General features: G+C 42.8%; 2 protein-coding genes across 14 annotated transcripts in view; both read right to left on the bottom strand.

Annotated features, from left to right (window-relative positions):
- The window catches only part of Chpt1 (choline phosphotransferase 1), a 34289-nt gene extending 27814 nt beyond the window's left edge, over positions 1-6475 (bottom strand). The window contains exon 1 of the mRNA XM_028880325.1: positions 6096-6475. Within this exon, the coding sequence (XP_028736158.1) occupies positions 6096-6368 (273 nt within the window). The 5' untranslated portion in view covers positions 6369-6475. The remainder of the gene's footprint in view (positions 1-6095) is intronic.
- A 22467-nt stretch (positions 6476-28942) lies between these two features.
- Mybpc1 (myosin binding protein C1) lies at positions 28943-115587 on the bottom strand. 13 transcript variants are annotated; one of them, XM_037196838.1, is made up of 33 exons: positions 115336-115587; positions 97033-97068; positions 94031-94072; positions 86328-86366; positions 85596-85631; positions 83890-84003; positions 80938-81086; positions 80044-80161; positions 77914-77965; positions 75953-76009; positions 70589-70755; positions 69243-69375; positions 67024-67148; positions 66058-66163; positions 64656-64822; positions 62943-63105; positions 60537-60643; positions 60111-60244; positions 56581-56740; positions 54412-54516; positions 52752-52940; positions 51379-51513; positions 48007-48060; positions 46951-47118; positions 45041-45129; positions 43050-43245; positions 40704-40843; positions 37297-37456; positions 36127-36263; positions 33378-33564; positions 31699-31757; positions 30279-30319; positions 29166-29223 (listed from the first exon to the last, which is right to left on the bottom strand). In XM_037196838.1, the coding sequence occupies exons 1-32, from the start codon at positions 115358-115360 to the stop codon at positions 30314-30316; spliced, it is 3555 nt and encodes a 1184-aa protein (XP_037052733.1). In that variant the 5' UTR covers positions 115361-115587; the 3' UTR covers positions 29166-29223; positions 30279-30313. The 13 variants fall into 13 exon arrangements, with proteins under 13 accessions (XP_037052732.1, XP_037052742.1, XP_028736135.1 ...); XM_037196841.1 differs by lacking the exon at positions 31699-31757 and having other exon boundaries at positions 29137-29223; XM_037196842.1 differs by lacking the exon at positions 48007-48060.
- Between the last annotated feature and the right edge of the window lie 345 nt (positions 115588-115932).

Here is a 115932-nt window from a genome sequence, read left to right as displayed (position 1 = left end):
TGGTCCCTGGACCTCACTGGTTCACCCTGGACCTCACTGGTTCACCCTGGACCTCACTGGTTCACCCTGGACCCCTGGCTTCAGCTCGGCCAACACACCAGCAGTTTCTGTGACATTTGGCAGCTATAAGCAGGGCAAAGGGACGCACTGTCACTCACAAACACACGCAGCCCAGCCATCCAGGACCAAAGGGTTTTCTTGTGGGCTGAGAAGTCCTCTGAAAGGTGGCCTTTCTTTTTCTCTTTGTTTTGGACAGTTCTAGATTCTTTTTCCTTTGGCACTTAGTGGAGTTCTCATTTAAATGCTAAGGGGAACTGAAGAGAGGAGAATGTGAAGCCAACTCCCATCCCAAACCTGTCATCAGTATCAAATGTCCTAGGTGCCCCAATAATCTGTTCTGTTCCTGAACTTCAAATGAAAGAGGTCAGAGACTATGCCCCAGTCTAGCGAAACAGGAGAGGAGTTTTCATATATGTCTTCATGTATGTCACAATTTCATGTTTCATCAACACTTGACATGGACTTTCACAGGAGGAGCAGTTTATTCCTGAGAAATGAACTACAGCACAGTCACCGAAGCCACGGGAACAACTCACAGGGGAAGCCGTGTTCCGAAAGCTTCTTCTGGGCACATCTGGAAGGAGGGTGAGGCAAGGAGGCGCCGCACTATTATGAAAACATCTGCTCCCAGGTGCCAGAAAGTTCCTCGTAAGTTCTGAGGCCATGGTGTGGCCATCCCAGCCTCTTCCCTGCTTCTCGAACTTTTACCTTCTGGCAAATGGGAGGCAATATTTTCTTTTAATAAGAGAGGCCGCGCCAAGACTCCTGACAATAAATGACGCTTGACGAAGTATTTAGCTTGTTTAAAAAAAAAAAAAAAGTTAATTAAAAGGAAATACAGAACTCAGAATTGAACTTACTTGGAGAAATCTGAGTGGGAATCTGTGCAAAGGTTACTGCTCTTCCTTTCTGTCATTCCCCACAACAAAGAATGCTCTATAGAGCAAAGGTAGTTATAATGCCCGTTACTTACAACCAGGTTTAAAGCCGTTATGGCTCCCTCAGGCATAGTCATGTTTTAACATCGTAAGTAAGAGAAGTACCAGTGGATACCCTTCAATCTGGCCTCAAGCTCAGTCCCAGTCTGCTGTAGGTGTGCCCTTGAAAGAGACACGAACACGAGTGTAAATGCCCAGGTGAAGAAGGCAGGGGAAAAGATGAAAGCAAGTGAGTAACAGAGAATTACACTACAACGTATATTAGGCAAAAGGAAAAAAAAAGGACATGGAAATATTTTGTAGTAGAGAATGCAACTGTAGGGCTGGAGAGATGGCTTAGTGGTTAAGAGCACCAGCTGCTCTTCCAGAGGACCCAGGTTCAATTCCCAGCACCCACATGGCAGCTCAAACTGTCTGTAACCCCAGTTCTGGGGTCTGACACCTTCTCACCAATGCTCACAAAATAATCAAAGTTAAATAAATAAGGGAAGGCCACTGCAGCTGGGGCTCCCACCCTCTCTGACCTTCTGCACCTCTGGCTAAAAAGAAGCCCCATGTTAACCAGTAACTCTTTCTTTAGAGTTCCAGAACCCAGATGGCGTTTACAGCACTCTTCCCAAGGGAAGGTACGAGTCCACCACACTGCTCTGGAGAACAAGACTCTGCCTAAAGCCCTGCCTCACTGCCTCCTTCTCACCCACAGAAATGCCCCAACAGGGAAAACAGAGCTTCAAAGAACCAGCTCTTCCAGGTCCTTCAGGGCCGGCTGTGCATAAACCTGACTCCTTTCTACCAGTGCTCATTCTCCTGAATACTGGTATCTCAGTGGCCAGAAGCAAGGATGTTTGATTCTGGTAATCCTAGAAGGCTGAAGCTAGCTTTGCACCTCCAAGTTATCACACACACATACTTAGGAACTGCATTAAGTAGGCTGCAGGCCTTGTTTATGTTCTAAGAAACTATGACGTTACTTTAGGAAGAGACAGCCAAGGACTGGAGCCCAAGGACTATATACTCAAGAGTGGTAAATGCTTTGTCAAGGGGAGGGGAAGGGTTCCACACATTCACCCTAACATTTGCTTACTCTCAGACCAAACAACAGAAACAGCTAAAACGGAGTGAGAGTTCAAGAACATCATCTCTCAAGATGACAGACACTGTTTCACTGTGCACTCACTTAGCAAACACTATGGCAAGACACTGTGCTCTGAACTGAACTCTGACAGGCTGTCCTGCTCAATAGGACGACATGTTAACAACAACAAGAAATGGAGACTTTCTCCTGGAGCACTACAGAGGCCGGCAGCAGCAGAAGCATGGCTTTTTTCTAGTGTGGAATCCTAGTTCCCACTTACTTAATCCGAGGAGACAATGTCTCTTCACTTCCCACATCTATGAAGTGGGGATATCCACTGTCTTCTTCATGAGACAGTGCTGACAGGACTCAATGAGAACATAACATGCTCCAGGCCGCAAGGACATGAAACAGAGATTCAGCTGTATACAACAAAGCTATACCTAGAAGGATCAAGGAATCTTTCTAGAGGAGAAGTCAAATATCAAGGAATATTTGACATTATTTGGCTTTTAATATATCAGCTGTTTCTTACTATCAATTTCTTGTGTGCCCGTAAGTCCTAGGCCATAAAAGCAAATAGTATGAGCGCCTCAGACCTACTGCTGATCTGTACTAGGTAACACCCCTACAGAGACAGGAGGACGTGTAAATGCACAGCTTTATTTCTTGTGCACATGAAGCTCAGACCATCCCTTTCTCTCACAGGCCTAGGAGCAATGCAGAGCTACTGACTCAGGACAAAAGGGGGTCTGTATAACCAGGTGGAGTGAAGATTGGGGAGAATTCCTGACTCTGGGTTGGGGTGAGAGTGGATCGGTCTGAGTAGAAAGCCTCAAAGGAAAAGTTTTTGCAGATGGTAGGTGACTGAATCAGGTCAAGAGAGCAGGAGAGGAAGGAAAGATGGAAGACGGAGGAACGGAGGACAAAGATAAGAGCTTAGTTAGGCTATGAGAGGACAGGAAGAGAAAGGACAGAGAGGAACTGAGTGTCAGATTGGAACTGAAACTGTGTAGATACAATTTTGTCTTAGAGAAATAAAATGGACGGGCGGACGGAAGAGCACGGTGTACATAGATTCTTTTCCCTCAGATGATCCCATGCTGGGCACAGCGTCTTCCCCAGGACTCTGGGAGAAATCTTCTCAGGGCAGGCCCCTGGGAAAATTCCGGTAATAACAAAAGTGCCTGGTATGCAGTAAACGGGCTGTACACAACCCTCGTTATTGTGGGAGTTCAAAGGACGAAGCAACTGATTTGACTCAGAAGGCAGAAACAAGCCCACGGGGTGGTAGTGTTAGGGGAGATGGTGTTAAAATTGAGCACTGAAAGACAGGTAACTGGATACGTGAAGAAGGAAGGGGAATGAAAAGGAAGATTCCTGCTGTGGCAAATTGTTCAGCTAGAGTACAGGAAGATCCCTGAGCAGAAAGGATGGAAAGGATTGTCTGTAAAGTACCACTCTATAATGGAGAACCATTACGGAAACTTACTGTCAATCACAGTCTTTTCAACCATCTTCCTTCACTCCCAACCACGTCCTAGAAATAAGTGCATGGCTACTGAGCTCCAGGTCGGCCTGAGCAGCTAAGTGAGCCCTATCTCAAAATTGGGGAAAAAAAAAAAAACTTAAAAAATGCTGCTCAGCGGCAGAGCTTTCTTGCCTAACATGTCAAGGCCCCAGTGCAGCATGTGAACAGCATGTGAAAAAGCACTATGAATCTTCAAGTCTAAGAAACAGAAATTTCCAAGCTAGGTCATTTAATCTTTGTCGACCTCAATTTTCTCTTATGAAAATATATACCAGTGACTTCAGGCTGGCAGGAAGGAATTCCGAGACGGTGGGAAGGGAAAACTCATTGGTCTCTTCAGGTGGGTAAAGATAAAAACCGCAACCAATGTGAAGGCCCTTCACACACTGGCGTCATATAAAATGCCCGTGTTTTCCTCCATGCCACACAGGCAACAAAAAGGATCTATACTTCCCAGTCGGACCAACGTGGGTCTGAATTTTATCGAGCTGGGTCATTTATTACAGCAAAAATATCCAGAAACTATGTTGTTGTTGTTGTTTTAAGATTTATTTATTTATTGTATATAGTGTTCTGTTTGCATGTATCCCTGCAGGCCAGAAGAGGGCACCAGATCTCATTACAGATGGTTGGGAGCTGCCATGTGGGTGCTGGGAATTGAACTCAGGTCCTCTGGAAGAGCAGCCAGTGCTCTTAACCTCTGAGCCATCTCTCCAGCCCGAAACTATGGTTAAAACACTTTATTATTTGCATCTTAATTAAAAAACAATGTGGCTCCTGCAATGCTCTTCCTCCTCTTACTTTGGCCACTCAGAGGCAAATGCAGGATTGGATGGCATGCACTTCACAATCTCTCATAATTTATCTCTCATTCACCCCTTAGCTCTCTTACCTGGGCCATTTTAAAAATGAGTCTGGGCCTATAAGTTAATCACAAACTTATCTCATCCATAGCCCGCCCCCCTTCAACCCTACACAAAAGCCCTCAGACTTCTTTGTCCATTCTTCTAAGTGCTCAGCAAATGGACGGTAAATAACATCAAAGTTCATGGCTTAGTTGACCGATACCAGAAACATCCAAGACTGTCAGCCAAATCAACGCCCAATTCAAAGCCAAATTTCACTACCCATGCTTCACGATACTGTTTTACCAACAGTGCATTTTTAGTATGTTGAGGGATCGTTTTAATTTGCTGAGTAAAGTGCAGTGGCCTACATTTATCTGCATGCATCATCCGGTCCTCACTGCCACCTTTGTGAAATTGGCCCGGCAGGCATTATTTCTATTTTCAACATGGGAAAACAGACCTGATAGGTCTGCCGGGGCGGAGGCTGATGGGAAGCCAAGTCCTTCACTTGCAAGCCTGCCATCCTTCATCATGATACGGTGCTTTCTGGGGGGTTCCGGAATGACCAGAATCCCAAACCCCAAACAGCTTAGTCCTTTTCAAATTACATGAAAACAAGTAACAATGGAATGTCTGCTAAGGAAGAAAGGAGAACACAGTCAGTCACTAGCAGGCAAGATGTGTTAAAACTGCAGCCTCCACTAAGCCCTTTAAAAAAGTATGTGCACGGATGCAGAGCATGAACTATTTCTCTTGTACTCCGGTTCCTGTTACTGTAACTTCAACCCTCACTTTTGGGCACGATCTATGTTTACATGTAATTATGGAGGGAGATTAAAGAAAGTAATGGCGCAGAATCTGCATGCAATATGCACCCCCTAGAGCGTATCAAGGCACTTTCGCCGTGCTATTGTGCCCTCGACACTCAGCCCAGCGAACCACTTCTTACCACCACCGTCCAAAGCCCACATTACTTACTATTCTTACTTTACACATGGGTTAGATATAATTACAACTAATAAAATGGGTTGGCTTTTATAATCTCTAAGTCTGGATAACTGTGAGGACAATCACCTATATCTTGTTTGTTTTTCATGAAAAAGTCAATGAACCAACGAGGAAGTTAACGTCCAGAAGTAACTTATCTTTGATCAGTTATGCTACGGGTAATTTCAGGCACCACCTTTGAGAAACAGAAGATTACGAAGTACCAAAGGGCATCTTGGGCTTACCCAACCCATCCACAAGTCCTGACAGAATGGAGATGCGGGTGTTTAATCCCCCAATGTACAAAGTACAGGCTGCTGGTCCCTACAGTCAACCTTCCAGTCGGCCCATGGCCCCGGGGACGAAGTGGGCAGGCACAGGTCTGGGGCAGTGACCTTGACAGCCCCCTCCAGGGAAGCTCAGCGCGGTCACGAGATTGGGGTAGCGGCCCCACAGTCTCCAGGAGCCCCGGGGAGGCTAAACGTGACAGCGCCACGGGACAGAGGTCTGGCCGTGTCCGCGCCTCCCTCGGAGACCCGGAGGATGCTCGGCCAACAAAGGGTCTCCCCTCGTCCCCGACGCCTATAGTGGGGAGGACGCGGAAGGAGGCCCCAAGGGTTCCGAGGGAACACCGGTGGGCGGCCAGCCCTACCTACCTCCTCCGTGACCGTAGGGCAGTAAAAGATGAGCACTAGGGTGGTGACCAGGTTGATGGCGAGGCCGATGAGGGTGATGGTGTTGGGGGCCATCCAGAGCGGGATCCACTGGAGCAGCCAGGTCCAGTAAAGCTGCAGCGGCGGCTCGAACAGCGACTCTCCCACCGCCGTGTAGCGGTGCTCCTCCAGCCGCCGCAGCTGCGCGGCGCTCAGCGGCTCGCCCAGCGCCTTCACCCAGCGCGGCGCCGGCCTGGCCCCGGCGCCCGCCGCCATGGCCGCCTGCGGGGCCCGCCGCGACCCAGCGCAGCCCGCGGCCAGCGCGGGGGGCGGAGAGAAGCCGAGCGAGGGCACAGCGCCCCGGGCCAGCTCCGCCGGTGGGACTCACGGAGCGGCGGGCCGCGAGGGGCGGGGCGGGCCGCGGGGGCGGGGCCGTAGGGAGCTCGCGGGCGGGGGCGGGGCGGGGGCGGGCCGCGGCGAGCTCGCGGGCGGGGGCGGGGCCTCAGAGAGCTGGAGGGAGAGGGCGGGGCCGCGGCGAGCTCATGGGCGGGGCGGGCCGTAGGGAGCTCGCGGGCGGGGGCGGGGCTTCAGCGAGCTGGAGGACGAGGGCGGGGCCGGGGCCTGGGCGAGCTCGAGGGCGAGGGCGGGCGGGGGCGGGGCCTCGGCGAACTCGCGGGCGGGGGCGGGGCTTCAACGAGCTGGAGGGCGAGGGCGGGGCCGGGGCCTGGGCGAGCTCGAGGGCGAGGGCGGGGCGGGGGCGGGGCCTCAGCGAGCTAGCCTGGGGCGCGCGGGACGGGTCTTGCAGCCTGTGGCGCTTGCAGACCCTGGTTCTCTGCCGCTGTGATTTTCCTATTGGGGCTCCAGGACTGGCGTCCCTCTCCAGCCTCTGCTCACGTTTCCGTGGCGACGTCTCGCTAGCTCGGACCGTGGCCGAGCCGCGTTGTCTACTGAGGGCTAGAGGCTACTCTGTTCCAGTGTGCCTACGCTCCGGCCTTTTATTAAAATCGAGGAGGTGCACGGACCAATCAGAAAACACTCAAGCACCGCGGAGGGATGTGGCCCCTCCACATAGCGACTTAGCTAGCCCTCCCTGCGTGATCAGACAGTGAGGTTTTAAAATAAACAAAAACAGACAAACAAAACAGACCTTAGAAATATTGTCAAAGGGAAACTGAATGTTTGAAACCTAAATGCCTGTTTTTCAAACTATTTGATACTCATCACGGTGGCTGTTTTTTAGACACGCCCTTAATGGAGTAAGAAAAATCTAAGCTTCACTGAATAGCTGAGAAGGCTGATTGCCACATAATGGAAGGTCACCAGTCCCTTACCTCACAATGCACCATTTGGACAGTCATAAACATGTTCTATTGCCTAACCAACAAAGGGGAGCACTTGTTGCTCTTCATGTCCTGGCTCTGGTCTGTATGCTTCTTTCTAAGGCATAAGACAAGCAGGAAACCACTTTCCAGAGTCTTGGATTGAGCAACATGGATCAGCAGATGCATTCTACCTCACACTGTTTTGAGGAACTTGGGCCTGAAAGCCAACCCCACCATCTCATTTCCTGCAGCCCAGTACGGAAGTTTTTTTTTTTGTTTTTTTGTTTTTTTTTCGTTTTTTAATTATTGAGAAAAAAATCAAAAAAAGAACAATGTTTATGATTGTTGGAATTTACAAAATTTAAATTTCAGATCTGTGAATATAGCCGTGTTTATTCTAACAGAGGTGAGGATTTACAGAGTCTTACTACCTGGCCTTTTGCAGAAAAATTTTGCAGCCAGGTGGTGGTGACACATGGCTTTAGTCCCAGCACTCAGGAGACAGAGGCAGGTGTGGGGGGATGGCAACGCTTGCATTTTACATGCCTGGTATTTTATTTATTTTGCTACCAGACTTTGAACCTAGAGCCTTGCTCTCTACTGCTGAGCTTTATCTTCAGTTCCTTGTTTGCTTTTTATTTTGAGACAAGACCTTGCTATGTGTAGCCTTGAACTTGTGATCCTCCTGCTTCAGCCTCCTGAGTAGCTGGGAAGACCAGCACGTGCCGTCACACCTGGCCTCTTCTAATGAGATGTGGGTGTTTGGGGGTGCACAGTATGCTCAGAAGGTATTGACAGTTGCTTTAGGCTACATCTAGGTAAACCGCTATGGCCTGAATGAGACAGAAACTCGTTTTGCCCAAACATGATGTCTGGGTAGGTAATCCAGGTCTGCTGCAAAAGCTCAGTGTGTGAGAGACGCTGATTTCTTCCATTTCACTGTCTGCTTCCTTTAGGGAATTGTCCTTGTCCTGGTCAAAAACAGGTGACCGACATGCTGAGCCAACTGGAAGGAAGGAAAGAGAAGGGGCACAGAACTCTCTTGCTTTGAAGGCTATGATCCAGGGTTTTATTCCTCATTTCTGACAGAACCCTGTCATGCGAGTGTGACACCTAACTGGGAGAAGAACTAGAAATGTAGTCTTTAGCTGGCCAACAATTTGAATGGCTAATTTCTACTACTATTGAGAGAGTGGGCATTGGGGAGCCATCTGCCCACTTCAGCCACAGGCTTGTGTTCTGAATTTTTTATACTTTTTTAAAAAGATAATATTTTATTAGTTCTTTGAGAATTCCATACAACATTTTTGGTCATATTAACCCCTTATTCCTCTTCCTAACTCCTCCCAAACCCACCCCTAATTCCTAACCTCCCCAACTTCGTGTCCTCTTTAGTATTACTGTGTTCTGTACTCCATCAAGTTCATTTTGTGCTGTCCATATACTCCTGTGTGCAGATCGATCCAGTGAAGCATGGTTAACCTACTAGAGGCCACACCCTTAAAGAAGGCAATTCTCCCTCTCTTAGCGGTCTTCAGCGGCCACTGGCTCCTCAGGGATGGGGAGCCGAGAGCCCCTTCCTCCTCCATTCTAGACTGTTGACTGACTTAATTTTGTGCAGGTCTTCTGAAGGCACTCAGAGCTTCTGTGAGTTCATGAGTGACAATGGTTCTGTCATCTCCAGAAAACTGCTTCGATCCAGTCTTTACAATCCTTCTGTCCTCTCTCCTCCCATAGTCCATGAGTCTTGGGAGAGAGGTATGATACAGATGTCCTACTTATGGCTGAGCACTTCTCTGATACTTACTTTCTGCACTTTGACCAGTTGTGAGTTTCTGTGTTCACCCTCATCCACTACACAAAGAAACTTTTCTGGAGATGGGAAGAGTTGCACTAATCTACGGGTATAAAGATATGAATTTAGAAGTCTGTGTCCCTTTAGCAGAATAATAGGAGTTAGCTTACCCCAGGGGCCTGTAAGCTCCACCCCCATGGGTTCTTAGTCAGATTTATAGTACCAGGCATGTGTTTCCTCCTGTGGAGTAGGTCTTAAATTCAATTGGAAAGTGATGGGTTACCTCCATAATATTTGTGCCATTGGCGTATCTTACAGTGCTGGTCATTATTGTAGCTCAAAACTTGGTTAATGGGGTTGGGGATTTAGCTCCATGGTAGAGCACTTGCCTAGTAAGTACAAGGCCCTGGGTTCAATCCTCAGCTCCAGAAAAAAAAAAAAACCCTTGGTTAACACTGTTGATGACTCCCCTCCACCCCCATTTTACAGATGGGCATGATGAGGTTCATGCTCTTGTCCACAATTACACAGACAGCCAGTACAGTGTTGAGTTAGGATCCGAGTTTACACATTCTTATTCCAGATCCTTTAATCTCAATCTGCAAAATGCCACCCGATACATTACACGATTAAGTACAAAATTGTGCATTACTAATTTAGAAATCTGAAATGCTCCAATGTTCAAAACTTTCGAAGCAGTGACATGATCCTTGCTGCAAGTGGAATATTCCACAGCTGATGTCATAAGATATGTTAGTCAAAAAGAGAAACATTGTATGAAGACACCTTCATACGGTTTATGAAGTATATACGAAACATTAATGGATATTGTGTTGATACTTGGTTTCTAGACCCAAGACTTCTCACTTTATACATATACACATTATCTGAAATTTGAAAAATATCAAAACACACCTTCTCCCAAGCATTTTGAGTAAGAAATACTCAACATGTAAGAAAGACTTAGATGGGGATTTACTTCTGCCCGTATTGAACAGTCTAGCTTCTATGTATCATGTAGGTTTGTGCCATTATAATTTATTTTGAAGATTCCATGAAGAATTATTTTCCTAGATAAGAAGCAACAAAATATAGTGAAGAGGAATGAAAACTGGAGTTCATAGCTTCTTTTCTCGAAGGAAAGCAGGGTTTTGCTCTTGGTTCTTTTTTTTACTTTTTTTTTTTGTGGTTTTTCGAGACAGGGTTCCTCTGTATAGCTTTGCGCCTTTCCTGGAACTCACTTGGTAGTCCAGGCTGGCCTCGAACTCACAGACACCGCCTGGCTCTGCCTCCTGAGTGCTGGGATTAAAGGTGTGCGCCACCACCGCCTGGCTGCTCTTGGTTCTTTTGTATAACTTATACTCACATTTCAGATTTTCTTCAACATCTTTCATGTTGAAGCCAAATTTCCAAAAATGTTACATAGTTTCATGCAGCCATGGTAGGTACAAACTGTTCATGAAATAACTACATCAAAACCCAGTTTTCTCTGGTTTGGACTATAAGTAAATATGTTGCAACTCTGTTGGGTTTGGTCCCAGGTTTTGGCACCAAATTGTGAGTTTTGCAACTCTGGGGAAAGGTGTCCTCACTACTTGGGGAGTCAGGCAACACCTTGAGCTGCTTAGGACAGCTCTGATGCTGGAGCTGCAAAGAGACAGCTCAGCCCTGGAGGGCAAGGTATCCCGGACACCTCGAACTGCTTTAAGGCAGCTGTACCCTGGAGGTGTTCTAGACCCCTGGAGCTGCTTCAGACAGCAAAGCAGCAGCTCAGCTCTGGAAGGGAAATTTTTCTGATTGCTCTGGAGAGTCAGGCCTGGAACTGCTTCAGCAGGGAAAGGTATCCTGACAATTCAGGAAAGTCAGGCCTGGAGCTGCCAGGAGAGCTCTGCAGGGAAGGGTATCCTGACTGTTTGGGAGAGTCAGGCTATACCTGGTGTGATGGGGGATTGTCTCCCCACAGGATTTAGCAATCCTGCTCCTCTCCTGGAGAGCCACTACAGCTGAGCTTTGCTCAGCATCCACTAAAGGAGGCTTCCTAGCAGAGCTCTACTTCTCCAGCCTAAGATGTTGCTTCTTTTGCTTTACTCTGCAAAAGGGGAAACCCCTGCAGAAATGTAGCAACCTCCTCCGGCTCCCTCAGCAAGGATCTTCTGTTCAGCTCCTCCTTGCTCAGTCCACTGAGGGATATCTTAGCAAGGATCTTCTCTACACCAGTGAATGAAGATCTTCACACCCCAAACTCTTTTGAGAAAGATTTATTTGGGAAAAAGGAGTCCAGGAGAGTAGGTGCCTCTACCAGGGTGGAGAGAACAACCCACAATTGACCAGGCAGGGCGGTTTATATAGGATGTCTTGTGGACAGAGTCAACCAGTGATTGGTTAGTTTTTTTCTGCCTAGGGATTGGCCAGTTTTGTGGGCTAGGGACAGAGATGGCCCTGATTTCAGAGCCAAACTGTGTTTCTTTAAATGGCCTTTCTTGGCTTTTTGACACTGCCTCTAAGGCCAGGGCACATTTCTTTCACTGACTTTGATTCTAGGGACCAAGAGTGTTATTTTGGTACTAGTTTCAGAGTCAGGGCATGTTTCCTTGATTCTAGGTTTGGGGATAAAGTGTTCCTTTCTCTGACTTGGGTCCCAAACCCAGGCTGTGTGTCTTTCCCTGGTCCTGGACCCCAGGGCCAGGGGGCTGCTGTCCTATTCTCTGATTGTTTCACAAATCAGTTGGCCAGGGACAGAGATGGCTCTGATTTGAACCAAACTGTGGTTCTTTCATTGGCCTTATCTGAGCCATCTTTCCCTAGTTCTGGGCTCCAGGGTCCGAGTGGGTTTCTTTAGCTCCTTTCCCCTACATGGACAAAAAAAAGCAAGGTTTCAATCACCTGGACCCCAATTTGATCATGGTACATTGTTTATGTGTATCAAAATTTCACACCATATCCAGTAAATACCTACAATTAAAGTAGTGACTTTTAAAAAGGAATCACTTGGCTAGAGTTGCAAAATATACATGTTCACAATTCTGACTGGATTATTATAATTTGAGGATCTGATTGTGTCAACACTTGTTTTTTAACATTTTATTTTTCTTGCATGTATGTACGTGGACCTGCCTGCATGTATGTACATGGACCTGCCTGCATGTATGTACATGGACCATGCATTTGCTTGGTGCCCCAGGAGGCCAGATAATGGTGTTGGATCTCCTGGGATTGGATTGCAGATTTTGTAAGCTGCCATGTGAGTGTTGGGAACTGAACCTAGACCTTCTGAAAGAACAGCAAGTCCTCTTAACCATTGAGACATCTCTCCAGTCCCATAAACGTTTGCTTTGATTATGTTTACTTTGCTCTGTCTTGATACTTTTCTGGTTTGAGATCCTAAAGTTCACATTTTATGTGACTATGGTATCTAACAAAATATGTAGATATACAGTGTTCAATAATAAATCAACTAAAACCTTTGATCTCCTCTCTAGAAATGCTCACTGTCCTAATCAAGATCAGAAAAAAAAAAGGAAAAAAAAACCCAGAATTTCACAACAGTACCCCTGAGATGTGGTAACTGAGCTTTTTATCTGAAATTGCAAAAGCAATTGAGGATTAAAGAAACTGCTCTCCCCTGAACACAGTTCTCAGCCCTCAATCTTGTTTATATCCTCAATCATTTTTTTAATGATCGTTTCCTGAGTCCACATTGTACTGTGTAAAAAAATGTTTTCCATAGCATGATTTGAGGAACTCTAAGGGGAAGCTCCTTCCTCAAATTTTTCCTTTTGGCCAGGCTGTGGTGGCGCACACCTTTAATCCCAGCACTTGGGAGGCAGAGCCAGGCGCATCTCTATGAGCTCCAGGACAGCCAGGGCGGTTACACAGAGAAACTTTGTCTCAAAAATAAATTTCTCTTTCAGCAACTTTGATTGCCTAAAACCCTGCCTGTAGCTTTGGGACTTAGGAAGCCACATTTGGACGTTGGGTTGGGTCATTATCTGGAGGGGTATAGTGGTTAGAATCTGCACTGTACTCTCAAAGACTTAGTTTTGGGCACTGGATCCCCAGCAGATGGCACTGTTCTGGGAGGTGGTGTAACCTTTGGGCAGTGTGGTCTACCTAACAGGAACTGGTCCCTGGTGTTGGGCTTTGAAAGCTATATGCACTTCCTGTTCCAGCCGGAATACACAGTTTTCTGATCCGCCAAGATCTAAGGAGCCTCCACAACATGCTCCCACCACCATGCGGGGGCCCAGGAGCCAGAAGAAATCCTCCCGAACCTTAGGTTGCTTCCTTCGGGCATTCTGTCAGAGTGATTTGAAAAGGAACACCACGAGGGGGTACATTTACCAGAATCTTTCCTTTAAGAAGGGGGCTGGGTGCTGCAGAGATGGATCAGCTGTTAAGAGCCGTTACGTCTCTTCCAGAGACCCAAAATTTAGTTTTTAGCACCCACGTCGGGTAGCTCATAACTACTTGTAATTCCAGTTGGTGGAATTACACTCTCCTCTGGGCTCCGTGGACACCTGCTTGTGCACACAGGCACGTACGCACGCACGCACGCGCGCGGACACGAGAGAGAGAGAGAGAGAGAGAGAGAGAGAGAGAGAGAGAGAGAGAGAGAGAGAGAGAGAGAGAGAGAGAGAGAGAGAGAGAGAGAGAGAGAGAGAGAGAGAGAGAGAGAGAGAGAGAGAGAGAGAATGAATCTTAAAACAAAAAAAGGGGAAGGGACAAAGGGTTGATACTGATGACCAGGTAAGGAGGAGATGTGCGTATTACCAAATTACCAAAGTACATGACATCCTTATATGGAAATCTCCTAATGAAACTCATAATTTTGTACAAGGAATATATACTAACTGAAAAATTTAAACATAAGGAAAATAGAATATCTTTCCTTTGGGACAGCTGAGAGAGAGAGACAGAGACAGAGAGAGAGAGAGGTCCCACATAAATATTTATACAAGGAATTATGTCTCCATCCTCACCCCGGCACACAGACATGTGAGTGTACATGGATGTCATTGGGGGATCTCACTGAAATGCACATTCGTAAGTTTGTAAGTCTGGGGAAGAAGCTGAGAATTAATTTCTCAGAAGCTCCCAGGTGGCCAGGTGGGGTCATCAAATCACCCCTTGAGTCATAAGGGTCTAAGCACATAGCCTTAGAAGTCTGGAGCGGGGAGAGCACTCTGAGCAACGGCCCCAGCTGGAAGTGGATTTTAAAAAAAGAGAGAAAAGACTACTAGAGTAATTAAAAGATAAAAAAGAGCAGCTGGACTCTATTTTCCCAACACTGATGTTCTTAAGACACAGGTCTTGGCCGGGCGGTGGTGGTGCACGCCTTTAATCCCAGCACTCGGGAGGCAGAGCCAGGCAGATCTCTGTGAGTTCGAGGCCAGCCTGGGCTACCAAGTGAGTCCCAGGAAAGGCGCAAAGCTACACAGAGAAACCCTGTCTCGAAAAAACCAAAAAAAAAAAAAAAAAAAAAAAAAGACACAGGTCTAGATAGAAGAAAGATAGGTATTTAAATTTTGTATTTCACTCTGTAGTTTTTATTTACATATACTTAAAAGACATTTTATACTAATTGTGTAATCTACTTGTAGAGCAATGGCTGTCTGCTTTTGAGACCTAGGTCAGGGTGGTGTCTGAAACTTTCCTGAGGGAACACTTACGCCTCTCAGGCCAGGAGACCTTCAGCACCCTGACAAAATGCCTGAAGAAACCAAACTACCTGTGAAGAGAATGTCTTACTATTAAAAGAAGTGCATAGGTTGTTGGTAATTAGTCCTGACTAGGCCAGAAAGGGTGAGGACAGGGCTTCACATTGAGGTTTCCCACCCCTCAGCTTCCCCCCATGGTTCTCCTCTCTTCTGCAAAGAAGAATGCCCGGCTGGAAAGGGTTGAGAAGCCGTGGCTGGGTTAATGCTTGCAAGGCAGGTAAACAAGTGCCCCTTTCTTTTCAGTCCCTGCTTCCTCCTTTCCTTCCCTGTCTGCTAACTGGCTTCATGTCTCTGGCCGCTCTCCACTGCCCTTCCCTCAGTACAAACAACAGTGCTAATCTCTCTGCCCCTCCTCCTTCTGCCGGGTAGTGCTCCTAGGTCTTGGCTGGCATGGAGTCCCCCACATCACATGCTCCTGCTCTATCTCACGGAGCTTAACTCCTTAAAGGAGTAATTATTACTGGCCACGCCTGGTGTTTGTCACTAGGAGGACTTGGAAACATGAAATGGCTCAGGAAAGCTCATCTCGCCGTGGACTGCCTTCTGCTGTGGGGGTGTTTGTGGCACTCTGGCTATCAGCTGCTAGGAAGAGCGTAAAAATAGCCCCCATTAAAGGGTTCTCCTCACGGTAACCCCGACTGTCACGGGCACCTCCCGGTGCAGGAATAGGAACTGAGTTCCCAGTGGCCCCAGGGGACACCCAGGTAACAGGCAGGAAGAGGCACTTCAGCCTGTCCCCTGCAGGGGACACTTCCTTGGCTCCTTCATCCCTGGAATCTTCCAGAAGGCCACATGATGTTTTATTTTGAAACATGGCTCCCTTCCAGTGACCCTTTGTCATAATTCTCCAAGAAGGTTGCCTTACAATTCCTTGCCACGGTGCTGCGGATCAACTCTACTTATTCCTTTTTAAATAAAAAAAAAATCTTTTTAAACTTTAAAATTTTAAGCCAGCATGTATAATTTAGTATGTCATGTCTTTGAAGATGTTTCCTGGGCGGCAACATTGGAATGAGTTGAAGGAAAATGAAAAACCAGGAGTGAATCTTTTGTCTTGGGGCTCTACTCTAGGAGCTATCAGAAAACAGAGGTAATATCACTATTGCTTAGGAGAATAAGTAGATAGGCTGGATGAGGCACATGAGTGGGAGACTGTCCCCTTAATGACATATTTGAGTCACCCAATGCCCCAAGCTACCGTTGAGTCCTCATTCTACGTCTGGCCTGGTATTTTGCCCCTTGTAACCTCCTTCAGACATTGCTCAGGCCAGCGCACCTATGAACACAGATCAAGGGACGCTAAGAGAACAGTGGTAATAACCCTTTGCGTCAGGGTAACAGGTTGTCTCACTAATGGATTTGTTTTTTCAATCTAGTCTGTTATCAACATTTAATTACAAAGGACTTCATAAATTCCTGTAGCAGTAACCTGAATTTCTTTTTTTTTTAATTTTATATATTTTATTTTACAATATCATTCAGTTCTACATATCAGCCACGGGTTCCCCTATTCTCCCCCCTCCCACCCCCTCCCCTTACCCCCAACCTACCCCCCATTCCCGTAACCTGAATTTCTGGTGCAAAAATAACAATTAATTAGAAGCTACAAAAATAACGGTAGTAATGAGATTGGACAGCAGAATGCCACACAGATGTTTAGACAACACTTCTGGTGGTTTAAAAGATCTTGCAGGGGGAGAGGGCAGTGGTGGTGCACACCTTTAACCCCAGCACTCAGAGGGCAGAGGAATATGGATTTCTATGAGTTCAAGGCCAGCTTGGTCTACAAGTTCCAGGACAGCCAAGGCTACACAGAGAAACGCTGTCTCGAAAAACTAAACACACCCACACCCACACACACATATATTAGTATTTTAATGGATGGACTGGGTAAAGCAGATAGCCTTCTCAATGTAGTTGGATATTATCCAGCAAAATGAGGTCTCTAGGCACCCTAACTCTCAAGCTTTCCAACCCAGTGATAAGTATTTTTGGATCCCCGGTAGTGGGTTTCTCTGCCGAGGCAATAAACCAAAGCAAGCCAAATTAAAAGTCCAGGTTTAATGAGCAAAGTATTCCTGAGTTATCTGGGGGAAGAAATCTTGTCGCTGCTCTCAAGGAGGGGGGCCTCAAATACCCTGTAAACCCACTCTCTGAGTAGCTCCAGGGGAGGAGCCAATGCTGGGTGAGCTTTCTGAGGGTGGGGTCTGGAGAGGGAGGAGCGGCCCGAAGCAAAGTTCCCAGCTAAACTTAACCCAGGATACCACACAATTCGGTAAATTCCTGTGATACACCATTTTCCTTTAATGGAGTGATATTTGAGCCTAATTACGATGAAATTATAGAAAAACCGATAGCAGTGACAGCTGCTGACATTTTTTTTGTGCTTTAGGGTTTCAAAATAGCCTTTTTCTCCCTTGGAACTTTGCAGTGTCTAAGTACTGTTTTGTATGAGGAAAGGTCGTATAAATATTGAGGATAAGATATAATTAAGAAGGCTAAGTCATGAGTGGGGAAGGACGCTCTGGGAGAAAGCTTTGCCATCCCTTCTAAACTTCGTGTGGAGATTGGCTTAGGGACTTGACTGTGACTCAGCGACATTGGTCAGCCAGTATTAGCAGGAGGCAGCCAGCTCAGCTATTGTGCTGAGCCGGCCAGCAGGGGCACGCTGCTCCGCTTTGCTACATTGTCTTTTATTTGCTGCATACAAGGAGTTCTAGTCTTCTTGTGTTTACAAACAAGCTAGACTTCGTTTGTGAAAAATATTGCAGTCATTAATGTTCAGATAGCATTCCTAATGTGGGGGCTAATGTTACGCTGATGGCTAACTTTACGTTTAAGTTTAATTTTTTTTTTTTTCTGTGCTTAAGAGAACTATACAGCAAAATTAGACTTCCAAATACTTAGGGCTGCTAACGGTTAATTTGTGTAATTGTCTGATCTTGTACAACAAAACGGTTTCTGGTTAGGTGAACAAAAGCTTGCTTTGCACAAGATGACAGAACGTAAGACAGAACATAACTTTGTGTTCTTTGGCCCTGACTCAGGAGGCGGGGCACCGCCTTCAGGAGTCCCAGCTGTAGACCTGGTGTCTGTATGTGAGTAAAAGCCTCCTTTGTTAAAATTTATTCATGATGGTGGCGCAAGCCTTTAATCCCAGCACTCAGGAGGCAGAGGCAGGTGGATCTCTAGCCAGCCTGGTCTACGAGTGAGTTCCAGGACTGCCAGGGCTAGGCAGAAACACCCCGTCTTGAAAAAAACAAACAAACAAACAAACAAACAAAACACAACAGCAACAAAAATCATAGCCAGACTGATGAATCTCTGAAGGACCCACAGCATTTGGGGGTTTGTCTGGGATTTAAGCATTCACCAGCTCCACCTTTTTTTTTTTTTCTTTCTGACTGCTCTTGGGAACCTGGAGGCTCGTGGAGTCCTGGGAACTGAGAAATCAGACAGGTCCAGTGTTTGGAGGGAGCTGCCAGCAGGTTCTCAATGCCTAGATTGTGGGGACAGAGGCATCAGAAAACCTCCGGAGGTGTTTGTCTGTAGTGCACATTGGCGGGACTAGTGGAAAAGCTGGGCGAAGCATCAGTTCCTGAGTCCGAGGGAACACTGCTGGCCCTTGTTGGAAAAGCCTACGTGGAAATCTGCTGTTTGGTCTGTGAATGAAGGCAGCCACCAAATATTTGGTTTTTTGTGCCTTTTTAAGTTTACTGTTCGATGGATCTGTGCTTTCTGGTGTGTCCGTAAGTTTGTTGCAGATGTTGCAGAACCTAGCAAGAGAGGGAGAGAGCAAAGGGGTAGCCAAGCAGAGCGAGACAGCAAAAGTACAGCCTCAGTGTACACTCTGCACCCTGGCCGGTGCCTCTCCCGGCTCCCTCCTGCAGCGCCCTCTGTCGGTAGCCAGGGCTCAAACAGTCTTATCTCTAAGCCTTCCCTGTTCTCAGTTTACTCTGGTTCCTCCCACTGTCACTGGATTCAGTTTTACCAGGACTCGGGTGTCTTTCAGGTATGAACAATATTAAAATGTTGTCTTACGCTGTTCTACTTCAAAGAAAAGCTGGCTCCGGAGTTGGGTTATGGGTCCCCCTCCTCTAGACCCAAGCATGCTTGTTTAAACGTTTCCTCCAAAAATCTCTGTCGTGAGTCAGGTGGACCACCTGACTATGTGACAGAGAGAGGAGAGAAAAAGGATAGACTATTCCCAACGGAGTTATTGCCGTTCTTGCACTTTTAAAATTTTTTTCATTTACTTCTCTAAAACTTTTGCTAAAGTATGAGTCTTATCTCAAGATTATAACGTAAGATTATAACGTAAACTTTCTTTACCTCACGATTTGTAAGTTTGTTGGGTATGATTAAGGACCTGTAAAATCTGTAACAAAAAGTTAACTTAAAACTTTCAGCAAGACGGTTGATGGTTGGAAATCTATATATGGGTAATTTTAATTTGCTACAGCACACTGTATGTGTAACTTGGATTCAACTCTTGTTGATATTTTGGATTGGGATAGATTTTGTGTAGTGATTCTTGTCCAGAGAATAAGAATAACAGATGAAGACAAAAATCATAAAAATGAGGTTTAATCTTAAAAAAATTAGGATTTAAAAGCAACCTATGTTTGATAACTAGGAAATTAAAGCAGTACTTACATGCCTTTATTTGCAAGGAAAAAAATACAAATAGAAAACTCGACAGATGCCGAACATAGACAGTTCTCTACAAATTTACCTTTATAATGTTCTTTGACAAAATGCTTGGTCAACCAAAAATCTTTTTTGGAGGGAGAACAACACTGAAAAGTCTATGATTGTTAAAAATGTAATAATTTTTATTCCTCAATCAAGACAACACAACTGAGGTTTTGTTTACTGTATTCAGTAACTCTTTTAAAAATACAGCTAAGTAACGGGTCTTCTGGATATCTGCTTTATCTCAGGATGATGTCATGGGTTAAACCAAAATGTTTGTCCTTGAGTGTTCTCAAAATTCACTGAGTCTGCAAATGTCAGTGGTTTGCTATATGCAAAGATTCTTCTAGTAATTTTGCCAGTTCTAGTTTTCATTTTAAATAGAGGGCCATGGCCAGACACATACCTGATAGAATACACCCTGAGAACTAGGCCCCAGAAATCCACTTAAAAGGATCAAGACCAAAAATGCTTCCAGAAGCAGAACCGAGCAGGAAAGCTCCAGAAAGGAAGTTGTCTCAACAAAACAAAAACAAAGAACAAAACCCCAGCCCAGGAGCCTCCTGGCTTAGGGCTGCCTGTCTCTGGCCAGGATTTGATGCCAACCTGACAGTCACTGTCAAGGACCGCCATTCCTAGTTGGATTTCCTGGCTGAAAATATGACTTGAAAAGACCAACAGGGGTTTAATGTCATGGGATAGGATCTGGCCAGAGTTTTGGACAGACGAAGATGGCCGAGATCTGTCTTGTTCTAGATAAAAAGTGACAAGCTCAAGAAACAAGGTGAACCTGGATGAAAAAGGATAAAAGAAAAATTAAAAATATGGAGAAGAAGATGAGAAGCTAGCGTTATGACCACAGCTAGAAGACCAAGAACTGATACTTTCCTATTTTATGATGTAGCAAGGTCATGACCTACGCACTCTGGCGAAGAACCCATGGAATGTCTTTCCTCACCTAAGCTCTGTTCAGGCTCATAGAAACTGGCTTGAAAATGTATATAACTTTGTTAAGCTTTAGCTATTTGGATAAACTGGGACATACAAGAAACTGTGATATTCTGTAATGCACTATGAAAGGATAAAAAAAAAAGGCTCCCAATCTCTCTGTGGACTACATATATGTTTTTTTCAAAATTCCCAGTCTCTCTATGGGATGCATTTATGATTTAAAGTTTTATTTTGGTACTAAAAGAGATTCAAATCAAGAATTGTAATTTTTTAAGGCTACAATTAGGACATACAGGTTACTAGTAAGTCATGTTATAAATGATCAAATTCTTCAAAATGCTTAGAATTATGCCTATAGTCATACTAAGAACAAATGTGATTTGTTGTCAGGAAAAAGCTTTATTTAACCTTTTGTATGTTTTCAAGGTTAAGTCTAAAACAAATAAGGTTTATTTAAAGTCAGATAAACTTAATAGATGACCCTCAAAAACTTTTCAGAGATCTGCTGAATATGGCATTTAAAGTGTTTAACGAAAAGGGCTTCCCATGGTAGACAAGATGCTAGCTGGTAGTGGCAGCCCTAAGGTCTCCTCCAAAGAAGACCTCTCCCCCTGGATTGTGGTAACAGAAACCACTGGGAAAAACTACCCCATGCCTCACCCACCTCTAGGACCCTGCCGAGACTGTGGACAGGTGGGGCACTGGAGAATCGACTGCCCCTCTTTGCCTCACTAAGGTAGGCCGGTCTCTCCAGGTCCTCACCCACGCGAAGTGTCTCGGATCTTTTGGGTCTGGCAGCCAAAGACTGATGCTGCACTGTGTGGCAGCCAAAGAGTTAATGCTGTGCTGTGTGACCACTGGAAACTGAAGCCATCAAGCCTCCATTGATAGTACTGAGGTTGACCAGGAGGAGACTGGGGGAAGAGGGTCATCATCCAGATAGCTGGGAAGTCTCTGTCATCTTACTGATACAGAGGCCATTTGGTTTGTAACTTCCTGCTCGATTTTTCCGTCTCAGATCTCTGATGGTGTGGATGGCAAACTGTAGCTTTATCAGTTCAGCAGCAGCAGCCCGGTCAATGCATTTCGAATGTGAAAAACAGGCCTTGCCTTTTCTAGAGCTGTTAGGCCTCTAGGTGAGAAGGGCAAACTCACAGCACGTTTTGATGTAATTGTTTACCTTTCCTCTATTTAAAAGAACTTGATATGGATATATAGGAGGATATAGAGATGATAAGATAAAAGGGTAGATTAATGAACCTACTTTTAAAGAACAACTTGTTTAAAATGTTTTACATTGGTATAGATTTTAGTTTATGTTTAAAATGTTTTACATTGGTATAAATTTTAGTTTATTGATACAAACTTGAAGTTAATTTTGGTATACTGTGTATATATATTTCCATTCTTGTTTGAGGTATTATGTTTAACTCATTTAAAATTGTAATGGATAATTAAAAAATAGATTAATAATTAGTCATCTATGATAATCATATTTGTAGCCATGTTAGTTAAGTCTTCTAGATATACATAGATATATTTCAGATAGATAGGTAATCTTCAAACACTTCAGAGACCTAGAGAATATGGCATTTAAATAACTTAGAATTCTGTTGACATGAGACACAATTGCTCCTGGCTGCACCAATTTGATCCTGAGATAATGTTGGGCTTCTAAGACATTTCCATTTGGAAGTTTGTCTTCTTGGCACAAAATGGCCTACTGGGCAAAGAACTGCCCTTGCCTTGACGGCTGACAGTACGAATGCAATGCTGTCCTTTCTGGACAAGCGGGACACAAGGAAAGCGACCACTATACTCTGCCAAGACAGGGTAAGATGGTCTTTCAGAATTCCTGCTTCTGAAAATGGTCTGTCAGATACTCTAGGCCTGTAGCCAATTTGAATGCACCAACAATGCTGAGAAACATTAGGTGACTGTCCAGGCTGCCAGCTGTCTTGGTCTACTCTTGCAAGATTCCCGAAAGTTGCTTACATCCATTTACCATTTCTCAGGTACCATTATGTTCCTTCTCAGGTCTTTGATGTGGTTGAAAACTAGATAGTTGTAATTTCCTCAGTTATGATAAAAGATAAGTTAGATATAAAACCTTAAATTCACAAATATAAGATAGATAGGACATCTTCTTTAATATTGTAACTGTAATTCTTGCTCGATAATTGTTTCGTTATATGTAATTTTACCATGTTAAAGTTAAAACCTTACTTTTTAAAAAAAGGAAGAAAAGGGGAAATGCTGTGGATATCGTTCTATATAAATAAAACACTGATGGCCAATGACCAGGCAGAAAGTAGGTGGGACAAGGAGAGAGGAGAATTCTGGGAAGCGGAAGGCGGAGGGGAGAGACACTGCAGCCACCGCCAGGAGAAGCAGCATGTGAAGACGCCGGTAAGCCACCAGCCACATGGCAAGGTATAGATTTATAAAAATGGGTTAATTTAAGATAAAAGAACAGTTAACAAGAAGCCTGCCACGGCCATACAGTTTATAAGTGATATAAGCGTCTGAGTGATTATTTTATACGTGGATTGTGGGACTGCGGGGCTTGGGGAACCTGGAGAGAAGCCCTCCAGCAACAAGAACTTGCTTCGCACTGACCGCTCTTAGCAGTCAACCACTTGTGTCTCGTGGTAAATGACTGAATGGAAAAAGGGAAAGGTTTGAGATCTATGCAAGTTGCAATGTCTGAGAAAACCATTAAAAAACAATAATAAAACTTAGAGACAATATATGATGTTAAGACTTCAAAGGTTCAGAGTGTTAACATATTAATTGATGGATTTTTTTTTTTTCTGGAGCTGAGGACCAAACCCAGGGCCTTGCACTTGCTAGGCAAGCGCTCTACCACTGAGCTAAATCCCCAACCCCAATTGATGAAATTCTGATAAGCTGTTAATCTGGTTTAGTGAAGCACTGGCTGCGATTACAATCACAAGCTCAAACTTTAAAACTTCCTTTGGTTGTTTTCTCAGTGTAGACTAAAAGGTGTTTCTCATCATGCTAAAAACATCTCTGTCCAATATATATATCCCTCTGGACAGAGGGAAATGTGTTAATGCTTTTAACCCCAAATTATTTTTGGGTCCCAAAGCTTTCACTATGACTCAAAGGTGTGGGCCCACTGCTTTTTTCAACAATTTGGAATTTTGTATAGATTACAAACCGTGGTAATATTAATAAATCTAAAACTTCTCTTTTTGTAAACTTTAAGCTCATGTAAACTTTAGGGAGTTGGAACGTGGATCCACCCGCCCTAGGTCAAACAGACTCCAGATAAGCACTCCTCTCAAGCAATAGCCTAAGTTCCCCACCAACTGGTTATTCCCAAGGGGGACGTTCTAAATGTAAGATTTTCCTAAGCTTTAACCTCTGTCCCTCGTCTATCTCTGTCCCAGTATATTTCCACTTGGCTGACAGATACCATCCAGGAATCAGCTACAGACTACAAACTGCTCCGAATAGTCATGAGCCCCTGGACTTGCTGAAAGCTGATGTGAACCAGTCCAGCCAATGGGAATGCTCCCCGTCTCTTCAGGTTGGTTAGAAAACCAGATGCAGCACAGACCCTGAGCACAATTAATAAATGGGACCTCTCAAAATTGAGAAGCTTTTGCAGGGCAAAAGACACAGTCAATAAGACAAAAAGACAGCCAACAGAATGGGAAAAGATCTTCACCAACCCCACATCTGACAGAGGATTGATCTCCACAGTATATAAAGAACTCAAGAAACTAGACATCAAAATATTGAACAGTCCAATTAAAAAATGAGCTAAAGAGCTAAACAGAGAATTCACAAAACAAGAATCACAAATGGCTGAAAGACATTTAAAGAAATGCTCAACATCCTTAATCATCAGAGAAATGCAAATCAAAACGACTCTGAGATACCACCTTACACCTGTCAGAATGGCTACAATCAAAAACACCAATGACAGTCAATGTTGGAGAGGATGTGGAGCAAAGGGAACACTCCTCCACTGTTGGTGGGAATGTAAACTTGTACAACCACTGTGGAAATCAGTATGGCGGTTTCTCAGAAAATTAGGAATCGAACTACCTCAAGACCCAGCCATCCCACTCTTGGGCATATACCCAAGGAATGCTGATTCATACCATAAAGATACATGCTCAGCTATGTTCATAGCAGCACCATTTGTAATAGCCAGAACCTGGAAACAACCTAGATGCCTGTCAACGGAAGAATGTGGTACATATACACAATGGAGTACTACTAAGCAGAGAAAAACAATGAAAGCATGAAATTTGCAGGCAAATGGATGGAACTAGAAAAAATCATCCTGAGTGAGGTAACCCAAACCCAGAAAGACAGTCATGGTATGTACTCACTCATAAGTGGATTCTAGATATAAAATAAAGAACAATCAGACCACAACCCATAGAACCATGGAGGCTATATATATAGCATGGAGGTCCCTAGGACGACTGTGGCTTATAATAAATTTCGGTTTTACTCAATTATTGAAAAAAAAATATCCAAATGAATGGAAACATATGAACTATGAACCAAAGGCTGAGGGGCTCCCAGCTGGATCAGACCCTCTGAATAGGTGAGACAGTTGATTGGCTTGATCAGTTTGGGAGGCAACTAGGCAGTGGGACCAAGTCCTGTGCTCATTGCATGAGTTGGCTGTTTGAAACCGGGAACTTATGCAGGGACACTTGGCTCAGTCTGGGAGGAAGGGACTGGACCTGCCTGGACTGAGTCTACCAGGTTGATTGCAGTCCTCGGGGGAGGACTTGTCCTGGAGGAGGTGGGAATGGGGGGTAGGCTGGGGGTAAGGGGAGGGCGTGGAAGGGGGGAGAATAGGGGAACCCGTGGCTGATATGTAGAACTGAATGGTATTGTAAAATAAAATAAAATTAAAAATTAAAATTAAAAAAAAGAAAAAGAAAACCAGATGCTTCTGATGAATGCTCCCCACCGCCTGAATCCCCTCCTTGCTTTTGACTAGCATTCCAGCCTTCACAGGCTCTGACCACATCCTAATCTCAGCTGAGAAATAGTTACAGAGGAGAGTATATGGCTCTTTATCCTCAACAAAAGGCTAGAATGTTAGGTCTCAAGGAAACTGGGACCACACTGGAAAAGATCGCACCTTGCTATCCTGGCTACTCCCACTGCTATCAAGGTAGATGACATCCATACCCAGCAGACACATCACTTCCAGGTCAATGCATCATGGGTGACATCTTGGCTGCAGAAAAATGGACCATCACCAAGGCTTGTGACGATCCACCAAATATAAGGCTAATATGGGTTGTAGAGTAATAGTGTTGTTTTGTCTGGCTATGCCCCCCCCTGTACCCCCCGTTCTTTCATGGGATACATGTTTAGATCTCCTCTTAAGATCAAATTCAAACTTGCCATAAATGTCTCCCAGGTCCCAGCCACCACTTTGTCAGGTGGACATTCCTTCCTTTACTCCCCAGTTGAAACTGTTTGATTTGCATATACTGACTGGTTGCATCCTTGCTTGCCTGTTTGGAAGATGTGTATCAATCCCCAGATTCTGTATCTTGTTATCCACATTCCCCTGGGTGTATGTTTATGAGCATCCAGTAGTGGGAAACACATGCATGCATGAACACAGGCCCTTCCAGTCTCCATGTTAGGGGGAAATTGCACAATCCTCCTCTCAGCACCCTCATATGGGACGAGGAACAGCAGGATCTGCTCTAGGTGCCACTGGTATAGTAATGGCTGACATTAACTTCAGAAACCTAGGACTCCAGATGACCTGAGATCTGCCTATATTAGGGAAAAAACTGTATTGCTAAGCTAGAAGAACAGGGACCCAACACAGAGCCAAGGTTTTGACTCAGGGTGTAACTCAAGGGGGGAATGCGATGGCTGACATTATGTTGATGGCTAACTTTATGTTTAAAAGCTAAAATTTCTGTGCTTAAGAGAATTATAAAGCAAAATTAGACTTCTAAATGTTGAAGGCTGCTAAGTGTTAATTTTTGTAATCATCTGGTCTTGTACAACTTTAACAAAACTACTGTTTCTGCTTCTGTGAGCAAAAGCTTGCTTTGCACAAGATGACATTCTGCTTGTGTGTAGACAGACTGCCACTGTGTTCTTTGCCCTTAAAAGCCCCTGACTGAGGAGACTGGGTGCTGTGTTTGGGAGTCCCGGGTGTAGACCTATATATGAATACAAGACTCCCCTTTGTTAAAATGTAATCATGGTCAAACTGGGAAATCTCTGAATGACCCAGACGCATAACACTAATAACACAGATGTTCGCATAAGGATTGTATATTATGACAGTCAGCTCTTCATGTCCCTCATTCAACTGCTAGGATAGTGAAAATATTCAAAGAAAAATTATGTTTGTGCTGAACATTTGGGGGAGAGCTTTTTCCCCTTGTCATAATTCCATGGACAGTAATGTAACAACTATTTGCTTAGCATTTGCATAATATTTTTGCTTATTTTGTATTGCAGAAATCCAGAGGTGATTTGAAGTATACAGAAAGAGGCATGTAGATTAATGTGAATACTCTGACATTTTGAATATAGGAAACTTGAGCATCTGCACATTTTGGTACCCACAAGGAGTCCAGAAACACCATGTGGAGCCTCAGGGACTGAGAGACAACTATTGTTTTGGAATGATTGTGAGTATAAGAGCAAGGCTACTAAGAAATACTAATACCCAGGGAGGTAGCATCACCAAGCAGTCAGGAAAGACAAAGAGGGAGCCATCATAGTTTAACCATAAAACAGTTTCCTCCTGAACTGTCCAGATGCATTGCAACCACCTAGACCATCCATCTTTCCCTTGGCGAGTCCAGAGGACCGCTCTCACACCTCCCCACTATAATTTGGAAAGGGAGAGGAGGAAATGTTTTAACATCTCATTACAGGATGCTGTGGTGGCATCTGCAAGCAACAATTTACTCAGCCTTTGGGGGGACAAAAGACAGAATAGGTGTGGGGGGGCATGTAAAAAGGATAAAGAATAATGGTGTGGCACTGTGGCTTCTGCTGCTTTAACTGGAACTCAGGAAGAGTGCTAACAAGATTAAGGAATTGGCCGGGCAGTGGTGGCGCACGCCACAAGGGAGGCAGAACCAGGTCGATCTCTGTGAGTTCGAGGCCAGCCTCGAGTTCCAGGAAAGGCACCAAAGCTACACAGAGAAATCCTGTCTCAAAAAACAAACAAACAAAAGTTTTAGGGGGTGGGGGAAAAAGATTAAGGAATTGTTATATATGAATTTAACAACAACTTGATTAAAAAAATAGTTAGCTATCACTAGGACTGGCTGTTTAGGCAAATATGGTGGATGGGCTTAGGAAGTTCTCCCAGGGGCATTATGGGAATCAGACCCAGGTTTGGTAGCATCCTGGCCCCAAGCCATTTGCCTCAACTTTGTCTGAAAATGCGACTCCAAATGTATAAGCAAATATGCGTCATTTCAGCATATGTACAGCAAATTGATGTGCCATTTACTAGATACATGTTCCTTAAAAAAAAAAAAAAAAGCCTGAAAGTTAAAGTTAAGACACCGTCTATTAAATTTAAACAGGGGAAGAGGGCACAGATCCTTGTGTCAAGGTGGTCTGTGTGAAACAAACAAGCTTGCTTTAGAAAAGTAGATTTAGAAAAATTTATTAGGGCAGTGGTGGCGCACGCCTTTAATCCCAGTACTTGGGAGGAAGAGACAGGCAGATCTCTGTGAGTTTGAGGCCAGCCTGGGCTACAGAGTGAGTTCCAGGGGTGGGGGGGAAAGTGTAAAGCTACACAGAGAAACCCTGTCTTGGGGGAAAAAAAAAAGAAAAGAAAAGACAACAAACAAACAAGAACAGAAAGTTATCAAAATTTAGGGGGCTGGAGAGATGTCTCAGCGGTTAAGAGCACTGGCTGCTCTTCCAGGGGTTCTGAGTTCAATTCCCAGCAACAACATGATGGCTCACAACCATCTGTAATGAGATCTGGTGCCCTCTTCTGGCCTGCAGGCATACATGCAAACAGAACACTATACATAATAAATAAATAAATCTTTATAAAAAGAAAAAAAAAAAGAACAATTTATTAAAGCCAAGTTTAGTGTTTCACACTGGTGACCCCAGTATTCAGCCTGTGTCAGGATGCTTGCCACGACTTTGGGGCACACAGTGAAAAGTCAAATCAAGAAAGGTGGGTTTTCAGAATTCCATTATGGTATATTGTGTTGTGATTTTTACTCTGGGAAAGAAAAGCATTTACAGATACTATTATAAACTAAGATAATGGCTTTTCCTTATTCTACAGCTAGCCTTTTAGTAAAGTACAGTGAACGAAGCCATACGATAATGAACAAAGTGTGACAGAAAAAGATATTTTGTTCGCTATTTTTAATTAAGCAATCTGTGCAAACAGTATTTTTTTCTTTCTTTCTTCAAGGTTAGGAGGAGAGAACATGACCACACTTGGGGGCCGGGGGGAAAACCAGAAAACGCCTTCTCTTTTCAACCAAATTTCAGAGCACTGGTGTTTATAGAGGCAATACCCAGCCCTCAGTATTCCTCAGGATTGCTTGATTGCAAGTCTCGCAAATATGAGTCGATTATGTTCGGAGGTACGCCCTGCAGGAGGAGCCTGCAGAAGGACAGCCCACCTAGAGAAGACAAAATGGAGAAAGCGGAAGTTAAAAACATCCACGGAAAGATCACCCAGAGGACACTCCTGGACTAGCTGCCTGCAAAGGGGGTCACTTTTGTTCTTATGAGCTACAAAGACTCACTCAGGCCCTACTTGAAATCTTCTCCTGGTTCTCGTGCATTTAGAGTTTAACGTGCTTGGCATCAAGTTCCTGGCAGACCCGTAGTAATTTATCCCCTACTGTTGTTCCATCTTGATTTAAATTCTCAGTGCCTTGAGAGTGCATTGCTCTTAGAGAGTTCTCTTCAAATGATATAACGCTTCTGACTGAATGGCTGTAGGTCACCAGGGGAGCCACTTCCCAACTCCTTAATGCTCTTTTGAATTAAGCACGGAATATTCTGATTCAAGCCCAGTGGAGAAGAAAAATATTTGCTTTAGCTTTGGCCATTTATAAACTGCAGAAACTAGAGCTAATGCCTTCTGAAAGTGAGAGAAATGCCAACTAGTATTTCATACCTACCTTATGAATTTCTGTTATATTGCTTTAAAAATCAAAGTATCATTCAAGAGAAAACCCACGAAAGCCTGCACTACCCTTTATAACAAATGCTTCACTTCCTGCTAAAAGATTTATGACCAAACAAAAGCAGCATGCTGTTGGAACAATCTTAAAACTTCTTTAATGCAAATTTGAGAAACTCATTCTCCTTAATAAAAAAGAAAACAACCAACCATGTCACATATCTGTAGAAACGATGCCACTTATATACATGTCCATTCCTTGATGCAAAGAATTCAGATGCATGGGTCTCACTCATTTCATCTACATCAAATCCTTTGATTCATGCTCTACCTCATTCAACAACTTGCTGCATGTCCAGAAGAAATGGTTGTGAAGGCTCAGTATTAGATGTTAATGTCAAGACCCAGAAATACCAATTAAAACTACGAAGTTAGCAGGCTCTAGTTTCATTGGATTACGTCATGGAAATCATGCCATACTCCACAGGCCTGGTATGGCTTATGACATTCATAAGCTTCATATGCTAAAGCCATATGAAAGCTTACCTTAGTGCAATATACATTCAGAAATCCTTACTGTGCTACAACTAAGGAAGAGAGAGAGAGAGAAGAGAGAAGTTGTAAGAATTAATAAAGTGCTAACATCAAAGTTGAGTGTATGTTGGAGGTGAAATTATGGTCACGATTATGATCAGGTGATTTCATTAATCCTTAGTCGGGTGAATGACAAAGGAAAAATAGAGTGAAGGGTGTCACTTCAAGAGGATCATTAATACATAAAAAATTAATAATAGGCATAACCACTTTGCTAGAATAGGTAGCAAAGCTAATCTGACTAGTGAATGTTTATGGTAAGAGCTTCCAAACTGTTAGCTTAAAAAAAATACCCTACAACATATATATATCGTGTTTTTCAACAAAAGAAAAACATAGACAATATTTTAAAATGTTAGTGTTCATATATATATGTTGAAATTCCAAAAGGCAAAATTATCAAGTATAACTATTGAGCTAGTGTATTTTGTAATATTCTGTTGGGACGGATTATATGTAACTGGTCTAAGTCTTAAACTCAAGCTATAGTGATTGTCTATAGCCTACAGTACTTCAAAGGAAGAACTCTGATACTTTATTTTGTCTTTAGTGCTGACATTACCTCTACATTCAGAAAGCAGATACTGTAAATTCAGATTAGATCGATATCGGAGTTTAATTCAGGTTGTTTACCTAGTTCCAAAGAACTCTTTAATTAGCTCTTCCAAGTGAGAGTGGGTCATACACATACAATAGGACCTTTTATATGTAATACATTTATCATAAGCCCTAGACTTTTCCTTCCTTTTAAGTTCATAAGCATCTGAGATAATTGGGATACCACAAAGATTTCCAAACTGTCCAATACATGAATAGGTTAGGTATCCCACCAGTGAGTTGGCAATGGGAAAATCTTACAAGAGAGAGTCTCCAAATGTCACACCTGTCTTTGCATCTTCCTTAAAAATGCACAGAGCATGCTCTCTTTACAACTTAGCAGGTGAGAGGTGCTCAGTTTCTGAATTCCATCACGAATAGGAACTCCCTATGCTGGAAACGATCTTCAAGGACCAACCTATCTTTGTACACTTGAAAAATAAAGACATTAAGTAAATGTCCTTGTTTCTAAAGGTTTTTTTGATAGTCATATATAAAATGAAGGTTTCCTCAAATGCCACTTTCTGACTTTGTTTATGGGGACAGCTGGTCTGATATTCAGTCTTCTGAAAACAGGTATTGGTTCTGCATTAATTAATATCCTTGGATAATTTGCCTTCCTCGTTCATGGCATAAACGTTGTATGCCATGAGCTGCTAAGAATCACAATTAAAAGCAAACAAGAAACTCAAGCTTTACATGCAAAGTGCGTTTTCATGTAAGAGGAATGGAACGGAAAAATCGAAATATCCAGTGGGATGTGAACTTTTTGAACCTGTTGCTGCCCCTCCATGGAGACTGGCTGTCCGGGGGTATCTACTCCTTGATAGATCACTGCAGAATTAGAATGTTTGTACCATATTTATTTATTCTCAGTTGATATTCTTACCTTTTAATACATAGCTTAGTTCATTTATGTAACCCCTTATCAAATAACAATCCGATGATAAACAGTCTCAGTCTTGTTTTTAGAACCAAAAGCTTTTTATCAAGAAAGAAATCACAGTTGATACCTTATCATGACTTACTTATATTTTCCTCAACATTAAATTCAGTCTTTACTCAATTTACTATAACATTTCTAAAAACTGTAACATTTACATGCATAATCTCACTTATTTGTGTGGAAAGCTCCAGATATTGAACCACTTATGAAATTATCATTTTATGCCCTTAACATTTTGTTATTTTCAAGGCATGACTATAGGATAATTTCTTATTTTGCTTTTTGGATGATGTTAGAAATTTATAATAATACCTTGAAACAATAAAGCTAGAAGTTTAGAAACCAGATGAGTTATGTGTGGCCTAATGTCAAGCTAAGTGTAGTGGTTAAATTTGTAAGGGCTTCCTCAATAGCAAGCTGTGGAATTTTTTATTACTATCATAGGCCTTATGCTTATGACATAGAAACATTTCTCCTATCACTCAATCCTGAATTACCGTATACCTGAGGACAAAAATCATAAGAGAAAGAAAAGTATTAAGAGCATGTTATTGTTCAAGAAGGTTCTTATACTCTATGCTAAACTTAGGAGGAAAAGGTTTTAAAACATCTTTTAAAAACATCTTAGACATTTATCATGACTATAAAAAGCATATTTACAAAGCCAACTTTTTTTTTTTTTTTTTTTACTTTTAGGGTCAAATTGTTTCATCATAGACAGACAGGGAAAATAAAATACTTTGGTTATCAGAGGAGAGAAATGAAATACTGAGTGAAAACACATTAGAGTCCTATTGTCTGGTATTTCACGGTGTCCCAAAGCAGGTTTTGGTTGTTAAGAAAAACTTAAGAATAAACTCTTGTCAATTAGTAAGAAATGCCATTAAGATGACTATGCTAAGATCCTTATGTGTTTTTCTTGGTTTACATTAGTTGTGACGTTTCTTAAATGGAATATAAGCCTATAAAGAAAAATCCCTTAGTAATGTTACAATACAGGTATGCTGTATCCTACACACATCAAACCCTGAAGTCACAACACTGCATATGTATGCATATGTGTGTGTGTATACATGTATGTATGTATATATGTATATAAATATGTATGTATTTGGATGTACGAAGTCTCACAGCTTACTAAAAACAGTGTGATTTGCTTAACTGCGATTTCAGCAGACAAGCTCTTATACCAGGCTTCCATTTACAGACGGACTTATGTCACCAAAGCAACACCGTTTTTCACTTCATTCATTCTCACTCTGCTACCCACCTACATTTCACTGAAATTAATCTTCCTTTAATTAACGTGAATTTTAAAATAATACTAAAACAAGTTAACCCAGATAGTCAAGGATCTTAACAAACAGCATAAACGCCCAAGTAGAAGTATCCCTTCCCCATCAATTCTCGCCACAGCATCCTGCCAAGTAGTCTTGATTTTGCATTGAGAGTTTCCTTACGCCACATCCTTTCACTTAAGCCTACAGCTGAGATCTTAGGTGACATACCTTTCACCTCCAGTTTGCATTCGATCTCCACTGTCCCGAGGTCGTTGACCGCTTTGCAGCAGTAAGTGCCTCCATCATAGGGACTAGGCTTGCGGATCTCCAGGGTGCAGACTCCTTGGTTGCTGAACATCCTGTATCTTGGGTCATCCACAATAGCCACTTTGTTTTTCATCCAGGTGATTTTGGGCTGAAGTCCAGATTGAAGAAACTCAAGTCAAAGCCTGTTTGTAGGCAGCGTGTTAAGAGCCCCTCTGACCCAGGGTTTGTATGTAACATGTTAAGAGCCCTTCTGACCCAGGGTTTGCATGTAGCATGTTAAGAGCCCTTCTGACCCAAGTTTTACATGTAGCATAGTAAGAGCCCCTCTGACCCAGTGACAGGATTTTAAAGAATGGATTAGGAAGAAAGGGTATCTAAGATGTAGACAACAACTTGGGTCCTGTTTGTCTCAAATTCTATTCCATTGGAAGGAAAGCAAAGGGGTTAGCTCTAAAGAAGAAAGCTGGAGTTAGCTGTGCAGAGGACAGCTCGAGAGCAATCTCCCCAGAAGGATTAAGTTGCATTCCAAATTAATCTACTCGGGCACAAAATGTTCTGTCAGAAAATAAATGAATTCTAAGCCTCTGATGTCCTGCATGTGTGCTTGTGGATATGCTAGTTTGATTGTGAAAATCATTGCACAGTGCACATCAAATCACGTTGTGTGCCTTGACTATACACGTTCTTCGACAATTATTTCTAGATTAAGAAAAATTGACCTACAGGTTTGTGATAGGAATTCGTAACAGAGTGTATGTATATACTGGGTATTTTCAGAGAATTCCCAAACAGTGCCATGATCATCTGATTGTCTCCTCTTTCCCCCAAAGAGTCTCTAATTCTGAATAGGTTACATATGCTCTCTCAGCACATCACCTCCCCTCTGACATCGTATTTATTGTCTGGTGGTAGGAGACCCGCTCCGGCTGAGTAATACAAGCTCAGCAAAGCTCTAGTCGCCCAGAAGGTGCTTGTGTGCTCCTTGACCCCTGGTCTACATTCGCAGTCATTGACCTCCCCTGCTTTCCTCCCTTCTCCTTCCCTCTGTAAACATACTCAGCCTTGACCTGCTCTCTCCCACTCCGCCTTTATTACCTTATCTCCCTCAGATCCCAGTCAGAGCCTTTGCTGTCTTTTACGCAGCCCTCTCCCGTCCTCCACCTTTCAAATGAGACCATCCCGAGGCGCACATCCGGGTCCTTGGCTTTTTACTGCCTTCCCTTCTCAATGCTATATATTCCTTGGCAGAGCTTGAGCTCTAAGGGGCGGTGTGGAGCACCTCCGTGCTGAGACTCCCCAGCTGAGAGCAGCAGCCTGAGCCTGCCTTCTAAACTCGGGGTTAACATTTCTATTCCCGGGTGGAGGTCCCCACATCACATCTGCTTACACATGAATTCAGCACCTTCCCCCACGCTCCTCCTGGCTTTTCCCTTTGCCTTACCCCGTTCTACCCAGACACAGGCCACTGTCACTGCGTTCCATTCTGTCCCAGTTTTCAAAATTTGAGCATACTTTCCCTTGGTGCCACCCAGAGATAGAGACCACTATGGACAACATTTGTTAATTCTTGCTTTTAAACACCAACAACACCGGGCGGTGGTGGTGCACGCCTTTAATCCCAGCACTAGGGAGGCAGAGGCAGGCAGATTTCTGTGAGTTCGAGACCAGCCTGGTCTCCAAAGCGAGTTCTAGGAAAGGCACAAAGCTACACAGAGAAACCCTGTCTCGAAAAACCAAATAAATGAATGAATGAATGAATAAATAAATAAATAAATAAATAAATAAACAAACACCAACAACAAGAGACTTGAGAACCTTTCTAAGTGTCCTCTATTGAATGTGATCACCCAGTTTTAGCACTCTGCACCCTTAGCAGAGCACGTTTTATATTCTGCCCTGAGTGTGGCAGGACATTTGATCACATTGTGAACCCAGAGACTGTGTTACTTACTGGGAAAAAAAACATGTTTCTAGTTATGGTTTGGCTCAGCCTTAGCACACTCCTTTCCATTTGAATGTTGAAAACAGGATTAAATAAAGTCAACCATAGGTCAAGAGGCGGAGCAAGCACCCAGTTGACAGGAAGTGAACATAGGATTATTAAGAAAAAAACCATAGAGAGTAGGAGGGAGCCAGGAGGACAGAGAGAGACACACAGGAAGTGGAGGGGAGGGACATGGAGTTTGAAGGGAGAGTTGTTTGAGGCAGCTGACAGAAGGATCTTTCTGGGACGGAGGAAGGTCAGCTGGGTGCTTTCTCAGCCTCTCTGAGCAAGCAGGCTTTCTCCCCAGCATCTGGCTCCCGAGTCTTTATTGATAAAATTGAACATTGGAGATTTTGTTAAAAACAACACCTGAATTATCATGTGACATTAAGTGTGTTAGAGACCTCTTGATGAGTCAACATGACCATCGAATTTTTCCAGGTAGAACAATATCCCCTCTGCTTACCTCTTGCTTCTTTCCTGCAGTTTTATTTCTTTAGTGGCTGTCTATTAGTTAATTAAGACGTATACCCCGTTTGTTCCTACTAATTTAAATACTGTAATTATTTATCCACAAACCCCACCTTCCTTCACTCTCCCCATTCTAGAAAGACACAGAAGTTGGAAGGCCGGTTTATCGCTTTGCTTGCCATTATAACAAGGCAAATATAAAAAGTTTTGGAATCAGTTCTTAAATTTCAGTGATTTGACAGTAAAACACGGTACCTTAGGATTTCCTCGGACGCTGCAGTTCAGGGTGGCATTATAACCAGCGATGGCGTAGGTGTTCACCAAAGGCTGAGTAAACATGGGAGCCTCCGTGAAATCAAAGTCTCCATATACCGGATTTTTGTAGACTTTACCTTAAAAATGAGTGGTGAAAGATGTTTAAAAAATAGAAGTTGGCTTGAGATGTATTATTCTTGGCATCCTTTACTCATGAGTAAATCTTCCTTTGCCAGGTGGTGGTGGCGCACACCTTCAATCCCAGCACTCGGGAGGCAGAGGCAGGAGGGTCTCTGTGAGTTCGAGGCCAGCCTGGTCTACGGAGTGAGATCCAGGACAGGCACCAAAACTACACAGAGAAACCCTGTCTCGAAAACAAAACAAAACAAAACACAACAACAAAAAAACTTCCTTCACCTCAGAAAATTACAAGAAAGCGCCACATGGCATTTACTCTAACCGGGACACTGTAGCCTGTCACACCTGAGGTAGAAGCCACAGTGGTCATGAGATACTAAACCTAGTGCTGAACAGATAGAGCTGCCCTTCTGAGTTTCTCCATCAAGTGTGTCCTAATGTGAGAATTACAGTGAAGGACTTGAGAGACTTGAGAGACTGGATGAAAGCTGAAATTTAGCCCCCCGTTTCTTTAGAGCGAGTCTCATGCCACGCTACATCGAAGGCGCCCACAATAAACAGAAAACCAGGGGATTTTTCCTATCTGCCTGACATCCACCACGCATAGACCCAGCGACCAGAAACTGGAATGAATCGAATTGGTAAAATCTATAATAATAGTGTAATTCCCCTAGAAAAAAAAATTGCTTGTAGAATTGAAATTTTACTTCGATATTGCTACCATAATTTCCCAGCATATGCTCACTCTTGTTCCCCGTCTCCATATCTCCTCTTTCACTCTTTTGTTTTAAAGTTGTTTTTTTTTTTTTTAAATTGTGTATAGTGTTCTGGCTGCATGTATGCCTTCAGGCCAGAAGAGGGCGCCAGATCTCATTACGGTTGGCTGTGAGCCACTACGTGGTTGCTGGGAATTGAACTCAGGACCTCTGGAAGAACAGCTCGTGCTCTGAGCCATCTCTCCAGGCCCTCCTCTTTCATTCTTTTCCATCGACTCAACCAAGGTCTCTGAATGTCAGTCCACCTCCAACTCACCGTCCTTGGCAATCACAGCACTCTGCTTAGTCATTGTCGCGTCCTCACTGAGGCCACACATGTTTTCAGCAAAGACCCGGAAGTAATATTCATTCCCTATGACCAGCTCGGTAATAGTGGCATTGGTTCGGTGGTAATGCTCGATGACAGTGAACCATTCCTGAAGGGGAAACATGACTATTATTTGAGGAAAATCACCTATTGATTGAATAAAAAGAATGTGTTATCAGGCGGTGGTAGTGCACACCTTTAATAACCAGCACTTGGGAGGCAGAGGCAGGTGGATCTCTGTGAGTTCGAGGCCAGCCTGGTCTACAGAGTGGGTTGTTTAGGGGGAAAAAAATGTGTCATTAAAAAAAAAAAAGCACTAATTTCTATGTTGAGAGCAATGACAATAGACATTTAATATTATATAACTTATCTACCATGGCCTGCACCAATTGAGTCCATTTACATGTGAGATTCATATCATCTACTACCATCTTGATATTTTTCATAGCTGCATCATGTCTGGCATCTATCCACCCATTGATCTAGCAATCTTTTGTGGGACAAAATATAATTACAGAACTGATAATTTATTGTTAAGAGTAATAGATGGAGCTAGATCACTGGAGAAAAATGAATAGTGTCCAGTGATTTTGCCTCGTTTGTTAATTCAGGTTATTCTAGCTGTCACCTCATCCCTGCCTGTTTCTATTGCTGTTCTGTCTGTACCATTTTGGACATGGTTTATGACCTTAGCCCGGGTGTGTTTTCCTCATATCCTTCCCCCCACCCACCTGGCACACACACACACACACACACACACACACACACACACACACACGCTTATTTTACTTGTTTTCTCTCTCAGCTGCAGTGGATACACAATTACCATAAAGCCTGATTTCCTACCCAAGCCTCTGACAGTACCTGGCACCTAGTAGATTCTATACACAAGTAAATATTAAGTATTTAGCAGATAAGTGCATGAATACATTAAGATACTTTTAAATTTTCTGTCCTCCCCATACCGAGAAATATAATTTCAAAGTTTACATTGTTGCCAGTAGAAGGCCACACTAGTCAACGTATGTTTTGTACTACTAACAGAAAAAATACATTTGCTAATAAAAATACACTTCCTAAAGGAAAAGCATTCTCCTTGGAATTTTCAAGGCCGTCATTATCTATAAATTTGGGATAATTTAATACCAGAAAAAAAACATAGTTATGTGTTCATTTATTCCCAAAACTCTTTATGCAAACCTTTATCCTAACTTTTTTTTTTTTTACATTTATTTATTATGTATACAGTGTTCTGCCTGCATGTACGCATGCACACCATAAGAGGGTGCCAGATCTCATTACAGATGGTTGTGAGCCACCATGTGGTGCTGGGAATTGAACTCAGGTCCTCTGGAAGAGCAGCCAGTGCTCTTAACCTCTGAGCCATCTCTCCAGCCCTGTCCTAACTTTTTCATATTGGCTTATCATTCAGTTTTATGTCTTTCATCTTGCCGTGACTGGAGTGCCCCCCAAATGGGAAGTTTCTTTGTCTTATTTCCTTCTTTTTATTCAGCTGATACAACAGTGTTTAACACACAGGGTAAGAGGACAAGCAAGTGAATGTTTGGGCCCACATAGCAGAGGCCACAAAGGTGGGAGGCTGTGGGGATTTGGGAAAGACTGGAGCCTGCAGGCATGAGGAGACGGGGTGACCTTGTCCCCTCGAAGAAGGATTGGTAGAATAAGCACTGTCTGGTCCCTGGTTCTGTTGCTACTGAAATGCAAGAGATACACAGGGCTGCGTCAGGGGTCCCCAGGCAGACTCAGTCACGTGGACTGGCAGGAAAGTCCTGGCCCAGCTGGACTTGGCTGGATATCTTAAGAATAAAACACTGTACCAGCATGTTAGTCTGAGATAATGTGCAGAGACTGCAGAGGGGCCCTCTAGAGAGACTCTGGTGCCTCTGAGTTCTCTGCCAATATCAGGACCAAGGCCGGAGAAAATCCTTTATTGCAAAAGAAGCCTGAGTTATTCAGATTTATCTTACAAGGTTATTCACCCATCGGTCTAGCTCTCAGGCCTTTTGTTTGGACGCAGGCCTGTAGGATTTGCTGAAGGAGGCTGAGGCAGGAGGATCACAAGTTCGAGGCCAGCATGGGCTTCATATTTTAATCACTGGGCAGCAGTGGCACACGCCTTTAATCCCAGCACTTGGGAGGCAGAGCCAGGCGGATCTCTGTGAGTTCGAGGCCAGCCTGGTCTACAAAGCAAGTTCCCGGACAGGCACCGAAACTACACAGAGAAACCCTGTCTGGGGGGGGGGGGATGTTACTTGAAATGCCAAATCTTATTTTGTCATGCAGCACTTAGGGAAAAGAAAGCCATGCTAAAGCCAGTTTATGGAGAGAAGTAGTTTGGAATATGATCGTCTTTTCCACCCCGGCTCCTTCTATGAAGGCAGTATAACTTCATGACCCAAGTTCTTGCTGAGTTCTAACTGTAATACACAGCGAGTTTACACCATTCACTTTGCTGTTTGATTATGGGAATGAAAAAGGTTCTATCCAATGTGTGCCCAAACATTCATTCATTCATTCATTCATTCAATCTCTTACAGGTAGGTCTGTAGGAGGGTATAGCATATAGATTCTTATAGAGTTTTGTTTTTGTTTTGTTTTGTTTTTGAGGCAGAGTTTCTCTGTGTAACTTTGGAGCCTGTCCTGGAACTCCCTGTGTAGACCAAGCTGGCCTTGAACTCATAGAGATCCCCCTGTCTCTGCCTCCCGAGTGCTGGGATTAAAGGTGTGCGCCACCGCCACCCATCACATATAGATTCTTATTCAGCGTTTAGCACAACAATTCTGTTCCTCATCAAGTCTGATTCTTTCAGAGCCCCAATTCCTCATCTATGATAAACCATTATTCCCACAGGGTTGCATCTTGAACACCTCAGGTGGGTTTTTTTTTTTCCTCAGAAACTTAGCACATGATGTAACTTTCAAAATCGTTCTTTTCTAGTTGATGCCTACCCATTTAAAAAAAAAATTTTTTTTTGGTTTTAAGTCCATACCATTTAATGTTTATTCCACAAGGAGAAAGCATTGCATGGTGAATATTTATGGAATGAAGAATGAATTCCCTTTGCCCTTCACCCCCGGCTTTAGACTATCTTAGCTTTAAATAACCAAACAAGATAAGTATCTGTACTTATTTTGTAGCTAAGGAAACGGGGACCAAGGAGGTCAAGGGATTGGTCATGCACACAAGACTTAAGCGGCAGCCCTGGGATTTACTTCAGTTCTGCGACTTGAAAGGCCCCACCTTGCGGGCTCAGCCCCTTGGCTCTTCCATACCCCCGACAGACTTCACCAGACAATGCCATGGCCCCGGGCGGAAGTGACTTTGCCACACTTACCATGCTCTTCTTGTCGGCCTTCTGGATAGTGTACCCTGTGATGGCCGCATTGCCGTCGTCCTTGGGTGGTGTCCATGTTAGAGCAACGTTCTCTCCCCACACGTCCTCGATAGTCACCGACTGGGGTGGCCCCGGGCGGTCTGTGGGATGGAGTCAAGCCGTCACTGTGAGTTCCCATTCCCGTCTAGTCTACACCCGGTTACAGGAGGATAGCCTAACATGCCCTTTTCCCTGTTGCGGGAGGCATTACTCTTCCAGTCTCCGCCATGGGTCTGCACAGAACCCATGCGCCCTTCATCCCAGACAGGGCCAAGGGTCTCTCACTCCTCTTAGCTTAGAAAACCCCTTAAAGTTCAGTGAGAGGAAAACAGTGCTTGGGTTAAAGAACTCAGGTCTCCCAGAGGAAGTGTCTCTTTACTTAACTGGTTCTCAACCTGTGGGTCACAGCCCCCTCGGGGGTCAAATGACTCTTTCACAGGGGTTACATATCAGATATTTACCTCATGATTCATAACAGCAGCAGAACTACAGTTATGAAGTGGCAATAAAACAATTTTTATGGTAGGGGGTCACCACACCATGAGGAACTGTATCAAAGGGTTGTAGCATTAGGAAGGTTGAGAACCAGTGATCTAGTTAGAGAACCTCAAGTCCAGTCCCTGCTAATGGACTGGAAAAAAATTATTGGAAACAAGGCTTCTTTTTGCACTAATAATTAATTAACAGATTTTTATTGTTCAGTGTTTTAGACATTAAACTTAGCATCCTTCTGCCTTAGCCTTCTACATGCTGGAATTCTAGGCATGCACCCCTATGCTGGGTTCTTAAATTCTCTCTGTGTATGTGTGTGAGTGGCATATGTATGTATGTATGTATGTATGTATGTATGTATATGTCAGGGGGGGATACACACATGTGGAAGCCACAGGAGGCTTTCATGTGTTCTCTCTCACTCTCCACTTTACTTCTTTGAGGTAGAGTCTATTCCTGAACCTGGGACTACTGCTTTTCAGCTAAGACAGGCAGGTAGCAAACCACAGCAATGCTGGGATCTCCTTTCACCTCAGTGCCGGGGTTAGAGGCACGTGTGGGACCACACCTGGCTTGCTCTGTGGGTGCTGGAACCCAATCCCAGGCCCTCATGCTGTGTAGCAAAAGCTCATGCCCTGAGACCTCCTAAGTTTACTTACCGATGCTGCAAAAACTACAGAATAGTTTAAGCTGTGTATGTGTGTGGGGTGTGTGTGTGTGTGTGTGTGTGTGTGTGTGTGTGTGTGTGTGTATGTGTGTGTGTCTGTGTCTATGTGTGTGTGTGTGTGTGTGTGTGTGTGTGTGTCTGTGTCTGTGTCTGTGTCTGTGTGTGTGTCTCAGGGGGAGGGGTCTGTGTATAAGGATCACAAAAATGAGAACTAACCTATTTGTTTACTTTCTATGAGTACTAACTAGCATAAACGATCAACTCTTTTTGTGTTCAATTGTTGGGCTCTGTTGGCTTATCTTTTACATTAGGAAAAAGTCTTCACTCTCCACTCTCCACTACAACTGGTGAATTTTGGGTGTGGCAAGAACATTTTATTTTTATTTTTTGGGGGGGGTTTAAATTTTTTTATTAAAAAGTTTTTAAAATTTTATTGTTGTTGATTTCTTTTATCTATCTATCTATCTATCTATCTATTCATTTATTTATTTATTTTGAGTAAACCCAAAACTTATTTTAAGCCACAGTCATCCTAGGGTTCCCCCTGCTACATAGCCTCCCTGGTTCTGTGGGTTGCAGTCTTATTGTGGCAAGAATATTTTAAACTGTCTAGAAGCTACTATGTTTTCTTCAGCATAAAACATACTTTATCATCAGGGAATTAGAAAGTGAAAGCCAGAGAACAATATTAAGCAATGCAGATTGAGTTCACTAAGAATAGTATGTCCACTAATTTTCTTGCACACATGGTCTCCCATTAGTATATTAGTGAAAGTTATTTTGAAATACTAACAAATCTTACTGTTCTTGCTGCTTTTTTCTTTTTTAATCATTCTCTTCTTTCCTTTCTTTTTTTAGGTTTTTTTTGTTTGTTTGTTTTTTGAGATAGGGCCTTTCTCTGTCTATGTATCCTGGAACTTGCTCTGTAGATCAGGCTGGCCTTGAACTCACAGAGATCCTTCTGCCTCTGCCTCCCAAGTGCTAGGATTAAAGGCGTGCGCCACCATTGCCTGGAATCTCTTTTTTAATCTTAAAAATATGTTTGTGTAGAACAAGCCTAACACATTCCTATCTCCCCCCAAATGACAGAGACCGCTCATCTCCATCCTCCTTTGACAGAATGTTCTAGCTCCTTCCCCGAGACCTACCTACGATCTGGATGTCGATGGAGGCGTTTTCCACATACTTGTCCACTTTGACCTGCAGGTCGTACTTGCCAGAGTGGCTCCTCTCCGCTTTCCTAATGAAGATGATGGTATCAGTCTCTGAGTTGCGAATGTTTATTTGATTCTTATCAATTTCTTCCCCATCCTTCTTCCAGGTCAGTTCTGGTCTTGGTTTGCCCTAAAATGAAAGACGGAAAAGTTGAAGGTGAGAAATAACATTGTCTTGGATTTTTTTTTATTTTTTAACATCACAAGAATGACAATGGCTTAACTAATTTTAGGCAAGGATGGAAGATGCCACATCTGGACCTGGTGGTAGGTGACACTTGCCAAGCAAGGCCACTTCAGCTGATGGCCTTCTGTGTTTCAGGTGCATAACGCTTATTATTTTCCTCAGTCTACACATAAACAAGAATCATTATCCTCACTGATTTGGAAAGAGGGGTTATCAGTGATTTGCCCAAAGCCTTCAAGTTAAGAAACTTCTAGAATAGTTCTAGGTGGATCTGCCAGACTCCAGCAGGGTCCAGTGCGTGTGCTCTGGGACCCCGGGACCTACACTTGACTATTGACCACTTAATAATAGCGTGACCTTGGGAAAACTGTTAAACTCTGTGCCTCAGTTTCTCAATCTGTAAGACAAGGACAACAGTAGTGTCCACTTCACAGACTGAAGTCTTCTGTAGACAGCATCAGGGTTCAGCAGCAGCAGCAGCTAAAGCTAATTATTTTCTTACATACTGTGTTCCCCTCCCAGGCTGCTCTAGAGTCTCTCTAGCTGTTGACCCAATTAAGAAATTATAAAATTATAATCTTATCCATAGACACAAGTTTGTTTTTCTTTCCTTTCTTTCTTTCTTTCTTTTCTTTCTTTCTTTCTTTCTTTCTTTCTTTCTTTCTTTCTTTCTTTCTTTCTCTCTCTCTCTCCCCCCCCTCTTTTCTTTCTTTTTTTTTTGAGACAGGCTCTCATGTAGCCCAAAATAGCTTCAAGTTCCCTGAGTAGCCTAGGATAGCTTTGAATTCCTGATCCACCACCCCCCCCCCCTTTATCTTCTGAGTTAAGATTACAGGCATGCCCCACCACACCTGGCACATTTGTTCATTTGATATAGACCTTGTTATGTGGATCAGCTGTCTTGTTATCCGCCTTAAACTCATAGTGGTCTCTCGGCCTCAGCCTGCTGAGCACTGTAAGTACAGGCATGAGCAAGGTGTGTGTGTGTGTGTGTGTGTGTGTGTGTGTGTGTGTGTGTGTGTGTGAACATGTGTGTGTGCTTGTGAGAGAGAGAGAATGACCTAAGTTGACTATTGTTTTTTTAAAAAAAAGCCAGATTAGCTGGGTGGTGGTGGTGCATACCTTTAATCTCAGCACTTGGGAGGCAGAGGCAGGTGGATCTCTGTGAGTTCCAGGCCAGCCTGGGCTACAGAGTGAGATCCAGGAAAGGCTTCAAAGCTACACAGAGAAACCCTGTCTCAAATAAATAAATAAATAAACAAATACATACATACATAAAAAAAAGATTAAAAAAAAAGCCAGGTTAATCTTATAAACAGCAGATTTTGCTAGAGTGATTATTTTGCAATGGGCTTGTATTTCAGTTAGTGACATCAAGATTTCAAAGTAGAGTTCTGTTTGTTTGGGAGCCATTGTGGAAACTAAGAGAACGTTGTTTTGTTGGGTATGAGCACCTGAGTGCAGACAATCGTGTCACAGACTGCTGGGCCACAGAGACTCTTGCAGCATTTCTTCATCTCCTCTCTGATATCCCTGCCCCACCTGACTGAGTCTTCCGGCATGATGAGGTCTCTGCGTCCAGCAGAACTGAAATCTGAAAGGTTTATGGCATTTTCCACTATTGACCTGATCTTTCTGGGGCATTCTGACTCATGATGAACTTAAAGGCTGGACCTCCTCCCTCCACCTTTTCAACTCGCCAACCTGGAGAGACACGGTAAGAGGTTTCGACTCTCACCTGGAAAGGGATAACCAGATTGACGGCTTCTCCAACCCGGCGGATGTAAGTCTGCTTCAGGTGCCTCGGGATGCGAATCTTCGGCGGCTCTGGGAAGGGTGGAGAAGCACAGTTGTGCAATCAGTACAGCAGCCTGGGAACGGCCTTTCGTAAGCGGAATGGCACGGTGCTCATGACCCATCCGTGACCCATGATCCCATCTCTTCCACACAATTTTAGATGTTTCACAGTATATTGAGCAAATTTGGTCCAAACTGTTTTCTTTAAGCACAGATGCCATTTATCTATCTATCTATTTGTAGGTTTTTTTTTTTTTGACAAGATTTCTCTGTGTAGTTATTTATTTATTTATTTATTTTTTCTAGAGCTGAGGACCAAACCCAGGGCTTCTACCACTGAGCTAAATCCCCAAACCCTGTATAGTTATTTTTAAGATGTATTTTTATGGGATTAGAGAGATGGCTCAGCATTTAAGAGCGCTGGCTGATCTTCTAGTGGGTCCTCTGTGAGTCATCTTTGATTCCCAGGACTCACATGGTAACTCAAAACTGTAACTCTAGTTATAGGAGATTCAATGCTGTCTTCTGGCCTCTTTGGATACCAGGCACAAACATAGCATCCTAGCATACATACAGGCAAAACACTCATAAACATAAGATAAAGTAAAATGATAAAAAAGAAAGCATTTGAGTACTTAGAGAACTAGAGGACAAGTAATCCCCCTGCCTCAGCCTTTCAAGCAGGGCATATAGTACTATAACCACATTTAATACATGATTTGTTTGATAGGTATTGGTCATTTGGAAACAATTACTGTATAGAATTGTGGGGATCTTCTGAATGCTTACTATTTTATTGTATACTATTTTAAATTTTTATTTGTTGATAGGACCACTGTATCAATCAATATTTTTAAGTATTCAAAAGCTGTCGATGCATGTCTGCAAGTCTGATGACCTGTGTTCAGTCCCTGAAACCCACATGGTGGGAAGAGAAAACCAAGTTTTGAAAGTTGGTGTCCAGTCCAGAAAACAAGTTATGGGCTTAAGGACCAAGATTAATGCAATTGACATTTGTTATGTTTGATTGACAATACTCTGAGGCAAAACTAAGCCTTCTCTTTAACTGTGAGCACATAGAGGGGGCGTAGCTGTCATAGCTCTTTGCCACTGACTTGATTCATGTCAACACACCAATGGCTTCCTTTATACCATCAGGGCAGACGTAAGGACGTTGAAAGGGGCCCAGATGTACCTGTGCCATCATGAACATGGTTGTGACTTGGCGGGCCCTCTTGAGCTAGAGTGCAGGTGCAGTTCCAATGCAGTTCCTTCAGGGCATCTGGCCAAGTCATTGAACTGCTCTTCTGAGTACTAAATTGTAACATTTTATATAAAATTTATATAAAAACTGACCTCCTACACTGCCTAAAAAACCAGTGTTTTGTTAATCTTTAACTCCCAGGAAACACACCTAAAATATCAAAGGAGTGGCAGTAAAAATAAATTTTAAGAAAGAGGTGTGTGTGTGTGTGTGTGCAAGCACGCGCGTTGCAGAAGTCAACCTTGGTGTCATTCCTCAGGACAATATGTCCACCTTGGGCTTTTGTTGTTGCCTTGTTTTTTGAGGCAGGATCTCCCTGGCCTGGAGCTTGCTGATTGGCTAGGCCGGCTGGCCAGTGACCGCCCCCCGCAAGGATCTCGCTGTATCTGTCTCTCCAGCATTGGGATTATAGCATATCACCCTGCCTGGCTTTCTTATGTTGGTTCTGGTGACCAAACTCAAATCTTCATGCCTACAGGAGGGCTTTACTGACTGAGTCATCTCCCCCGCCTCCCTAGAAAGAGATTTTAAAAGGTAAAAGCAAAGAGTGGAAAAGGCAGAGTAAATGTAAGAGCTGTACTACCTACCTATAACTTCCTTCACAAGAATGGGCTGAGAATAATACTTGGGCTCACTAGCACCAGCTGCGTTGATAGCCTTCACACGTACGAAGATCTTTGCGTCCGTGGGGAGGCCATTGATGGTGAACTTCGTCTTGTCAATCAGGTCCGTGTTTGCAACTATCCAGTCCTCAGCTAAGACCAGTGAAAGAAAAAGAAAAGAAGCAGGAACAGTATTTAGTGAGAGACGCCATCCCAGGCCATCACAACCAACTCCAACTTAGCATTTCACATTCACACTTAAATCCTTCAGAAAGAACATGATTTGGACTAGACTCAGGTTATGACTATTTAAATACCTGAGAAAATGCCCCCAAATTGCTAGCATAAACAACAGGAAGTATTAAATTAGACTCTGTTATTTCTGAAAAAAATAAAAACAAAAAACTCTTACTTAGGAATAAAGTGCCCTGAATAATAGTAAGTGCTCTCACTAATTTTGTAGCAGCTTTACTCCAACTTGGTTCCATACTGCTCGATACAGTCTTGACATTTAGGCCTTGATAAACTTTAAAGTTCAGAAAGACAGGAAATTGCCCTTCTCATGAAGGAAAGGCATTATTCTTGCCACGTGGTCTGTTTTATCTCAGCTGCTTTGTTATCACAAAGCATTAATGTGAACATAAGGAATCTGACCATTTGCATTCATGAAGAAAAGCCAATTCCATTCATAAAGAGGAAGGGAGGTTCATGAGCTGATGTCTCATGAGTTGGTACAACCCTTTCCTTTAACCAAAAATTGGGTTTTCCTTTTCAGCAATTGGTAGCTTTGTCTACACTCTATAATATCAAAAGACTTTAAACCCAGCATCCAGGACATACAATTATTTCAGCTTCTAAAAGTCAGAAATGACCACTGGGAAAAGAGAAGTCTTGGATCCTAATGAGAAAGTCACCCCTTTCCCCCCAACTCTAAGGACGTCTATGTGAAGGTGGTGGGGAGGTCCTTCACGAAAGGTCATGGAATATTCCCAGATATGGTTCAAAGAGTAAGAAAGTCCGAGAGCGTCACAGATACTTTACCTGGTAGATCATACGCAGCCTCCCCATTTTCATTAGACTGTTTTGCTGATGTACCTTTGAGAATCCGTCAATAAATTAATTAAAGACACCCACTTTCACACCAGAAGAATATTGCATCAGTAGTCAGCATTCTCTGTTAGTAAAGTATGCAAAGTAGACAAAGAGACCCGTCTTCGGAGTAGTGACGCAAGAGACCAGACATGTTAAGGGGGAGGCAGAGCTTCCTCGGTGCAGCCTGTGGGTTTGGTCTACAGGCACCTGCCCCAGAGAAGAGAAGGGCTAAGAAAAGAGATGAGGAGAGAGGCTGGGACACCTCCACAGGCGGGAAGAAGAGCTAGAGAACAAAATAAGACCTCAAAGGAAAAGGAAGAGTCGGTTCTGGAATCCCAAGGGAGCAGTCTGTTCCTCTCCAGTTCCCCAGGAAGCAGGATGCTCACTCGCATGGTGGGACTTCCTCCCTCGAGTCTAGGAGGACACTCTAGCACTGTCTTACTAGGACTCAGCTGTGCCTTAACACATTCTGGTAGAAATGAAGTCAGCCCCAGCAGCTCGGGGAGCAGCCCTGATTACCAGGACAATGAACTCCGCATCGAGAAAACAAACTGGACATTCCTGTGCCCCTGTATTCCAAGTAAAGGGCTCACGGGGATGGTTTGGAGCTTGTCCCAGTGGTTTGGAATGATGTACCTTTTTTTTGGTACCAAGGAGATGAGCTGGGACAAGGAGTCCAGAATGACTGCCTCTGGGGACCTTGGCCTCCCCCTCTCTTTTCCCAACCCTATCAGTACTAGAAGGGAGGTTTGACGTCTTGACAGCTGAGAGGGCGTGTGGATGATAAAAATTACTCATGACTTTGAAAGAAGATACATCTTTCAGCAAACGGTCTGTTCGATAGTTATTGCGCTTGTTTCTTAGGCAAGACTCAGTGGATGCGAAAGTAAAAATGAGAGATGAGAAAACACACAAAAGAACAAAGAACAGATCAAAGAGAAAACAAGATGAAAAAGATGGGAAGGGAACAAAAATAGCTTGTCTTTTCACGTCTGAGCTACCTCAACAGAGGGGAACAGAAAGCAAGTGATGCCTGAGGGGTGGGGGCAGGAAATACATACATTATTTAACGCACGAGGTCTATTTTAAGAAAAAGATGAACTAGAGTGAAGACCACAAGAATAAAATGCTGCAGGCAGTAAAAATAAAACAGAAAAGGCAGAATAATCATAAAAAAAAAAAAGGCACACAACCTTATGTAAGGAAGACGTTTACAGACTAAACCTGACATATCCAAAAGCATCAAACACTTCAGAAATTAGTCCGGAGAAGAGCAGCCATTAAAAGAGAATGGAGAATCAGGCAGCGACATTAAGAAAACCAGGAAAGACTATGAGGAGAGAGAGAGGCGTTATGAAAGAGTTTCCATAGAAAGCTAATTCCGACATGTTATGTGGCAAAATATATACATAATGACCGTGTACATATACATATGTATATCCTCATATACATATATATCTACACAGACCACACACAAAATTATGTAAAATACACTTCGTTGTATTTTATCTAAGGTGGGTAACATCAAAATGACAGGCATCTATCATTTTGCTGTATCTTCTTACTTTTTAAACCTATCAGAAAGAAAAGAGTAAAGAATTTGCTCCATTTCATACACATACAGAAGGTTCTTGTTCAGAAGCCACATCACACATGAGTTAGGAAATTCTGCTGGCTGGGCCATATGAAAAGCAGAAGGGAGGGCTTGGGACAACAGAATGGAAATAAACCGTACTGGGAAACGCTGAAGGATTTTCTTGTTGAATTTGTCCCAATACCCACTTCCTTCGCTGTGCTAACTCTGGGGCTTTTCCCTCTAAGATCCCCCCACTGGTTTAGGATCAAGGGCCTTCTGAAGCTCGAAGGAAGCAGATCCAGTGGAGTGAGGCTGGATAAAAGAATGTCAGTGTCCCAGGGTCTTCATCCCCACCTCGGCTTCTTCCGGAGCGCCAGCTGTCATTTCTGCCGGGCCCCAGGGCAGGCTGGGACTTCAACAGTTTCTTCTCCACGGTGATTTTCCTCCAGGGACACCCGTTAGTGTTTACATCCTTGATTCCCAAAGGCATCATTGCTTCTTTCCTTCACAGGGAGCTTCAGTGTTAAAGTTTGGGGTCCACAGAGTGATTTCAGAGGTTAATTCTTGGTCTTTCTTTTGTGAGAGCTCAGTAGCTTCTTGGGGGTGTGCGGGGGCGGACTGTTTGCCTACCGTCAACCGGAGAGGAGCCTGAGTGCAGAGCCGGGGCTGTTTCTGTCTCATTCACCTATTGCCTGCTCTTCCTCCCTCCTTTCCTGTCTTCCTTCTTTCCTTCCTTCCTTCCTTCCTTCCTTCCTTCCTTCCTTCCTTCCTTCCTTCCTTCCTTCCTTCCTTCCTTCCTTCCTTCCTTCCTTCCTTCCTTCCTTTTCTTCCTTCCTTCCTTCCCCTCTTACTTCCCTTTTCATATCTTTTTTCCTTTCTTTTTTTTTCCTATTTGGATTGAACCCAGGACTTACCACATTCTAGGCAAATGCTCTCCCACTGAGCTACACCCTCAATCCATTTTCAAATGTCATTTTCTTCTGGTTACGGCAAGCAGGAAATTAAAAAACACTAGGCAATGAGTGAACATCACACCCTTTTGGTTTTGGTTTCTGTGACATTTTATCTCTCTCTCTTTTACTTTAATCAGAGGGGTTCTTCGGATTCTTCCTTTTCCCCTTCAAAATTTAATTTTCATGTATACAAGTCTTATAATAAGTTATTGTCATATGTTGAATGCATTGCTCATGCTTTTTGGGATTTAATCCTAGCTCTTAAAAATTAAGAGTTGCTTTTAATTCTTCCTTTCTTTTTTTTCTTCAGAGCTGAGGACCAAACCCAGGGCCTTGGGCTTGCTAGGCAAGCGCTCTACCACTGAGCTAAATCCCCAACCCTAATTCTTCCTCTCTTTAAGAAGGAAGGACATGCTCATTGGATGGCCAAAGACATAGTCTATCTCCTGTGCTTGCCCATAAGTAGATGTTCACTACTCAGCGGCACACTGCAGTTGCACTGAGTCTAGAAATAGATATCCCTGAAGCTTTGCCAAAAGACCATCCTTCCATGCCAGCCCAGTGGTAATACCCCCCCCCCTTACAGCCTAATTAAGATTTTTTTTTTGGCATCTAAATGTATTGCATTAAATACCAGAGGAAATCTATATTCACCTACATCTCAGAAAGATGGCCTTTGGCTTGGTATCATTTTCAGTAAGAAAGCGATGATTTCCCAAGAACGACAAAAGAAAGCAAGGCATATCTCACCTAGCACGGATGGTATTCACTGTACCTTCTAGGTGTACTTACTTCCTTCAAAGCAATACTCTAGCACATAGCCATCTAAACCTGCGGCTCCAATCTGGTCTGGGGGCCTCCACTTCATCGTCACAGAGGAGTCAGTCACAGAGTCAACAGCCAGAAGAGTGGGGGGGCTGGTCACAGCTGAAAAGATGAAAGCGAGAGAAAAGAAGAAACTGTGAACACGGAGTCATGGCAGAGCATCTGTGATAAGAGAAACTGGGATGCAACTAAAAATACGCGCAGAAGCTCCATGCCTTGCTGACTTTCAGTGAGAACTCCCAGGGCATGGCGATGTGTAAGCCAAATGTCTGACTGACGAGAGAGGATCTTGGAAAGACTGCCACACTCCTTCTCCAGTTTGGAAAGTTTGTGTGAGAAGTTGGGCGGCCACAGGGAGTTAGAGAAATCAATTTGGGGGAGTCTAATGGTCTAGAGTAAAATTTCTATAGCTCTATAATTTTAAATATTTATCATTTTAAATTATGTGTATATATGTGGGAGGAGGTTGTGTGCCCATACAGGCAGGTGCCCAGTGTTCAAAAGAGAGAGAGTTGTCAGATCCCCCAGAGCTGGAGTTAGAGGTGGCTATGAGCTTGCCCCATGTGGATGCTGGGTCAGACTCAGGTCTTCTGCAAGAGCAACGCCTGCTCTTAATCACTGAACCATCTCTCCAGCCCTGAGATTTGTCATTTAAACAGACTCTTGTACTGAATTTTCCATTTCTTAAGGAATACTTAAATAGAATAAAATAGTGGAGACAGCTTGTCTTTCATTTGCCTTTGATGAACTTTTTGTTGTTTCATAGATAAATTTAAGATGCAGTTGTAAGCTAAGACATAATTGCAAAGCAAAGAGATTCTCGGTAGGGCTGGAGAGATGGCTCAGAGGTTAAGAGCAGTGGCTGTTCTTCCAAAGGTCCTGAGTTCAATTCCCAGCAACCACATGGTGGCTCATAACCATCTATAATGAGATCTGGTGCCCTCTTCTGGCCTGCAGGCATACATGCAGGCAGAACACTGTATACATAAATAAATAAATCTTAAAAAAAAAAAAAAAAAAAAAAAAAGAGGTTCCCAGTAGCCTGGCCTATGACACTTTAGGAAGGACAATGAAGAACAGTCACATGGACTCAGCCTCATGTTTACAGTCAGGAATGGCAATGGGAGCCACCCACAGCTCTCACTGGAGTTCCGGGAATGAATTCCAGGATACACTCTGAAGATGGTCAAATTCAAAGTCTGTATTGAATTTCTTACAGTATTGCACTTAATCTTGTCTGGCTACTCCCCACCATTCTGAGAAGCTGCAGGTCATCCTGGTTTCCAAGGCAGAGGGAAAGCAGTAATACTAATCTGGGACAGTGGTTTTCCTGGACTCACCCAAAGGAACAAAGGGCTTGGATGGCATACTGGGCTTGGAGATGCCAATGGCATTGACTGCAAAGATGCGGACCTCATAGGCCACGCCTTCAATCATCTTCTTGGGCTCAAAAGTTGTTTCTTTGCAGAGATCAAAATTCAGTCGCATCCATCTAGAGCTTTGTTTCTTTTTCCTCTCAATAAAGTACCCTGTAGTGTACAAAGCAGAGACTCAGGTTTTGATCTTGTCTCCAAAGTTAAACTTTCATATATATATATTTGGTTTTTCAAGACAGGGTTTCTCTGTGTAGCTTTGTGCTTTTCCTGAGACTCACTTGGTAGCCCAGGTTGGCCTCGAACTCACAGAGATCCGCCTGGCTCTGCCTCCCGAGTGCTGGGATTAAAGGCGTGCACCACCACTGCCTGGCAACTTTCTTAGACATTTTGCACAAACTAAACAGACTGAGTGAAGTAGACAAATACATTTATGGTTTTTTTTTTTTTTTTTTTTTTTTTTTTTTTTTTTTTTTTTTTTTTTTTTCCCCGAGACAGGGTTTCTCTCTGTAGCCTTGTGCCTTTCCTGGATCTCACTCTGTAGACCAGGCTGGCCTTGAACTCACAGAGATCCGCCTGCCTCTGCCTCCCGATTGCTGGGATTAAAGGTGTGCACCACCACCTCCCGGCTACATTTATGTTTTTATGCACCTTATTCCACCAGTTGTTAGAGATCAGCTAACACAAATGTGAACTCTGTAAGATACAGATAAAATAAAATAATGGGACTAGGAAAAATAAAGTTGTACTGGAAAAAAGAAGAAAAGTGAACCAGAGACACGCAGCTCCTAGCAACTTAGTCACTGTGGTTGAGCAATCCAGGGCCAAGAACCCAGAAGGGTGCAGCCGTGGAAATAAGGGGGGAAGAGATCAGTTTTGTGAATTTTATTACCACCTATAAAAAAATTTCTTTATTGAGGAGGCAAATTCTAAGAATTTCATGCTGAGAAATTCCTCCATGACACAGCCTGGGGCGGTTTGCGTGAGAATGGCCCCATTCAGAAGCTCTCATCAGCCTCAACACTCTGCCTGCTGGCTGCAGATCAGGATATGAAGTTCTGAGCTACTGTTCTGGAAGCCTGTCTGCTTCCCACCGTGATGATCAAGGACTAACCCTCTAGAACTGTAAGGAAGCCCCCAATTAAACGCTTTCTTTTATGAGAGTTGCCTTGGTTATGGTGTCTCTTCACAGCAATAGAACGATTGCTAAAACACAACCCTATGGTATTCTCTGGCCAGAACAATGGGAATTAGACTTGGAGCTGTCTCAGAATTAGTTGTTGAGTGAGAAGAGCGAACCAGAGAGAGAGAGAGAGAGAGAGAGAGAGACCAGGTGCTCAGAGGACATGCATCAGATCCATTCAAATCCAATCATAGAACACCACAATAGATATTTCAACAGATAGTTGAAGTCATAAGTATATTTTATAACAAGCCACTGTGTTCTCCTCCTCTTCCTTGGCATTATAAGAACTGAATCCAGAGCCTCCTGTTTGCTAGGCCAAGACTCTGCCAACTCAACAGGCTTTTTTCCAGATTCAGTTTCCGGGATGTATTCTGTCCTAACATGCGTTAAGACAGTGCCACCCGCGCAGGCCCTGACATGGGCTGATCAGTCTGTGATTACCCAGGATCGGTGACCCTCCGTCATAGGCTGGAGGCTCCCAGTTCATGATGCACCAGTCATCTCCCACTTCCGTCACATTCGGTGCCACTGGAGGATCTGGGATATCTGTAGTAGACAAAACAGGGAAATGTTAATAGTCAAGTAGGGGTCTGGGGAAAGAATCTGGTACTAAAGGTGTTTTTTTTTCTTTTTTTTGTTTGTTTTTCTTTTTTGAAATGCATTTAAAAATTATCTTGGGGTGGCTGGAGAGATGGCTCAGAGGTTAAGAGCACTGACTGCTCTTCCAGAGGTCCTGAGTTCAATTCCCAGCACCCACATGGTGGCTCAGAACCATCTGTAATGAGATCTGGTGCCCTCTTCTGGAAACTAAATAAATAAATCTTTAAAAAAAATTATCTTGGACAAAACATCAATACAGGTAAGGGGAAAAGAGCTAGCTGAAAATAAACATAACAATGTCTAAAAACCCTTTAAAATTGTCACAGAAGACATGTTCCACATGGGGCCCAAGATTCTTGTTTTTAACTCTGAAAATAGCAACAAGAAATTATCACCTAAATGATGGATATAATTGTTTTTAATTACAAAATGAATTTCCAGTGGAATGGAACCAAGGACTAATTATTGTCAATTTTACATCAAATAGAACATTCAAGATAACAATCGGAGGAATTCAATTTAGCACTGGCAAGATGCCATGTCTCAAAGTTTAGCTTCTGATAAAATGACTAATTTGGGGTCCATCTAAATTATGGTCCCCCAAGGAAATCTGAAGTGGGAAAAGGAGCCCCGGAGAATCTGCAACATTAATAGCCAGCTAGACTCGTGTCCCTGGTTTTCAGCTTAGGAAAAGTGCATTTACAAAGCTAAGGACCAAAACGGATGACTACCATGCCTCAAATGATTGACGTGGGAAATCAGCAACTAACTGTGTCTCAGTGACCTTTGATGGACACCCAGAAGCAACTGCCCAGAGCTAATGAGGTCATGGATCTTGGAGGAGAGCCTACTATTCATGTTTTAGTGAGCTACCATAATTCCTAACTGCATTCTAAATACTTATCCTTACATCCACAGATAAGTCCTCACCCCTCATCATAGAAAACTTCTCTTTGCAACAGACTACCACATTGTCCAAAATGCTGAGGACAACCAACCCCCCAGGTGCCTACACCAGTTGATATGTCTACAACACAAGCCCCAAATCCAAGATTTTGAGAACATTGCGGAAGAAGGGACGGAAAGATGGTAAGAGCCGTGGGAGCAGGAGATCTGCTGTGAGACTGGGTCTCCTAGAGAATGGAAGCTTCACCGATGATTACAATGTGCTGTCTAAACAAGACCCTAGCAAGTACAGCACCAAGAGGTGCTAACTAATGTAGAAGGGGAAGAAGCACTTACAGGGCTCCCCGCCATACACAAAGAACTGCACAGGCAACTAAGGAATGCTGAGGGCGGGAGAAATAGTTTTCCCCATGGATGAGTGCCCCAATTGGTTATCCAATACCTCGTGGTCAGTCCTGAAACCATACACATGCAAGTAACACTGAATGGACTGAGCAGGTTGTATTTCTACACATGTGTTTGGTGTGTGTGTGTGTGTGTGTGTGTGTGTGTGTGTGTGTGTGTGTGTGTAAATAAGAATTGAAAGAAGTCATAAATTTTAGAGGGAGTTGGGGGGAGGCATGGGAAGAGTTGGATGGAAGGACAGGAAAGGGTAAAATAATGTAATTATATCTTCATTGTAAAAATATTTAAAAAATGGGGGATGGAGAGATGGCTCAGAGGTTAAGAGCACTGGCAGCTCTTCCCAAGGACCTGAGTTCAATTCCCAGCAACCACATGGTGGCTTACAACTATCTGTAATGAAATCTGGTAACCTCTTCTGGTATGCAGGCAGAACACTGTATACACAATAAATAAATCTTAAGAGAATGGTAAAAAAAAAAAAAAAAATTAAAGGATACTCAAAGGGATGATGACTTTGAAGAACTAATAACCAATAGTCCCGAATGCCCCTAACTATTCAGTTCCTCCAGTGAGAAGTCCTCTAGACAAGGAAACAGAGGAGGAAAATAAGGGGAAGAAGGTAACCCAAAGAGAAAAATAATAGAGGTGGGAAGGAGAGATGCCGGCTCTCTCCTGTCAGCCCTGTCCTGGAGAACTCACCCACAACTTTAATCTTGATGCTCGCATGTGCTTCTCCAGCTTCATTTTTCAGGTTGATGTTGTACACCCCAGAGTCGTCTCTCTCCGCCACGTCGATGACCAGCGTGCTGCTGTCAGGGTAAGACTCCGCCCTGATCCGGCCACTGCCCTCCATAATAGCCTGGCGAGGGAGAGGCAAACGCGGCATGAGGGACTGGCAGGAGCCATTGCCAAGCATCTGAGGACCCCGGGCAGGCAGCCCGAGTGCCTAACATACACATTATCCGGTCAGTCCTCACCCTACTCCAGTTAGCTCATTAACATATGAGGAAACCCAGACCACAGAGCTGAAAGGGAGAGAGCTGGGTCTCCATTCCATAGGCCATTAACTACAAGCTTTGCCAAGAGAAACCTGGAGGACCGAAAAATATAAGGGTAGAAGGTGTCCTTTTAGGATGCCAGCCTCTTTATGTATAAAATCAGAAATACACTATCTCGTATTAGAGACTCATGTTTTCATTTGCATGGATGTCTTGAGAGTTTGGAAACATTGAGAAGGCTGAGTGGTGGCACATCTTTAGTCTCAGAACTCTGGAGGTGGGTCTCTGTGAGTTCGAGGTCAACCTGGTCTACTTAACGAGAGCTACACCAGGCGGTGGTGGCGCACGCCTTTAATCCCAGCACTTGGGAGGCAGAGCTAGGCAGATCTCTGTGAGTTCGAGGCCAGCCTGGGCTACAGAGTGAGATCCAGGAAAGGCACCAAAACTACACAGAGAAAGCCTGTCTCGAAAACAACAAAAGCTACCTATGAGATCTTGTCTCAATAAACCGACCAAAAAAATCCCCCACAATCCCCCCTGACTCCAAAACCACAAAAAAAAAGAAAGAAAAGAAAAAGAAAGAAAGAAAAAGAAAAGAAAAAAAACATGTCGGGGTGGGTGGTGTTGAAGAATGGCACAAAGATAAATTTCCACCCAAGTTGATATTAAGTTTCCATTTCTTTTCTCTTAAGAGTTGTTTATTTTTATTTTACGTGTATAGTTGTTTTGCCTGAGTATGTATCTCTGTACCATGTGTATGTAGTGCCCCGAATGGTCGGAAGTGGGCGTCAGATCTCCTGGAGCTGGAGTTACAGGTGGTTGTTAGCTGGCTGTGGGTGCTGAAAACTGACTCCTGGGTCCCCTACAAGAGCAACCAGTGCTCTTAACCACTGAGCCATCTGTTCAGCCTCCAGTTTCCACTTCAGATAAAGACATAGAAGGACTAATTTCCAATTGGCAGAGAAAAGCCGAGCCTTCCATTGTATTCTTCGTCTGTCTTCTATTTCAAAATCTTTTTTTTTTTTTTTTTTTTTTTGGTTTTGTTTTTCGAGACAGGGTTTCTCTGTGTAGCTTTGTGCCTTTCCTGGAACTCGCTTTGTAGACCAGGCTGGCCTCGAACTCACAGAGATCCACCTGGCTCTGCCTCCCGAGTGCTGGGATTAAAGGCGTGTGCGCCACCACCGCCCGGCCTATTTCAAAATCTTAAACCACTGAGCTACATCCCTAACCTCTGATTTACTGAGCCAGGGTCCTGCTACATAGCCCTGATTGGCCTGGACCTTGCTGTGTAGACCAGGCTGGCTTTGAATTTACAGAGATCCTCCTGCCTCTGCCTCCAGAGTGCTGGGGTTAAAGGCCACCACACTAGCTAGAGAGCCCCAGAGTTTGCTGGGGCATCTGCTCCTTGTACATCACCTGAAGCTGAAATATCTCCTCTCCTCCTTCTCTCCTCTGCTAGGACTCAAACCCAGGGCCTCACACATGCTAGGGCAAAGGCTTGACCCCTAAGCACATCCCCCACCACGGGAGAACTCTCTAAGCAAGGCAATTGTAGAACACCCTCACTTCTGGTCATATTCGGGGTAGTTACCTCTTCTAACTCGACTCCAAGGTCCACAAACATAATAATCCTTCACACAGTTTTGTCAGTTTGGGGATTTTCTACTCGAGACTATAAATCGGGTTCCTGTTGTTCCATTTTGCCAGGAAGACTCCTGTTCTGCTTTTTGAATGTAATTTTTTTTGGTGGCAAGAAACCAGGGTAGCTTAAACTGAGATTCTTTTGTTTTTCTCCTCCTGGACCAAGTGCCCCAGAAGCACCTGCCTTCCTAGGCCTCCCACACATTGAACTCATTCTCTGTCCTTGACCTTGGCGGGTGCAAGGCCTTCACCAGGCGGTCTCTTCCCTTTGGAGCTCCTTGTTGTCAGCCATTCAGGTCGCAGTGACTGTACAGCCACTTGCTATCACAATAAGCACTGGGCGGCTACCCACCAACCCCACAGCTCCCCAGAGCTTTCTTGAGTGCGAGCAGCAGAAAATATTAGATAGAAGAATTTAGATTGTGGAGATAAACAGATAGAAAATACAGGATAGCCTGGAGAGGGCCTGGAACCTATTCCAGCAGGCCCTGACTGTCTCTGCCCCAGGGTATTTATAGAATGCCAAGGGGTGGAGCAAAAGACCTCCTCCCCCAGCACAGCCAAGTGCAGACCATCTCAGACACCTGCACTCAGGCCCGTGGTCCTGATCATCCTCTCTATGCAGACCTGCTGGGTAAAGCCATGAGGAACCCGAGAACGGGCTCCCACAAATATGCTTTTCGTTGTTGTATTTATTTGTTAATTTATTATTATTATTATTATTATTATTATTATTATACTTTTTATTAGTATTGTTATTAGAGTGTTTAAAGACAGGGTCTTTTTAGGTAGCCTTTGCTGTCCTCGAGTGTTCCTGCCTGACTCTCCTCAGTGTAGTTGGTATGGTGTATGACACCATGCCCAGCTTAGCACGTCCTCTGTTAGTATTTCCACAGCACTTCTTACTGTGCAGAGTGATTTTGTTCCTTAGTTTTTTATTTACTTTATTCACTGTTTACCACTTTCCTTCCTGCCTGCCCCATGACGTCCATGGAATAGAAGGTGGGACCATGTTCATAACTCACAAAATCATGCTTGGCCAAGTAAATGGGTGGCTAGAAATATGAAAATAAATAAGTGATTTAATAGATTTATCTGAAAGCCAGCCCCCATTCTCTTTTCAAAGGAATTATAACTATAACATACTCTTGTGTGTGTGTGTGTGTGTGTGTGTGTCTGAGACAGGGTCTCACTTTGTAGCTGTCCTGGAACTCACTATGTAGACCAGATTAGTTTCAAACTCACAGAAATCTGGCTGCCTCTCTCTGTCTCCAGTGTTGGGATTAAAGGCTTGAGCCGCCATGGCTGGCTTTATCAGACATGTTGATTTACACCATTTCCCTTCACCTGAATCATGGGGGCAAGGGGCAAGGAGTGAGTTGGGCCATGTGCATGTGTGTGCGCATGTGCATGTGCGCATGTGTATGTGTGCATGTGCATGTGCACGTGTGTGTGTGTGTGTGTGTGTGTGTGTGAGAGAGAGAGAGACAGAGACAGAGACAGAGACAGAGAGAGACACAGAGAGAGAGAGACCTTGTCTGTGTGGCTCCAGAGAGAGAGAGACAGAGACAGAGAGACAGAGAGAGAGACCTTATCTGCTCGACTCCAGATGGCTTTGGGAGGTGGTTCCCCTGTGACCGGGATCTCAAGACGGAGCTTGCTTCCGGCAATCACTGTCACGGTATTGTCAGCATCAAGGCCATCCAGGATGATCTTGGGAGGATCTGGAACATTCAGCACAGCTTTGGTCACCATACAGCCATTTCTATGTGGTGTTTTGGCTAGTGATTAGCTACTGATAGACATCGGTAACAATCAAGTTTTAACCTGGCTAAAAGTATATATATGTCATCACAAGAGTTGGTGCTTGGCACCCTATAAAACTGCTTCTTGTTTTATAATGAGTGAATAATATCACATTGATATATCCTTTAAATCATATAGCTTTTGACACATTATAGTCCAAGGTAAGCAAATAAGTAGACAGGTATACAATAATTTCTCTGATCTACTCACCAATGACGTGAACTTTGGCAGACATAGGAACATTGTAGGCGTCTGGTGTAAACACATATTCACCTTCATCTTCAACGAGAGCATTGGCTATGACTAACTTGTGGATTCTGAGGAAATAGGAAAAACAGGTTTCTAACACTTTGCAAGGGTGTAGACTATACATGACCCAAACTGAAGGGACCTGCCCTTTATTTAATGTGCTCACTTCATACAGGAGAGAGAGGAAGAGAGGGACATGCAGAGGTGGGGGACATTCTATTTACTGACCAGGTCAGATCTGGTTTGGAGCATCTTAAAGTGTCTCTGCAATACAATCTGCTTATTATGTATGCAAGTGTCTATTATTCTTTTGTCTCATAACTTCAAAAAAGAACAAAATATAGCATCTTAATAAAGCTACACTTAAACACACAAGAAATTCCAAAGGAAAACACTGACTTTGGTTATATGCATCAAAGAGCAATAGTTCCTAAGTTCATGGGTCATGAATCAGTGAACACTGGATGGAGCCTACGAAGCTTCTCACAGTAAAAAGTGTACATTTGGGTCTAGGGATGTAGTGGTAGAGCATTAACCTAACATGTGTGAGGCCCTGGATTCAATCCTCAGCATCACACACATATATACTGACTCAGACACACATGCAGTAACACATGCAGGACATTCTGTGATGTTATGAACATGTGTATTTATGTATACAGATAAAATTTTAGAGGACTTTTTCAGCTCCATAAATCCACTTGTGATCTGGTGAGAGTCTGTGAGTCAAGGTTCAATTCCTTGCCTTAAATCTTCGCTAGATTCTAGGCAATTATGCTTCCCCCAAGAAAAGAAAAATAGGAGGAAGGTCATGTGATAATTATTATTAGTAAAGGCTGACAATAATTATTGTGTAAAGTTTTTTTTTTTTTAAGATTTATTTATTAGCCTGGTGGGGGTGTCACAGGCCTTTGATCCCAGTACTCAGGAGGCAGAGGCAGGCCGATCTCTGAGTCCCAGGCCAGCCTGGTCTACAGAGTGAGTTCCAGAACAACCAGGGCTACATAGAGAAACCCTGTCTCAAACAAACAAACAAACAGATCTATTTATTTTTATTGTTTTTTTATTGCTTTGCTTGCAAGTATGTATGTGTACTGTGTGCATGCAGGGCCTGGGAAGGCCAGAAGATGGCATCAGAGCCTTTGAAACTAGAATTAATTGTGAGCTACCATGTGGGTGCTGGGAATTGAACTCTGGTCTTCTAAAAGAGAAGCCAGTGCTCTTAACCACTGAACCATCTCTCCAGCCCCACAGTATAGGGATCTTTTTTATTTGTTTTTTCGAGACAGGGGTTCATTGTGTAACATTACTGGCAGTCCTGGAACTCGCTTTGTAGACCAGACTGGCCTCAAACTCACTGAGATCCGCCTGCCTCTGCCTTTCAAGTGCTGGGATTAAAAGCGTGCACCACCACCGCCGCCCAGTTGGTATAAGAATCTTAGTTGATGTTTATTTGCACTCTGGAGTCAGGCAACAAACACCATAAAATAGAATGGGTGCTCCGATAAACTGAACATACGCGGTCAATACCATAGACAAAGGGTGGGGGAAGCAGCATCAGACTACAAAATGCAGGTCCCTCTCAAGCAGAGGGAACTCCCTCATCATGTCAACTCAGTGTGTCCTGTTCAAGGGTTTGGTGTTAGTCCTCGTTATCCCAACTTCTGCAAACTCAGATAAACAACTTGGTTTGGGCAAGGCAGGGTGGAACTTCAGCATGGGTGCCTCCATGTTTATTTGGTCTCCTGGGCCCGGATGCAGAAATTCAGAACAAATTCAGTGGTCTCCTATATATCTTATTGAACATTAGGGACAGTTGATAATTGGTCAGGTCCTCAACTAGAATTCACAGTCATTCCTCTGGCCATATGTTCAGATAGTGGCCGTGATAGGTTTTGGATGGTATACCGTATTGTGAGGTGTAGATAGAGGATCTCAAGCAGGATGTGGTATAGAGCAAAGCAACCAAGAGTTCTTGCTAGACCACGAGTAGGTCATCTCCCTAATCTACAAGAAAGGGTCAGTAAGTACGTACTTTAGAGGTTAGAAAAAGTGAGTGTGGCTAGTTCCTTAGAGGTTAGGGAAAGTGAGTGTGGCTATTTCCTTAGAGGTTAGGGAAAGTGAGTGTGGCTAGTTCCTTAGAGGTTAGGGAAAGTGAGTGTGGCTAGTTCCTTAGAGATTAGGGAAAGTGAGTGTGCTAGTTCCTTAGAGGTTAGGGAAAGTGAGTGTGCTAGTTCCTTAGAGGTTAGGGAAAGTGAGTGTGGCTATTTCCTTAGAGGTTAGGAAAAGTGAGTGTGGCTAGTTCCTTAGAGGTTAGGAAAGCGAGTGTGGCTAGTCCCTTACGAACGGCCCACCTGGCTCACTTACTTCCCTTTGTGGACGACCTTCAAGCGGTCACTCTCCTGAACAGGGAGGCCATTTTTCGTCCATTTCCCCGGCACATTTTCAGAGATTTCACACTTCAAGCATACTTCTTTCCCAAGTTTTACAGTCTGATCAGTCAGCGGCGTTGTGATCTTAAGAGGTCTCACTACAGAATAAAGAACAGGATGGATCCACAGCCAAACTCCAGACAAGCTAACGCGGTGGCATTTCACGGTGTCCTGTCTATAATACATGCTGTGAAGGGGACAGCGTTTTCCAATGTAGATGAGATAACTGGACAGAACTGACCATAACACAAGTTCCATCACCTCAGATACCCATCATGATGGCTGTTCACCCGTATGATATGAGCTACATCCATTCACATCTAAGATTACAACTGTTCATCTGATTTCAAATAATCTTCCTGATACTTCATGATACATTTCAGCACCATGCCTACAAGCAAATCTCAGGTCCCTTTCAAGGTAAAGTACTATATTTACCAACAATCTAAGATGAGAAAAACTGTGACTGTTTTGTTATTTTGAATGGGGTCTTGTTTGTTTTAAAGACTTGTGTGTTTTTCTTTTATGAGTATTTACTTGCATGTAATGCATATACACTGTGTGCATGCCTGCTGCTCATGGAAGCCAGAAGGGGGCATTGAATCCCTTGGAATTGGAGCTACAGATGGTTGTGAGCCACCATGTGGATGCTGGGAATTGAACTTGGATCCTCTGCAAGAGCAGCACATGCTTTTAACCACAGAGCCGTCTCTCCACCCTTTATTTTATTTTCAACGTGTCACTAGGAGGATTTTTTTAGTCTAGTGGACCAAATATTATTTATTCCATAAACCTTCTGGTTATTATCACATGAATTTGCATAGCATAATGATTTTTAGAAATAGTTACATCGCATGAAGGCAGAACCTACTATAATTACTTAGAATGGACACAAATGTCAGATTATGATCTGCCCACGGTCAACACACATTTTGATATTAAACTAAAAGGGCCACGGTTCCATGAATCATATGTTGAGATTGTTTCTTCTTCAATCTGCGATCATATGAAGTGTAGCCGGAACAACAAAGGAGTAAGGAAGAAAGAATGTCTGTTCTGCATGTGTGAGCAACCATCACGGCATTCTGCTAGTTTAATTTTCATGGCAGCCGTGAATAGATTGTTATTGAGAAATCACTACTTTAAGAACATTAGTTCTGCTGTTGAACATTAGTTCTCTTATGCTTTGGAAGCCTGTCATCAGCAAATTGAGTTCTTCAGCTGAGAGTGCTCAGTGGCTCCCCTGGGTTTAAACAACTTTCTTCTCACACCAAATGCAATTACAAGTTGCATGTTGAGCATTGACTTTACTTCATGACTAGATAGCAAGATATAATTAAGCAAACAGCATCAGCATTTGGCATATTTACTATCTACTTTTATGGTCTGGCACTTATAACTTTCTGGGTAAGTTTTCTGGTAGGTGATTTTATTATTTCTTCCCTTGGTGCACTACTACTATTAAACCGAGTGGTTGATTCCTTTCTAAGAGGCTTGCTATGACACTCAGCTAGAATGGAGGCCAATTCTGCATCTTTTAAAATGCAACGAATAAAAGATCAAAAAGATTGAGACTTTCCTGAAACTGTTAATACGCACACTCTTCTTTGTCAGCCAGTTTAGAGACAGCTAAGGAGGTCTTACTTACAGTCAACACTTAGTTTAGCAGATGATTGTCCCCCGGTCGTCATGGCTGAATATTCTGCAGTATCGGCCTTTGTCGCCCCTTCTATGATCAAAGTGTGCTTTTTGCCCTCAACTTTAATTTTGTATCTTGACTTTGGACCAGGGAAGATCTCTTCACCATTCTTAAACCTGAGTTAATGTGGATGTAAAGGGAGGGAGAAGACGATCAGTGAGAAGAAGGGAATAAGGGAGGGTAATGGGATATGATCAAACTAAATCATATATTTGTATATATCGAATATATGTATATATTATATATATATATATAAAATGAAAAAATACTTTAAATTTCTGGAAATAAAGATTTGTTTATTGTTTCATCCCAGTGTCTTCCAAAGTTCCTAACAGATTCCAGACACACAGGAAGGATTTGTTAAAGAACACAACTTCATTGGTAGGTCCACTGGTAGATTCATCAATTGTTTCACAGTAACAAGTATTGTGTACAAAATCATATTAATAGAACATGAGCTCACTCAGTCGGAGGGAGGTGCTGAGACTGCATTTGGCCTCTCTTTTGGATTCACAACCTGTTTTTAAGTTATTCATATTCTAGATTAGTACTAAAAATCTTTTCCATGCTAATGACTTCTGCTTCCTGTTGTGTGATTTACTATGTTCCTCTCAACATCACATTTCATCTCATAATCTTAAATCTTCTAGTTTTTGATTTTGAGCTAACTCTCAGGGAACAGACTGTAAAAGACTCTTCACTTCCCACCACCTCAAATTTTTAATTGCTTTTGTTTGGTGTGTGTGTGTGTGTGTGTGTGTGTGTGTGTGTGTGTGTGTGTGTTGCAAATGGTCAAACTGAGGGCCTTGGACAAGGTTACTATGTATCACCACTAAGGCACATCTCCTGGCTCTTTTTAGCTATTGAAAGGAATTGGTGATTTTCAGCTTACCATATTTTTCTAGGGAACTGAAAAAATTAAAGTGGTGAAAATTGGATTCTTAGGCTACAGGGCTGGAGTCTGGGGCCTTGGACATGCTAGGCAAGGGCTGTCCCACTGGGTCACATTCCCAGCAACAATGAGGATTTAAATGAAAAAATACGTACATTATATTTTTTCCATGTATGTTGCCAGTAAGGACTGCTACTGCCCTACATCTCTGCCCAGACAGATCTCTAAGAGCTGATTTTTCAGATCATGATGTGCTTTTGGTTATCATCTCTACCAATACAAAAGACGTTGAGATTATTTTCATGTTTAGAAGACACTCCCATGTTGCATTCTATTGGTTATGAAGATACTTTGTGTAGTTGAAAGTTTCCCTGTGCGGCAGGCCAGGCAGGACACAGGAAAACCTTCAGACACAACTTGGTCTATTAAACACAGGCAGGCATCAACAAAGCAGGTTACCATTTCACACTGGCGTCGTCTTCAGACACCTCCACTTCCAGCTCTACTGTCTCTCCGCAGTAAGCGTTCGTGTCTTCCAGCTGCTTAGTCACCATAATTGGGGGCTCTAGTTGGAAAAGGGGAAATCAAAATCATTAAATATCCAAAGCCTGTGTCTTAAACTCCAGTTTGTTCACAGAGAAAAATCCTGCAATGGGAAAGCATCATCAATCCGGGATATCAATTGGAGATGAGAATCTCTGTTGGTCTGTGGCCATGCTGGATCAGTCCCCCCCCCCAGTTGTTTCAGAACTCTTCAGACCAAATGAATTATTGTTCTGGGGAGTACATAAAATGTGCACCAAATACCCTGCCTTCATCAAGTAAGGTACCCGGTGGTAGATACAGTGGATGAAGGAGAATGGATAATGCTTGAAGGTTTTGATTTTGGCTCTCAACCAAGGATAAGGAATAGAGTTATCTGTAACCAGAGAGCTTCATAGAAAAAATACGGTCAACTTAGCATTCTTTGACTCCCCCATCTTTTTACTGGGGTCTGCTGCTCTTTTGATGCCAGTGAACGATGCTCCCCTCCCAATGAAGCTGCTCTCATATAGTCAGTTAAGTGGCCAAAATACAGGTCACCCATTAAAGACCATTGGGTTTCAGAGGCTATCCCTGAAATATCCATCTTGCAGAATAGCGCTTGGCCTTAGTCAAAAGCACGAGGCAGTTTCACATAGCGGCTTTTCTCTCCCCTCAGCTGCTCTATTCTTCAACACATCAGAAGAGTGATTAGGATTCAGGATACCTGCCAATGTAATTCAGCCTCAGTACTGAACCAACCTAACAGGGAAGCCCAACGTTTCTGGAGGGCCGACTGCTTCTCCCCTGGGCTGAAGCGGCTGCTTTGCCTCTCCTTTGGCTCAGGGTCCCTGGGAGGAGAGCCCTTGCCCCTTGATAATGCAAGGAGAGATTTCTTTTTACCTCTCACGAAGAGCTCAGTAGAACACTTCTCATCTCCAGCTGTCACGTAGTACTCCGAGTCATCTGTCAGTGCACAGTTATTAATAAACATGATTCTCTCGTTTCCTTTGTGTTCAAAGATGTATCTGTTTCAAACAGGAGGGAGGCAGAGTTTGTGACCTCAATTTTCTTCACCTTATTAGCAGATTTGGCTTATGTTTCTTTAATGCTTGAGACTCAATGATAAATCTATGATCCTCTATTTATGCAGCATATTTTATCCATTCAATTAATGTCAAACAAAAGCTCATTTTTTATTTCTACGATACATGACAAATATGTGTATTTACACATACTATTTCATTTTTATTCTTTTCTTTCATATAAGTTTTTAACTACGAATATCAACAAATTCTCATATAGTTAATTTTTTAACCCACTTTTGGAAGATAGTGTTGGTTGAGTGTGTTAGAGAGATTTTTTTTTAACTCTGTACACTCTTCAAATGATTATGTGTTAATTACGTATGTTACAAAAGTGGCAGACACTTTATCTTACTCATTTACACATATTCCCTTCATTGTTTAGTCCAAGGACACAGGACATTTTTGTTGGATGAATAAATGATTGTGCAGTTTAAGCAATAACTGACTTTGATTGATAAGATCAGCAGCAAATAGAGTTTCTTAAATGAGCTTAAGCATTGGGCCTGTTGTGTCCCAGTTACTCTCTGTTAAGAAATCATTTGCCAGGCTGGAGAGATGAGTCAGTGGTGAAGAGTTCTGGCTGTTCTTCCAGAGGACCCAGGCTAGATTCCCTGCACCCACATGTCAGCTCTCAATGTTCTGTAACTCAACTTCTGGCCTCCATAGGCACAAAACACCAATACACATCAAATCAAATCCATTTAAAAAAGAAAGTTTAGAAACAGAAAACTAGAAGCCAGGAAGAGAAAATACTCTAACTATATGTGTTGATTATGGAGGTGCACACAAGGGTATTCTATAGATGAGCAAAAAACCAAATTGGGGAAATGTCTCTAATTGAAGACTTCAAGAACAAAACGTATCAACATTTTCTAGTGACGCCAATGAAGGAAAACTATTTCTGAGTGAATCCAGGCTGTCTCCAAGAGACTTTTGCACCAGGTATAAATATTATCATCTCAGAGTCATTCTGTTAGGCATGAGCCCATGGAAAAGCTGGAAACCACTTCACTGTGCTCTAGAAGGGACAAGTTTCTGCATCAGTGTACATGTGGCACTTATTAACTTAAGACAATATACTAGAGCCGAAAATCTCCCAGGTTAAGGAAGAGCTCTATGAAGTAGTTTCATGACAGACTAGCAATACCATCAGACATCAGAGGTCAGTTTGACTCCTTCCTTTTGGAAGAGGGACAAGACATAATAAAACCCAGGCTTTGGCCTGAGTTTCATTATTTTAACATCAAACCATTCTGTTTAGTTGCAATGCTGTGAGTACTCCCAACAGCACCCAAATAGAAGATGTTCAATCACTACCAAATGTTAACTACTCATGTTATTTTTGGGAAAAAGCAAAAATAAACACAAAACCTCAAACCTTCTAATTATGAGATGCAATTTTCATCTGGCATATCAAATGTATATTTCATCTATTTCTAAGTTTTATTATTTTGAATAGAGAGAAGTTGAGACAATACATATAATGTACAGTGACATAAAATAATCGTGACTGACTTGAAATAGCCTCAGAAAACATGAGTTTCTTTTACACAGCACTGTGACTTTCAGAATTCCGAACTACACATAAAGGGACTGCAACTCCAACCTCTCCTTTCCCTCCTCACAGTGTTACATTATAAGGACAAATTGAGGGCTGGAGAGGTGGCTCAGAGGTTAAGAGCACTGACTGATGTTCCAGAGGTCCCAAGTTCAACTCCCAACCATCTGTAATGAGAGCTGGTGCCCTCTTCTGGCCTGCAGGCATACATGCAGGCAGGACACTGTATATATAAGTAAATAAATAATTCTTTAAAAAAAAAAAGGCAAAAAAACCCCATATGTTTAAAAAAGTTATTTGATTTCTTGTAAATGCTGTGAATCTGTTTGTCATTTTGTATCTGTATATTAAAATAATTTGCCAAAACTAAAACAAACAAACCAAAAAACATGCTTGAAAAGTTCTTTTAGTCTCTCAAAGTTAAGTCAGACCACTGTCCATTTCTATTTTGATGGAGTCCTTCAGAGCCCACTTACTTTGTGCTGGGTCGGATTTCCTGACCGTTTTTAAACCATTTCACCTCCAGCTTTGGATCCGCCAACTCCACAACAAATCTCACTTTGCCTCCTTTATCAACCTGATACGCAGGGTCGAGAATTTTGGCAAAAGCTGTAGATAGGAACAAAAAAATATGACAGTGTATAATGTGTGTATGAAAATCTAAGAACGTGTTAAAGGGAAAAAAAAAAGAGTTTCAGGGAAGAACAAAGTCGGAAGTCTTCCCAGTTAACCCATATATTTCAGTTATGTTGACATGGATACAGAAAGATGGTTTAAAATTTAAAGCAAGTTTGTGTGTTTTTAAAAGAAGCATAAGAGAAAAGTAGCGCTACTACTAATTTTAAATTACACCGATTTATTCTGTATGTGCCTGCATGGCATGCCTGTGGGGTGTTGGTGTCAGAAGACCCTTGGGGGAGTCTGTTGTCTCCCGCCATGCGGGCTCGTGGTGCAAACTAAAGCGGTTAGCGTTGGCAGCAAACGTCTGAGCTCCCGGAGCCATCTCATTGGCGTTTGCTCACTTTCTGGTATTTTAAAAAGATAAAAATGATTATTAGGTTTCTAACCAGTTCCCTAGCACGTGGATTCAGCACTCAGGGTTCAGAAAGGCCAGCCTCTCTAAAGGGGTCGTCAGCTGGCTCTCCACTTCCACGATTGTTTCTGGAATCATGACCTAGGAGTTGTGAGATTGTAGGAACAGCTGAGTTGTGCTGAACTGGTTCTCAGCCAGTTCAGGGTGACATTTAGAAAGGAGGACCGGATTTTTTTTTTTTAAACCATAATGTGAGTCTTTAAATCCCGTCTGAACATGAAGGGAAGCAGTAAAAGTCGGGGCTTGATATCACCCCGACATTTTTGTGCACCCGGAACCTGATAATGATCCAGCACAGGAAAGCTGGGAGCGTCAGTGGCCAACTTGAAAAACACACCTTTCTCCCCGTCCCCCAACTTTGTGTTTCAAACCAGAGTCAAGGGAGCACACCCCAGATACCTTACTGGGTGCGAGGGACGAACTCTGAGGAAGAATCTGAGCTACAGAGTGAGGGACATATGAGCCTGAACGAATGGAGACCTCCGAGAGGTTCCTAGAGGCCACAGGGATGTTCTCCGCTTCCTTGTGTGGCATGTGTGGCACTGTAAACATGCTGACCCTTACCATGCGGAGCCACGCCACCACCAGCAGAGAGAGCACTACTCCACCTGAAGCGTTAGGGAGCTAAAGGAACCCTGAACCCCTGCAGGCCCATGAGAAATAGGATGAGACCCGAGACATGGTTCTAGGTGGCAGACCCGCCTCTGCCAGGTCCCTGGGAGTGCTCACCTGCGCTCTTCTTCTCCACCCTGCGCATGCGCTTGAGGCGCTTAAGCATGCCACGCAGGTCGGTGATGCCATACTGGAAGGCGATCTTCTCATACTCGTTGGGGTTGGCGTTCTTCAGCAGCTCCCACACGTCTATCTCGGGTTCCTCCTCCTGCTGCTTCACCTCCCTAGCCCGGAAGAATGGTCGCCTAGGTTAGACACTGTCCTGCCCCCAAAGACCCGGAAGGTGGGGTATGATCCCACTCTGTGATGCCAAGGGTTCTGCTTAGAGCCACCAACAGAGTCGACTCGATTTCTTGGGTAACTTCCGGAGACCAGAAGATCAAGTATGTACACTTTGAACTTTTACTTTTCCAACTTAAAAACGCAATTGTAGGAAGAGTGGGGATGTCAGGACAAATCCTGAGATATTTTCAATTTCAAAGTCTGATCGCAATAGATCTTGACCAAAATGCTGAGAAGCAGTTGAAGGTAAGAATTTCAAAAACTTAAAAACAGATCTGGCCACTCATGTGGGTAGTAGATTCAGTTTGAAAAGCAGATTAAGAATTAATATTTAAAATTGGCCTACGAGTGAAAAAAAAAATTCCTTTCTACATGTATTGATGTAGACATAATCCAAACAGTATTTCAAACCTGTGGATTTTTCCAATACTTGTTCCATCACATTAATAAATATGTGCATTATTTTGTTATTTTTACATTAAAACATTGAAACAATCATAAAAGTTTTTTATTTGTTCTTCATATTAGTGTCAATTAAGATGCATTTTAAGAGAAAATTGTTTTTCTAAGTTGGTAGGAAAAAGAACAACGAGGCAAAAAAATTCTGTCATACTTCAGCTTACCATACCATCTTGATTTTTTTTTAAGAGCAAGAATGGGATTGGGCTGTAGACAGATTAATGTTAAACTGTAAAATAAATGGTTTAAGATTCCATGGACAAGTGACAGGGTAATATGACCCTAAATCCTGACCACTGACAAAGAATGTGTGGGACACATGAAGGAGAACATGACTACACCACCCTTATAATGACTACTCCACAGGGTACAGCCACGTTCTCCTCCATGTGTTATATGTGTCATCTGTTACATGCGTCAGCACTCGGGAGGCAGAGGCGGGAAGATCTTGGTGGGTTTGAGGCCAGCCTGGTCAGCATGGTATGTCACAGGCTAGCTGGGACTGCATAGTAAGTTCCTGCCTAAAAAAAACAAATAAATGAAAAAGGTCAAAATACGTCTGTCTTGCCCCTATTTCAAATCCACACAATGAAGCCAAAATTTACACATGAATTTTTTAGTGAATGAGTTTAGTCGTATAAATGAAAGACATAATTTAATCTGATTTTCTTCACTGGCTAAATAGTCCTGATTATTTTGTTTAAGGTAAACTAGCTTTTTATTAGGTTAGTTTAAAAAATGTTCCAGGGGCGGCTTACTGTGAATAACACTGTTTTGTTTTGTTTTGTTTTTTTAATTGGCCAGTAATTGGAGATATCAGTGTGAAAATACGGTGGTGCGAACAAAGGGCGCCATGACTTGGTCACAGCACTCACACCTAACTCAGAATGTCTTCTTTAGCTTCATATGTTCCCTGAGACGGAAACACCTAGGCAAGGATAATGTCTAAAGCTCCAGTTTCCATCTCACACTGTCAGGTCTTCCTGCCCAGTGCAGAAAATGGAGCTAACCCAGAGAGTGGAAGGACCTAAGAGATCTTTGGTCCACCATCTTAAATGGCAATGTCTAGCCAATCCCATTAAGGAAATGTGCCTAGAGGCTGGAGAGATGGTTCTGTAGTTAAAAGCACACACTGCTCTTGTGTAAGAGCTAAGTCCGGTTCCCAGAACCCACACTGAAAAACTCACAACTGCTTGTCACCCTGGCTCCAAGGAATCTAATACCCTCTTCCGGCCTCTGCAAGCAGCCACACTCACAGAGATACCCTGTGTCCCCCACCCACCCACCTACCCACTTCTTTAAAACTCTTTTTTAAAAAAGGGGAAAAAGGGCAGTGGTGGCACACGCCTTTAATCCCAGCACTCGGGAAGCAGAGGCAGATGGATCTCTGTGAGTTCGAGAGGTCCAATAGTTATTATAATTTAAATAGCAACAAGAAACACAAGAAAGAGGTGAGACAAACCAGGAGAATGTTTGCAGAGGAAGCCAGTAAAAATGCTCACCGTTTCCTAGAGTGGACTCACAGCCCATCATCCTCAGCATCTTTCATTGATGTAGGAGGATGGATGTGTTTCCAGCGTGTTCCTTATCAGATTTTGTATGTGAACCTCAATGAACTCTTTTCTTCTTTTTCTACCTCTCTAGTGTAGGCCCGAGTTTAGAAGAAGCTTTGGGATGTGAGGTCAAAGCTCTGTTTACAGTAGTCAGCCCTCCTAGAACCCATCTTTACATACCACGGTGGCTGCTCACGACACTGTCTGCGTGGATAATTGAAGTGCAGTGAGGAGAGAAATCTAGATTTTTTTTTTTTTTTGGTTTTTCGAGACAGACTTTCTCTGTGTAGCTTTGCGCCTCTCCTGGAACTCACTTGGTAGCCCAGGCTGGCCTTGAACTCACAGAGATCCGCCTGGCTCTGCCTCCCAAGTGCTGGGATTAAAGGCGTGCGCCACCACCGCCCGGCTGAGAAATCTAGATTTTAAGGTTCCTTTGCATCACTGGGATAGACCTGTATAGTTTCTACCATACTTTTATCAACAGCAAAAATTTCTATAAATTGGTGGTCCTAGCGAACCATAAATCATTTATAGAAATTTTATGTAGAATAAGACTTCTAAATATTTACAAAGGTCTAATCCCATAATGAAATACTGCCCCAAATATTAGCCTTGATTCATCTAGTGTGTATTGAAACAAGCTGGCTTTAATAGGCAAAGGGAGAATTTTCGGTACACAGACAGTGGTTCTCATATTTATTCCGGCAGAGATTTTGCCACACACTTCTGGAGAAGTAGAAAGGGTAACCATGTGTCATTACCACAATGAAAACACATGCAACCCACCATTTAGTAGGAAACACATGCCTTCTCCAGTTATAATGGTGGGTTAGTACAGTATGTTAAAGGAACACAGTCTTAGGCAAACAACCCAGTGAATCTGAGCCTTAATTAAAGGACGTGAAGGAAATGAGAACTGGAGACATAGTTGCTGCCCTTTTTCCTAAGATTTTTTTTTCTTGTCATTTAGGCTATATAATTTCCTCTTTCTTCCCCGTGCAAGTTGTTGGTAGAAACATCCTGCTATTATTTCTTATCCTTTCATTTTTAAATTGGAACGTGGCACTAAATTTACTGTACCACATCTTGATTGTGCTCACGTGTGTGAGTGTGTGTATGTATGCATGTGTGTATATGTGTGTGTGTGTGTGTGTGTGTGTGTGTGTGTGTGTGTGTGGTCTTTGTCTGAAGACAAATGCATTGAAAGAAAATGTTCATTTGTCTAGAGGAAGGGCATGGTTTCTGCTATCTACCATGATCTAGGTCTTTTATATTTAATTTAATTTTTACAGTTCTATTAGTTGTTATTTTTCAAATGTATATATGTGGAAAACTCACCTCAGAGAGGACATATATTTTGACCAAAGACTCACAATGGAATTCTATACTGTCAAGAAAGTGTGATCATTAATACTAAACATCTATTTTCAGTTTACTGCCTTATATGACTTCTTGGTGTTGAGATTTAAGTCGGTCTCACTATCATACAAATATTTTCATCCTTTCCTGTGGATAAGACCCTGCTTTGTTTCCCTGGACATCACCTAGCTTGATTTTCTACAGGTTGGTATTTTCCAGGTGAGCCCCCATGTGCAGCAGGAAGAAAAACTCCCCTGTCATCTACAGTGCGATACACATTGTGAATGGCAATGTTAGCCTCTAGGGCAGACTTGGAGTTCTGTTTCTAACATGGAGTCACAGAAGAGAAATTGGGATTCAGGTCTCTGCCTGCCTGGTCCAGTGTGACCCTGTGTGAGTGAATGACTCAGTGTCTCAGGATTTTGGTTTCTCCTGAGAATGAGGCTCACTTAAGGACACTTCATATATTGTTGCTTTAAATGAACTTTGGGAAATAATTAATATTATTTAAACTAATGATTGAGAGATCAAAAAGATATATTTGATATTGTCATATGTATTGTTGAATATTGATCACTAATTAGTAAATTATACCTATAACTATTTCTGTTTTTAACCTTAATGTTGAGGGCTCTGATTGAAATCTTCATTCTGTTAACTTGAAAAAAAAAATCTAACCAAACTGAGGATAGAAACACAAGCATGGTGTTTCTTTCATGAGTTTACAATTTTTGAGGAGCATTTGTATCAATGTTCTTTTAATATCCCAAAGAGGACTGAAATTTTCTTTTAAATAAATCTGAAAAGCTAACTGAAAACTGATGGCAAAATTATAAATTTAGACAAATAGGTTTACTGTTTATTCACAAATTTGTTAAACTATAATCCCAGAAAATAACCCTTTCTTTTTGTTGTTTTTCTGCTATAGAAAATGTCTTGAAAAATGTATATATAGCTAAAAATAACACTTATGCAATATAGTCTATTATATTATTTTATACTTGTACATATATGGACAGAAATCCTATAACATGGTTATATGCTGAACATCCATCTGGCTGCCCTCTATGTCCTATTACATGAGATGACACTGTCAAGGAAGTGTGAACAATAAATGTTTATTTCTATTCACTACTATGTTTTATCACTTTTAAAATATGCATCTTGGGGATGGCATTTTAAACATCTCTGGAATACTACATACTACATACTATGTATCTTATAATCAACACTGTGTCATAATAAAACATTTAGAAAAAGTCTTTCATTATTAGTGCTTTTACGAAATGTCAACATGTCTTCAAATCAATAATGTCTTAAAGTTGAGTCACAAGTAACGTATCAAAGTGAATCTGCCTATTGCAAAGACCACTACCAAAAATGTGAAACTGACATTTTCAGTCAAGTGTCAAGAACCAAAGGTAACAAAAGCTGTATTTATCCAATCACAGAAGAGAATGACGTGAAGTCTTGGCTGTTTCTAGACCGTTAGTCTCATGTCTCAGTTATCCCATTTCCTCACTCTCAACTGAGAAAATACACGGAAACTCATCAAACACGTAAGTAGGAAGTTTAGGAAGCACCAGCTTCTGCCTTTAACAGGTTAGTTGTTGCTTTCTCTCTCTCTTAGTTGACTGTTACATTCTATAAGCAAAACACGTATTAAGAAGAGACAATTCTTGGAAAAGCATTCAGCTTAAACTTGACTTCTCTGGGTGGGTCTAAAAGATCCAGGCCACGGTGCCTCACGGCATCACTTGGTTCTCACCTACGTTTCAGGAGACCACTAAAGTCAAGTTCCCCTGCATCCTCTTGACCTTCTCCACTGTCATTAACAAAAGAAAAGCAAATCTGGGTTTAATGCAGACACATAGCTGAGCTCCCCCGAATGAACACTCTACACAGAATGGATATGCAATTTCGTACCGGCACACGAGGACTAAATCAACGCAAACTATTTCTTTTCACACAAGTGACATGGTAAGTTTTTGGAGTATGTACTTGTGGAAAAGTAGACATAAGGCACTTGTGTTACTGTATGACTGCAGAAGACACAGTGTAGATTGCATACATGAAACTGCTTGGATTTGTGTTAACACCAGATAACACAAATGCACTTAAGCCAAGCAACACAAAGTACTTTGTTTTTGCAAGTTGGGGGCTCTGGACAGAAACCTGTGTAAAAAGCAAAGGACTTTTGCTGATCTCTGTTATCCACGGAAGGCAGAGATTGGCTTCAAGGACAAAATGGAGCCTGTCAGACATATAAGTGCACACATGGCCTTATATCCAAAGGTAACCGCTCTGCCCACGAATAGATGAATCAGATAAGTGATACCAACAGGACATAAAAATGGAGCTACTCACTGTAGAGCTTTCTAGAAGATGCATTTCTTTCTGTTTTTAAAGAGACTGTTCTTTGCAGTACAGTCATTTGGTTTTCTTGCTAGCACCTTTTAAAGTGTAGTTTTCAGAATGTTCTCTCTTGAGTTGCTAATTAACTCTTTCTTAGTGACTTTTTAAGGAGTTTCCCTATAGAGAAATGCATCTTAAACCAGGCATGCAGCCGCTCTCTTGATTTTCGATTAACTCTAAGTAGAAGCTGCGGTGCTGGTGTTTAAACAGCACGACGGATTTACTTACATGTTTAATTTTTAATGGAGATTTTGTTTCCTGCTCTTTACAGATGTTAGTTGTAGTTTCTAAGAAAAGAGTATGTGGGTTTAAAAACAGTGTGTCTAAGATGTAAGTCATAAGACATTAAACCCAAGTAACGCGTTCTCACATTTTCTGTTAGCAGGCGGCCGAGGGCCTTTTAAAGTAAACACATTTCTATTTTTTCAAAGCACAAACCAGTAGCTTGTGTCTCCCTGTCTTAAGATAGACCTGCATGTGCCATGAGCACATTTAGGTTGGTTTATTTTAAGTATGAGATGGGTGTGTGTGTGTGTGTGTGTGTGTGGAGGGAGGGCAGTAATGAGATTGGACAGTTTGAGGGTTTTTTTTTTTAAGTTAAAAATTATCATTGACTAATTGGATAATGTCTAGTATTTTCAAAAGTCACTAAACATTGTATTTCTTGATAATTTGGGCAGGAAATTGTGTTTTTTAATCAGACAAAAACCATGCTTTGTAATAAAGGGATCACATTTTATACTCTAGGGTGGCTTTCCTTTTCAACAAAACAGTCTATGAAGTCTAAACGGTTCCTTTCCACATCATCCTCAATGTCAGCAGATTCAGTGGTTACCCACTTAGGATGATCCCACGGCATGTGATATTAACCTTACTAAGGAGCTATTCAACCGTGTTTTGGGTAGGGCACACGGTTTAGTAGCGCCACACACAATGAAAAGAAATGGAAATGAGTTTTCAGCTCTGGCTCTGCTGGCGCTGTATAAGGTGTATTCTTTCTGTTTCCCTTTGGGGCATTTGGTGGGAAACAGTGCAAATAAGGATGAAGCCACTCCTTGACACGGATAACCTAAGGCAATCGTGAGACCAGCACAAATGGAGGGTCTACTCTATCGAGAATACTCTAAGAAATTATCAGTGTAGGCTTGGTCGGGCATTAAGCTCATGGCTTTTCTAGAATGGCAATTTTAAAGACATGATATGGTTGACTGCAGTGAAATGGCTGTGCCTTTTTGGAATCTGGAGAATGGAGGGAAACCCTTCCACCTCCATGTTATTATATGAACGCTATCTGGATTCCCACTCTGAAATTACCTTCTCTTGAAGGCAGATCTGATGTCAATGTTTGGAGTAGTTCCAGTGGATTCTTGGAAAAGAAAGAGATAATACAATGAATGACGATTAAGAAGGCGGTTTTGTATTCAGTACTCTCATGGACTGAGGCGTTCCCCAGATGGAAAAGCTTTAGATGAAGGGAGATGGCTGTCCTCCTGGGTGGCCGAGCTGCGGAGACATCCTCACCTCTCATCCTCTAAATGAGGAACCAACAGAGAGACTTCGGAGGCAAATTCTCACTTCACCTGCCTGTCCACTGGTTCACAGAGAACGTTTAAAAGGCATTAACTTGATGTTTCCTGATAGAGATTTTGATCTACTAAATGATGGAGGGAAGTCCAAAAATCGGAATTCTAACAGTTTCCCAGGAGACTCTTAGACATGCCTGGCTGGGGTAATGAAGCTATGTTGGGTACTAGAAGTCCTTACAGTGAAGGGACCCATGATCATTCCGTATTTGCTTGATATCTCTCAGAATAAGAACTTGATGCCCTCTCCAGGTCGTCAGCAGAGCTTTAATCCCTTCCCCTTCCCTCTCCTCCCCTCTTCTCTCCTCCCCTCCCCTCACCTCCCCTCCTGTCCCCTCTCCTCCCCCCTCTTCCTTCCTTCCTTCCTTCCTTCCTTCCTTCCTTCCTTCCTTCCTTCCTTCCTTCCTTCCTTCCTTCCTTCCTTTTATTTTTATTTTAGAAACAGAGAGACAGAGCTCTATCTGGCCTGAAACAATTGAAGCTGGCCTCAATTGCAGAAGCCTTCCTGTCTCTGTCTCCTGAGTGGTTGAGGCATGTTCCACACCTTGCTTGTCTCCATAGCTTGCTGGAAGAGTCCACTCTAATTGAGGACAAAGTTCATAGTCTCCTCACCCTCTCTAATCTGCCTAACACTGCCTGCGCACAGGAAAGGGAGTTCCCCTCGGTGTGGCTGCTCCTCTTTGTGCATTGAGCCACGCTGACTCCCTCCCCCCCCACACACACATTCAAGTAGGACAAGGGTGTGGTTGGGAGTCTTGGTGATCCTGGTTACCCTCCTCCAGAGGGATCCAAGCTGAGGTACACAAGACCAATGACATCACTCCAAATGTGGAACAAGCAGTACGTTGCAGAGAAAAGCATTGCTTCCTAAAACTCAATTCCATTCCGTGTAAATAATTCCATTTAAAACAATACTGGCTTTAAAAAAAAAAATGGTGGCTACATCACATTTGGATAAACTTATCTTTTTTGTTTTTTTTTTTTGTTTTTTTTTTTTCAAGACGGGGTTTCTCTGTATAGCTTTGGAGCATGTCCTGAATCTCACTTTGTAGACCAGGCTGGACTTGAACTCACAAAAATTCACCTGCCTCTGCCTCCCAAGTGCTGTGATTAAAGGTGTGTGCCACCACGGCTTTTTTTTTTTTTTTTTTGATGAAGTTATCTTAAGTTCATGATTGTTGCTGGCAAGTTGGTTTTCTACCTGTACACTTATAAAAGTGGAGATTTCATTCATCCTCAATATACCCTAAGATTTATCCATATTGTGTCTTCTCTGGGCAGTACATGGAACACATGGGTGGAGAATTTCCTTTATGTGACGTAAGTCACTGTAGAGAACATCTCTCTTCTTTCTGTCCTGGCTTCCTGCCATCCTTGTCTTGTTCCCAAACTTCAGTGGAAAAAAATGGCCTCAGGCAACAGATTAAATCATTAGAAAAAACAATACCATCCTTCTCTGGAAGACAGAAAGAATACTGAGAGCAAGAGATAATACTGGTTCATCAGGCTTACTAAATCCTCCACAATCAGAAAAACACAATCTTAAATGCAAATTAAGGTGGTGGCACACACCTTTAATCCTAGCACTAGGGAGGCAGAGGCTGGGGGATCTCTGTGAGTTTAAGGCCAGCCTGGTCTACAGAGTGAGTTTCAAGACAGTCAGAGCTACACAGAGAAACCCTGTCTCAAAATAAATAAATAAATAAATAAATAAATAAATAAATAAATAAATAAATAAATAAATAAATAAAACAAAATGCAAATTAAATCACCCAAATCCGATAGCATTGCATAAATTTCTTCTCCATCCCTTTCCACCCTGTAAAAAGTCACATTTATCCAGGTGAGATGGTTCTCTTACCATGCACTTCAAGATCAAATGAACAACTGTCAAATTTATCCTTGTAGGTGACCTCACACCTGTAATTTCCTGCATAGTTCTCTTTGGCCTTGATGATCTGCATCTCGAATGTGTAGATCTACAATAAAAAGCATCCAGACACACTGTAGACTGACTGACCCTTATGGCAGAGACAGGTGCTCACCTTTCAATTGCTTAACAAATTTCTCAGAACTGGGGTAAAGATAAGACAGTATCTATATCCAGTATGTCTCGGTCTAGAAGGGTGGGTTGTGCCCCACAGCTTCTAGACACAACAAGACAATTGCAACAGAGTGTAGACATAGGAATGATAACCCAGAGGGACAAGAATCACTCAAAGCTAAACTTGCGTCGTGTAGCTATTTCCTCTGGTTTGGATCTGATCGCTGCCATTTTGAATCAGAGTAGCTGTGAATCACCAGCTCGAGACCATCACAAGCCTTCTTAACATTCCCTCGTGGAAAGAATGTGGCGATTCACAAGGCCCCTTCCCCCTGGTTACACAAACAGTAAGGAATTACTGAGGGAGAGGCTAACCCGCAGTGCCCAGCTGTCAGCTAAGCTGCATTGAAGATGGGTGATGCAGCTTTCATGAACCATCGCCCACGCTGGGGTGAAGGTGTTTCGTGATGCAGCTCCTGATTTTCTCACGTGGCTGCTGTAGCTGAGCAGCTCCTACACGCCCCTAGAAATAACCCCAGTGGATTTGTTGGTTCACCAAACTGGACTTAGGTGAGATCTTCTCTTTAAGGTCATTGTCTTAGTTATCTGGGGTGAATAGAAATATACTCCCTGGGTGGGGGGACCATGCAGCAATCTGAAACAGTTTTATACCCCCCACAGAAGGGATGATCCAGGGGTTCAGGACCGTACCCGAGTTTGCCTCTCGAAGGTCTCCTTTAGCTGGAGGTGCTTCCCAGCTTTGCTGGCCAGATCCATCCATTTCCCTTTGAACCATTTGATCGTGGGTTTTCTAAGAAGGTCTTCAGCCTTGACTTTGGCTACAAAGGTGATGTTTGCACCTAGAAAAAGCACAAAGGACTTAATCTCGAGTTTAGAAACTGTCATTTGTCTTGTTTTCAGCAGAAGGAAGTTGATGCGGGTCTGTACAGTAGAGAGCCGGCTTACATTTTCACAGTGGCACAATGGATCAGCCCTGCTTTGTGATAAGTATCCTTGAAGTTTTAAGAACGTCCATCTGATCTGCTTTGGAAGTTTCTATGTATGTATGTATGTATGTATGTATGTATGTATGTATGTATGTACGTACATACGTATCTCTCTCTATATATTTTTCATTGAATAATATATATTTATATATTATATATAATTGTGTATTTTTTAAAATGATTTATTTACTTATTATGTACACAGAAGAGGGCGCCAGATCTCATTACAGATGGTTTTGAGCCACCATGTGATTGCTGGAAATTGGACTCAGGACCTCTGGAAGAGCAGTCAGTGCTCTTAACCTCTGAGCCATCTCTCCAGCCCATAATTGTGTATTATATACTCAGGTTTTATAAATATAATATATATTCAGATACACACATACACACATTCATTATATATATATATCAATCTATCCGTATATATGTATCTCTATATATATCTCTCTATATATTTATCTGAGAAGTGAACCCTGGGGTCTTGTGCATGATAAACAAGTGCTCTACCACTGAGTCACGTCCCCAGCCCATTTGGGAATTTTGAATCAGAAAAGAAGCAATGAAGATATTGGTGGAAAGAAATATTTAAATGTGGATTTACATTTATGCATTTCCACAAAAGAAATGCATGTCTTTCTTATTCAAGATGATGGGGTGCCTGTAATGACAGGGCTGGGAGTAAGCTAAACCAGTCTCTTTGGAGTGATTTGAAGAGACTGTGTAGTTGCTGATCAGGCTCTGGGGACATTAGAAACAGTCTGGCCACTAGCCCAGTCAGTGTCTCAGGGCCTTACAAGAACATACAAGGAGCCAACATTTCTACTTGTACGCTAGGCCTGAAAGAAGAAAGTCTGAGATATAGTTAGTTATGTGCTCATTTGCATGATATCTGGTCAATACTCAAGTCTGATTATGATCATCAGAATTTGCTAAATTAAAACTCAGGAGGTTCTAAGTTCTTCTCTATCTTGGCTTTCTGTTTATTTCCTTCCTGGCATGTAGCTTTTGTGGTTATCTGGTTAACTTCTCTTGTCTGTTCCTGTTTTTAGACTATAATTCATGTGGGTTCATATGGTATACTGTACCCAGCACAACCAGGTAGCATGTAATGAATATTTTTGAATAATTATTTCCAAATCTGCACCATCTGTCTGACCAGCTGTCCTCGAGACACATTACATAGTTTATCTAGCACTTGAACAGACTTGTGGGCATCCTAAGCACCTGCTGGGGGCCAAGTGCTGTCATAGTGACAGCAGACTCCAGTCTTCAGAGCTGCTTCAGAGTGCTTCACAGGCAGGCCTCATTCTTTATTCTCATTTTACACAAGAAGAAATTGAGGTGGAATGAGGCTAAATGGTCTGTCCTACTAGCAAGAAGCAGAACCAACATTTTAAACCCAATCAAATTGGCTCTTGGGGTCAGACACTGGACTCCCTATGTGCTAACAACTACCAAAATAACTACCATCCATCTTTTGGATGATATAGTGATATTTTGCATGATATACTGTTCATGCACAATATACTATTGCTCGGTCATAAAAAGGAATACTGAAGCGACAACAGGAGTGGACCCCAAACACGTTATGCTGATCAGAGGAATCCAAATGCAACAGACTGCATGTTCCATAATTATTCCATCTGTATAAAATAAGAAGGGTGGGTAAATCCATAGAAACAAAGATTAGGATTAGGGAATGAGGTAGTGGAGTAATGGGGTACAAGATCTCCTATGGGTAACGGAATGCATGGATGTGACAAATGTTCTCATAGTTACTGAAAACCTCATTTTAAAAATGATTTATTGCCGGGCGGTGGTGGCACATGCCTTTAATGCCAGCACTTGGGAGGCAGAGGCAGGCGGATCTCTGTGAGTTCAAGGCCAGCCTAGTCTCCAAAGTAAGTTCCAGGAAAAGCACAAAGCTACACAGAGAAACCCTATAGATATATAGGAGGATATAGAGATGATAAGATTAAAGGGTAGATTAATGAACCTACTTTTAAAGAACAACTTGTTTAAAATGTTTTACATTGGTATAAATTTTAGTTTATTGATACAAACTTGAAGTTAATTTTGTTATACTGTATATATATATATATATATATATATATAGTTCTATTCTTGTTTGAGGTATTATGTTTAACTCATTTAAAATTGTAATGGATAATTAAAAATAGATTAATAATTAGTCATCTATGATAATCATATTTGTAGCCATGTTAGTTAAGTCTTCTAGGTATACATAGATATATTTCAGATAGATAGGTAATCTTCAAACACATCATAGACCTAGAGAATATGGCATTTAAATAACTTAAAATTCTGTTGACGTGAGACACTGCAGCCACCGCCAGGACAAGCAGCATGTAAAGACGCCGGTAAGCCACCAGCCACGTGGCAAGGTATAGATTTATAAAAATGGGTTAATTTAAAATAAAAGAACAGTTAGCAAGAAGCCTGCCACGGCCATACAGTTTATAAGTATTATAAGCATCTGAGTGATTATTTTATATGTGGATTGTGGGACTGTGGGGCTTGGTGGAAGCTGGAGAGAAGCCCTCCAGCAACAAAACCCCTCTTGGAAAAAAAATAACAACAAAAAGATCTATTTTGTGGTATATGCAAAGGGGAAGGATTCTGGGCCAATACTCACCAACTTTTACTGATCCTGTTTGAGGTTTTTCAACAAACAGGGTGGACAGCTGAGAGTTGGCATTCTGTTTGTCCTGTTCCTCTCCGCCAGCCGGTGACTCCCCAAGAGACCATTCTGGAAGTAGAAAGGAAGACACGGATCATTTCAGGGCCAGGTTCTCCTCAGGCTGGCTTACCTGTGTTTGCTCTTCTTTTCCACACTGACTCTTGTTCTTGCTTAATAAACCTAGATCAAAACGACAGCATTCCCTTGGCCCCACCAACCACGAGAAGGGAGGGACCAATCTCCATCCTTACAGGGATAGCTCTTCCGTGCACAGACCAAGGGACATTTTCTAATTCCTGGAACAGTAAAGCTGGTTGGGTGAATTGTTAACTGTCTTTGATGTTCTTCTGCCTGTTCCTCATGATCTACACAGTGGCAGTGAGAGAGATTCACACAGCAATCTCGGGGTCTTTCCAGATGACTGACTCTAAGGCCGAATCCATACAACAGAATCTGGAGAAACTAAAAGGTGGGCCTCTTTGAGGGTAAACTGCCCGGTGTGGGTCAGAGAGCCAAGCCTGGCTTTGTGCTTTTAGGTTCCTTCCTGTGCTCAGTGGAAAAATTCTACATAGAGGTCAGTAACAGGGTCGTGACCTGCAGGTACAAATTTAAAGAACAGTAGGACTGCCCTGCAAAGAAGAAAACAAACAAACAAACAAAAACAGCAGAGAAGACTGGCCGAAGCTTTCCCGTAAAGAGAGACAAGCTGAGAAGGAAGCTTCTTTTGTATTTCCTAGTCTGAACGGAGATGCAGGGTTAACATTGATCAGCAGTCCACCCCAGCATGGGAGGGGAGGGGAGGGCAGCAGGGGGATCCGGAGTCCAGCCCTCTCTGAGTCAAGTGCAGAGTTCGGCTGTCTGCACTTGATAACTGGGGGAAAAATGCATGGTTCAACAACTCTGCCTGTTAATGTTTCATGAAAAGGAGGAAAGTGCACATTTAATCATTTTAGTTTTCACGTGTCAGTCATGCTCAGTGCTAAGAATTCTATCCCCCCCCCAATGAAGCTAAGTCAAGTAGTCGCTTGAATACGCATTCTTAAGTCCCAAGTTAATGTGAGAGGTGCGTGTTGTGTCCGTGATGTTAATGATGATAGTGAGTGGTGATCACTTGTGTAAAGGGTAGGAGAGCAAGAATTTTTACTGTTTTGTTCACTTCCACACCCGAGGTGCCTATGCCACTGACTGGCCCTTAAGCAGCCAGTAATGGGACCAGGTTGGGTTCAAAGCACAAAGTTGTTGAATGAGTGAATCAAGCAACTTCAGAATTGTAGATCCAGCTGACAGGTATCTGAAAATGTTTCTAGCAATTATATTTACAATTGTGAACTATAACCTTGACACCTCCCAGGAGTGGAGACTGATCTCTGTTTATTTGCTAAATACTAAAAAAAAAAAATAAAAAAAAAAAATAAAAATGATATTATGATGTAACAAGAAAGTCTGTGGCCTATGTGGCTGGATTCTTAAAAGTGTGTGTTTGTATCATGCAAAATTAATTGTTTCTCAATGCATTAGTTTTCTTGTACTGGGAAATGTAGCAAACGTTTGCTGTAAAACTACAAACTGAATAAAACGAGGATTAGAATGAATAGGGCCTCAGGAAACAGTCATTAGTGCGTGGGTAAGGTCTGGATGCCTCTCTGGATGCATTTGCTCACCTGAATCTTTTCTCTCCAGGGCCCGACTACCCAAACCTGAAAGGAAAGTATGATTTGGAGGATGCAGGAGAGTGTAGGAAGGAGGGAAGTGAGGTGACTACCACCTTCTCAGGGTACCCCTAAACCCTATCTCTTTTTGCTATGGAGGAAGAAAACTACAAGTTGACTTGAGTGGAAAATCAGTAGCATCCCAACTATGAAGGACTCTGTTACAAGTCTGTCTTCTTTAAGAACAAAAATACAATTTAAACATACAAATAAGGGTGGGGGGAGCTGGATATGTAGATGAAAATGGAAGACAAACATTTTCATCTCTAAACTCATTCATGTTCAAGATCTATCTTCTTTTTCCCTTTCTCCCTCTTTCTTTCTTTCTTTCTTTCTTTCTTTCTTTCTTTCTTTCTTTCTTTCTCTCTTTCTTTCTTTCAGATGTCTCACCACGTAACTCAGGCTGACCTTGAACTTATTCTGTAGCCCAAGCTAGCTTGGACTTGAGATTCTTCCTGCTTCATTCAGTCCTTCCCAGTATTGGGATTATGGGTGTGTACCACCACACCTGGCTAGGAAATCTTCCTTTTCCGAAGTTTCTCTTGGAAACCATCATTAGTGCCAATAATTCCCCTCTTGCTTCCCCAGCTCTGCAGCGGGACAATTATTCTACAGCAGGGGGACAACTCTTCAGGGGGACAATGAACTAATGAGTTAACAGTTGGGCCAGGGAGTCGTCCTAACCTGGAGGCAGGGCACTCGGCGGAGAGGCCTCATCTTCTTCTGAAACAAGAAACAGGAGGAAAAAGTCAAGGAAGAAAGAACTTCATCCAAGTAACCTGAGGAAGAGGATCTGGAAGAGAAGAGAGAGGCTACGCAGCATTTGCAACTACCGAGGGAGCCGCAGGAGACCATGCACCTGCGGGTAAACTTTAAGAGCACAGACAAAAACCCAGAAGGAGAATACAAAAAAAAAAAAAAAAAGGTATGAGCGCTGGATAATTCCAATGAAGACATAGATTAAGAAACGGAGCTATGCCGGAGTTTCTGTGACTGTAAGTCAGTGGGAAAATGATGGAGGGGGTTTCCAAGTTTTTATTCCTAGCTGAAACCAAGGTCAAGTGTTACTCACATATCATATTCATTTAGACACTGACACACAAGCTGCTGGAGACTGTTTAAGAACTTGTTTCCACCCAGCAAACCCCAGAGTTTCCCTTCTGTACTTAAGAAGCCAAAACTCAAATTAATAAATATAAATTAATCCATCTTATTAAGTTTAGCCATAATCATCTTCAGAACTTAACAGGCATTTCCCCAAGATTGAACTGGTATTTCCAGTGCTACATAATTGAAAATTTACTCATGCAAATTTATGAATTCCAAAATACATTGTGCAATCTTACGCTCAGAGGCACTGAACAGCCCCTTCCTGAGACACCTGTGCAGCAACATGCATGCTTTACACGCTTAAAGAGGCAGTTGGTAGCATTGGAAACACTGACCCTTCCTTCCCAAAGCATGCAGGCTAAGGCTTGAATAAATAATACACATTTTTACACTTATGAAAATAGGACCTCCCATGACCTCATACATATAATACAGAAGATCCATGTGCATAAAATGTTTTCTAAAAGTAGCTTTAAAATTATGGAGAAGGTAGGCTTTTGTATGATGCATTTGAATATTTACAACAAATACTATTTTAGTAACTTGACATTATTTTCAACCAGGAAGGTATCTTACCGCTTCTTCAAACAAAATATTATAACAGAGCATAAGGGACCCTCCCTCCAATGTTAGTATTTCAAAACTCCAGAAGAGATTCACCAGGTTATGAAAATTCGGATTGTTAAGCGGAAATTTTTAGTGATCAAAGAAGGTTGGAAATGGTAGGATTGAGGCTGAAGCGGTTAAGAGCACAGGCTGCTCTTTCAGAGGTCCTGAGTTCAATTCCCAGCAACCACATGGTGGCTCACAGCCATCTCTAGGGGGATCTGATGCCCTCTTCTGGCGTAAATGAATACACGCAATTAGAGCACTCATCCATAAAATAAATAAATAAAAGATCTTAGAAAAACCTATAACCAAGGGGTTGGGGATTTAGCTCAGTGGTAGAGCACTTGCCTAGCAAGCGCAAGGCCCTGAGTTTGGTCCTCAGCTCTGGGAAAAAAAATGGTAGGATTAAGCTAAATGTTTATATTTTATTGTGTTGTTTGTACATATTTTACTGGCACACATGTCAACACCATTGGTGAGTCCAGCCACGCCAGGAATGGACTTGAGGTGGTACACTTCTTAAACTCATTTCCCTTTGGAATTCTCTTCTCCTGGGATACTCATTAACACACCCAAAATTGTACATCTACAGGTACTTCTGAAATGTAAGGAGAAAGGTAGCCTGGAACTCATGAGACTCAAACTTGAAGTCCTCTTGCCTCTGCCTCCTGAGAGCTGGGATTACTAGAGTTCCTTGGATGTTGAAAATCTTAAGTTCTCCAACCCTGGTCTGGTTGAATTCAATTGGATTGAGTGAAGAAGAAAAGTTTAATTTTTTCTTATCTACCATTAAAGGCAGATTCTGTTGCCAGGGAGGAAACCTTTTAGGCTCTGTGACATTTAACACCTTTTTAATGAAAAATAGAATCTCAAAAATAAAAAAGACAAAAAAAAAAAAAAACCAGTAAAGTATGGTAGTCACACTGCCCCTTTCTCTACTTCAAAGTGACTTTGCTGATGAAAATTCTAACATTTCCATTTGTGCTTACTAGAATACAACATATTCAAAGACAGAGTCTGTAGGCAGCGGGCTATGTCCCCTAGCTGCACAGAAGGGCAATTTAACAAAGCTGTTAAATTTGTTTAACTGTTGTGGGATATTTGAGCACACTTTGAAACTCTCGGATGTTGTTAATAAAATTAACCTTGGATCAGGGGGCGGAGCCAGTGACTAATGGACAGGAATTAGCCATAGAGAGGACGGAGGAGCCAGGAATATGGATAGAGAGACGCAGAGGTAAGAGTAGGGAGGGACTTAGAGATTCACGGTCTTTTTTGGTCTGGGACAGGTGGAAAGACGCTCCTGCTGGGGCTCTGGTTAAAAAAAAAGAAGGTCAGCTGGTCACTCCTCCGCCCCTTCTTTGATCTATCAGGTTTTCATTCCAATATCTGACACCCAAGTCTTTACTGGTAATAAAACAACTTAGGTAAAAAGCAACAACAACAACAATAACAACAACAACAAAAAAAACCCCAAAAAACAGCAGACCTTGCTTATCCCTAGGTCATGGGAAAATGGCCGTCATAGAACCATGAAAATCAATGCTGAAAAAAAACTGAAGTTTCACATGAACTATGAACCAAAGGCTGAGGGGCCCCCAGCTGGATCAGGCCCTCTGAATGGGTGAGACAGTTGATTGGCTTGATCTGTTTGGGAAGCAACTAGGCAGTGGGACCAAGTCCTGTGCTCATTGCATGAGTTGGCTGTTTGAAACCTGGAGCTTATACAGGGACACTTGGCTCAGTCTGGGAGGAGGGGACTGGACCTGCCTGAACTGAGTCTACCAGGTTGATCTCAGTCCTCGGGGGAGGCTTTGCCCTGGAGGAGGTGGGAATGGGGAGTGGGCTGGGAGTAAGGGGAGGGGGTGGGAGGGGGGAGAATAGGGGACCCCGTGGCTGATATGTAGAACTGAATGGTATTGTAAAATAAAATAAAAGGGGGGTGGGGAAACAAAACAAAACAAAACAAAAAACCTGAAGTTTCCAGGGAAGAAGTCAGAGCAGCGAGAGAAGGCAGCCATGCTTGCTGCCTCCGGTTTCAGTGGGGTGTGTGAGTCCTCTGGTTTGTGTGTGAGCCCTGCTGCATGATCAGAACCACCACAGAACCCATAGCATGTGTTTGCTGCCTTCCAGGCTCTGTTGGGTATGCAATTCTTTCTACCTGGCTGGCTTTGAACTCAAAGGGATCCACCTGCCTCTGCCTCCCAAGTGCAGGGATTAAAGATGAGTGCCACTGTGCTTGGATTTACCATAGCTGATTTTAGATTCCCTGTTAATGTGAAAAATAATAATTAAAGTAATGTAAACCTCAGACAAATGTTGAGGCTTTAGAATGAAGACTAAAAGCATATGAAATATACGTGATTCATAACAAACACCGGTTAAATACTGATATAGTATCTCACCTGATATAGGCAAATTAATGAATACCTCAAGCAGGGCAATCATATGTAGAAAATATTATTATACATTACTAAAATTAAGACAGCAACAACAAAATATTGGAAAACAGCAACACAGCTAATATTAATTCATCATTTTTGAGCCATTTTATTAACTTACACTTTTTAAAATGACATATGCCTTCCCATTTTGATGTTTACAAAAACCAATATTCATTTTATTATAAATACGTCTATTTAATAGTGAGTTTCTTTCTGTCCTCCAAACCTATTAAATCAATGTTACATCTTCTAATGGCTGTCTCAGAACTGAAAAATACAATGATGTGAATTTTGACAAAGTTTATTAATGTAAAGCAATAACATTAGAATACATAGCAAAAGAAAAGTGTATAAGAGGTGTGTCATCGGGTGATTGATTGACGACTAAAGGTAAGCCGCTCAAACACATTTAAGCACATGAGTAAAAACCACCAGGCTACCATTACTGTGGGTACAAAGGAACCTAAATGAAGAAAATGAATTAATGATTCTTTAAAGGAATTGGATCATTCCTTTAAAGCACAGGTTAGAATGTCAGCCGATTTACTTCCTCATCTGCCAGGCACACTTGGATCAGGAGGAGGAAACTCCATCTTAGGTTATGTGAGATACTTGATCAACATGGGTTTCACTGGGGACAGTTTATGTGGTGATGCTAATCCCTGAGAAAAGCAAGTAAGTCTTTATTTTCCTTGCAGCAACTACAAAAAGCAATTGCTTTTCTGGAAGAAAAACAAAAAGCACAGCAATTCTTTTAACTAAGCCTGGCATATATTTGTAAACACACACACACACACACACTGAATTAATAGGATACTAAAAAAAGAATTTTCTTTTGAGATAGGGTCTTACTTTGTAGCCCTGGCTCAATCTTTCTGCCTCAACCCCTCAGGTGCTAGGGTCATAGGTGTGCGCGTTACCATGAATGACTCAGAAGCTCCTAATCTGTTTGAAGAAGTTGGCAGACTAACACCCTAATTACCAGGTCAATACCTAAACCAAATAACTCTCTTTGCTTACAAAAAGGAGTTTTTTTCCAGAAAATTTCTAGGTCATCTCAGAGTAAATTCAGTTAAAAATATTATCTTTTAAAAACGTTTTTCTTTGTTTTTAATTTTATCTGTATGGATGTTATGCCTAAACCACGTGTGGGCAGTGCCTGTGGAGACCAGAAGAGCAATTACACATAGTTATGAGTGCTAGGAGTCTAACCTGAGCCAGGAGTCTAACCTGAGTGCTAGGAGTCTAACCTGAGTCTAACCTGAGTGCTAGAAGTCTAACCTGAGTGCTAGAAGTCTAACCTGAGTCTAACCTGAGTGCTAGGAGTCTAACTTGAGTCTAACCTGAGTGCTAGGAGTCTAACCTGAGTCTAACCTGAGTGCTAGAGGTCTAACCTGGGTTCTGGTCAGGGTTTTTAACCATTGAGCCATCTCTCCAGCACAGGAGAATGTTGTTAATAGTAATAACCTTAGAACTTATTTATTGAATATATTTAACTGGACAGAGGACTGGAGTGCATAGTAATAAAAGATGCCAGGATACGTTCAGAACTGATTCCCAGGCCTGATCATGTTTAGAGCCTTGGGGCGAGTTGTTCTACACTACTCTCACTGGACTATGAGTTTGTCTCTTGCCCAGCAAATGAGAAGACTATAGGAATAAAACTCTCCAGACCACCATTGTTGGCACGGCCAACAGGCAAGACGGCATGAAAATCCAACTGGTGACTCAGTCCACAAGCATTTATTGGGAGATTGTCATGGGAGGTTCTGTGCCAGACGCTGGAGGGAACAAGATGAGGAGGCCAACGAGGTGTTAAGACACTGTGCCTGACCAGCGACAGGCAAAAGAGTCAACTACTGATGCGTGACTAAGTGGGGAAGGACCAGAAATGACCGAGGAAATAGGTCCAAGAAAAATCAGGAGGAAGAAGGACGGTAGAAACGAGCCAGATGGCCAGGGTAAACTGTCAAAGGACTGAAACCAGAGTTGGGTAGTTTAAAAAAAAAGTTAAAAAGACAGAGCAGGAGGGAGGGAGCAGAGGAAGATATTCTGGTTAATCCTGGAGAAAGGCGTGGCAGTCATCAATAACCATTTAGCCCACACGGGCCTCCTTTCTTATTGTGCCCTTTTGTTTAACTATTTTCTTTGAGATCTACCTGTCCTGGGTGAAAATGGATGGTTGTTGAAGAGGACTACGTAGATAGAAAACCATTTACCCAGCTTCCTTATTTAGGGATATCACTTTTTATACTAAATCATCTTGCTTGCCAAGTATGAAGAGTGACTCTTTTTTGTTGTTGTTGTTGTTTTTCAAGACAGGGTTTCTCTGTGTAGTTTTGGTGCCTGTCCTGGATCTCATGCTGTAGACCAGGCTGGCCTCGAACTCACAGAGATCTGTCTGCCTTTGCCTCCTGGGTGCTGGGATTAAAGGCGGGCACCACCACCACCACCACCACCACCACCACCACCACCACCACCACCTCCTGGCTGAAGAGTGACTCTTTAAAAAAAAAAAGAAGAAGAAGGCAGTTTATGAACCCAGGCATGTGACTGTAAGTAGTCATGTGTACAAATGGAAAAGGCAAAAAAAAAAAAAAAAAAAAAAGCTGCTAATTTTAGAAGATTCCATCATCTGGCCTTATCATCTCATCACACTTGATTTCTATAAGGAAGTATTGGGAACTAGTTGCTTTTAGTTTATAGTAAACTTACTGAAGCATATAAATAGAGCATGATGACCTTTGCAGACCGAGGGTCGAGCCCAGGCTTTGTTTAAAGCCTGACAGGCTGCCTTCTAGGATTACATCACCTGTCCTGTTGGTTCAGCCCCACAGGTCAGCTCAAGCACCTTCCCAAACTTGGAAGCAGAGGTATACTCCACCGGTCTTGTTGAGAATAATGTTACAGTCCCTTCAGCCAGGATGTTCAAACCTCCTTGAATCCGTATCATGGAAAGATTTCTAGGAGTTTGCACTGTCTGCATTCTGTAAGAAAATAGCCTTGAACTACGGCCACGTAGCCAGGATTAGCATCTGTGGTACTGTCCGTGGGCACTCCTGAAGGTCAGGACAAAGTGCAATGTGCTAACACTGTGCATTCATTTACAAGAGAGTAAGTCCAAGTTAGCTGAAGGAAATTCAGTATACTGAAGGAAAGTAAGAAAGAAAGAAAGAAAGAAAGAAAGAAAGAAAGAAAGAAAGAAAGAAAGAAAGAAAGAAAGAAAGAGAGAAAGAAAGAGAGAAAGAAAGAAAGAGAGGAAGATTTTCCTAATGTATAGGAGACAGTAGCAGAGGAATAAGGAAATGATATATGACATACAAAGAACAAATAGTTAGCATGCTTTGAGCTGTGTCCAGGAAAGAAAAGAATCTTCTTCTTGTAATCAGAAAATAATTACCCTGAAATTTAAACTATATTATTCATTATTCAAATAAAGGTCAGTGTAAAAATGATAATGCAAACATGTAAGGCAAAACTTTCCATCAGCTTTCATGAAAACTTTTCTCTTTTAGGCTAAGGCCCTTACTCCTTAGTCTAAAAGAGATGACCAGTGATGACAATGACTTCAGCCATGGAGACACACAGAAATGCATGACATTGATTATCTCTTTTCCAAAACTGTACTACCTCCACAAAGGGCAAACATAGGTCACTATTACATCAGTGGGTTTCCAATTCTGTAAGCCGCTGCATGAGGTCTGCTTAATGTGTAATGTCAGTGTCTACAAATCAGTGTATCTACAGGACTCAATGTTGTACCAGAAGGACCTGCTCTTCACAATCGTGAGACCTGACGAAGTAGTTCGCATAATGGCTCAAAAACTGGCAAATTTTTGAGACATCCGGATAAATCAGCTGATTTTTCCCAACCAAAGCCAACCAGGATCAAACAGCTTTCCTGAGCATGCTCAGTGGGACTCAAACACTTCTTACTGAGTGCTGGTGACATTTTTTGTTTTTTTGTTTTTTTGTTTTTTTTGTAAGGATTTTCCTTCATTGGAAGGTGTGTGAGAGCCACACACAAAGCACCACTTGTAATTTGGCTGATTGGGTCTTGCAGATAAGGGTGCAAATGGGGAACTAGAAACCACACAGATGAAAGCTAAGGCAGAGACATGTCACAGGTCACATGACCACCTACGGGAGGGGTGGGGATGGGGGGGGGCCCTTCCTGTTCTGACATGGTTGAAGTCTGTCTCACTCTCCCTCCCTCCCACTCACCTTTTGCTGGAGCGGTTCCCGCCTCTTTCTCTTTATTTGGTTCTGTGTGGAAAGTACAAGCACGTTTTTAAAAGTGTCTGACAGCACTTTATGGGGTGATGAGCAGTGAGTAGTGGGAGAGGGAGGGAAGTAAATGATGATGTTAATGATGCTACATACTCACGATGCTGCATATTAATCGGGAATTTGGGGATTACAGTTTAGAGTCACTTTAACCTTTAATCAAAGCAGTTAATAAATGTGATCGTTTTAAAAGTATATATATAAAAACATGCAATGCACATTTTGTTAAAATACATTTAACCCAGGGCTGGGTATGGTGGCATACTCTTTTAATCCCAGCACTCAGGAGGCAGAGGCAGAGGGTGTCTGGGAGTTCAAGGACAGCCTGTTCTATATACCAACCAAGCTTCAAGACAGCCAGGACTACACAGAGAGACCCTGTCTCAATAAAACAAACTCTTCCACCAAAAACAAAAAACAATATATATGCATATATATATACTTAACTCCACCATGTGGTATTATATACTATAGTAGAACTAAGTATACTATGAGGGTCACTTTAGAGTTCAGCCAGGGACGTTTTAAGGAACTTTGACCCATGTAAAGGGTCCCAATGGCTTAGCTTCTGACTGTTATAAGGAGGTATAAAAAGATTGTGAGGTGTGTGTAGTTTGAAAATGCTCATGTGAGCACATGGATCTCCTGCATTGGCTTGGGTAGCAATTAAAGTGTTACGAGGACAGTGGGATCAGGTTTTTATCAGTCGATGTCATCTACCTTCTGTTTCTTTCTGTTCGGAATCTATTAGAAATGAGAAGATAGTTTGTACAAGGTAATAACTGTTGGGGCTGGGGAAGAAGGGACGGCTCAGCAGTTAAGAGAACTTGCTGTTCAAACAGGAAGACCTAAGCTTGGATCCCAACACTCACGTCAGGTGGCTGACATTGCCTGTAACTCCCTCCCTCTTCTGGCCTCTGCTGCACCTGCACCTAGATCCATGTGCATGTACATTCACATAGATACCCGCACACAAACGCATCTTAAAACATAACATAACCATTTCATCCATAACTGGGTGTGGTGGCACACACTGTAATCCTATGGAAGCAAATTGATCACGAGTTCAAGACCAGCCTGAGATACATGAGACCCTGTTTCAGACAAACAAGAAAAAGAATTAAATACTGTTTCAACTTGAGTTCTGACCTCTATCTTCTGTTTTTCTTTCTATCTGTCTGTCTGTTTCTTTCTATAACTAGCAAGCCAGAGCTTGGCTTACTAAGGACTATTTTAGCAAAGTTTGAGAGGAGGCATTTTAGCCATAGTAACTCAATATTGTATAAGAAATATGAAATATGGCAGAATAAAGAAAACATTGTTTATAGCAGCCTAGCATAGCATCTGACCTGCAGGCAGAAGGGAAAGGCTCATCTGGGTTCTCAGTGTGCTCAGTGATGGCCAGATAAGCTTTACGAACAAGAAGAAAACACAGCAAGGAAGAGGATGATCCTAAGAAGAATGTCACACATCTCCAATGGCTTCAAGATAGACATCTGCAAAACACTAGATCCGGGCTTACCCACTTGACCTCATAGGGCATCAAGCCTGTTTGTTTTTTAATTTGGAAATTCAGCGGTATTCCTTACTATTTCAGGTTTTCAGTGATTCCTAGCTAGACAAAGAGGCTCTGTGAGCAGCCTGAATCCCCAAACTGCCCTCTGAAAAACAAAACAACAACAACAACAACAACCACAAACTATCTCCATGACCGAAAAGGTGCAGGATTCTCTCATAAATTTCTAGCAAAAACAGAAGGGAAGAGAGCCAGAAATTGAAATCGTATTCCATTTTACTTGAGCTTGGGAAGAACCAGTGAGCAATGGCCTCCCACCCCATGGCTCCGCACCTTGGCACCATATTGCCAACTCAGGCAACCGGCACATAATTGCGTAGTGCCCCGGGGCCTTATCGCAACATTGTGAGCATGTCAGTGTAGAGAAGCTGAGTTTTGTTTCATTGTTCTGCAGGCTGTGTCGTATTTACAATTTGACTACAAACCAACAATACAGGAAACTGTTTTCTATTTAGAACTCCATGCTGTGTCTGTACAGTGCGAGTTTTAGCTTTCCAGAGTTTGGAAGAGAGCCTAGTGTCCTTCTCCAGGGTTAGGGTGACATCTAGAGTTGTGCATGTGGTACGTGTCCAGTGAGTGATTCACCAGTCGCCTCCTTCAGGAGGAAGGGTGACAGGAAAGAGATTTTGTTTATTTGTTTACTTTTTTTTTGGCCTGGGTTGGGAGCTTTGGGGACAATGTGCATGATTTTGGTTTCTTTGTCTTGGCAGGAGCAGATATACAAATGATTCTTGAGGTCCACATTGGGGCTTGCTTATAATCCTTCCAGCTCTGTTCTTACATGTAAATCAGACTTCCTGTGTTTCTGGCTGTATAGGCACCTACCAAGAATTTTGCTGGATAGTTTTAGGTTTGTTCCCCCCTCCCCAACCTGGAAGGCCAGAGAATATTAACAATTCAAAAAATTGGGTCTGATATTGTGCCTCAGCAGTCCCAAACCAATCAGAAAACCTCCTAAAGAGTTTCTGAAGGTGCCTGATGGTGACATAGACCAACCAGCTTCGGGGTGAGACGAGATCCATTTTCCACGGCCACAAGAAAGATGTAAACTCTGGATTTTACTAAACCAGGGAAAGCTTCATAAACCCTTTGCCTTCACCAGTACAAAATATGGACCCAGCAACAACTTGTCCATAACCGAAGGACTTGGAAATAACCCCACAATCAATAGACGAAGTGCTATTTTAAATTCGGTTAACACACTGTGTGTTATTTTTGTTATCAACTTTTCACACCTGTCATCATCCAGTGTCTCAGTAGGGAATAGATTAAAGCTCACAGCATCCGAGAACGCCAGATCATGCTGGGATGGACTTCAGAATCTGCCGCTCAAACATGTGAGAGGGTGGATGGTTTTACTTACCTTCGGGGGGAGGAGCCGGGGCTGCCACTTCATTTTCTAGAAATGAAAAGGACAATGAAAGCGTTAGGCTCGTTTCTCAAGGGTAAGGGCTGTTCCACTCTGTCGGCCATCTTTTTGTACTTGCTGACCGAGGACCAAGGCACGCTGCCTCGAGGTGTGTGGCGTGAGCTGAGGACCTAAACAGCCTGATAGAGGTGGTATAATGTGATGCTGGAGAGGGCACAGGTGAGGTGGGGATCCAGGCTATGCTCGACACTTAGGTACTCATCCAAGGCTGGGAGGGGTGGTACACACCTCCAATGCCAGCACTTTCCGGGCAGAGACAGGAGAATTGGGAGTCCGGTGTCATCTTTGGTTACATACTGAGTTCCAGGACAACCAGGGCTATTCAAAATTCTGTCTCAAAATGTAAAAACAGACAAAACCTCATCCGAGCCAAGTGCAGCGCAGGTATTTACTTACTATTGCTAAGTTTGTTGCCCCTGCTCTGGAAAAAAATGGCCATGGCATTGATTTGATATCAGAGGGCTGCTGTGAGGATGAAAGGGGACCCAGCAGGTGGCAAGCACAGCCTGTGGAGCTTTAAATGAGGTCCCTTTAAGAGATGCCCTTGCGACAAAAGGAAAGGCCCCAAGGTGACTGCAGTGTGGTCCTTCCTCATGAGGACACTTTCTGTCCTCTGGTTCTGTAGCTCCCCATTTCATCACAAGGCAAAGCACTGGAAACAGAACCAACTCCTTCTCATGATGGTTTCTTTGGGTGTACATGCCTGGACTTCCGCCTACACTGACCAAGGAGTTCCGAAGCTCAGGGTGTGAGGTTTTACACATGACTTTTGCATATGCAGTAGTACGGAGCAGTGTGGCTGTGCAAGTCTGCTAAAGCACCTTCTGTTAGAGAACACACTATTTCCAAGCAGCCACAGGTGCACCCCAGGATGTAAGAGCATAAAGATGTCCCAGAGGGATTCCTGGCCACCAGAACTGGGTGCTATTGGTTCTGCATGACTGAAGCAGATGTGCTAATTCCAGAACAGCAAGAGGCTGCTGATGAAGACAATCTCCTTTGAAAGCATTTCCTCCTTGATCATTAAATAAAACCCAGAGAAAAGGAAAGTTGTATTTTAGGCAGATAATGGGATCCACGGTGCTTTGTCCTTGTCTAGGACGCCTCCCAGCGGCTTGGCTGTGGGAATACACAGGGCTTTAGCATAGGCAGACTGGGCTGAGAAAATAACCAATGGATTATGCCATGACAGAAAACAGAAAATGAGCAATGCGGGGGTGTGGGGTGCAACAATGTCTTTTTTAGAACATCATATTTTGTACCTGCTATAAACTTCAATTTGTTAATTTAATTTTTCAAATATTCTGGAGATCAGTAAGTATTTTACTATTTATTAATGAGGGAGAAGATGATAGATAGATAGATAGATAGATAGATAGATAGATAGATAGATAGATGGAGAAGTGGATAGATAGAAAGAGAGAGAAATGGATAGATAGATAGATAGATAGATAGATAGATAGATAGATAGATAGAGAAGTGGATAGATAGATAGATAGATAGATAGATAGATAGATAGATAGATAGATAGATAGATATCAAAGGAGAAGAGGTGTATAGCCTTATGTGCTAGCAGAAGATAATGTGGCAGGCTGTGAGGTCATTCACAGGAACAGTGGAAAGGCGTAGGTCCCTTTGGATGCCATTGACAAGGATGTTTTCATGCCTTTCACCTTGTCACGGAAAGTATCATTAATGCCGCTGTCCAGTAGAAGATGAAAGCCTCGGCCTCTTTATTTTCAGAGATCAGAGTGGAGAAATGGAAATCTCGTGTGGACAGCTTGGCTCTGGGTGAGCCGTCGAGACACACGGATGAATAGCAGAGAACCAGAGTGAGACGCCAGTCTTTCTGACACACTGTCTTTTGGTGTGAGCCATGGCTGCACTATGGCCAAGGACCTCTTCCCGGCCCTTTCTACAGAGAGCGCTGTGTGTCTCCTGATCCTTCCCGCCTGCAGAGTTGCGGCAGCTGTCCACTGTACTCCGGCGGCGTTCCATCCCATTATTCTGTCTGAGAAGACCTCCTAGCCACTGGCGTGGGGCTCCTCTCTCCAGTGTGGTATCCAAAGCCATGCTTGCATTTTCTTGCTCTTCTTCCTCTTACTGTGCCACGGCAGCCATTCTATTCCCGAGCTGTATTCTCCGTCCACCCTGTGACCTTCCTTCCGCTGAAGGTCACTGTCTTGTTCTTTTTCCCGGTGGGCCTTCTGCCTTTCCTCTGTGACTATGGGGATAGAGCTAGGTGGGCTCTGACTCAGTCTATCCTCCTCCACTGTTTCACTTGCATAGGCTTTGTCCATCTTTGTGGCTTCTCTCAAGGCCCTCTGTGCTGTGACATTCTGTTCTCCCTTCTTCCCTTGAAGTTCTGTGACCACATCACAATATACTACCTATCAACTATGGTTTAGCTATTTTCTAACAGTCTCGGTTGGTATACTTGTATCTCCCTTCTTCCCCAATTAAATATTGATAGGGATGCTTTTGAGCTCCCTGGCTTCTCCATGTATTGCTGAGAACACAATAAACACACAGGAAACTAAGTCACAAAAGAATGGAGAAAGGTTTCATGGATGGCCGTGCGTAAGCGCTCAAGCTGAATCGGGCTGCTAGTGTGCCCTCAGCCTTGCTGCTGAGGCAAGATCTTTCTACGGAGCTCTGGCTAACTTTAAACTTTCTGTGTGGCCCAGGCCAGTCTAGAACACATTGCAATCCTTCTGCCTCAGCCTCCGAAGTGCTGGGACTCCAAGGATGTATTACCACACACACGGCACAAGGCACATTTCCCAGGGACAGCTAGAGTGCTTTCAAATCCAAGTGGGGCCTTGGGTGAATTCTAACCCAACTCATTAGAATCATCTTGGATGCTGAAGCTGGAGACGTGCCCTGAATAGAAATTGTCTGTCTCCGTTCTGTCTGAAGGACCCATGCACTTTGCAGCAGGCCGAAATATAAAACACAAAATGAAAATTTTAGAGCCTTAATTCAACTGCCTCAAATCTGGAGGCCACTGTTCCAACAGCCAGCTGTGACAGACTGTCCAAATTGTGGAAACACTTTAGGCCATTAATGCTAAGCCATTTGTGTAAAGTGGAAATGAAAGTTGTGTGCCTGCTTGGGAAGGAAATGTGCCCTCTAAAGAACACAAAAAGTTCTTTGTTGTGTGCCCTCTAAAGAACACAAAAAGGTCTAAAGAACAAAAAGTTGCTTTGTAGCTGACACACAAACAGCAACAACTTACTAACACTGTTACGTTTAGATCTAACTTGTATCGACATTTTTAACTCTAGCAAGTTACTGTCCACCATTACCCCCTTCCGGCATGGGAACTGAAACCCCGACAGGCCCCACAGTTCATGAAGAGAAGCTAGGCTCTGTACCTTCTTCCCTCTAGGACACAGAAGGAAGTTGGCCTCCATACCTTCTTTCCCATCAGGCTAACGGGAGAGCCCAGGCTCTGTAGCAGGGCCGGCTGGCACTTCCGTTCTCAGTTGCTCTGCAGGAGGCTGAAGAAATGAATGGACAGACTTTCCAATATCATTACCTCACGGTCCCCTCATATTGGTCACTGTCAAGGTCACGTAATCTCTTACTCTGTCCCACCTGCAGTAACGTGCCTCAGTTTCCCTGTGAGGAACTAACAACAGAGCCTCCCCCTCAGAGAAGTTGGCAGGAAGGAATGCGTTATACGTCACCACTTCCTGGTTTTTCTTAATTATTTTTACCTGGCCACACCTGAACAAGAAACAAATGTCTGCATATGCCGCCTGTTAAGGATTTGCCTAATTTCCAGGACTGTGGACTTCCCACTGTTAGAACGTGTTTGGAATTGGGCTGGGGACTGAGGAGGCAGCCAGGGATGGGACAGATGTGCTGGCCCCCTCCATCCTAACTGTAAAGTGGGAACTACTACTAAATTAAGTACAATTCATGGTTAGCATTGCAGTTCACGAGTTAGGTAAGTAGGTCAATCATCAGCCAGTCATCAACTGTACTGAAACAGAAAGGGTAAGGGGGGAAATCTCCCCGTCATTTCCAGGGCATTCGCACAAAGAATTCATGTAACTTGGAGGTAAGAGGTGACCAGGAATGGTGATAGCCAAGCAGACTTGACTCAGAAAACCAATCATTTCCAAAGTTTCAGCACCCCCACGGGGTGTCCTTTAACATTACCTATAATGCTGTTCTCCTCTCTCTCCCTCTCTCTCTCTCTCCCTCTCTCTCTCTCTCTCTCTCTCTCTCTCTCTCTCTCTCTCTCTCTCTCATGTCTTTGTCTCAGACAGACCCTCCCATGCTGTCTTGCCACTAAAATCATTTGCACGCACCCCAAATTCATTGACTGTTCCTGTGACAGTCATTCACTAACAGCAATGTCCCTCACACCCCACTGACAGGGGCACCCATCAGCCATCACTTGCCGAGCCCCCACTATGAATGTGGCAAAAGCAAAAGGCTAACAAAAGTGGCCGAGAGAGGAGAGGTCCACACATGTAAGGAACTCACGGGCAAGTGATTTGTCTGTGAGTATGGCTTTGTTTCCCCTCATCTCTCCGTTCTAACAACACTCAGGACGCACTGCCTCCACGGACTCTAGAGCTTCAGAAACTGCCATGTGCCCAGGATCCCGTCACACCATGGATTCTGACTGGAGGTCAGCTCCAAGTTCAGAATCGTGCATTTCTAACAGGCTTGGTAGGCACTGCCCGGGGCTGCAGGTCCACAGCCCACACGTTGAGCGCCAAGGCTCAGCTCAGACCCCTAAAGGTCACCTGCTCCTCCCCCGTTTTCAAAGATGGTTGTGAATGCTAAAACATTTACAGTAGCTGGGGACCTTTCTTCCCTCTTTGGTCACAAGCCTCTTGAGGACAAGGCCCGTCTTCTCTTCCTTTCCAAGTTCCACACAGCAGGTGCTCCGTAAATATAGCCGACTGGCAGGCAGTTCCTACCCGCACAAAAGCCCCTTCTCCTCCCTGCCAAGAAATCAAGAACTGTCCCCTGGTGCTCTGTGAGCAGCTTTCTTCAGCTGCATTACCCACAGGGAACACTATGTCTTCCATTGCTATCCCTCCTGCTGGCTGAGGCTCCCGGGCATCCGCCCAAAGCCATCTTTCAGATTTCATCTTACTGTCATCGCGGGTCTTGCATTTCTTAACAAGGGCAGGAGAGCAAACATGGCCGGGGTTTTGGCTCTCTGGGGACAGCACACCCCTTCCCTTTCTAAGGAATCCGCCCCCTTTAAAATCTAGGCTGGAAAGGAACTAGAATCAAGGAACCTGCCCCCCCAGTTTCTAGGCAAGTGTCCCCCTAAGTCAGCCATGGCAGGTATGTTGATACCTGGTTCCCTGCGTAGTCGTGGCCAAGGTGTACGTCTTTTGGTAAACTCTAAATCTTAAACAAGCAAATAGATACTGACTAAGCCAGATGCCACTAAGTTTCTACCTACTTAAAAGCCAAAAGACCAAGTCTGATCTTTGTGGACCAGCTGGACAAAGGCAGCTTTTTGCCTCTTCTCTTTGTACTTATTCCTTACCGGAAAACGTGCCAATAAGATGGTGTGGGAAAGCAGGGATGCGTACTTTGCTAAAGAAAGAGAAGGAGGAAGAAGGGGTAAGGAGGGGGAAGAGGAGGAGGGAAAGAGGAAGGAATAGCTGGGGGGACAGCACAAAAATGAGGGGATTCTGCAGTAACGATGATGCCAGCTTCTGGCTTCCCAGAGCAGCGCGGCTGGTCTTTGATCTTTTCGAGTTCATAACAGGCCTTCCCCTTCCTCTGCGACGCTGAAATGCTTTCAAATGCTTGATCTATTTATGGTGGATTTTTCCTATGAGCACCTACTGTAAAAAGCACAGGTATGCCGCCAATGGCATGCCCGAGCAGCTTGTGCCCAGGCATTCTAATTGACGGGCACCGGTGGCAGCCATGAGACAGCCTCCTACGTGGCCTTCAACTGCTAAAGAAACATGGGGAACCAGAGGCTCCATAAATGGTGCGAGTCTCTCCAGTGGAAGCCGTTTCCGCTTTCAATGCCAAGGGCTCAGTGGTTGGTAACTAGGGAGGTGGGGGTCTGAACTCTTAGGTGGTATTACGCTCTCTGTATGTCCACTCAAGTGGCATAACTCAACCTCGTTCTCTCTTTTTCATAGGCTCACTACCTCTAACAAAACTATCATACTAGTTCTGCATAATAAAACTATTACATTATTGTATTTTATATTGTCATGTATTTTAACAACACATTATCATTAAAAAATATTCTGTGAACCTTTAGGGATAATTCCATATAAGCTGTCATGCTAGTTTTACATAATAAAACTTATTACATTGTTGTATTTTATATTTTATATATTTAAACAATACATCATCATTAAAAGTATTCTGTGGCTGGGCAGTGGTGGCATGCGCCTTTAATCCCAGAACTTGAGAGGCAGAGGCAGGTGGATCTCTGTGAGTTCGAGGCCAGCCTGGTCTACAGAGAGAGTTCCAGGAAAGGCGCAAAGCTACACAGAGAAACCCTGTCTAAGGGAAAAAAAAAAAAAGGATTCTGTGGAGCCTTAGATATAATTTCATTTAATTTTGTATATTATGGAGGACATAATTAATTATACCACATGAATGTTACATGGGTGCAGAGAAGGCAGGAAGAACACATAAAAAATTGTTATCATTGGTTGCTGTGGCTATATGTCTTTTATGGCTTTCATTCTGTCCCCTATTGAGGAAACTTCTAAAAAATGAATCTTCTAAAGCCAGCCTTTGGTAATATGACTTTGAGGACAAAATGGTGTCGTTTGTTTATTTTTGTGATGGAGTCTCACTATGTAGACCAAGTTAGTCTTGCATTCCTCCTATATCCCCCTCATGAGTGCTGGGATTACAAGAGTGGTCCCATCTTCAGACTTAATCATTGTTTATACTGTTTAAACACATATTGTGTGTGTTGTGTGTGTGCACATGTACCAAAGCGTGAATGTGGAGGTCAGAAGGCAGGAGTCGGGTCTACCCTTACACCACTTGGGCCCCAGGTAGTAAATTCAGGTCCTCAGGTTTGGTAGCAAGTACCTTTTTTTTTTTTTTTACCTGATGCGCTGCTGCTAGCCTGTATTTCTTATTCTTGAGATAATATTCTGAGTGTAAAATAGAAAATGTGACTATTTTATATACTGTAAACATCAATGATGTTGACTTTATCCAACCTACTATAATAAAGTCACTTCTGGGAACATAGCAATTTCTCTGTCTTTTTCTGTTAAAAAGACGATGAGCATTTGTTGACAGTAGACCCTGGCACTACATACTTGATCCACTTGGAACCTCATCATACTGGAAATAGCCTCAATATAAAGCATGGTTTACATGGAGACGTTCATCTTACCATTTAGGGAAATATTGACTATATTATTACTGTCACCAAAAAATTAACAAACATTTGATTTATAGGAATAGTTCTCAGAGTATAGGCTGGGAGTCCTAAGTCCCCAAGACTCTTCTAGAGAGTCTAGACTATCACAGTTATTTCCGTAATTTTAAGATATTATTTACATTTTTCATCCATTGTCTCTTACAAGTAAATAGTGAAGTTTTCCAAAGAACACACACACACCCCATGTGATGACATCAGTGTGCTGACAGCTTATAGAATGTGTGCGCATATATTTGTATGCTTGAAACATCTTTTGATTTTTAATTTACTCAAAAATAACAATCGGAAACTGGCCAGTGTCCTCAATCACTGAGAGTGATTTGCCTGCAGCCGTAGCCACTTCTGAGGTTGAGGATGGAGTATCTCCTGAGCCTTGGCAACACAGCAAGGTCCTGTCCTACAAGCATAAATAAGTATATATCTGAATATATGTGAAATATGTATCTGATTTTTTGGGGTAATGTCTTTTTAATGTGAATAAATTCATGTTATATACTTCATTTGGAGCTTTGATTGATAAAACTGTGAAGCTGCCCTGGGGGTTCAGTTCCCAGCACCCACATGGTGGCTCACAACTGTCTGTAACTCCAGTTCCAGGGAATCTGACACTCTCTTCTAGTACTGCATGCCTGTGGTCCTCAGATACACATGCAGACAAAATACTCGGATACATAAAATAATAAATAAATCTTTTTTTTTTAAATGTAGCTAGACATGGAGGTGCACTCTTTTAATCCCAGTACTCAAGAGTCAGAGGCAGCTTGATCTCTGTGAGTTCAAGGCCAGCCTGGTCTACAGAGCAAGCTCTAGGACAGTCAATGCTATGTATTGAGACCCTGTCTCAAAAGAACAAAACTGAACACTGATTTTGGGGGTAGTAACTTGGTTTTCTATGGGCACAATGATAGAGACAAAAGGGTAATGTTGCCCAATATTGCCTCCTCTAACATTCATTTACCTAGCAATTCAATCATCCAGATAACAGCTGCTGACCTGAAAATTTACAAGGGCCTCTGGGGAGGAAAACTCATTGCATCCTGATCCTCTAGCATCCTTCATCCTACGACCCCTGAGCTGTACCAAAGTCTTGAGTGAGCATAGAACACGGGCCTCGGGGGAGGCAAGCCGGATGCTTAGAGGAGCAACTTTAAAGGGGATGCTCACCTTTAGGTGCCTACCCTGTGTTCGTGTGGCTTGAAAGTGAACGCCTTCTTAAATGCTGGCTCTTCTCAAGGTGGCACTAATCCCTCTGCAGCTAGATCCATCACCCCACGTGAATAACATCAGAGGGAGGGGTTTCATCCAGTGACAGACAGAACAGCAGGAAAGCTGTTAATGACTTGATGTTGATTTTAAAAGCCAGTGATTTGGATTCCTGGGATACCATGTTCTACAATATCTGTAATATAAAGCATCGCTAAATTGCATCCACTGTGCTTGGTCTATTCTTTTTGGTTTTTGAGATGGAATCTCATGTAGCCCAGGATGACTTTACACCCGCTGGGTGTCTAAGGATGACCCCTGCTGCTACCTCTGTACTTCTGGATTGCAGACGCACACCACCACACATAGCTCCCACTCTGATTCACTTTTAAACTGTAGAGATTTGTTTTTAAGTACAGGTATATCACATTTAGAAATGTCTCTGTCCACTATTGGTTGAAACGCTCAAGATTCCCAGGGTCTAGAAGAAAGCCTACCCTTAGCACTACGCACAGCCCCACTCTTTAAAGTGACTTAACCCACGTCATCCGGACTCGTCTGCTGTGGCCACATGTTGCTGAAGACTGCACCCTAAGGGACGGATTCTGACGATTTCAGTGACTCTCCATTCAGCCTGATGGAAGTTCCCTAAATCCACAGGGATTTTTTTTAAACCCTCGGTTAGCTTGTGTTTTTGTTTGAATTATTCATGTTTTAGCTCATGGTGCCGTTCCACACTGAAAGAGGATGAAGACGCAGGCATTTTTACATAGCAACAAGTAGAAGATGTTTCACCCAGTACAACAACTTGCTTCTTTAATCTCTCGCTTCCAAGACAATCAAAGGGAGGTCAGAATGGCCCAGACAGGGACAGCCATTGGGTAAAGCCGGACTCAACTTGAAGGAATTGAAATACTTTAGCAATCATCGAAGGGAGATTATTTCACAGGTGATTTCATTGTTGATATTTTTCTCTTTAAGTTCCCCAATGTGCCTTTCCCTGGGGTCTGTTTTATTGACTTCTGTTTGTAGTCAGATGTTGTGGGATTAAAAACCTCTTCAAGACCTTCTTCCAAGCGCCTGCTGGGGCTCACTTTGGTTGACTTTTTAAAAATAGAGGAAAGAGAGTCCTGACGCCAGATGGAGCCATAAAAAGAAGATTCCAGAACAATAAACATGGTGGCACTCGATTTGTTGTTACCCACCACATGCACATGCAGTCAAGACCATCTCCTTATGCAATTACCTGAGAAAAATTCAGAGTCAGGAAGACCGACCCCTGAAGGCAGCTCTGTGTAGAGAAATCTAAAGTCCCTCAAACCCAAGTCAAGTCGTAACTGTTGGTGACAGTTATAGGCTCAGCTACTCAAGGTGACACTTTCATCTAAGTGGGAAGGTCATACCCCTACAACAGAGCAATAGAGAAATAGCTTGGTGTACTTTTCTTTCTGTCAGCCGGAGACCCCCCCACACCATCCATTTCAGTGGGAACACAACAGAGACCCCGGAGTGTCGACCTTTTTTTGAATTGGGTTAAAACTAAGATGTTTCACTTTGAGTAAAATAAGGTCATGCTCCGGGTGACAACGATGGCCATCATAATGATTCCTGCTCTCAAGCTATGTGGCTTTGCCTGCCTGTAATCCCAGCTCTCAAGAGACAGAGACCAGAGGACTGCCAAGTTCAAGGCCGTCCAGGGCTCCACGGAAAGAACCAGGCTAGCTAAAGCTACATAGCAAGACTCTGCTTCCAACAAACAAACAAAAACCACCTAAAACAAAACAAAAGACAACCTTTTCTGGTCATGTGTTATAAATATTAACAAAGGTTAAGAGGGAACAGCCATCGTCACGGCCTAGGCTGTTGGAAAAACAAAGCTGAGATCACATGCACAGTTCTGGGCTCACTGCTTGCAGTCTTGCTGTATGGTGGGTCATGTTCTGAACACTTTACCTGATTTGTTTCCATTTTTACAAACACCTTGTGAGTCGGGTATCATTTTAGTCACAGTTTAGACGTAAGAGAATCAAGGCATAGAAAGTATATGGAACTCAGTATATGGTTCAGCAGGAATTTAAGCTATCTAGACTGTTCATGCACATTATCCAGTAACGTTTTAGTGAGAATGTTATTTAATAGGCATAAAGAAAGGCTGAATAAGCCAGGTGGTGGTGGCACATGCCTTTGATTCCAGCACTCGGGAGGGCAGAGCCAAGCGGATCTCTGTGAGTTTGAGGCCAGCCTGGTCTACAGAGCGAGATCTAGGAAAGGCACCAAAACTTCACAGAGAAACCCTGTCTCAGAAAAACAAAAGAAAAGAAAAGAAAACAAAGAAAGGCTGAATACAGGACAATCTTAAAGATATCCAACTACAAACACGATAAACTAAAATGTTCAATTCTATGAATAAGCGAACTTTTGATATAAATAGAACATTGACCACCGTGTGACATTTTATAAAAGGCAAAGATATAAGCAGAGCATTCCTGGGGAGTTTAAAGAAGAGATTTGACACTATCTGGAGATGACCTGAATGATTTTGAAAAAAGAAAATGTTTTGCTTAAATAGGCAAACACAAGTCAAAAAGTGAGTAAGACAAACCCTAAGACCTAATACCTGACATGCATTGTAACTCTAGATATTACATCAGTGTGCCAAACTGGCCCACACAGAGGTTCTTGGGGAGCAGAGAAGAGCAAAAATCTTATCAGAGTGGATTTAAGCTTGAAAGGCAGAGTGAAAGTCAGATTACTGTCTGTTTCTTGTGAACTCATTTTAGAGAGAGAAACAAGCATGGGATGGATGGAATGAGCCTCGTCTGCTCTCTGCCAAGACTGTCGACCCACACCTGCCCAGATGAGATCGAAAAGCTCACCCTGGAAGGACATGCGAAGACTCTAAGAGCTCTGCCCTGCGAGTGGGACCACCCTGAAATCTGGCCTGCCACCTATCTGTCTGGCTGTGCAAATGCAGTCTGTGTGGGTTAAAGCTGACCCTGTCCACCCAGAACAAAAAAAAACTATGGGGGAGGGGGTCATAGTCTCTGTTTATGAAACAATTTGCTGCCTCTGGGAAATGTCAAAGTCTTGGTTCTTTTTCATAATCTGATCTTTGCTCATCACTGTGTTCTCAATTTTGAGGAAATGGCTCTTGAATAAGAGCTGGACTCTTCACAATTTACTGAACTCAGAACATACAACTCAGGAGCTGTCTTCCTGGGAAATTATTGGGCTTCTCCAGGATGCATTACCCTGAACCAACCAAAGGGTTTCAGAAAAACAAAACAAAACAGACTTATCTGTCAAGAACGGGCATCAGGTGATGATAAGGCAGGGCTAATTTCTTATTGCTGGAATTTCAGCCTGATATTGGTTATCTAACACACACAAGTATACTTAGAGATGTGACCTAGCATGAGATTCGGCACAGGAGTCACTGATGGCCAAGAGTACTTAGTGTCACTTAATGGAGCCTTCCTAGAGGTACTGAGGAAAGAGTTTAGCTAAAAATAGGAAAGTTTCATAATAAGTCTTCTTTACTGGTCCATAAAGACTCTAAATTGACATTTTAAAATAAACTGGTCATAAGAAATTTAAGGAAAGAGACCAAGCATGCTTGCTAGTCTGTGAAAGCAAGAGCAATCATTACACAGCGACCTCTTCTCAAAGATCCCTAAGATTTAGGAGAATATATTTGCAAGAATATTGCAGAAGATTGTTTCATTCATTTTTTTTTTTTTTTTTTTTTTTTTTTTTTTTTTTTTTTTTTTTGGTTTTTCGAGACAGGGTTTCTCTGTGTAGCTTTGTGCCTTTTCCTGGAACTCACTTGGTAGTCCAGGCTGGCCTCGAACTCACAGAGATCCGCCTGCCTCTGCCTCCCGAGTGCTGGGATTAAAGGTGTGCGCCGCCGCCGCCGCCGCCGCCGCCGCCGCCGCCGCCGCCGCCGCCACCACCCCCCGGCTTCATTCAAATTTTTAAAGAGACTTTATTTGAAAGTAACTTCAGTTTGGGTAGCTTATTCCAACATGGATGGACTTTAAAATTGCTGTCAATAAGGAACCACATGTGTGTGCCCAGGGACGCTGAAAGTGAATATTTGAAACACGGATAAGATGATGCAGGTAATACTAGTACTGGAGAGGCTGAAGGAAGAGAGATGGTGAGTTCAAGGCCAGCTTGAGCTACACAGTGAGACACTATTTAAACAAAAATTAAAGTGTTTCAAGGCCAGAGCCATGTCTCAGACCAAAAACAAAGCAAGGCACGGAGAAAGTCTAAGTCCTTGACAGGTTTCCTTCCCTTGAGCTTCCCGGAGAAGCAGACAGCATTTGGCCATCTTACCTCTTGACTTCTCTGCTCTTTGAAATTCCTTGGAAGCAAGAGGGGGACTCCTTTGCATGCCCTGGATGAGAGCAAGGACACAATTTGTTTTCCTATAGTTTTTAAAGTGTTTTATTTAGAGAGCTTGAGAGGAAAGAATCACCCGGTCCTTTATTTATCTCCCTGACAGGTGCAGTGGGATGATCATAAAAGCAGACACTGAGAAAGAGAATTCTGCCAAGCATTAAGCCTCCCCAGGGTGTATTTCCCCAGAGCATTCCTTCATACACGCACAGCCCATGCCTGCACTGTCAAGGCAGCTCTTTTCTGAGCGGGTTGGGTGGGTGGAGGGGGTGAGGTAATACTATAGTACTTATTCATATATCTTCTTCTTGACGTTTCATAGATCTTCTCTGAGAATAGCATCTTACTCAGTAGCCCAGGTTAGCCTTGAAGTTTCCACTCTCCTAGTCAGCCTCCTGAATGTTGAAGGTATAGACACATGTCACCACAACACACCTCACGATGTAGCTTGCACACGCCTCATTCGAGCTTTTTATTTGATCTACATGCTCATGCAGAGTTAGAAGGAAAACAGTTGCTCTCCATTTAAAAAAAAGAAATGCCTCCTCCTTTCTCCTGTATTCTTCTATCTTGTTTCCTATACATTAACTTCCCCCTAATTTAAGAAATATATATATATATATTCACATGTATATATTCATATATATTTGATTTCCCAAATCAAGTTTATTTGGGGACTTCAAATAAGTCACCCAGTGGCTTGCATGTGGAACCTGAAGGTCAGTGAGTAAATACGAGAGGGAGGCGTCCCGTCACTGGGCTCCTTTTCTGACGATGACTAAGCCCAGAGTCATGCTTAGAAATAGGCAAGAGGTGAAGGATGCCACTTTAGTTTCAGATTGGTTTTTATACTCCGCAGAACTTTAAGATGTTCTAGGGACCAGGAAAGAAAAGTAAAGGAAGTGGGGAAGGCTGCTGGACTGAAAAAGATCTCTGTGACCATGTTCCCTCCTGTTCCCACCAAAAATGACCCAAGAACACACAGCAGATACTTTACATTGAGTGTCCATGCAGCGGAAGAGCCCTGGCTTTGATTCCGGAAGTTATCGAATACACCTTTACAATTGCAGTCATAAATGGCCCTCTGCTTGTCCTGTGTCTTGAGTGTTCAAGAAAGGATCCAACGTGAAAGGAGAAAACGTTGACAATGCCAACAGGTATTTTGGTGGATGCACAGGACCAAAAGGAACTATTGATTTCTTCTGATGAGTTACATATGCAAAATATAATAGCACCCGATATGTGACAAAGCAAAGGTAAAATTCATGATGAGGCCTCAACTCAACGTGTGAGAAAAGAATTTTTCAAGAGAGCATAGAATCTAACAGTTAACCATTACATGCAGATTCTAAAGAGTCAGGCCTTGTGGCATTCATCATTACATGCTGCAGAAGTACAAGTACAATAATTTTTATGTGTTTAAGCATCATTTGTATTACATTTATAATTTTATTACATTTTATTTAATGAGTGTGTGCATGTATGTGTCTGTGTGTTTGTCTGTCTGTGTGTGTCTGTATGTGTGTCTGTCTGTCTGTATATGTGTGTGCATGTATGTGTCTGTGTGTTTATCTGTCTGTGTGTGTGTGTCTGTCTGTGTCTATGTGTGTGTGTGTATCTGCCTGTCTGTCTATATGTGTGTGCTTCTCTGTGTGTGCATGTGTGTGTGTGTCTGTGTGTCTGTCTGTCTTTGTGTGTATGTATGCATGTATGTATGTGTGTGTCTGTGTGTGTGCACGTGTGTGTCTGTCTCTCTGTGTGTCTGTCGTGTGTGCATGTGTGTGTCTGTCTGTGTCTCTGTGTGTATATGTATGTATGTATGTATGTATGTGCGTGTGTCTGTGTCTATGTGAGCCTCTGTGAGCATGTGGAGGTCAGAGGACAGCTTTGTGGGAGCTGGCTCTCTCCTCTCACCAAGTGGGTCTCATGGGTGGAACTAAGGTCGTCAGGCTCTGCAAGTGCCTTTCCTTGCTGAGCAGCCTCGACAACCCCATAATATTTTTAAACTAATAAAGATTCTATCCCAAGAAGAAACACTATTAAAATTTCTTAATTTTGTGTGGATAGTTTCTTTTTGACAGGAAAAAGAAAAATTTCCAGAGGCAGTTTATTTCTTTACACACCAGGACCCAGAGCAGCAATTATCCTTGAAGGACTGAAGAAGCCACCTTATCTATCTGTCTGAAATGGAGCACGTAGTGCTTAATTAATAGTTGATATGTAAATGAATCCATTAGCAAGGCACTCTGGGAGATTCCTAACAACAGACGCTTCCTTTCAGCATCTTTTCTCACCATCTGATTAGACAAATATAATGACTTCAGAGTCTATATGAACACAGAGCGTAGGATAGGTCCATGGGGTGAATAACACAGTTGTCTGAGCGCATCGGCAGCTGGAGAAACAGAGAGGAGACAGTGGGAAGCAGTTACCTCTGCTCTAGGCAAGGATGGAGCTCAATAGCAGAGCACACACCCAGCATGCGTGAGGCCCTGGATTTGACCCTCAGCACCACCCAGGGGAAAAGATGCTTTCTGTTTCCAAATGGAGTCCTTGAGATAGCCAAAATATTTTCATACAGACTAATTCTTTCCACTAGACTTCCTCCTTGAGGTCCAAAGCTGCACCTGTTTTTCTCATCCTCAGAATGACCCACTCCCTGAAGAACTGACATGACATTCCCAGAATTAGGCCACTGCAGGTTGGAGGCACCTTTGGGTGCTGAAAACTCCGTCTCTTTGCCAGATCCTATCAAGGCTCACAGCAGTAGTCCAGCCCTTCTGGGCATGGTGTTCCCAGCTGGGGAGGAGAAGGCAGATCCCTAGGACTGGAGGAGCCGGTTCCTTGGGTGAATATCTGCATTATCTGCAGGTAGTTCTGAAGCATGGCTGGTTTATTCTTGGTGCTGTCCTTCAGAGGGCAGCTTCCACGCAACAAGACAACCGTGGTTACATGAAATCATCGAAACAGTGTAGCCATTTCAGACCAGCACAGCAATTACCACATTCTTCAGGATGTAAATGACTGATTGCCAAAAGCAGCAGTTTCATCAAGGCAAGCTTGGGACACAGCTCCTTTAACAATCAGTTCTGCTGGTAAGGGAATTAAAAAAAGGAAATCGCTGTACTTCCTCGATGGGTTTTAAATATATCAGTGATGCTTTTTGGGATGCCACTTCTCACCATCCAAATTTAAACTAAGCAAAGAATCTATGGGTATAAAGTTACTGTCCTGGTGGAGGGCTCCTACACGGAATACCAAAAGTACTTTGACAGCAAAAGAAACTCGTGGAGACTTTAGTATTCATGTAGATTTATTTTTCAAATAGATAAAACATATAGTATAAATATATATGAGAGGAAAAATATGGTGTCTTCTTCCTAGCTCTGTAATTTCCTTCTCTCTAAGTGTAGAAGAGATTGGATCAAGTTGCCAAACCAAACACAAAACTCCACTGCATCCAGCAGGCAGAATCATTTAATTCGCTTAATCGGTCCTGTAGCCTAGAACCTTACTAATTAATCTTCCAGCTTTCTTGTTATTTTCAGTTGGGATGTCAAACAACAAATGAAATTCAGAATAATTAAAGTAATCTTCTGTTTTCAATTGGGAATCAGAAAAGGCATTTCATCCAAGTAAGCCTCCAAGAGGCAAGTCAAGTGACCCATCAGATAAAAGGGACATTTAATACACATGTAAATCATTTGCCTCACAAATAAGACACTTTTGATACAGTGTTAGACACACTTCCCCACAGTTGGGATTAAGTTCCCATATTAATGCATGCATTTGGTGTGGTTATTTTGGGAGGAAGACTTCATCCATCAATGCTCTCTACCGCTAAGTAGAGCCAACCTGTAACTGATCACCCCAACCTGTCAGCACTGACTACCTAATTACATAAAGAAAAACACTTAAAAGCCTCTTCACAATTTGGTTAGTATCTCAACTTCATTTCAACATGTGGCATCTTTTTCAAAGTTCTTCAAAATAATGGTAACAAGCACTTTTAAGAATTAAAAATTAAGCAGAGAGCCTAAATATTTTTTTATGTTCTCTGCTAATCTTGTGTGTGTGTATCTGTGAGTGCCTACAAGTGCGCTTTTATGTGCAGAGGAGAAAAAAAAAAGATTAAAAAGCCCCAATGAAACTGATTTGATTTAAATATTTATATTTTGTATTAGTCCCAGAGAAGCAAAGCATCAGAAACTTGGCTTGAAACTCAAAGGTATTCCTCTCCTCTGTAATCGTTAGTAAAGGATGAAAGATTTATAGCATCTGAAGAGAAACCAGAGTGTGAGATGATATTTACAAAAGATGTTTCTACTAAAAATTAGTTGATATATTTGTGTGATAATGTGCATTTTACTATTTTCATAGTCATTTACACCAACTTGCTTACATTATTGACTAGCAATTTTAAAATATTGATCTTTTTATAAAAAGGAGAGAATTTTCTTCTAATGAAGACTATTCCTTAATTATTTTTCTTTTTTATTCTCATTTTTTTTTCAGAGCTGAGGACCGAACCCAAGCGCTCTACCACTGAGCTAAATCCCCAACCCCTCGATTGTTTTTTTTAAAGACTAAATATTTTGAAATTGTACATAGCAAAACTCAGGAGCGGGTTCAATCGACCAGTCATTATCAGAAAGATTTCCTTTTCAAGTAAGAATTTCAAAGCTGAGTTCCCAAAGCAACAATCAAATCCATCTGTATATTTTAAATGCCTCCCTGTGGAAAAAAAAATAGTAAAACTACAAATAATATCACACATTCTTATTTGAAGACTTGACCGCATTTATCAAGTGTTTGAGAAGGCGTCCCACACACCCCACCCCTGTGCACGGCAAACAAGGTGGAAATTTTGAGAAACAAAGTAAGAAAATAAGCTTGAAAATGCAGCCTCCTCCCCACGAACAGTTAATATCTTTGATCTAAGCATTTTAAAGACCTGTTAAAATTGAAGAATAGAATTTTCACTCAATCATTGGAATCAATACTGCTTTATAAACTCTATCAGATGTTTCTCAGTTGATTATATAGTCTTATATTTTTCTTCTGGCCTTTTCATACTCGAGAATTTTATCTTTGCATCCCAGTCATTCTACTGTTTTATAGTCTGTCTAAAAAAAGAACCAGAGACCTGTTCAAAAATAAACACCAAAATACATATTAAAGAGTATAACAAGAAGATTTATGGGTGTTCTTACCCTCTTTCTTAGTGGGTTCTGGCATGACCACAAGAAAAGGTTACTCTCCCGAGAGTTTTCTCCCTCCTGCACCACTTGACAGAAACCCCAAGAAGAGTGGAGAGACGTGCGGGTCAGTGTGACAAGCAGCTGCAGAGGTATCGAACGCTTTTATACAGCCTCCCGACATCAATCATGTTGGCGCCTCCCTTCCTCGGCACAGGGATGCTGAAACCTGACAGCCCTGGGACCTTGCTCACATCTGTTGTCTGTGCTCTGCTCCCTCGCCTGCTGGAAGGAATCTCCTGCCCCTCTCTGTGTGGCAGATGCGAGCACCTCTAACTTTCTAAATTCAGCCGTAGCCTCGTGCTCTTGCCTGTTCTTTTCTGTCCCACGGACAGATGCATGTGCCGACTCAGCAGCGCATGGAGGCTTCTGAGTCATAAAATAAATACATGACAGTCATACATACACAAGCCTGGCTTCTCTCTGAGTTTTCACTAAGACTTGAAAGAAAAAAAAATGATATATTAAGATGATCATTTTTATTCCCTTAGATGTTCATTTTCCTTATTTCTTAATTACTGAGATTAAAATTTTTGTATTGTATTTCTACAC

The sequence above is a fragment of the Peromyscus leucopus genome, chromosome 18 (genome assembly GCF_004664715.2).
Source record: "Peromyscus leucopus breed LL Stock chromosome 18, UCI_PerLeu_2.1, whole genome shotgun sequence".
NCBI lineage: Eukaryota > Metazoa > Chordata > Mammalia > Rodentia > Cricetidae > Peromyscus > Peromyscus leucopus.
The sequence above is the reverse complement of the archived record's forward strand: the minus strand, read 5'-3'. Positions and strand labels throughout refer to the sequence as shown.

Coding starts and splice junctions, on each gene's coding strand:
- Mybpc1 (XM_037196837.1), bottom strand. CDS start 115,360: ATGCCAGAACCCACTAAGAAAGAGG. Junction 36,264..37,296: donor TGCTGTGATTGCCAAGGACG/GTGAGTTGGAGG, acceptor CTCATTTTTAAG/GTAAAGTCTACAAAAATCCG. Junction 33,565..36,126: donor GCGTCCGAGGAAATCCTAAG/GTACCGTGTTTT, acceptor TCTGGACTTCAG/CCCAAAATCACCTGGATGAA.